The following is a 137789-nucleotide window of genomic DNA, read 5'->3' on the forward strand; positions in this document are numbered from 1 at the left end:
AGCAAGCAGTAAAGGAAACAAAAGAAAAATTCGGAGTAGGTATTAAAATTCATGGAGAAGAAGTAAAAACTTTGAGGTTCGCCGATGACATTGTAATTCTGTCAGAGACAGCAAATGACTTGGAAGAGCAGTTGAACGGAATGGATAGTGTCTTGAAAGGAGGATATAAGATGAACATCAACAAAAGCAAAGCGAGGATAATGGAATGTAGTCAAATTAAATCGGGTGATCCTGAGGGAATTAGATTAGGAAATGAGACACTTAAAGTAGTAAAGGAGTTTTGCTATTTGGGGAGTAAAATAACTGATGATGGTCGAAGTAGAGAGGATATAAAATGTAGACTGGCAATGGCAAGGAAATCGTTTCTGAAGAAGAGAAATTTGTTAACATCAAGTATAGCTTTAAGTGTCAGGAAGTCGTTTCTGAAAGTATTTGTATGGAGTGTGGGCATGTATGGAAGTGAAACATGGACGATAACTAGTTTGGACAAGAAGAGAATAGAAGCTTTCGAAATGTGGTGCTACAGAAGAATGCTGAAGATAAGGTGGGTAGATCACGTAACTAATGAGGAGGTATTGAATAGGATTGGGGAGAAGAGAAGTTTGTGGCACAACTTGACCAGAAGAAGGGATCGGTTGGTAGGACATGTTCTGAGGCATCAAGGGATCACCAATTTAGTATTGAAGGGCAGTGTGGAGGGTAAAAATCGTAGGGGGAGACCAAGAGATGAATACACTAAGCAGATTCAGAAGGATGTAGGTTGCAGTAGGTACTGGGAGATGAAGCAGCTTGCACAGGATAGAGTAGCATGGAGAGCTGCATCAAACCAGTCTCAGGACTGAAGACCACAACAACAACAATTTAATTTCATTAAAACGTCCAGAGAATGCACTGCATGTGTGGACACTGTAATCTTCCTCTGCCACACATCACCATTAAAGTGCTCATTCTTCGCACAAATTTTGAAAACTTGCAGCTGAAATTTCGATTCCTTAGGTTCTTGATGACTAAATAACTGATGAACATTTGTCTGTATTATTCTTGAATTTTATTCTTTGTCACGTCTTTCAGCATCACACAGTTTTTTAAATTTTCCACATTTAAAAAAAAAACAATGAGTACGTATTTGGTGACAAACTTAGAAAACGTCTACTTCCATCAGAGAAATGCCCATCACTCCTTACATTCTGCGGTACTCACAATTTCCAAAGAGTTTGCAAAGCAAAAGGGTTTGCAAACTTCCTTGACAGGAGAAGAATCTTTAGCAAATTATATCATTATTTCATAAATAAATCCAGAAACAAATTTAATAATTAGCGTTAGATTTCGCAATTAATAATATGAATTTTAAGTATGCCAGAAATTTTGTAATTTCAATTATTTAGAAAAGAAGAGTAATTTTAACTGTTAGTACATATCGATTGTAACACATTAATTTCTTTTTTATACATTTTAGCCTGAAATATGATACATCATATACAAAATCATACGAATCCTTTTAGTGAAACACCTGAGATAATTTTAACCTATGCAAGAGTCGATATATACATGGTATCGGTTATCTCTACAAAAAGAAATGTTAGAGCAGAATGATTCATTATAACGTCCGCAACAAATGACAACAAAATGAAAACCTACAACTTCCTATTCGCAGTAGGCACAGTTTTATCTACAGGAATCAGATGGTTCACGCCTCCATATGACAGATGATTTACTATTGCTTCACTACACCAGTAAACATAATGAAGACGTCGGACAGCATGTGCTCTCATCTCCATCATTCTTTATAGCCAAGACTGACGTTCCTTCCCGGCGTGTTCTAACGAGGAGACACATTACCTGGGCCCCCACGTTTTACTGCTCACTACCACATAAGTTCTATATACACGGGTTATAAACGTATATCAGTATTAAACTAACATAAGATACATAACAAAGGTTGAAAGGAAAATATCATAAAGTTACATAGTTAATACAATTGTACTCTATATACTATGGATTCCTACGATTTAATACTATACTACTCAAATGAAGGATTTCAGGTGGCTGATATGGTGAATGCCCACAGATTTCCGAATCTGCAACGTATCCAAATCGTATGCATTCAGATGCGCAACTGTTCTGACACGTAATGTACCATTGTATGCCGGAAAAAAATTGTGGCGTACTCGCGTCTGTTTATTGGAAAGATGGAAGGATCTCAGGAGTTCTTTCCGCCCCACCTGATGCTGCCGAATACTTGCCCTTTTGTCCCAGATTCTGTGCAATGCTCGGGATAGCGTCATTGCACTCTGGGTGAAAAAGCCACTCAGTTTATCCAGTGCATGGTGGGTCTTGAGCACCATGGTGGGAGGCAACAATGTCGTGCAATGTGGCGACTCTTTCATCACATCTTGGAAGTCATTTAGAGAAACATCCCAAGTCGTGTGCTGTTACTCACAGTAGAGCTGGCATAAGCTACCTGGTTTCTGCATGATCCGTTCCGCGCAGTCTGACGATGGGTGACAGGCTGATATAAAGACTGTTTTGAGTTTTTGGAGCCTCAATTTTCCTTCCACTTCCTGGATCTGAATTGCAGGCCATTGTCAGATATCGGTTTGTCGACGTGACCGACCTATGGAAGGAAATCTTTGCATAATGATTTGGAGACTGTGTGTTCTGTTGCCTCTCGTAATGGCATCAGTGTCGTAAAACTGACGTCAGCTCCATTACTACCATTATGAAGCAGAATCTACGGCTAGTTCTGGGAAGGTGACCAATGAGGTCTGTGGCCCCGATTTGTCGCAGTTTGATGGTTTCGATTGGATAGGGGGGAGCCTGAGTATCCTGTTCGAAGGTTCGGCCTCTTGGCAATCCTTGCACATGGACAATACCTTCCTGATGCGCCTCTCCATCTTTTTAAAATAGAGCAACGTCTTCAACTTGAGATAAGCATTTACGTGGACCAAAATGCGCATAGCTATGTGTGTATACAAAAATTATCCTCCTTCTTAGAGCATTCGCGATACACATAACCCACACTGAGTCCACTGCCATCCTGCAGTAAAACAAAACACCGCTTCTAAGAATTGCTCCTGTCTTTCCACATAGTTTTTAAACTTATGAGAGTTGGATCTTTATCCTGTTCTCTTGTAATGTCACTCATAGTCAGTGTAATGCAGTTTTCAAAGGCAACGTTATACATGTAGCAGAGACTGAAGTGGTTTTCTTTCATCGTGAACTTTACCCATGAGACCTATTGGTGAACGTGACCGTGCATCTGAATGATGTTGGTACCTCCTGGAACATATGTATCATGAAGTCGAACTCCTGCAAAGATAACACCCATCTAATAAACCATTCGCTGCTCAAATTGGCATTCAAGAGAAATTCCAGGACTTTGTAATCAGTGAAGATCCTTGTCCCCTGACTGTGCAGGAAGTATCTATACATCTTAAAGTCCTAGACGACGGCCAGAACCTCCAATTCAGTGACTGAGTAGTTTTTTGGTCAAAACTCGACTACTGAGAGCTATGGTATCGTGAACCAGGATCAAAACCCCCATGTCCGATCTGGAGCTGTTAGTTGCCGTACAGAACTCTTGTGAGTGATAAGGACGTGATCACTGCAGCAAAGCTGTTCACAAATGTGGCTGTAGTTTCTACTTTATCTGGACACGGAACACTGCCTTCACCAGAGATGACGTGGCCAAGGAATTCTACTTCCGATGTGGCGAATCGTAACTTGTCCTCATTGACAGCGACTCCATGGACCCCTAATATGGACAGCAATTTATAGAGCAGTTTCTTATATTCCCCCCGCATGCTCTCAGCAGCTGAAATGTTGTCCACGTAACACGTAATCCTCTCTTTCAGTGTGTGAGTAAGGATCCCATCAAATCCTTGTATATATATGGCCAAGGAAATGCCGTGTACTGGCTACATGCAGGATGCAATTGAATCTGACAGAAATTCCAACGGAAGTCATTGGAGGAGAATACTTACACCCCAAGAAATTTCTGTACAACTCTGGGGCATCTGTCTAACGCGACGATAGTAATGATCTGTCGCGGATCGAGTAGAAGTCGTTTCGACCCGTCTTTCTTTTCGACAACGCAGAGTGGTCTGTTATATGTAGATACAGCCTGTTCAGTCACTCCGTCATTGAGCATCGGTTGTATTTCGAGTGCTACACTTTTCTTATACGCCAGTGGCATCGAATCAGGTGGAACGAAAAATTTATTTTCTGTGGTTTTGAACGAATAGTGTAAATTCTTAATGACCCCATCTTTCGGGGCGAATACCGTCATGTTGCAATGTAGTATGTCATGCAGCTGTTTCTTATCGTAGTAGTTGATGTGATTGATTTGCTCCATCCTTTCCTCAATTTTGCTCGCAACCTGGTGTGTAATCTCGTCTTCCTGTACTAGCTGTCGATGGTGATCATAAAGGCCCTCTTTCGTTCTTGTAGGGCGTTCAAAATGTTCAAATATGTGTGAATTCCTAAGGGACTAAACTGCTTAGGTCATCGGTCTCTAGACTTACACACTACTTCCACTAACTTATGCTAAGAACAACACACACACCCATGCCCTTCCAGACTGAAGCGCCTAGAACCGCTCGGCCACTCCGGCCGGCAATATTTGTTGGGGTTGTGGTGGGAGCTTCATATGGTAGAAGTGGATTATTTCGCCATCCCTACATGAATCATCATGGCACAGGTTCTATCTGACCAGAGCCTCAAGGAATATGACAGGGCTCTTAAAGCATGAGTTGACCAGATACGTGCAAAACATGACTTCGTGTTTGTTGCAGTCCTTCATCTCGGTCGACCAGTAGATCATCAAAAATGTATTCCTGAATTCTTTGTATTACGTGCATGTTGCAGTGGTCGTATACGTTCTTCCTGCGACACTGCCCTCGAGGTGCCCAGAGACAAAATGTTATTTACGCTCAATTGGCCAGTGTGAAGGTTGGGGGAGGTCGAATTGTGAGATCGGGGTCTTTTGAGTGCGAGGTGTTCCTATAATTTTTTGGTAGACACAAAGTGAAGTCGAATGTGTCGTCCATTCGTCCACGCGATGTCTCTTCTGAAAGGCTGTCCAGTGCTGATACTGTTCTCACAATACCGGCGTCGCTTACTGTTGAATCCTGCCTACTCAGATGTGGGGTGTCTAGGTAACCTGCTTTCTCGGATCGCTAGACAAACAATTCAAACAAATCGTATTAATTAATTTTATTACAAAAGAACAATGACAGTACTTAAAACTGACAACAACACGGAAGTGTCACAAGCAAAGAACGACATGCAAATAAGAAATCTCTTCAGTGTACAGGGTGTTACAAAAAGGTACGGCCAAACTTTCAGGAAACATTCCTCACACACAAAGAAAGAAAATATGTTATGTGGACATGTGTCCGGAAACGCTTACTTTCCACGTTAGAGCTCATTTTATTACTTCTCTTCAAATCACATTAATCATGGAATGGAAACACACAGCAACAGAACGTACCAGCGTGACTTCAGACACTTCGTTTTACAGGAAATGTTCAAAATGTCCTCCGTTAGCGAGGATACATGCATCCACCCTCCGTCGCATGGAATCCCTGATGCGCTGTTACAGCCCTGGAGAATGGCGTATTGTATCACAGCCGTCCACAATACGAGCACGAAGAGTCTCTACATTTGGTACCGGGGTTGCGTAGACAAGAGCTTTCAAATGCCCCCATAAATAAAAGTCAAGAAGGTTGAGGTCAGGAGAGCGTGCAGGCCATGGAATTGGTCCGCCTCTACCAATCCATCGGTCACCGAATCTGTTGTTGAGAAGCGTACGAACACTTCGACCGAAATGTGCAGGAGCTCCATCGTGCATGAACCACATGTTGTGTCGTTCTTGTAAAGGCACATGTTCTAGCAGCACAGGTAGAGTATCCCGTATGAAATCATGATAACGTGCTCCATTGAGTGTAGGTGGAAGAACATGGGGCCCAATCAAGACATCACCAACAATGCCTGCCCAAACGTTCACAGAAAATCTGTGTTGATGACGTGATTGCATAATTGCGTGCGGATTCTCGTCAGCCCACACATGTTGATTGTGAAAATTTACAATTTGATCACGTTGGAATGAAGCCTAATCCGTAAAGAGAACATTTGCACTGAAATGAGGACTGACACATTGTTGGATGAACCATTCGCAGAAGTGTACCCGTGGGGGCCAATCAGCTGCTGATAGTGCCTGCACACGCTGTACATGGTTCGGAAACAACTGGTTCTCCGTAGCACTCTCCATACTGTGACGTGGTCAATGTTACCTTGTACAGCAGCAACTTCTCTGACGCTGACATTAGGGTTATCGTCAACTGCACGAAGAATTGCCTCGTCCATTGCAGGTGTCCTCGTCGTTCTAGGTTTTCCCCAGTCGCGAGTCATAGGCTGGAATGTTCCGTGCTCCCTAAGACGCCGATCAATTGTTTCGTACGTCTTCCTGTCGGGACACCTTCGTTCTGGAAATCTGTCTCGATACAAACGTACCGCGCCACGGCTGTTGCCCCGTGCTAATCCATAGTTCAAATGGGTCTGTGCCAACTCCGCATTTGTAAACATTGCACTGACTGCAAAACCATGTTCGTGATGAACACTAACCTGCCGATGCTACGTACTGATGTGCTTGATGCTAGTACTGTAGAGCAATGAGTCGCATGTCAACACAAGCACCGAAGTCAACATTACCTTCCTTCAATTGGGCCAACTGGCGCTGAATCGAGGAAGTACAGTACATACTGACGAAACTAAAATGAGATCTAACATGGAAATTAAGCGTTTCTGGACACTTGTCCACATAACATCTTTTCTTTATTTGTGTGCGAAGAATGTTTCCTGAAAGTTTGGCCGTACCTTTTTGTAACACCCTGTATAGAATTCCTAATACAAGTGAAGTGATACAACTGACTTTTGTATTTAGGTCGGTAGTCGTGAAGCTTCTGAACTGGGCCACGACCACAGTCGGGTGCGGCGCTTATGTTCTCTTCACTTAGAGGCAGCTACTGTTGCGTTGTCGTCCTGGAGAGGGGTCGGTCAGCGTGCGATTGGCTGACGTCGTCTTCACAGCCCTGTTCTAATGTTTCCGACTGGATTGCCGGCGCTTGGCTTTACGCCGTAGCAGTTACTACGGGACTCGCCACATTGTTCATGCGCTCATCAGTTCTGTGTAGTGGTGTGCAGTTGTCTGCAGCACACGTCGTTCTTTCGTCTCGTGACCTCAGTTCCAAGCTCTCCTGTAGTTTTGTAAAACACTCCCAATTTCTCAACAACAGAGGATGCTTTGCCAATTTCTTGCTTTAACACCACAGGCCCTACTCTCTTAGCTTCTCAATCTCCATATGAGCTTTCTTCGCGTCTCTGTTCGTTATCATTGCTAACGGTTTAGCCTCCTGTGCTTCCTTTGAGGCAAGCGCAGCTAGCTTTTGGTTCTTTTTGCTTTCGTCTTTCACTTCTAATCTAATTTTGTCGGTTACTGCTTGTGCTCTGTGTGCTGCCCTTCCTTCTGCTTCTTTCTCCCTCTGTGTTGCCCCTTCTTCTGTTTCTTTTACCTTATGTTTAATAATTTCTTTTTTTTTAATTCTAGTTCCCTCTGTGCTTACCTTTCTTCCATTTTGTTCAGGATGTTAACAGGTAGCCCCCGTTCTGTTCGTTTTCATTTGTATTGTTATGTGGGGACGTGTTCGAATTTGTTCGTAAAACTGGTCGGCTAGGCATTCCAGAGCTTGCTTTGTTCTGGGCTCCACTGTCCAGTCTGCCTTAAAATGGATCTTTTCGTGTCTCGATGTGAGCTCATAGTGATCCTCATCTACGCCATCATAAGCGTCAGAGGCATCAGCCTCACCTCAAATCTGCTCCCATTCAATCGTGTGATTGATCCCCTCATTTCAGACTGGCTGTGCTGCAGGAATGACGATCTGTGTTCGCGAGACTGTTTGCATGACTGTACTCCATTTTCGCTATTGCATCAACTTCTATTAAGCTTTCTGCCCCAGGGGTTTCTTGTACGTGACCATAGACACTGAATACTACTATAGAGAAGATAGGGGTAAGATTTCCCACTTCAGGTTTGGAGGATCGAAACGTTAGTTAAAATTGGGTGTTTAGATTCGACGCTAAATTGTTGATCACTGAAGAGCCTTGTCCGAGTACAGGACAGCTGGTATTATGGCATAGTTACTAATTACATGTATTTTGATTTTTTTTAATAGTGTAGCTTAAGCATCTTACCCCGTGAATCGTGGTGAGATGGCAATTGTATCGGAAATATACTGCACCGCTAGTTTTGTGGATTGTAGCTAAATACGTTATTCGCAATGCAAATTTAATACATTACAAAAGCGTAAATATAAAATAAGTATGTAAATGGGTTGAAGAAACTAGCAAATAACATGACTGCTTCCACAGTAAATCAGAGCTTTTTAGCACAATTATTGTGCACATTTTCTTCTTGTGTACAGGTTTCATGCAACCACTTTTTGCACATGACACACTGAATGCAACCTGTCTGTGGTCCACTTTTATCACAGTAGTTCACGGCACACTGTGCACAATAGTCACTGTCATTTTGTGACCTGCCTGTTCGCTAATCCTAGATTGCCTTGTAGTGGATTTCTTGCTTTCAGACCTAATTCGCTGTGATCTAGCTGTTGCCTCTTCAATCCGACCGTGTTCTGTAAGAACATCGGCTGCTTTCTTTCTGCACTTAGACGATAACGGACCTAAGACAGGCACAGGGTAATGTCTTCGAAGCTAGTCCATGGCACTGGGCCATTCTCGATCTCTGCTTCAGGCTGCTGTCGTCTGTCTGTGGGAGAAGAGCCCGAGCACGTTCTCTGCTGTTGAGCTTACCTCATCTTGCTTCAACAGTAGCAGCCACGACAGAAATTTGAAATAACTGCTGTGGAATTGTCTCTGGCTTGTAAAAGTACAACCCACTAGTCTCACACCCAGACTGAGTACTGGATGGTGCTGCCGCTTTCTTCCATACGTCACTCAGGAAGAGCGGAAACTGCGCTCTTGAGACTTCACATCCAGACTGAGACATTGCCCAGTTGCGCATTATCCTGAAAAACGCTTGTTTCAGTTATTTGAAAACACAGCTTTCAAGGGGCTGAAGATGGTGTGTTGAATGAGGAGGTAAACAAATCAAGTTTACATCATTATCTGCAGCAAGCTGTAGCATTAACAGGATCAGTAGAGTGTGAGGTGCAGCCATCGAGATCCGGAAACAATTTACCTTGTTGTTCCCCAAGACAAAAGTGGTCTCCCTTCCATATCATGAATATATCAGAGTCGGCATACCCTGATTTCTCGTTCATAAATGCAACTGTGACATAGCACATCGTCGCTTTCAGGCTTCTTTCTTTGACTTTAAAAATGCACGCCGGAGGAATGAATTTGTCTTCGGCATTGCAACAAGTATTAACTGTTATAGTTTCTCCATTTCCTCCAAAATTTACTTGACACAATCTAAGAGAACCTCTTTTTGCTGTAACTTCGTGTGGTCTAGCCAGTTCATCCATACTGTACAGTTCGTCCATACTGAACAGGCGCCCAGGCTTATCCTGTACAGAATTTGCTGTTAATACATCCAGACCCAAAGAAAAATAAACTGCAATTGCTTCCTTCTTCATTGCCAGAGACAAGTCAGTCGTGAGACTTTGCGGATTCCTCGTAACTAAACATGGGTAGCGTTTCAGACCACTGTAGCCAACCTCAGCTGGTCATTTGACTTTCTTTAGAAAATCTGTGACGAATCCCATTTCTTTCCACAGACTGGAATTCTGCGGAGAGTTTCTCTGGTTGGTGGAAATCCACACATCTGCAACTTCTTTGTGTAGATGATCAACAGTTTCCCGTTCACTTCTCCAAGGCTAGCCAGAAATAGTAATGTGATAGTTATTCGACACTGAGAAATGTTTGCAGAAACTGGAAATGTGCAGTTTGAGAACCATAGTTAATGTCGAACAACTCTGCCTTTGAATCGTTAATTTTTAATTTAATAACATATTACAGTTAAAAACTGCAGTTGAATTGCTACATAATGAAAGAAAACTTTATAATGAATGTAATACTGCTGACTTTGTCGGCCCATTGCATGCTTCTTTTCATCGTTCTCCACCAGACATCGTTTCAGCTTTCTGTGTGGGATGCCACATTCTTGGGAAGCTGTAAAACAATGTGGTGCACCAATCCCTATGTGCTCAACAGCGACGTGTAGGGATTCTTCAGACCACTGACTCCTATTTCGTGTTCTTATATATGTTCAGGGCATTTACTATGAAAGTTTTCCATAAATGGGGAATAGATTTCGTCATCTTACTCCGTGTGCAGCGCAATATCTCCGAAGCATAGAAACAGCGGATGGCAACAGACACTACAAAACAGCCACTACGCCCAACATCTCTAGCATTTGCCTCTTGTACTTTATTCATATGCTCGTAAGCATTTCAAAAAGCCTGTGCATCATAAGAAGCCGTCCCCTTTAGCTCTTAACTTGTATTAGTCTGTTTAAAAGCGGAGAAACAAGAAACACAGCGACGTATGCTGCTGCCTTCCCGACGTACTACAGTTAGCGAAAGCCGTACACGGTGGTGTCGCCATCTGTCGGAAATAACAGGTTTAGGCAGCTCGCTCCAATAGGCATCTCTGCCGGTCCACTCCACGTGATTACATTATTTGCGGCGTGACAAAACAGATTTACTCAAAAACTGATAACTTTACATTGAAAAATATCCTAGCAAATCACAGCACGGGTTTTAACGCTGCCAAACGACATAGAGACATGGAACAGAAAACACGCATAAATGAAAAATAGGTATCAGAAAACTAAGACTAATGTAATAATAAAACGCATCTAAAAAGGGTTGCCACAGATGGTCACAAAATACACTCCTGGAAATGGAAAAAAGAACACATTGACACCGGTGTGTCAGACCCACCATACTTGCTCCGGACACTGCGAGAGGGCTGTACAAGCAATGATCACACGCACGGCACAGCGGACACACCAGGAACCGCGGTGTTGGCCGTCGAATGGCGCTAGCTGCGCAGCATTTGTGCACCGCCGCCGTCAGTGTCAGCCAGTTTGCCGTGGCATACGGAGCTCCATCGCAGTCTTTAACACTGGTAGCATGCTGCGACAGCGTGGACGTGTACCGTATGTGCAGTTGACGGACTTTGAGCGAGGGCGTATAGTGGGCATGCGGGAGGCCGGGTGGACGTACCGCCGAATTGCTCAACACGTGGGGCGTGAGGTCTCCACAGTACATCGATGTTGTCGCCAGTGGTCGGCGGAAGGTGCACGTGCCCGTCGACCTGGGACCGGACCGCAGCGACGCACGGATGCACTCCAAGACCGTAGGATCCTACGCAGTGCCGTAGGGGACCGCACCGCCACTTCCCAGCAAATTAGGGACACTGTTGCTCCTGGGGTATCGGCGAGGACCATTCGCAACCGTCTCCATGAAGCTGGGCTACGGTCCCGCACACCGTTAGGCCGTCTTCCGCTCACGCCCCAACATCGTGCAGCCCGCCTCCAGTGGTGTCGCGACAGGCGTGAATGGAGGGACGAATGGAGACGTGTCGTCTTCAGCGATGAGAGTCGCTTCTGCCTTGGTGCCAATGATGGTCGTATGCGTGTTTGGCGCCGTGCAGGTGAGCGCCACAATCAGGACTGCATACGACCGAGGCACACAGGGCCAACACCCGGCATCATGGTGTGGGGAGCGATCTCCTACACTGGCCGTACACCACTGGTGATCGTCGAGGGGACACTGAATAGTGCACGGTACATCCAAACCGTCATCGAACCCATCGTTCTACCATTCCTAGACCGGCAAGGGAACTTGCTGTTCCAACAGGACAATGCACGTCCGCATGTATCCCGTGCCACCCAACGTGCTCTAGAAGGTGTAAGTCAACTACCCTTGCCAGCAAGATCTCCGGATCTGTCCCCCATTGAGCATGTTTGGGACTGGATGAAGCGTCGTCTCACGCGGTCTGCACGTCCAGCACGAACGCTGGTCCAACTGAGGCGCCAGGTGGAAATGGCATGGCAAGCCGTTCCACAGGACTACATCCAGCATCTCTACGATCGTCTCCATGGGAGAATAGCAGCCTGCATTGCTGCGAAAGGTGGATATACACTGTACTAGTGCCGACATTGTGCATGCTCTGTTGCCTGTGTCTATGTGCCTGTGGTTCTGTCAGTGTGATCATGTGATGTATCTGACCCCAGGAATTTGTCTATAAAGTTTCCCCTTCCTGGGACAATGAATTCACGGTGTTCTTATTTCAATTTCCAGGAGTGTAGAAATAACAAAATGATCCACACAGATGTTCTACAAACTAACTACGTGATATGTTAGAGGAGAAAAACTTATTCTGCCCATAGAATCTCCCAAAGGACGAAGAGTGAGCAGAGTTCGGCAATTTCTGCAAAACCCCACCCGTTGTGTTTGAGAAATCGTACCAGAGCGATGGAAGTACACAGGCTCCGTCACATACCCCTTAAGACCTGATGTTAAATTTTAATTTCCCAATCGAATCGCCATCTCAAAAGACATCCTCACGTAGTATCCGAAGGTGGGGAATTGCTATCAAATCCTGTTGAACGACTATTTTTAATCAATCGACAAATAATAATAATGAATCGTAGGAAAATACAAATGAAATATAAATACAGCTAAATTGATGCTTTATTATATTAAACAATAAACTAGCATAAGACTCAATGACATGACTATTAGAAAAAGGTATGAAGTTATGGGGGGAGCGCAAGCCTATCCTAGCTGCACATTCAGTCACTAATACTAATGCAACCCACCAAATGTTTTAGCTACTCCAGTGATTGATTACATGATAAAGCAAAACGATACTGTCACTGGAACCGGGATTGACGGTGCTGTGGCAGCGGTACGTTCCCTTTGTAAACACCGACGCCCTCCTACTGCAGGTGATCAAGCGTGCTCTGACCAGTCTGCTGTGGCGATAAGTCGGCCGTGCGGTGGTCGTAGTGAAGAACCAGAACGTCGCTCCTCAGGGCTCGGGCACCGTGAGGTCCCACCCGCTGTCTGGACTCCCGAGTCCGCGCCAGTTTGTCCTAGAAATTCCCGTCTGATGTTAGTAGTAGTTCCATGAGCCTTCTCAGGTGGCTCCTTGACATGCATAACCCGCCTCTGAAAGCGGTGTGCTCTCCCCTGTAACTCTGAGCGATTCTCACAGATTCTTAGAATGGAACAACATGCCTCTACCGACCACCACTGCCGTTTTATAAAATACATTACACAGCATTAAATAACGTCATGAGACTCTTAGCATGCTGAAACTAAAGTGTCCTGCCTATGGCCAGTCGTGACGAGGTTCACATGAAAAACTGGTTCAAATGGCTCTGAGCAATATGGGACTCAACATCTGAGGTCATCAGTCCCCTAGAACTTAGAACTACTTAACCCTAACTAACCTAAGGACATCACACACATCCATGTCCGAGGCAGGATTCGAACCTGCGACAGTAGCGATCGCGCGGTTCCAGACTGAAGCGCCTAGAACAGCTTGACCACTGCGGCAGGCGGGTTCAAATGGTTCAAATCGCTCTGAGCACTATGGGACTTGACTTCTGAGGTCATCAGTCCCCTAGAACTTAGAACTACTTAAACCTAACTAAACTAAGGACATCACACACATCCATGCCCGGGGCAGGATTTGAACCTGCGACCGTAGCGGTCGCGCGGTTCCAACTGTAGCGTCTAGAACCGCTCGGCCATTGCGGCAGGTTGGTTCACATGAACTTAGTAAATACACAACTGGCCATTAAAATTGCTACACCACGAAGACGATGTGCTACAGACGCGAAATTTAACCGACAGGAACAACATGCTGTGATATGCAAATGTTTAGCTTTTCAGAGCATTCACACAAGGTTGACGCCGGTGGCGACACTTACAACGTGCTGACATGAGGAAAGTTTCCAACCGATTACTCATACACAAACAGCAGTTGACCGGCGTTGCCTGGTGAAACGTTGTTGTGATGCCTCATGTAAGGAGGAGAAATGCGTGCCATCACGTTCCCGACTTTGATAAAGGTCGGACTGTAACGTATCGCTGTTGCGGTTTAACGTATCGCTACATTGCTGCTCGCGTTGGTAGAGATCCAATGACTGTTAGCAGAATATGGAATCGGTGCGTTCAGGAGGGTAATACGGAATGCCCTTCTGGATCCAATGGCTTCGTATCACTAGCAGTCGAGATGACAGGCATCTTATCCACATGGCTGTAGCGGATCGTGTAGCCACGTCTCGATCCCTGAGTCAACAGATGGGACGTTTGCAAGACAACAATCATCTGCACGAACAGCTCGACGACGTTTGCAGCGGCACGGACTATCAGCTCGGAGACCATGGTTGCGGTTACCCTTGGCGCTGCGTCACAGACAGGAGCGCCTGCGATGATGTACTCAACGACAAACGTGGGTGCACGAATGGCAAAACTTCATTTTTTCGGATGTATCTAGGTTTTGTTTACAGCATGATGATGATCGCATCCGTGTTTGGCGACACGTCTCGGTCACCTCTTGTTCTCATTGACGGCACTTTGAACAGTAGACGTTACATTTGAGATGCGTTACGACCCGTGGCTCTACCCTTTATTAGATCCCTGCGAAACCCTACATTTCAGCAGGATAATGCATGACCGCATGTTCCAGGCCCTGTACGGGCCTCTCTGGATACAGAAAATGTTCGACTGCTGCACTAGCCAGCACATTCTCCAGATCTCTCACCAATTTAAATCGTCTGGTGAATGGTGGCCGAGCAACTGGCTCGTCACAATATGCCAGTCACTACTCTTGATGAACTGTGGTATCATGTTGAAGCTGCGTGGGCTATCCAAGCTCTGTTCGACTCAATGCCCAGGCGTATCAAGGCCGTTATTACGGCCAGAGATGGTTGTTCTGGGTACTGATTTCTCAGGATCTATGCACCCAAATTGCGTGAAAATGTAACCACATGTCAGTTCTAGTATAATATATTTGTCCAATGAATACCCGTTTATCATTTGCGTTTCTTCTTGGTGTAGCAATTTTAATGGACACTAGTGTAATAGAAGGAGGTAAGCCAGACGGCTTGTAATCTTTCAAAATGTTTGTGGTTGCTGTGGGGTCCAGCTCACTCGTCTCTTATAGGGTGCCTAAAGGATGCTGCTTTCTAGGATAGTTATACAACAATTCAAGCAAAACACATTAATGGTTTTTATTACAATAAAGTAGATTGAGAGTACTTAACTTTGGTTTACAACAACGTGTCGGGAGCTACTGGCGACATGCAAACAGTCAATGTCCTTCTCTGTTAGAATGCCCATGCAACTAATGGACATGGATCACAAGTAACAGCTCTACTAGTGTCCGTCTTCTAATCTCCGGTCGAGGCCGGCAGGAGCGACACAAATATTCTTTTCAGCTAGAGGCCACTGCTGTCATGGTGCGGTCCTAGTCTGCGAACTATTGGCTGATGTCGTCTCACAGCCTTCTCTGCTCTTGAGTTCTTCATCTTCATGCCGGTGCTTCCGTTATGCCAGAGCAGTTGCCGACGTAACCACGATTGCATCCAGTCGTGTACTTCCTTGTCCGACAAAACATTCTACAGGCCCACATGGTGACAAAGTTGTTTCGATTACATCGCAGAAGTTTCGCTGGGGAGCCCTTACACATCTTCCAAACTGTCCCGATTTCTACACACGCGATTTCCTGTTTTTGGAGCCCTGAGCTCTGAGGCATCTCTGGCCATCAATTTGCTTCGGAAGAAGATGTGCACGCCTGGAAACAATCATGATTCCACAGGCAACCGAAAACATTTTTCCTTGAAGGCATTGACCGTCTTGTCTCATAGTGCGGTTAATGTATTAACAATCGTGGCATTTACTTTTGAAATAATAAACAGTTTACTTACTTTTATCCGTTTGTCTCGGTTTCAAGTGACTGCCCCTTATGTTTGGTAAACTGCTTGCTTTTTGCGTGAAACTGTTGCGTCCTGCCTACTCGTCGATGATAGGGTGCCTAGGAAACCTGCTTTCTCGGTTCGGTAGACAACAATTCAAGCAAATCGTATTAATGAATTTTTATTACCGTAAGATAAATGACAATATTTAACTTTGAGAATTCACAATGACATGTCGCAAGCAATGGGCAACAGACAAAGTAACAACTCTCATCAGTATATAGAATTCTCAATACAAGTGAAATAATAACGTTCCGAAGATGCTGCTGTAGAGCTCGTAGAACGGCGAGTCTTCAACTGGGTGCGACCAGGTGGCGCTGCGCTTATGTTCTCTTCGCCTGGCGGCCGCTGCCGTCTCTGTGTCGTCCTAGAGAGGGGCGAGTCAGCGTATTATTGGCTGACGTCTTCTTCACAGCCCCCTCTGCTCTAACGTTCCTGGTCGGCGTGCCGGCAATTGACGTTATGCCCGAACGGAAGTGATCATTCAAAACATTAAATATTTATAATTGCGTAGGTTTCTGCGGCCAGAGTCACTCGACATAAAAGTTTTCTGGGTTTGGTACCGCGCCATAATGTAAAAAATACTGCTGCTATGGAAAAACCAACGTTACTGCCACTTTTATGTCGACATTAAATATTGTTTCACCTTTTGTCACACTTCTGGTGTAGAACAGTTCATTATGGATTTCTTGGTCCATAACAAAACGAACGTATGCAAATAACAGTGCTTTCTTAAGAGGTAAACTTGGTTGTCCAGCAGTATGAGGAAATGGGTCTTTTGCAGATAATTACACAAGATTTTTTCAGTACCGTAACACATTTCATCAATACGTCTTTGAACTGTGTTGTTGCTAAAACGAATTCTTTTGAGTATATCATAAACAGGTTTGAGTAGAACAGTTTGTAAAAACTGCTGAGTGAGTCGCAAAATTAACTGTTCCCGGTAGTACGCAGTTTTCCAGAATTTGCTATAAGTAGCAAGATATTGTTAAACGCCCACAAACCAGCATCATCTCTTTGGGGCATCGTAGCAAACACAATGCCCATCACAGGTCTCTTTTAAAATTTTTTTTTAATTACCTCAAAGTACTTCAAATTTTTGCCTGTTTTGACAGGATGACAACTTCTTAGGTGACCCTCCGGCGAGGGTCGTATCTTGGTGTATTTACTGAGCACTTTGTTGTCTGACAATGATGGAATGTAGTCAGTCTTCAAATAGTCAGCACTGTATAGTCGATATTTATCTTTAGATTCGGCCATGTTTACTATCAGTTATCTGTAGATAAAAATTAACCTGTTTAGGGAAATATGATGCGACGTAGCAATCAAAATCAGCCTCTCAATCTCAGGTCATAGCTGGCGCCTCTCTACGGAGTCGAAGAACCTACAAAAGGAAAATGTGATAATAAAAATAGCCGGCCGAGGTGGCCGAGCGGTTCTAGGCGCTACAGTCTGGAACCACGCGACCGATACGGTCGCAGATTCGAATCCTGCCTCGGGCATGGATGTGTGTGATGTCCTTAGGTTAGTTAGCTTTAAGTAGTTGTAAGTTCTAGGGGACTGATGGCCTCAGCAGTTAAGTCCCATAGTGCTCAGAGCCATTTTGATAAAAAAAAAATTTCCTTGCATTTCTACGGTACTCCCGAACGAAATGACAATGAATCACTTTAACTTATGTGGTACCTAACTACAGTCTGTTTACAAAGAGATGAACGAGGACTCTCTAGAAGTCGGTCGGTTCCTAGGAAGTGCTCTGCAGAGTGGATCTAGAAAAATAAAAGTGTCGCTGAATGTTGCTAGCAGGAGAACGAAAATAAAGTGTTGCTCCACTTGCAGCTGCGTAAGAATTCAGAATTTTGACTGCGACCTGCCTAAATAGGATCGACTCTCGTGGACCCCCATGTACACGTAACGCCTAATCGTCGACCTCACGGTTCGTTGTTGATGGTCGGTGGTTGGCAGTCACAGTTGAAGGTTGCCTGTTTAGCGGCTTCCAGGTTCAACAGAAATTTTATTTTCAATATCTCATAAGATTATTGGACCGAATTTAAAAATTTAGAATGCTCGCATCATCTGTTCTTTAAGCAGTATAATCTTATGTTAAAGGTTTAATAGAGTAAGACAATCATCGTACTTAGAAGCTGTGTATACGTCTGGCGGCAGTGTGGATGACGTCGCGCAGACTCTATAAACCCCAACAAACTTTACACACACAGGGGTGGTTTGAAACGTTCTCGGAACGGAATAGGAAAAAAGTACTTACATCACTGAAACGTTTTTTTTTAATTTTCAATGCAGTCTCCTAGTAGATTAATGCACTTGGTCCAACTACGTTCCAGTGCCTTGATCCCATCTCGAAAATGAATTTCTTCAAGTCCTGCAAAATAGTTGTCAACTCCGGCTATCAATTCTTCGTTTGAAGTGAATCTTCGTGCAACAAGAAAAATTTTCAGTTTTGGGAAGAGATGGAAGTCTGACGGAGACATATCAGGTGAATAAGGCGGGTGTGGCAACATTTGGTACCTTAGTTCGTGTAATTTTGCCACGGCAACGGCACATGTCTGCGAGCGCGCATTGTCTTGATAGAAGATGACTTTCTTCCTTGCTAAACCTGGCCTTTTTTCGCGCATCTTTTGTTGCAATTTGTCCAGCAGGTTAGCATATTAATTGTTTCTCCAGTTGGGATATAATCTACAAACAGAATCCCCTTCGCATCCCAGGACACTGATGCCGTGACCTTTCCCAGCGAAGGAATTGCCTTTGATTTCTTTGGTGGCGGAGAATCAGCATGTTTCCATTGCTTTGACTGTTGTTCTATCTCTGGAGTATAGTTGTGTACCCAAGTTTTATCTGTGGTCACAAACCGGAGCAAAAAATCTTGTTCGTTTCTCCTAAAACGGGCCAAACGTTGTCCCGATAAGTCCATTCTCGTGCGTTTTTGATCCAGCATCAAGAGTTGCGGCACCCATCTTGCAGATAATTTTTTGATTTCTAACTCTTCCGTTATAATGTGATATACCCTTTCAGATGACATCTGGCAAGCGTTAGCAATTTCACGCACTTTCAATCGGCGATCCTCCGTGACCATTTTGTGCGCTTTTGCAATGAGTTCTGTAGTAGGGACACATTTTGGCCAACCACTGCGCGGATCATCTTCTCCCGACCAAATTTAAGTTCATTTGCCCTCTTGGCAACAGTTGAATATGACGGATCGGAGTCCCCCAGTGTATTCTGGAAATCAGCATGAATGTCCTATGCTTTCATATCTTTCATTACGAAATATTAATCACTGCTTGAATCTTGATTTTTTTCCATCTTCGCAAATCACTACGCGGGAACAACATCAGAGCCACGTCACCGCCACTGCTTTCTTCCAAGAGCACTGACATCGCACGTGTTTACAGGCAACAGTCTAATGAATATCAGGTGAGCAACTCGTTGCGCTAGCGCTCCTTTCTCGTGGTGATTCCGAGAAGTTTTCAAACTACCCTCATAATTTCAAATCTTCATTGGGGTTTTCCTGAGTGACACCCCCAACCCTCCCAAAAAGAAGAAAGTAAAAAAAAATCACTTATTACACTTTTGCATTTATGCAGTAAAATTCAGCATTAAGCACGGCTCTTTCTTTTATTAGTACTTCTTTATTTCCAACTCTATTCGCAACACGTTTGGCAGACAATTTCTGCATGTAGCAATGAATGTTCCTGCAAAATTATGTCCTCGTACGGGACATAGTTCTGAAGAAATGAAGTTGTAAACATTGAGATGCGTGAAAAGCTGGATTTTGCTTAAAACGGAGCGGCAATAATTACTCAGACTATACTCATCCGGTGTTTTACAATTGGAGCACGTAGCCACTTCCAGCAAACTATGAACATAGTTACAGATCTTTTCTAAACTTTTTCTCCTTTACATGCTCTCTTACCCTCAAATATTTAGTAGAATAACTCATTTGTGAAGTAATCAGAGGTTTGTAACTGTATTACACATTGCGTTTCGATTCCTTAAGGCATCTGGAGTTTCCTGGTTTACATCGATTGCAGCCCTTGCTTGTTTTTTTTTCGCTAACATGGGCCTCTTACAGGCTGAAGTAGACCTATGGGGTCATTACAGACCATTTTGGTAATTACCTGTTTAGAGGATCGTATAGCCAGTGTGAAATACCGATAACCGTCAGCGCACCGTTCTATTTTACACCATGTAAATTATGAAGTTATCAGAGCTGTGAGACGTTGGTATAGTTCTTCGATTAATTCCGTAACACATATACATCTGAAAATTTCATTCGTGTGCTTTTCAAAGGCTATTTTTTTTTTCTAAATTTCAGTTTCTTGTGTCCTGTGCTAAAGCGATGACCTATTCACTCATGTAAGCGAATTATTACTATCAAAACTCAGCAAATTTGTCACAGCGTAGTTATCCGCGATTTTATTTATACAGAATAGACTAATTTTTCTGTCCGTCGATACCTGTTTTTTATTTCAAAATTACCGGCTATGGGAATTGTCCCCCACCTTCAGGATTATTTATCATACTTACAGAGTAACGTGTAATAACGGAACTGTCAATTCACTAAATGACACTGAACTGATAGTAACAGTAGAACAAAGTAACTACGACGTGTGATATGAAGCTAGGCAACATTGTTCGAAACCGGTAATCAAAAGCGAATTTTGCTGCCTCCATCAATGAAGCATTTGTTTTGGAACTGCGGGGGTTAGTTATGTAGATTAGATTGTCTAAAGAGGGCATTTGTTCTTGACGAGGGAGACAGTAACACACTATGAAACGCCCTCTCCTTCTCCCCCCCCCCCTTTCCTAGAGAACCGAACACTGGAGGCGCGCCTTCTTCGAATGCTTAACAAGGACTACTGACGCGGTAGTGCTGAAACGGGGACAACTGGAAGCCACGACGGACTCGCGTCTTCCGGTGTGACGTGTCGAGCTCCGCGCTCCGCCAGGGTCGTCACACGCTAGCGTCAGCTGTTTGCGCGGCGATAGCGGGAGCAGAGGGCCAAGGGCAGCCTTGGTGTCTGAACAAAGCTCGCCTCTTCCGCTCCGGGCCGCTGCAGGAGTATGGTGGACAGAAATGCTGCTGTTGGACTCTGGCATTTTATGCTCGCCAATGATGACTTACCAGTCCGCTTAAGACTGTGTCGATAAGATAAGAAATATAAATGTTCTCCGCAGAAACGGCGAGGAAAGGAATATAGGGAAAATATTGCCGAGAGAGAGAACTCACTGTATCAGAAAATATCTATTTTGTACACCTATAAATCCTTTCTATATCTGCCACTACCATTATAATTATTATTGTCATTAGTATTATTGTTTCATCATTGTTATCATTACTGGCAGCAGCAGCACAGCAGAAGTGCCTCTAGTATTACTATTCATTTATATTGTCTCTACAGACACTCAAATCATTTTATTGCTATTTATCATTTTAAAACTATTGTTATTTCTTAGGGAACTATGATGTAAAAAAAGGTACTGTATGTGTCAAACGACAGCACGATGTGAGGGAGGATCTGAAGGCCATAATCTGATCAGGTCGAATAAATAAATAGTTGTCCACGTTACTAGAGCACATCTTAGGTGGCCGTAAACTGCAGGGGAAAACACATGGTACAATTAGGAGCCAAAACATTATGGTCACCGACCTTAGAGCGTGTTGGTCCACCTCCGGAATGCAATACACAAGAGCATGTCTATGGCAAGGCACATTCCCGAAAGTACGCGCCACCAGACGTCACGCAAACGTCACGCAGTTCCCGTAAATTTAGGGAGCAGCCATTTGTAGAGCGGAAGCTGGTGCCCAAAAGCGTCCTAGATGTTTCCCATCGGGCGCAGATCGAGACACAAGACCACTGACGCACAAGTATGGCTTTGTGGCACGAACAGTTACCCTGATGAAACAAGGATTGCAGGTGTAGCCCACACTTTCACGGTGCCTTCTATTACTACCACAGGACACATGAAGCCCAAGTGAATGGCACCCTTAGCATAACACTGCCCCCACCTGGCACTTTTTTCTGTGGGGAAGGGAATCCGGAAGACGCTGTCTACAAGGACATACCAGCTGCACCTGATGACTCGCAACGACCAACTACTGCAGCCTGCTGGGAGATGCTAGCACGTGTATAGCAGTCGTTCCACACCAGACTGGAAGCGTGCAGTGCTGCTGCCTGTGGCCATTTCGAACACAACCTGCGATTGTCAGTTGTCTCGTTACTGGTCGGAGTCCACATAACTAGCGTATGCACTTGTGATGTTCTTTAGTGTGTGGCGTAACGAGACTTTGTATACGTCTCTGTGGCATCACCTCAGTGTTGTCGCAGCTCTAAAAAAGACGTTTCCATTTGCAGCCGTTTGTGCTTCGCATTGAAAACCTGCAACAGCGATGCACCTCGTCAGGATCTTCTCTCTCCGTCTCAGCTGTTGTCTTAAAATTCCGAGAGTCCGTGTCCCATGTCAAGTCAAGAACTATATTACTTGGCCACACGTACACTATGTGATCAAAAGTATCCGGACACCCCCAAAAACATACGTTTTCCATATTAGGTGCATTGTGCTGCCACCTACTGCCAGGTACTCCATATCGGCGACCTCAGTAGTCATTAGACATCGTGAGAGAGCAGAATGGGGCGCTGCGGAACTCTCGGTCTTCGAACGTGGTCAGGTGATTGGGTGTCAGTCATACGTCTGTACGGGAGATTTCCACATTACTAAACACACTTAGGTACACTGTTTTCGATGTGATAGTGAACTGGAAACGCGAATGGACACGTAAAGCACAAAAGCGTACAGGCCGACCTCGTCTGTTGACTGACAACAGACCGCCGACAGTTGAAGAGGGTCGTAATGTGTAATAGGCACACATAAAAAAAAAAAAATGGATCAAATGGCTCTGAGCACTGCAGGACTTAACATCGATGGTCATCAGTCCCCTAGAACTTAGAACTACTTATACCTAACTAACCTAAGGACATCACACAACACCCAGTCATCACGAGGCAGAGAAAATCCCTGATCCCGCCGGGAAACGAACCCGGGAACCCGGGCGTGGGAAGCGAGAACGCTACCGCACGACCACGACCTGCTGACAGGCACACATCCACCCAGATCATCACACAGCAACCCCAAACTGATCAGGATCCACTGGAAGTGCTATGACAGTTAGGCGGGAGGTGAGAAAACTTGGATTTCATAGTCTAGCGGCCGCACATCACGCCGGTAAATGCCAAACGACGCCTCGCTTCGTGTAAGGAGCGCAAACATTGGATTACTGAATAATGGAAAAACGTTGTGTGAATTGAAGAATCACGGTATACAATGTGGCGATCCGATGGCAGGGTGTGGGTATGTGCGAATTCCCGGTGAACGTCATCTGCCAGCGTGTGTAGTGCCAACAGTAAGATTCGGAGGCGGTGGTGTTATGGTGTGGTCGTGTTTTACATTGAGGGTGATTGCACCCCTTGTTGTTTTGCGTGGCACTATCACAGCACAGGTCTACATTGATGTTTTAAGCACATTCTTGTTTCCCACTGTTAAAGAGCAATTCGGGGATAGCAGTTGCAACTTTGAACACGATCGAGCACCTGTTCATAATGCACGGCCTGTGACGGAGTGGTTACATGACAATAACATCCCTGTAATGGACTGGCCTGCACAGAGTCCTGACTTAAATCCTATAGAACACCTTTCGAATGTTTTGCAACACCGACTTCGTCCCAGGCCTCACCGACCGACATCGATACCTCTTCTCAGAGCAGCACTGCGTGAAGAATCGGCCGCCATTCCCAAAAAAATCTTTCAGCACCTGATTGAAAGTATGCCTGCGAGAGTGGAAGCTGTCATCAAGGCTAAGGGTGGGACAGCACCATATTAAATCCAGAATTACCGATGGAGGGCGCCACGAACTTGCAAGTCATTTTCAGCCAGGTGTCCGGATACTTTTGATCACATAGCGTATGTCTCGTATAAAGAATGTGGCAGTTGAATTGGAGTTATTCAGGCTTATAAGAACTGGGGCTGCAATCAGGAACTGGGTAGTCTGAGTCATGCAAGCTACATACACTCTGCCACACACCATTCAGCAGTTGGAGGATCACACCTTCTAACTTTCACTCACGCCGTTGCACCGCGCACCTCGTCAGCGCTGTAGTGCAGTGGATGCGAATAACCTGTGGGACCTGAAAACTTACCGTGTACGGTATCAACATCTTCCACTGTGACGTCTTGACCCGAGAAGGAGCCACTGGAAACGTCAGAGACCGCCGTTTCTTAACTTCCTCTGACGCTCTCCGTTGCGACAAGAGCTTATCTGAACACAGCTTCGGCAGTGGCGGACTTTGCACTGAACCCGTGCTTAAGTAAACACGGGCTGGCCGCTGACGTTAGCGGTCGGGTTAAGACGCCTATAATTTGAGCTGACCTGTCCGCCACGTACTTGTTTACATACGAGTCACAATGCGACTGGAGATCTCTAATTAAAGTGTACTGAAGAATTAGTCGTAAATATGGGTGGTTGCTCAGCGCTGAACTGCACTAACTATTGTTAAAATGCTTTTCGCATGTTTAGATTCACTAGTGACCCCCAACGAAGAAAAAGATGAGCCACAGACTGTCGGAGAAACAACTGGGAACCACCCGGGACTCAGTTGTGTGTTGTAAATAGATGTTAATAGAAGTAGTTATAAACGCGAAACCAGTCGTATGCAACTGCGTTTCTTCCCAGTCGAAAACTGTACTTAAGCACCGGAATGCGATTTCACTCTGCAGCGGAATGTGCGCTGATATGATACTTCCTAGCAGATTAAAACTGTGTGCCGGACCGAGACTTGCCCGCGAAAGGCAAAGGTCCCGAGTTCGAGTCTCAGTTCGGCAGACAGTTTTAATCTGCAAGGAAGTTTCATACCAGCGCACACTCCGCTGCAGAGTGAAAATCTCATTCTGGAAACGTTCCCCAGGCTGTGGCTAAGCCATGTCTCCGCAATATCCTTTCTTTCAGGAGTGCTAGTTCTGCAAGGTTCTCTCAGGAGAGCTTCTGTGAAGTTTGGAAGGTAAGAGACGAGGTACTGACAGAAGTAAAGCTCTGAGGACGGGTCGTGAGTCGTGCTTCTGAATAATAGAGTACCCCCTTTCTTATATAGGTACGGTAGAACGACTGATAATTCAGTTAATTTTATAGGGATTGGTCATTGTGAGGGAACCTATACAAGTAACATAACCTTCAACGTAGGAAGCTTTTACCACACCTCAACAAGCAACAAACCTATCATGAAGTACGTAGAAAGAATATTGGTCAAATGATAGTTGAAACTATTACTAAAAATTCATTTCAATGTAAGGCGAAACTACACTTTCCTCCACCTCTGTACAATAAAAATGCGGCATTTCTTAAAGTACCTCCCTCTAAATAAAAAATAATCACCTCTTTTACAAGTGACTGTGTACAGGCAAAAATAATACATAGCCACAGGTTGTTGCTGCGTAACAAACATTTTTGAATACATTGGTACCGAGTTCTTAATTCATTACATTTAATGTTTACAAATTATCACCCATGTTCCGAGCCTACATTTCTATAGCTATGTATAATATTACATTTCAGTTTTTCTATTATATATGAAAAGGGGATTACAAATATCTCTATAAATATTAGTTACTGCTTCGTTTACTTCATACACGCAATATTTTAAATTTTTTATAAGAAATACTGTAAAAAGTTGTGTGAATGGGTCACCCACCCACAAGGTAAACACTGCCAAATGACGATGCGGGAAACATGGTGGACGATGCAGCTTGTTATGTAGGAGCTCTAGGTGGAGTGATGAGCGACAGCATACCGCCCTCTCCTAACTTTGTCATTCCACGCGTTGACACATTCCCTTTGTCCGTGTATCGGAACGTGAGTGGCGACGTATCAAATGCTGCCATAGTCGACACACCCTGCTACACGGGTTTAATCGGAAACGTTTACTGCCGCCCGCAGATGAATTTTGTGCGCTGTTACACATGCAAAATTAATCTGTATACGTAATTTCCTGGCAGATTAAAACTGTGTGCCGGACGCAGACTCGAACTCGGGACCTTTGCCTTTCGCGGGCAAGTGCTCTACCAACTTTTTTTTTCATTTTGTTCGTTATTGATCGTTGCGTTTGGTCGTTGCGGACGTCGCAAGACATCCTGTTCAAGTTCGGTGGTTGATCGTTCCACTCAGTTTTTTTTATTACAGAGGCCAACCGGCTCTCTGGCCGAACACGCTGAGCTACCGTGCCGGCAACCAACTGAGCTACCCAAGCACGACTCACGCCCCGTCCTCACAGCTTTACTCCTGCCAGTACCTCGCCTCCTACCTTCCAAACTTTACAGAAGCTCTCCTGCGAACCTTGCAGAACTAGCACTCCTGAAAGAAAGGACATTGCGGAGACATGGCTTAGCCACAGCCTGGGGGATGTTTCCGGAATGATATTTTCACTCTGCAGCGGAGTGTGCGCTGATATGAAACTTCCTGGCAGATTAAAACTGTGTGCCGGACCGAGACTCGAACTCGGGACCTTTGCCTTTCGCGGGCAAGTGCTCTACCCGAGTTCGAGTGTCGGTCCGGCACACAGTTTTAATCTGCCAGGAAGTTTCATATCAGCGCACACTCCGCGGCAGGGTGAAAAGCTCATTCTGGAATCTGTATACGGATTGCCAGCGTCGCCTGAGGTTGCGGGTCGGCGTTAAACTTGACACTGCTCCGAAGTTGAAAATTAAAGCCCTACAGTAACGAAGCTATACTGTGTTCATCGTAAGACTAAACCTGATGTAAACATCACAATACGTATTGTTTCGCATCTGCTGAAATCTCATTGGATTTCGTTTCACGTGGAGCGGAACCGTAGCTGTCTCGACTACAGTCAAGTACGATAAGGACACGTTTTATGCTGAGCGTTACGCGCACATCGACGCAACGATGGATAGTACGGGACAACAGCTTTACCGGCACATTAAGCTTGGATACCGCTGGCCATCTACCTGCTCCAGCTACACTGCTGTGACGTGAACAGCTGCAGTTACGACGTAAAAAGAGACGAGCAGAGAACAATGTAGCTTCGAATATCATTTAATCCGTAACCGCAATGAAATAATATGCGGCAAAACTCGAGCAATGCGCTTCTTAGTGGACAAGACGGAAAAAGTAAAATGCTATCGTTCTTAGCTAACATATAATTGTAATTAAAAGCGAGAGTAATGAAAATTCCTAACTTAAGTTTCCTTTTCTGCGTGAGCTATGTGTGACGGAAAAGCCTGTTGCAGGAGTTTCACCGTGTAGTTGGATACTGAACCCACTAAATACATTCAGTCGTCCTGTAATCTCTAAACTCCTTCCATACCCCAATCCTAGGAATACGTTTCGGCACTGGAACTGTCATCTCATACGAGAACCGCGACGCGATCAACAGCAGAATCCACGAAGCCATCCAAGCGCCACATTTTCTCCTCTTCCTTTGAGACGTGCTGCTTCTCATCCCACCAGCCTTCGAAAAAGATGTGTGACAAGGATCTGTGCATTAGTTCCAGAACGTCTGGCATCTTACATGATTTATTTCTAGCGACAAATCCGTTAACTTGAGTCCAAATCAGTTGTGTTGAGTTCAGATTTCAGTGGTATGGTTGCAACTGCAAAAATGAAGCATAATGTACGGTGTGCCCGATACCGTGTAAACTATTGTTTTCCATGTTTCTACGACACTTATCGCTTTGGCTCATATGACACCATATGTGTTATATAAAACAATAGACTTAGTCCAACTGAAGAATTTTCATTTTTGTCTCAAAAATTTAATTTGTTATGTTTTCTTAATTCAACCAATATTTATTAACAATTGTTTTTAAAATAGCGATAAGTGAGGATTTATATCTGCAACAAAAACTGGAATTGTTCCTGTAAACAAGAAACCGTTCATTTTTCACAAGAAACGATAAGTAGATATACAGAGTGTTACAAAAAGGTACGGCCAAACTTTCATGAAACATTCCTCACACACAAAGAAAGAAAATATGTTATGTGGACATGTGTCCGGAAACGCTTACTTTCCATGTTAGAGCTCATTTTATTACTTCTCTTCAAATCACATTAATCATGGAGTGGAAACACACAGCAACAGAACGTACCAGCGTGACTTCAAACACTTTGTTACAGGAAATGTTAAAAATGTCCTCCGTTAGCGAGGATACATGCATCCACCCTCCGTCGCATGGAATCCCTGATGCGCTGATGCAGCCCTGGAGAATGGCGTATTGTATCACAGCCGTCCACAATACGAGCACGAAGAGTCTCTACATTTGGTACCGGGGTTGCGTAGACAAGAGCTTTCAAATGCCCCCATAAATGAAAGTCAAGAGGGTTGAGGTCAGGAGAGCGTGTAGGCCATGGAATTGGTCCGCCTCTACCAATCCATCGGTCACCGAATCTGTTGTTGAGAAGCGTACGAACACTTCGACTGAAATGTGCAGGAGCTCTATCGTGCATGAACCACATGTTGTGTCGTACTTGTAAAGGCACAGGTTGTAGCAGCACAGGTAGAGTATCCCGTATGAGATCATGAGAACGTGCTCCATTGAGCGTAGGTGGAAGAACGTGGGGCCCAATCGAGACATCACCAAAAATGCCTGCCCAAACGTTCACAGAAAATCTGCGTTGATGACGTGATTGCACAACTGCGTGCGGATGCTCGTCAGCCCACACATGTTGATTGTGAAAATTTACAATTTGATCACGTTGGAATGAAGCCTCATCCGTAAAGAGAACATTTGCACTGAAATGAGGATTGACACATTGTTGGATGAACCATTCGCAGAAGTGTACCCGTGGAGGCCAATCAGCTGCTGATAGTGCCTGTACAGGCTGCACATGGTACGGAAACAACAGGTTCTCCCGTAGCAGTCTCCATACAGTGACGTGGTCAACGTTACCTTGTACAGCAGCAACTTCTCTGACGCTGACATTAGGGTTATCGTCAACTGCACGAAGAATTGCCTCGTCCATTGCAGGTGTCCTCGTCGTTCTAGGTCTTCCCCAGTCGCGAGTCATAGGCTGGAATGTTCCGTGCACCCTAAGACGCCGATCAATTGCTTCGAACGTCTTCCTGTCGGGACATCTTCGTTCTGGAAATCTGTCTCGATACAAACGTACCGCGCCACGGCTATTGCCCCGTGCTAATCCATACATCAAATCGGCATCTGCCAACTCCGCATTTGTAGACATTGCACTGACTGCAAAACCACGTACGTGATGAACACTAACCTGTTGATGCTACGTACTGGTGTGCTTGATGCTAGTACTGTAGAGCAATGAGTGGCATGTCAACACAAGCACCGAAGTCAACATTACCTTCCTTCAATTGGGCCAAGTGGCGGTGAATCGAGGAAGTACAGTACATACTGACGAAACTAAAATGAGCTCTAACATGGAAATTAAGCGTTTCTGGACACATGTCCACATAACATCTTTTCTTTATTTGTGTGTGAGGAATGTTTCCTGAAAGTTTGGCCGTACCTTTTTGTAACACCCTGTATGTTAATTAGCATATATGTAATGAATTTTTATTTGTAAATGATGTAAGTACTCGAAATGAATGAAAAAGAAAGGACTACAGTGAAATTGAAACGTGTGACGGACAGAGTACACGCTTGCCATTCTCCTACGCTACCGACTTGCTGTTTTTTTTTTCTTCTTCTTTTTGAGGGTATGTTAGGACTTAATTCGTGGCATTTTAGAATTGCCGGCCGCGGTGACCGAGCGGTTCTAGGCGCTTCAGTCCGGAACCGTGCGACTGATACGGTCGCAGGTTCGAATCCTGCCTCGGGCATGGATGTGTGTGATGTCCTTAGGTTAGTTAGGTTTAAGTAGTTCTAGGGGACTGATGGCCTCAGATGTTAAGTCCCATAGTGCTGAGAGCCATTTGATTTTTTGAACCATTTTAGAAGAATTGAAATTATGCGCTGACTGTATTTGATATAAGGGAACTAAGCTATACTTTTACATTATCTCGACACTTCCTCTGAAAAGTAAGTGTTTGGTGTTTTCTTTGTTTTTGCAGAAAGTGATGAATGGGCCGTTTCCTTTTTCCAGTTGCTGCTTACAAATTTTGTCTCTTTATTTGTGCAAGTACAGTTTGAAGCACGCATCTAATTTACAAAAACGCTTTAGCATTGAACAGGTGGTTGCTCAGAAAACGTGAAAGCTGATTGTCTCGGTAAACTTGTGTAAAACGTTAAGAATGACGTGTTTCTCACCATTGTTAACCGTGTCCCGCACGCGTGTTTCATTGCGCAGCAGGCAGTAGTATCAGCCATTGTCACACAACTTATTAACGGAGCGACAATCAGACCACAACCATAATAGCGTTTACAGAGACTGCGACTGTACACGATTTTTGCAATAAAAGCTACATAGGTACAGTATGATGACGAAAAACGCTGATAGCTGTTAACATATTAATCTTAAAGTTCCATTTACAGTAACATAGTAATAAGATATCTAACGCATAAGTGCGACCTTCTCCGAAGAGCGTAACGACACCAGTGTACGTGTGATACAGCTGCTGCCCTACCGTCGCGTTTCTGTTCGTTCATATCAGGTTTATTCTGATGATGAATTAAGTTTGGTTTGACACAGATTGCGAGATCCGACCACTGTACTGGAATATGTTCAGAGCTGGTAGTTCACACACTGACTCCAGCTGGCCACTAGCAGCTTCGACCGATAATTTACACAACTACAACAACAATGCAGTTCGAAGCCAGAATGTAAAAAAAAAACCACTCAAAAATACTGCACTCAAATTTTCATACAGTCGAATGCAATTTATTGGCTTAAATGAAAACCTCGTCATGTCCGCCCACTAAGCAGCACCGTCCATCCAGCTACGGGGAACATTCAATAATTAAAGAGATAAATTGATATAGAAATGAAACAGTTTGTAGGACGAGTTTTCTACTCTCATGTCTTTATGTTGGTATCAATGGATGAGCTGAGAGCAGCTGAAGGATTCTGTTGGTAACCTCAGTATTGCATTTAACGATGGGGTGTCGGCTTGAAGTTCACACATTTGGTGAACAACGTCTATTGACCGCTTTTTTGCTTTTTGGTGGTGAAAAATCGGCTAAAATATTTTCTCGAACGATTTTTCAGTGTGGTGAAAGTTGTATGAACCGCGGAAACTATTATAAGTGGGAAGCACGGTTCAAAAAACGCTCGGTCCTCAGTGACTGTAGAGCATTGTTCTGGCCGGCCACTTGGAGTGTCAGGTCCCTCGCTTAAAACCCGCGTTAACGACACTATTCTTGAGGAGCGACGTGTCCCAGTCGGACGAATTGCAAAAACAGTTGGCACGGTTCATAACGTTGTCAGTATAATTCATCGAGGTGGGTCCCGGAAAAGTTAACTCAAGGACAGTGGGGAATAGGGTGAATGTGTGTACAAGCTTGAAAGAATTTAACGTATGATGAAACTTGGATTCACCATTTTCCAGTGTCCTAAAGACAAAGCATGAAATGGAAGCAAACCAGCTCACCTGTCCGAGACTTATAAGTTTCGACTCAGTTGTTTCCTTACCAATGTTCCTTAACTGAACCTAATTTATTTAGCCTTCTCTATTATCCCTGAAAGTTTTTATCATCATCACCGAATCACCCTGTCTAAAGGAGGATACATGTTCATCTACGTCTACAGAACCATAACACGACCGACAAGCACTCAGTAGAAGGATGTGCTTCACAGTACCGAAGATGGACAACTCCTCTTAGTTCTTAAGGTCTGCATTTTAAAGCCCCTGTTCACTACGGCACACATTTCTTTGTATTTCTAAGCCCCTGTTCACTATGCATTTCTTTCTTCTTTTGGTCCACACTACCGCCTCTGAAAATTTGTCGGTGCAGTTCTCGGTCACCCTGAATACTTCTCGAGTCCCCATACGGTGTTTGGTGGAGGGTACTTTCTATCCCACTGTCACTTCCCACTCTTCCTGCTACAGCCACGAATGGTTCTTGGGAAGAATGATTGGTGCTAAATTTTTTTGTGATATTGAATATTTCTCATTTTACGTTCTTTGTCTTTTCGAGAGATATACGCCGAAGGAAGCAACATACTGGTTGACTCTTTCAGGACGGTACGCTTTCGGAACTTTAACCAAACTCTGTACCGTGGTGCAGAACGGCTCTCTCTGTTGCTGGAGTTGGTTGATCATCCCCTTGAGCTTTCACGCTCACTAAACGAAACCGCAAGGAAATGTACAGCTCTTCTTTCGTTCATCTCTATTTCCTCTATCAACCCAATCTGGTGCGGATCCCAGAACTGACGACCAGTATTCAAGCTTTGGGTGAACGAGGATTCTGTAAGATGAGTCCTTTGAGGGAGAACTGCATTTCCTGAGAATTCTTCGAATGAATTTCTGTCTGGCATTTCCCTTATCTGCCATTAGTTTTATGTGGACGTTTCATTTTAAATCGGTCTGTGTCCATATGCCTAAATGTTTTATGGATTTTCAGTGGCTGTTCTGCAGCCATGTAACCATACGATAATGGATCTTTGTGCCTATCTATGAGCAGTACTTTACGTTTGTTTACGTTGAGGGCCAGTTGTTACTCCCTGCGCCAAGCTTCCATTATCTGCAGTTGTTCCTCTCTCTCTCTCTCTCTCTCTCTCTCTCTCTCTCTCTAATACACCTTGATGACAGCTTCCACTCTCGCAGGCGTACGTTCAATCAGGCGCTGGAAGGTTTCTTGGGAAATGACAGCCCGTTCTTCACGCAGTGCTGCACTGAGGAGAGGTATCGGTATCGGTCGGTGAGGCCTGGCACGAAGTCGGCGTTCCAAAACATCCTAAGTGTTCAATAGGATTCAGGTCAGGAATCTGTGCAGTCAGTCCATTACGGGGATGTTATTGTCGTGTAACCACTCCGCCACAGGCCGTGCATTATAAACAGGTGCTCGACCGTGTTGAAAGATGCAGTCGCCATCCCCGAATTGAACAGTGGGAAGCAAGAAGGTGCTTAAAACATCAATGTAGGCCTGTGCTGTGATAGTGCCACGTAAAACAACGTGCAAGCCCCCTCCATGAAAAACATGACCGCACCATAACACCACCGCCTCAGAATTTTACTGTTGGCACTGCACACGCTGGCGATTGGCGTTAAGCGGGCATTCGCCATACCCACACCCTGCCATCTGATCGGCCAATACCTGTGTGATGGTCTGGATAGGTGTCTGCCTATTACGCATACGACCCTCTTCAACTGTCGGCGGTCTCTGTCAGTCATTAGACAAGGTCGGCTTGTACGCTTTTGTGCTCTACGCGTCCCTTCACATTTCCTCTTCACTGTCACATGGGAAACAGTGGACCTAGGGCGGTTTATGAGTGTGGAGATCTCGCGTACAGACGTATGACACAAATGACCACCAATCATCTGACCACGTACGAAGACCGTGAGTTCTGCACCTTTGAGTCTAGACGTAGTGATCTGATGTTAGTCAAGACTACATTAAAGGCGACAAATTTCCCATTATCAACACCTCACTTAGTTTCAAAGAGGTCGTTAATAGGGCTGCAAGAAGCTGGATGTTCCTTCTGCGATATTGCAGTAAGATTTGGCAGGAATGTAGCCAATGTACGTGATTGCTGGGAGCAGTGTCACAAGAATGTAATGCATCTGCAGTAGCATTTTGAGCAGCATTTGGCATCACCGTGACACAACGAACTGTAACAAATCGGCTTCTTCAAGGACAACTCCAAGCCAGACGCCTTTTAGTGTGCATTCCACTGACCCCTAGGAAAGCTTCAATACAGCAACTTACGAACCAGTTCCAAACTTCAGCTATGAACACGAAAGCAAAATCAAAGAAAGTGTTGAAGCACAGCGTCTGGAACTGACAAATGATGTTTCTGTATGTTTGAAGACACGGGGAAAGCATACAAATGAGTCTCTTAAACAGAATCACAGAAAGTAAATCCGGCGATAGCATGCGAATGTAGTGTAGTACCCCTGATAATCAAGTGAAACACGAACTACGAGTAGAAGTCAAAACACATGTCAGCGACTTATGACAAGAAACAGCCGCCGTAAAAATTATGGTACATGAACTATTAACAGCATGTGTAAGGTAATGTGTATGATAACTCACCCTGAAACGAAAGACGATGTTGAGAGGAAGCCGGATCAGTTAGTCCCCCCCCCCCCCTTGATAATTTATTTGGACAAATGATGTTCTTTAAAAAAGCCTGTTAAAACACAGGCAATTCCAGGTATTGTTACCGGAAGAAAAGTAACCCTACCCAATTATCTTCATAGCAAGTTTCAAAGATGTCCTCCCACAAACGTGGCATGACAAACATAAAATAAAGTTTGTCATGGCATATGTGCAGGGTGAGGGAGCACTCTGACAATGGATGCAGCCGCCAAATGCGCAGCATATGCGGGGTTGGAAAAAGCTTTCCTAAATCAATACCCGTCCGGAACAGTTCAGGAAAGATTACAAAAACAAGTAGATGATACGGAGCCTTACAATGCAAAACACGGCAACTTCAGAAAATATTTTAAGCACTCAATAAAATTCTTCTGGGTTTGAGGCCGCATTGTCAACTAGTTGGCAATACACCCTGAGGAAGGCACCTTGCAACAGTCGCCGAAACGTCAGAATTTCATAGTTGTCAACGCCGCCTCAAACCCAAGAAGAACGGCCGCGGAAGCCTGAGTTTATATTTTAAATGGTTCAAATGGCTCTGAGCACTATGGGACTTAACTTCTGAGGTCATCAGTCCCCTAGAACTTAGAACTACTTAAACCTAACTAACCTAAGGACAGCACACACATCCATGCCCGAGGTAAGATTCGAACCTGCGATCGTAGCGGCCGCGCGGTTCCAGACTGAAGCGCCTAGAACCGGTCGGCCACACCGGCCGGCCTTATATTTTAAGCACTATTTAAACAAGACTGGGTACTTGGACGAGTCAGTGCTAACGAAAGATATGATTAAGTTGTTTAAGTCCAAGTTGCCAGTGTACATTAAGGACGAACTCATATATGTGCAGGAAGATGACGTGCACAGTTCATGTCAGTACTGGACCCGTTACATTTGATTCAAGTGACGCCACCAAGTGCAGCTCTGACAGCAGTGGTGGTGCACCAGCGACATCTAGAAGTGGCAGCAGCAACCACGTCCATAACGGTCCTGGTGCGGTAATCACACGTTAGACCTGTAAACAACAACAAATCCCCATACAATACACTGAAGAGCCAAAGAAACAGGTACACCTGCCTAATATCGTCCAGGGGCCCGCGAGCACGCAGAAATGCCGCAGCGTGACGTGACATGGGCTCGACTAATGTCTGAAGTGCTGCTGGAGGGAACTGACACCATGACTCCTGCAGGGCTGTCTGTAAATCCGTAAGAGGACGACGGGTTGGAGATCTCTTCCAAATAGGCCGTTCAAAGTGTCCCAGATATGCTCAATAATGTTCGTGTCTGGGGAGTTTGGTGGCCAGCGAAAGCGTTTAAACTCAGAAGAGCCATTCTGTAGCAATTCTGGACGTCTGGGGCGTCGCATTGTTCTGTTGGAATTGCCCAAGTCTGGCGGAATGCACGATGGACCAGAATGGATGCAGGTGATGAGACAAAATGCTCACATACGTGTCACCTGTCAGAGTCGTATGCAGACGTATCAGGGGACCCGTATCACTCCAAATGAACACGCCCCACACCATTACAGAGCCTCCACCAAATTGAACAGTCCCCTGATGACATGCAGGGCCCGTGATTCATGAAGTTGTCTCCATTCCTGTACACATCCATCCGCTGGATACTCTTTGAAACGAGACTCGTCCGACCAGACAACATGTTTCCAGTCAGCAGTCGTCCAATGTCGGTGTTGACGGGTCCAGGCGAGGCGTAAAGCTTTGCGTTGCGCAGTCATCAATGGTACACGAGTGGGCCTTCGGCTCCGAAAGCCCATATCAGTGATGTTTCGTTGAATTGTTCGCACGCTGACATTTGTTGGTGATCCAGCACTGAAATTTGCAGCAATTTGCGGAAGGGTTGCACTTATGTTGAACGATTCTCTTCAGTTGTTGGTCCCGTTCTGGCAGGATCTTTTTCCGGCGGCAGCGATGTCGGAGATTTGACGTTTTACCTTATTCCTGATATTTACGGTACAGTCGTGAAGTGGTCGTACGGGAAAATCACTTCCTCACTACCTCGGTGATCCTGTGTCCCATCGCTCGTGCGCCATCTAGCAGACACGTTCAAACTCACTGAAACTTTCATAACCTGCCATTGTAGCAGCAATTACCGATCTAACAATCGCGTCAGACACTTGTTGTCTTATATAGGTATTGCCGACCGCAGCTTGTTTACATATCTGTATTTGAATAGTCATGCGTATACCAGTTCCTTTGGTGCTTCAGTGTGAAAACACTTCCTATTATAATAATAGAAGGAGGAATGATAACAGATGGAACCAAGGCTAGAATGTTAATGAAAATCCACAGAAAAACAATAATCAAAACTGGCAAGACCAGCGAGGAAGCGCATGGGGGCAGAACAGGCAAATGGGTAATGTTCCTCCCCAGACGAATCAAGCAAATATCAACAGAAGTAGGTAAAACAACAACCCGAACTGTTCACCGAGAAACAACCCAAACTGGTCACCAGCTAATAACCCACCCTGATCACAACACAATTACCTGGATTGGGTATCACAACAAAACCATTTGGTCAGAATAATGGAGGTGAAAAACGAGCAGCCTCAACTAAGGCGAGTCGTCAACTAAAGGCGGTATGGTTTAACTCTTGAGCACGTATCGAGGGACGGCGTGAGGGTAGTAGACGAGACCACATTATAAAAAAGCTGCAATATAATGATGATCTATGTATTCGAGATGAATTGTGCAGTGACATAGGCACATGCAGTGAACGAACGGAAGATCTAGTAGAAGCAGCTTTGAGTACATACAACGAAAAATTTTCCACTATCGTAATAACTGATACCAGAGCTATTACCAACGTTACAGATAGCAACTTTAATAACAAGATCAGTGAGAAAAAGTGTATATCAACTTCATCCGCGCAAAACTCCAGGATTTCAAGCTCTATTGGCGCTAAATCACAGATTGTGAAATAGTAGGCGCAGGTTATGTTAATGATAGGTAATGAAGCCATAAGTTAGACATTCCTAATACTAAGGGGCCTAAGTGCGAGCTACATAATTGGAGTAGAATTCATTAGAGAAGGGAAAAGTATAGTTGATATTTCTCTTAGTGTGTGGATTTTAAATGTTAATGGCGAAGAAATCGTTGTGGACAGAAGTCTGGCATGGGAAATACTACCACGGAAACAGGATAAAGTTAATACAGAAGAAACTAGTGTATATTAACGAAGCATGGTCTCACTGCAAAAATGAACCGAAATCATGTAAAGACATTACCGATGTGGAACCAAACAAAGACAGGATACATAATAAAGTATGGCAATCGCAATTCTTCATTCCATCACACAGCAAGCATATCTAATCAAATTACTTACTAACATATGGAGGTATTTTCAGGACAATCTGGGACAATCAAGGGATACCAATACAATATGGAAGTGATGCAAAAAGCGTCTACTGTTCCTAAAAATACCCCCATTCCGTGGACAAAGCATGAGGCTGTAGAGAGACAAATAACGAAAATGCTTAACTGGGCGGCAACAGAAACGTCGCTGTCGCCACACAGCAGTCCTCGATTATTAGCTGTAGGGAAACCTAATGGACAAGCACACCTGGTGCTGGAAACGTGCGAGTCTTATAAAATAATAGTGCCCTGAAGAACAAGATCTTAAATACTAAAAGAACAGATCCAGAACTTTCATGGCGTAATACACTTGACAAGCATCGATCTCCGTGTCCCTTATTGACAGATTTTACTAAAAGAAAGTTCTAGGTAACGGACTGAATTTTTATTCAGAGGCTTAAGTTATCATATCTATGTTCTTCCTTTTGGACTTAACTTGAGTGCACGAGTTTTTATCACAGGATTGGGTACTATGTTGGATCTGGAACTGTTATGTAAAGTAACGGTTTACGTGGATGATGTGCTCAGTGATACGTCTACGTGGGAAGAACACCTGGAAATAATAGAGAAGGTGTTGAACAGAAATTTGCACTCTGAAATAGCTGTCAGTTTAGAAATATACGAATTTGGAAAGGAGAAATTAGTTTTTAAGTCATATTATCTCTTCAGATCTGCTGATACCACTTCGTCGATTTCCTCTGGCCACAATTTATCTTTTAACATTGGCAGCAAGTGCACGTGGGGTAAGCCAACTTTTGCCACTCAGTCGAATACAAGAAGCACAGTGCCTCGCCAAAACATGTCCTTTGGTGAGGAGGGGCACGAGCTTTTCCACTTTAACCGTAGAACCTAATGCTGTGATAGTATGACAGCTCGTCAGTTTCTGGCTGTCCATCAGTTCTTCCTTGATCTGGATCGAAACTGGGTTGCACGTGAAGGTGACGAATAAGTCCAGTCGCCCAAATTTCCAGACAAAGGAGAAGTCATACCGGATGTATTTGTGAAGGTACCGCAGACTGTTCATGAACGATAGTTGAAGAACACACCCTGGTGTATTTGTGGAGGTACTGCAAACTGCTCATGAACGACGATTGGAAGATCAGCATCGGTCCTAAGTCTTTCAGGTTTGGATTGCCATCGTTCACAATGGCAAGTTGCAGGCGGCCATAATTCTCTGCATGCAACTTACTTTGGTTTAGCGCTTTTATCCTCAAATGGCCACTCTCCATCTTCACGTACAAGTCTCCCAAAAAATTGGCACGGAAGTATCCTACACTGCAGCACCAAGTTTAAAAAGTGTCCCCAGATCATCAGGTGTAACCTGTAGAAATCCATACACAACACTTTTTGTTTTTTGGTTCAGTCGCCCAGTCGCCGGATTCGTCTGAGAGATACTGAAGTGATATCCCTCTTGCCCTTTCCAGAACATAACGGGATACGGTAGAGCAACGTAGGAGCGGTAAATGTCGGCGATGCAGGCTAGGGAGTCAGTGTGCTTACGCAGGATGATGCCTCTGGGGTGGTGGGACTGATGTCTGTGACCATAGCCACAACCTTGGCGACAGCCGGCGTATTGTACTGGTGCGCGTGCTGCCTGCATGGCACGTGGTCTGTGTGGATCATCACCTGGAAGCTGTCGTTCGGCATGTTCTCCAGAGCTGTTTCAGACTCACGTCCAACACACTGTGATTTTCAGTAAACAACCGTTCGATTCGGTGAAAGACTTGACACCATCTATCAGTCTCCATTTCATCAGCTCCCATAAAATTATCTTCCAAAAATTGTACTTGACCACTGGACAGAGATAAAAGAGCCCCTATTTATTTTCTGGGTCACTTACCTCTGCACCATGATGGTCAGTGAAAACCAAGGCACTGTGAGAATTCTATCCACTCCGAAGGAGGTTATGTGAAAACATAAACTATATTTTTGCTATGGTTTAGGAAGCTCTGTGACTCACCGCCAGAAAGTAATTCCTTAAACGTTTGACCAGCTCCTCCAATGTGGGAATGGTTGCCCTAGAGCAATACATTCCCACAATTTCCTCCTTTCATTTCAGCGCCCCATAAAATCAGCATGCCTTATTCATACAGTCAGTTTTGATGAACCCGTCGTTAATACAATCTAAAATAATTGGATCATAGTCGAAAGTGCATTATTTAAAAACTGCGTGGGTAGGTACTTGCAAACATTTGACGGCGTTCAGCTCGTCGTTGAGCAACAGTGCATTGGTGAGTGTCTGCCTCTTCAACCGTGTGAGAGGCACACTGAGAAGCTGTAAGTTTTGTGTGCTGCTGACACTGAGTAGCCGTCTGTTCTGCACTAAGGTGAGAGGCCACGCATTCTGCAGTATTCTGTCGTCGGACGACATCCAGGTTGGTATTCCACTGCTGTCCGGGGCATCTCCAGACACGTCTTTGCTGGTCATCAGAGCTCAATTCGAAGTGGGACTCATCATTTCGTACTATTCTACTCCAGTCAATGAGATTCCAGGCTTAAGGTGTGCCTGGAGACGCCCCAGACAGCGGTGGTTTACCAATCTGATTGTTGCCCGCCACATGAACCGGCCTGACAGCCAAGATTGATGGTATGTGGGAGCCATTTCTTTTAATAGCAGGATCTCTTTGTTTGTCATCTGCGGCATCCTTCATTTTGTTGCCCTTCATAGCAAGCCATCCTGGGCTTACATTTCAACAAGATAACGCTCGCCCACAGATGCCGAGAGTCTCTACTACTTGTCTTCGTGCTTGCCAGACCCTGCCTTGGCCAGCGAGGTCGGCGGATCTCTCCCCAACTTAGGACGTCTGGAGCATTATTCATACGGCCCTCCAGCCATCTCGGAATTTTGACGATTTAACTCGCCAATCGGACAGAAATTGACGCACTGTCACTCAGAAGGACATCCAACAACTATATCAATCAGCGCCAAGTCGAAAACCTGCTAGCATAAGGGCCACAGGTAGACCAAGGCATTCATGACTCACTCAGTTTGTGAAGCTTTCTCTCTTGAAAAAATTATCCACTTTTTCTCAAATTGTAATCATTTGTTTGTATGTACATGTACATCGTATATACCGAGTTTCGTCCCATTCGGATAATTACTTTAGGTGCGTCTTTCCTTTTTTCAGTGTGCACAACCAGAAACATATTCGAAATGCAAATATCAAAAATCCAGAAGTAAGACAAGTTAATAAAGAGAGATAAAGTACCTACAATCTACAATAAAATCGATGGCACAATCAATAATCCAAAACAGTGTCAGGTCAGTGTATGAAATAAACAACAGACCTATCCAAAAAGCAAACTGTCGAGATCCTAGAAATAAATGAAATCATGAAGGAAACTATGAATCATTCAGATCCAAACAGAAAATGCAAGTCAGTGTTCAAGAATCCCAATAATATAAGAATCCAATACTTTTTCAGAATCCAAGCTCTCAACAATAATTCTTCTCAACTACTGGGATCCTAAAAACAAACGAAATCACAAAAGAAACAACAATCATTCAAATCCATACAGAAATGCCAAGTTAATGTTCAAGATCCCCGATAATATCGCAATCTAGTACACTTCCGCACCATTCTACATGGTGCGAAATATTTTCATGTGCATATTTTAAATTGTTACAGATTTGATTGATGATGTTATCCTACAAAAATATTTCGCTTGTCCTGGATTTGTGTATGTACATATGTCATTTGTGAAAACAGAACTAATATCTATGCTAAGCTTAATGCATTCATTCGAAAGTTAACTTTCATACATGACTTTCTAAACATGTTGGCCATCGCTTGGGAACAGAAGTCATGTTGAACATACCAAACTCCATCCAAATCTACACAGATCTTGCAGCATGAATGAGTAACAAACACACTAACCCACACACACATGCATGTATAAACTTTCGCATTTATAATCTATATAAGATTTAAAGTCACCATATTTGGTTTCTATAACACAACAGTCCTGCCCTTTGGGTGGATGTCTCGAGTGTGAAGATGTCCAGTTGCACTAGCCAATCTAACTCGGACTTGATGTCATCCCGCAGAGCTACTGACACTGGTCTAACTCTAATATAACGATGTGCTCCAGAAGTTAGCTGAATGTGAGCCACATAATTATTTCCACACCCTAAGGCAAGTAAAAATAAGTCTGAAAATTCAGTCCATAGTGAAACACAATCATCAAATGACACAACTACTGAAACAATGTTGATCACATCTACTATTTTAAAACCAATAGATGAAAAAGTGTCCATCCCAAAAATGTTTTGGGTCTGATGTGATGACACCCAAGCAAGTAATTGGGCAGATGAACTTTTTATGCAACGTGGATTCATTGCACGTAAGTTTGTGGTGTTTGTTATAAGATTAGTAACCTTCGTGATGTTGGCTGAAGGGACAAAGAACTAATGTGAGAATAGATTTACTCATTTGTAATAGAAGGTATCAATAAGAAAATATAGTAATTTATTGTTGATCACTAATGGGATAGAAAAGTTTTGTGGTTGCTCTGTGAAAGAGTTCAACCGTGCCTGTAACACGTTTATGCTGCTGCGGCATTCTAGGTGCAATGTGATGCCACTTTTGCAAACTGACGCCACATGTACTTCTTTATATCACTACACAAGTGCATTTCTCCATATGGGCACTCAGTGCACGTGTGTTTAGCAAAACTATCAGGACACCCTGGATACCAATGCCCGCTGTTGTTATAGTGGTACACATTTCTATCAGGAAGCAGGAAGTTGTATTCAGTAATCAAGAATGGGGTACCATCACATGTGGAGTTCCTCAGGGTTCAATTATGGGCCTTCTGCTTTTTATTATTTTTCTTAATGACCTATGGTATCTCCATCTACAGACTACTATAAATTAATATCTTTTCTCTGACTGCAATATTTACTGACAATTTACAACACAAACTTCAGGTGCCAGCTGATAAGGTTTTTGGGGTATTGTTAACTGGTTTAACGTAAATTGTCTCTCTCTCTCAATTACAGTAAAACCAACTTTATTCTGTTTCACACAGTCTCTAAAGATGAAGAACTAGGAGAAAAACTAGCATACAGCTAGGATGGATCCTTAGAATACCTGAGCTTGCATGTTGATAGCAAACTAAACTGATCGAATGACATCTTGAATCCCTACAAAAGCTGTGTCCTGCAACTTATTCTTTCGCATTATTTGCTCTTACAGAAACATGGAAACCATAAAATCTGCTTATAATGGTTATTTTCACGCCATTGTGACATCTAGACTCCTATTTTGGGGAAATTAGCCACTGGCTATAAAAGTGCTTTACGCACAGAAAAGAGGCAGGGGGTGCTCTAGAGCACTTTTTAAGGAGCTTGAAATCCGCACATCCACTGCACAATATATATTACCACTGGTGTGTTTTTTATGGGAAAAACACTCCTCCTTAAACCTAATAGTGTGTGTCTTAATCATGATCCGAGAATATATCGACTGTGAGCATCCAAATCTGAGTATGGAATAAGAGGTGTTTCAGTTCAGTGGCTGCAGGGTTTTTAATGCCTTCTCCTTACAAATTACATGTGTAGTTGATGTTAAGCTCTTGTTTACACAACATAAGGCAATTTGTACTGCAAGTGTAATTTTACACTATATAACAATTCCTCAAGCACACCTATATGGTTTCTAAGTAGCTGTAACCCTCTAATACACTCGCAAATGCTTACCTGTTTCTATGTTTATTTATTATTGCAAACATATTTAAATACTTTTATTTTTCTTTAATGGAATGTAAGCTGTAGATACCTCAATATCAAATTTTGTTGAGCTGCTTGAACAGGGTGATTCCATGATGTTGCTCCAAGCTTTCAGGGGTAATGAAGAGGAGTAAATGTATAAATTTGAGGTAAGGCACCGCTCTGATGGCTCTGATAGTAGACCTCTTGTACTGCAAGCTCTTTGGTTTCCATACTTTCGGAGGAGGTAGTATGGCCAAAATAGGAAAAAGTTGTCTGGTAAACTTAGGCTTAAAAATCATGCTTTATCAGCTACGATCACTCTTTCAGCAGAAGAGATGAGTTTCACAATAGCAAAGTTGAACAAGCGGTCATGGCTTTTGAGCTTTGCACTATGGAGCCCATGTTTGGAGTAACAGTGCATTGTTTTCCTTGTTTTGGCCTCAAAATATGGAAAGCAAAGAGCATGCAGTAGAAGTTGTCCACTGTCGGCTATTTCAGAATGATTTTTGCTTCCAACTTTCGACTCAGTCTTTTCCAGACCAGGCTCTCTTACCTCGAATTGATACGTTTACTTTTCTTTACCGTCCCCCAATGTTTGTAACATCGTCACAGGCTCACCTTGTATAATACCATACGGTAGAATATGACCACAATCAACTTGTAAAACTGACAATTTCATATCCTGTGACATATTCACAGCATGGATCACCAGAACATGAAATAAATAAATAAATAAATAAATAAATAATGTGATCTGCTTCTGTCTGAGTAATTTGGATGGCATTTTGTAGATTATTTGATGGTATTTATAAACTTTAAATATAGGATACAGCTTTTGTTGAGGTTTTCAATTAAAATTTCAGTGATGATTTAGTTAACTATGTATTTGGTTGTTGCATAAGTTTGTAGTGCTTTTCCATAAATTTCATAAATACAGCAGAACTCGTCAAGTCATGTTTGGAGTGCATTTTCAACTGGGAAGTTTATTGAAGGCTGTACAGTAGAAAGCAGAAAAGGTGGAAATCTGATGGTGCAAAATCAGGTGAATAAGGTAGGGGTGGAATGACCTCCCAACCGAACTGTTGTATAGTGCTTTTTTGTCAGTCTAGAGTAGTAATGTGGGCAGACGTTATTGCAGGGTTGCATCACTCCATGTAGTCGTTGTTTTTTGATTGCATCTGCAAGTCGTCTCAGTTGTCGATAATAAATGTCAATGGTGGCGATTTCACTTCGCGGGAACAATTCATAGTTCACCACAACCATCGCTGTACCACCAGATGCATAACATTATCTTTTGTGGATGCACACAGGTCTTTATATGGGTAGATGGTGGTCACCAGTAACGATACAGGATAGGAATGGTCGGTGTCTTTCATGAGTCAATTGATGACGAGCAAGCAGAGATGCGCAATATGGTCAGCCACTGATTTTTGTGATTTTTGGTTAGGGCATGCGGTGCCCATACACCTGAGTTTTTAACTTTTCTCACTGCGTGCAAATGCCGCACGATGGTTGAACGCTCATGGTTCATCACATTTTCCAGTTCTCGACTGCACTGAAGTGGATCATTGTGGATTAATGCGGTAAAACAATCTTCTTCAAAACCTGATGGTCTTCCTGAACATGAAAAGTCACTAATATCAAAATGATTCTTCTTAAAACGAGAAAATCATTTTACTGACCAATAGCAATATTTCCATACACGGCGCAGATGTTTCTGAGTGCCTGTGCTGGTGTCACGCTTCTATTGAACTTAAACAGAAGAATACGTCGTAATGTTCTGATTTATCCACTTGGCACTCCATTTTCTAGCTTCCACAGCCCCGCTCACGATATCCAAATGAGAAAATGACAATATGTAAACTCAAATAGCAACAGTAAGCTACAAATAAAAAAATGACATCTATGAATAAACCAATAGCAACCAGAATACCAGGATGGAAAACAAAATGGCTAAAACTTATGTGTCACCCCAATATTTAAATTGAAAATTTTGTGGAATAATATGAAGCAAACAATGGACAAAGATACTACGAACAGTTGCGAATGATGTTATTAATTTTTAATCTGGCAGACTTACTTACTGGAAGAATGTTTTTGATCTAGATCCAGCTGGAGACTTATGACTACGAGTAATAGAACAGTTGATGATCTGACGCCACAGCTAGTGACTATGAAAGAGTAGATGAGAAAAAGCAGTCAGACTGGAAGAGCTGACTTATGCAGACTGTGTTTGTGGTCCAGTTTCAAAGTTCTGTGTCTGGATAACGTAATTTTGTGCTTTTTAAAGATGATTGTATAAAATTTCAATATATTTATTTCATTGTTCATAAATTGGGTGACGTAGGCCTAACGTACAGCTGCACTAGATACTGAGACGTTTTTCGCTTTTGAATGATACTAAATGAACAGAGTTTGACTACAAAGAGATTAGAGAAACTATCCACGAAGAGGATGTTGTTCGGCGCCTAACAATGCCGTCCAGTCCACAGTAAACGACTGCGCTGAAACTGAGAACTGTATCTTTGTGGAAACAGGTAGAGCCGTGATGCAGCTGCACTAGATACTGAGACGTTTTTCGCTTTTGAATGATACTAAATGAACAAAGTTTGGCTACAAAGAGATTAGAGAAACTATCCACGAAGAGGGCGTTGTTCGGCGCCTAACAATGCCGTCCAGTCCACAGTAAACGACTGCGGTGAAAGAGAGAACTGTATCTTTGTGGAAACAGGTAGAGCCGTGATGCATACCCATTATAACATACCATATTGTCTTTAGGATAGCAAAATACAGTCTGCCACACATCAAATATAACCTTCCGATGCACCAAGAGTAGCTCCAATTTAGTACCTAGAATGAAAGCTCTGTGCGCACGATTTACTCTGTGGTTCTTGTTTACGCTCCACAGATTCTTTGCACGTTGTTCTGTGCCCCGCTAAAAGAATGTTTCTATACAGAATTAATATTTACAAGAATATCGTGCCCTCTTCGCAAACAACAATATTAATAATTTACTGTCATTAATGGTAATATGCTCTATTCTGTTCGTGTCTTTAATCACAATAAATGTATATCTTACCTCTACTTAAAGAAACTAAAATCTCTTTCAGTTGAACAGTCGGTTTATTTTTATCAGTTATTGGGGAAATTTACTTGAGTACACTTAGAAGGATCGTAGTAAATAACCGTTCAGGGCTTATTATTCCCCTCGAACTTCTATAAACTTAAGATACATGGGCCCTGAATGTTATAACAACCGACGTCGCGAACCATTTATAGAGACGTCGGAGACTGTAGGTCCAATATGTGTGTCAATTTAGTGTTCCAGGTCTGTTTCACAAAACTGCTCTTTTGTACGTATCTTATTCCTGTTATTGCTGTTTTATTATTTCATTAAAAACTTAAATGGCTATCTAAGAACATATGATACAGTAGGTGTACCAAGCGCGTCACAACAGTACGACATTTGTTTACTTAATGCTTCCGCACGCCTCATCTCGGGTGATAAGGAGCACAAACCTTCGCCCGCTACAGTACGAGGTGATGGCAGTGGTGAATCACATTTAGACCGTGAGTGGTTCTGTACTGAAAACTGTAAGCGCAGTAGACCACTGGCAGCAAACCGCTACATGACACAGTTTCACTGGAGTGGAGCAGAAGTAGCTCTACGAGGTACGAAAGGTATTAAACTTCCGGGAGCATTGAAACATAACAGAAGCGCAACAAGGTCGCGGTATATCTTTGAGTGTATCTTTGACGCAACATAAAGCAGCATGTGTCAAAATGCTGTCATTGCGCAGGAGTGCAAGATGCTGGAAATTTGGCGACATGAATTGATTCGTTCGTGTTAATGGTAACTGTATAGCAAGTGCCGTAAACAGTGATGTTATCGTTAGCGACAGCTTCTCTGATGCATTCCTTCTTGAGACAAAAATGCTCTTTGATTATCCTGTAAAGTTTATTAATTGTTTAAATGTCACTTGAGTTATTTAAATTATGTTTCCTTCTGTAACAGTGAGATATGGCACCTGCCACAGTTTTGGAATGGACAGTTGACAGTGTTGCGAAGTGGTTAGAATCCCACGACCACAAAGAAATAATAGTTAAGAAATTCGTTGAGAACGAAATAGATGGCAGGGCTCTACTGCTGTTAACTGAGGAAGATATACGTCATGAAATTTTTCAGCAGTGCCCCCAGGTAACGTAGAATACCTTTTTTAATTTTGAATTATTTAAATTCGGATCTTTTTCATGTTATGATTGAACAAACTTTGTGCTGGAATTGACCAGTTGCAGTGTGGTAAAAACACCAATGTACATGATACAGTGTATAATACATTTTGTTGGCCAATATGAATGACACATTTATTATTTTACATGTTTAGCGTGTTGGCGTTTTGAAGAAGTTAATTTCAGACATCCGACGCCTACAGCTGCAGAACCAACAGGCTATTATCGCTTTGGGCTATGACCCAGGTATATTCCTGCATTTTTCGTGCACTGGTTTTCTTCCAAACCAACTGTGTGTGTCCCGTGTGGAGGTAAGATATTGATACCTTATCTATTTTCTGGTTTGTTTTAGGTCTTAGTTCGAAAACATACACAATTTAGTAGGATGTTCTTGTCGTAGTATGATCTTCCAGTCGTCTGCCAGAGCATTTGTTTATATTGAAATACACATACGTGAAACACTTGTATAACCCCCTCACTGTCTGAACTTCTGTATGGATAAAATATGATGAATCACTGTTGTATGAGCTCATATTTTGATTGTGTAGCTATTATGCTGATCTGCACAGACTCTAGACTAAATGAGCTGTTGTAGAATGTTATCTGTGTACAATGGACCATTTGTCACTGAGCAATTCCACACTTTGTGAAACAATGAAAATGGTCTTGAGGCAGTAAAATATCATTAGCAAGCTGGAATATGGAGGATTCTAAAGTGTGTAGCATACATTAAAGTTTCTGAAGACACATTTTGTCAGAATTGCCTTCTGCCAGATTATTTTCTTTGTTAGATACAAAAGCATTAAGCCTTTCTTGTCATTTTATTCACATGTTCCCTTGTAAGCCTCTTCTATTGCTGGCATCCCAGATTTAAGCAGTTGTTTCCCTACACTTATCTTCGAATATCGTTGGGAACTGGTATGCGGAATAAAGCACTTGTTTACCAAATTGTACCTGTGCTCAAACTCTAACGACTTTGTCATAAATAGGATGTTAAACTGTAACCATTTTCTCTTCCTGTTTAAGATAAATATTTAGTAACTAGTATTGTCCACATAACTTTACACTGATGCTTGAAGTGTACATGACAAGCTCTTGTCATTATGAAAAGGTTAGTGTGTCTAGCCAATCAGGAAATCTTAGAAATGATCATGTGATTTTGTTGTTTTTAACAACTGTGCTATGTGTAATAGACACTGGTTAGGAAGAGCAAAATATTTGGGAGCGCATTGTAATATGCTTTGTAGATAGTCAGGAATGCTTGCCTCGCATCAGAACAGGTTGACATTTTCATTACAGTAGATTCTATTTGTGTTCCCAATTCTCCTCTCTGTAAAACTTCAGAGAATGTAATAGTAAAATGTCCATAATTCCACATATTCCCTGCTTCCTCTTTCATGTGTCCCTATAACTACATTTGTTAGCTCGCATGTAATTTTCTTTAATACATATGATAGATGGTATTCTGTACAACCAGTTCAATCATTGCACACTATTTTCAAATAACTACACAAAGTTCACTGAAGCCTTGTTACTTTACATACATGTTAGTACTTGTGTTCCTGTGTGGATTGTGCAGTAGTTTAAATTCTGTGGCAGTCGTCCCTGGTAACAAACTTGTAAATGAATTGATTTTCTGGTTTGGTGCTCTTTTATAATTTTTGCACATTCTTGTAATTTTGATCTTATTACCTTTGTTCTACAATTAAATTTGTTTTCAATATTTACTGGGCACTTCACTTTCCACAGAACATAGATGCTAGAGGCTTGAATAATAATCCGTCATCACATTCAGTAGGCGAAAGCAAAGAATGAAGACATGGAGGTGGAAGAAGTATATAGAGGGGCTTTACAAGGGAAATGAACTTGAAGGCTATATTATAAAATGGGAAGAGGGAATATATATGTGAGATAGGAAACTTTGAGAAGAGTTTGACAGAGCCCTGAAAAACCTAAGTATAGAAAAAAGGCCCCTGGAGTAGATTACATTCTGTCAGGAATATTGATGTCCTTGAAAGAGTCATCTGTGACAAAACTATCCCACATGGTGCACACTGGACTCGTACTCAGGAGGACATAGGTTCAAATCCACATCTGACCATCCTGAATTGGGTTGTCTGTGAGTTCCCTAAATCCCTCCAGACAGGATGGTTCCTTTGAAAGGGCACAGCCGATTTCCTTTCCCATCCTGGAATCATTCCGAGTCTGTGCACAGTCTCTAATGACCTCAATGTTGACAAGGCATTAAACTGTGATCTTCCTTTCTTTACTTCACCTCATGTGCAAGATTTATGAGATAGGTGAAATACCATCAAACTTCAACAAGAGTGTAATAATTCCAATACCAAAGAAAGCAGGTACTGACATATGTGAATACTGCCAAACTATCAATTTAATAAGTCATGGTTGCAAAATACTAAAATGAATTCTTTGCGGAAGAATGGAAAAAGTGGTAAAAGCCAACTTCAGAGTTGGAGCATTGGAGAAATGTAGAAACATGCATGGCAATACTGATCATACAGCTCATCTCAGAAAATGGATTAAGAAAAGACAAAGCTATGTTTACAGCTATTGTAGATGTGGAGAAAGCTTTTGAAAATGTTGACTGGAACACTCTCTGAAATTTGGAAGGTTGCAGAGGTAAAATACAGGGAGCGAAAGGTTATTACAACTTGTACATAAAGCAGATGGTAGTTAAGAGTCAAGGGGCATGAAAGGCATGCCATGATTGAGAAGGGCTGTTATTCATCCTGTACAGTGAGCAGGCAGTAAAAGAAACCAAAGAAAAATTTGGCGAAGTAATTAAAATTCATGGACAAGAAATAAAATCTTTGAGATTTGCCAGTCTGTCTGGCAGGAAAGGACTTGGAAGAGCTGTTGAACAGAATGGACAGTGTCTTGATACAAAAGAAATAAGATAAACATCAACAAAAGCAAATCAGGGATAATTGAATGCAGTGGAATTAGGTAAGGTAATGGTGAGGGAATTAGATAAAAAAAAAAAAACGAGCCACTAGAAGTAATGAGTGAATTGTGCTGTTTGGGCAGCAAAATAACTGATGATGGCAGAAGTAGAGAGGATATAAAATGTAGACTGGCAATGGCAAAAATGGTGTTTCTGAAGAAGATAAATTTGACATAGAATATAGATTAAAGCTTTAGGAAATCTTTTCCAAAGGTGTTTGTCTGGAGTGTAGCCTTGTATGGAAGTGAATGTGGGCAATAAACACTTCTGACAAGAAGACACTTAAGAATTTCGAAACATGGTGCTACAAGAGAAGCTGAAGATTAGATGATTATATCATATAACCATAAATTTGTGACATAACTAGACTAGATCTGGATCGATTGATAGGGGACATTTGGAGACATCAAGGGATGATCAATGAAGTGTTGGAGGGAAGTAGGAGGGGGGGGGGGGGGAGATTGAATTGCAGGTTCAAAAGAATGTAGGTTTCAGTAGTTATTCGGAGATGAAAAGGTTTGCATTCGATAGAGTAGTGTGGAGAGATGCATCAAAGAGTCTTTGGATTGAGGACCACAACAGCAGCAGTCTGTAACTCTTTCACATTAATTGGCTTAGTCTCAAGCTCATTTGTCCTGTTATTTCTTTCTGGTTGCATCTAAGAGTGAAGTCTAGATCCCATGTTATTTTCAGTGGTTTATTGTAAGAATATTATCACTGTTATTGACATCTGCCATATTCCTGCCTAAGAAACTACTAGAATATTTTTATCTGCAAATAAGTACAAACTTTGGGTTAATGGAAACGTCCGATTACATCCATCTGCTTTGACCAGTATGGTGGAAACTCCCATATTGCGACTGACGTCGTTACGTAAACATGACAACAAACACAAAAATAAATCGAAAAACCATCAAACACATATTCCTCCAAAAATATAATGAAACTAATGGGACAAGTGGGAGAAATTGGGGGTTTTTGGGTGGGGACAAACTAAAAATAAACACACGCCACTAAACCAAATGATAAAATAAAATGACCACATCCTTAAAAAAATCAACTAAAAACAATATCCAATGGAATCAAACACTTCCCTTGACCTGTTATCTTTACGACATCTCCACATATAGCTGTCCCTGATCCCAGATGCCAGAACTTTAGTAAGCCTCATTTCTTCGCGACACACAGAACACTTCACAACTTCAGTCAACAGCTGAAGAAATTTTATTAGAGACAACGCACTGGCCCCTATCATCGCCGACAACTGAAAACGGTTGACCTTGTCAGTCATATCCATACCTACCAAAGACACAAACAAAGCGATTTACCAGAATTGACACACAATGAACAGAAAAAAAAAACTACAGTGACATCAACATAACAAAACCAAAATCGTTAACTCCCTGAAAAATATTCCACTGGAAGCACAGTCACCACCGATACCACACATGTGCAATTCTACCATGGAAGTGAACCCCATATGCCACATAACACGTTACCCATAAACACACCACCAGAGATAACCACCGACCGCAACAATATGCCACTTATAAACACGCCACACACACAAACTAAACCTAAAACATCACCTAACACACAACACAAAAACGCACCACCGATCACATCAAAACAACACCTACAAACACGCTACTCTCACAAACTAAACTCAGTGACTTCACACACAACAGCCGCCTTACGTCATGGATCAAAGCCGATGGGTGGAATTGGACGCTTTGGTTGACCCCAAACTTTCACTTATTGTGTAATCAGTAACTAATTTTTAACTCATTTCTGTTTGTTGTTTTGACAGTTGCTTTTATGAAGCAAAGCTGTTTCATCTCAAGATGGCTACATGCACAAAAGCTATTTGGGTTAATGATTCAGTGTTTTTTAATTCGTAACCACCATATAATTTACTATGTTTTCAGTGTTACCTCCCACATACATTCAAATCTCTCATTGTCATAGCAACGTTTCCTCATATTTATGGTAACTAACATGTAACCATAGACACTGTGCTTGTGCAACATCTGTATGAAGGAAAATGGTACTCCTGGTTTGTGTGCTGTATTTTCATGTCATTTAAACAGAAAATATATTAATTTTGCTTGTAACTATGGAGACAAAAAAACTCTGCTCCAGTTTTCTTCCTTGTTTCCACTCCTTTGAAGTGTGTGTTTCAGCTCTAATATCTGAATCATGCATGTGATTGGTCAAAAAGTTCTTAAGGACAGTGAGTGAGTGTTTAGATTCCTTTTATTGTAGTACACACTTCCCTTCCTGTGATCTTCATGAACTTCAGTTTACCATTATGCCTTTTTTAATGTGAGATAGTCTGAAAAACATTGTCGCATTTCTTACTGCTTCGTTTCTTAGATTCTTTGAAGCATCTGTTGTTGACAAGGTAAATTTTCGCCACAAAGTTACCATTTGTCAATATTATAATAAAACTTTCACAGCAATCTTTGCAATCATGGGGCAAACACACTGTATTTAAATTTGTCATGTTAATAATTTACAATAAATCAGGCGAGGGATTGGACTTTCGGTATATAATCTGTCTCTTTCATATTTGTATGAATGAAATACAGCAAAAATTTATGAAGGGTGAATTTTTATGCTGGGCATGACAAACTCTGGTGATTTGTTGGTAGGCTATTAAAGATGTTGTAGGAGGAAAACTAAATCTTCTGGGAGATGACAGAAGTGGCCATTTTAAGCAAAAAATATTTGTAACATGTATGGTCCATCATAAATGGTTTCTGATGTAATAGCTTGCAAATACTTGTCATTTTTGTGAAATGATTTTTTTCTTATTGTGTAGGTCGTCTCCCACCCTGCCACCCCCCCCCCCCCTTTCAATATATTTTTGACAGTCCATAATAAATTTACCACAGTTGCCTTCACTCTTTAGCAGAGTGTATGCTGACTCTATTTTGACCGTTAGTTAAGGTGAGCACTCACAATAAACACAATCTAAATTAAAGTCAATTTTCAATTGTCACTACATTTTCAAAAATGTTTGTGTAATGTCGGGAGGTATTGGTGGTCAAATATGTATACCACCACAACCAGTCTGATATGTTGCGTTGCTGAAATGATTGGATGTGGAAAGTCTTGATTGTAATAGAAGTTCATTGCATTCTGTCTGTCGTATAGAACACACTCTAATTGTGCTATCTGTGCATGACTCTGGAACTGACTTAGTATCAAAATGTCACTCTTAACATTATCTGTGCTACTGGTTTTGTAACGCCATGGCTGTAGATCAAATTACTTGAAGAAATACGGGAACTGACCTCTTTTATAAAAACTTTATTTATGGAAAGTTGCTTTCCAGATTTATTATGCCAATTGAAGATGGACGAAAGCCCAAGCTGCTCTCGAATAAAGTTATAAAAGAAGTGGTAGATTGTTGGGTTTTTTCAAGTAATTTTCAGCTTGTGCTGAGCGAGGTGTACAGCGGTTAGCTTACTGGCTTTGCATTTGGAATGATGTCGCTTCAAATTCCCATTTCTTTGATCTAAAAGCAAATTGTCAGTTGTCGTTGCACTGTATCCTTCAATCATAATAAGGAATTTTACTGTGGAAAATAGTCCAAAATTGGATATAGAGTACTCTACATGCCTTCGGTTGGTACGACGACGTGGGAAGTTAGTGTTAATCTCTGTAAACAGTAATTTTCAAGTTAGGCCGGCATAACCTTGTTGAAGCTATTCCTAACTGCTTTATGATGTGGAATATACTTTTTGCCAGTGGCCTGGAAACTGTTTATAATAAGCTTGTGTATCCCCATGTCCTCAGTTGTAGTACAGCATTCAAAAAACTGTTCAACCCAACATTCATTAACCTGAAGTGCCTGGGACTTGACTTGATTTTTTGCACATACAGCCATACTCCCCTTTTCTTCCAAACCAGTTTGATGAGACCAGTAGTGGGGCTCTGAGGATGCTATTTCAACCCACTGAGAAGAACATCTTGCAATAACGGGAGGTGTCAGATTAGTTGCAGTAGGGAATCCAAGAAAGTTTTATACATGTATAAATCCTGGGGAGCAAACAAAACTGGCCAAGCCATTCAAGTGATACCCTCACATTCTGTCGCTTCTTCCGCCAATTGTGCTCTACGGGACAAGCAATAGCATCCATAAATGGAAAATGGTAGTAAAAAATTGTCTTTTAAAAAAGTAGTTTGACATTAAGGGCCTAGAGGTAGTTGTAAGTGCTGTAGTCTTGGATTAAGGTCCACACAGTGGTACTATCCCCCCTGCGGGTTCGGGGGTAAGAATAGGCCCGCGGTATTCCTGCCTGTCGTAAGAGGCGACTAAAAGGAGTCTCAAATGTTTTGGCCTTAATGTGATGGTCCCCCTTGGGGTTTGACCTCCATTTTTCAAAATTCTACAGAAGTACGAGCCTTTTGGGGAAGGACACCTTACATGGTGTACCACTGGTCCTAAGTGCACTAAGACCTTGGCACTCAGCATTGCACCGGCGTTGTCACCATACCCATTATTCCTCAAATTGGGCCTAAACGCCTGATGGGTTGTCCGAGTTACGCCCATAGTGCATCTCCATCTGCACCAGCGATCATGATGGACTTTCCATGGCACCAGAAATCCAGCACGGTAGCCAGCCCGTTGTGGTGGGGTCGTCATGTACCCTCTAGGTTGTAGCCTCCTGACAACACAGGGATCGTACTGCCGATACCTGAGCTGCACCCTCCCCACGTTGGCCAAGGAGTAGATGCCCGTCTCCTTGGGGCATCAGGACTCCCGGCAATGGTCATCCTGCCAGGTGGCCCTTGCTGCGGCTGGGTGGCACCCGTGGGGAGAGCCCCTGGTCGGAGTGGGTGGTATCGGGGCGGACGTTTCGCACATGAAACGTCAACACGTATCAGGTCGCTCTGCGGCCGAGTCTTCCAAAAGAAAAGGTACCGTTTCTAGTTCTGGTTCTCCTGCCCTTTCCCCCTTGGCCACTCCATGGGAGGAGGGACAGGCCCGCCGGCTTGGGGCGAAGTACTTCCCCCGCTATTTGGTCTGTTCTCGAACGGATGGGGGGACGTTCGCCACCTCCAAGCCCATGTTCTTTGTTCAGCACATTGAGGACGTCTTCGGGGAAATCGAGGCTCTCAGCAAGATGCGATCAGGGTCCGTTCTTATCAAGACCACCTCTGCCACACAATCGGCGGCACTCCAGGCGTGCGACCGCCTAGGGGACATCCCAGTCTCCATTGTCCCACATCTGGCACTAAATAGGATGCAGGGGGTCATTTTTCATCGTGACCTCCTGCTACAATCTGATGAGGAGCTCAGGGCCAACCTGGAGCGCCGCGGCGTGCATTTCGTCCGGCGAGTCCAGCGCGGCCCCAAAGACCGTCGCATCGACACCGGGGCCTTTATCCTCACCTTCGAGGGGGACGTTCTCCCGGAGAAGGTAAAGGTGATGTGCTACCGGTGCGACGTGCGACCTTACGTCCCGCCTCCTATGCGCTGTTTTAGGTGTTTGCGCTTTGGGCACATGTCGTCCCGGTGTGAGGCTGAGCCCCTTTGTGGCGACTGTGGACGTCCTCTTCGTGAGGAACATACTTGCACCCCACCACCTCGGTGCCCTAATTGTCCTGGCGTCCACTCGCCTAGGTCCCCAGACTGCCCCGCCTATCAGAAGGAGAAAAAGATACAAGAAATCAAAACTTTGGATCGGCTCTCTTATTCTGAGGCCAGGAAGAAGTATGACCGCCTTCATCCCGTGTCACTGGCCACTTCGTTTGCCTCAGTTGTGTCCACTCCTTCCGCTGTATCCTCACCTCTATCCTGTCCCCCCTCCGCCTCCTCTGCCCATCAGGGGGCTCTGCCTCCGCCTCCCAAATCCCTCCCTTCCAACTCGTCCTCCCCCGCGGCCCCCACCCCCCCTGCCCCAGGGGCCACCCTTCCTCCTCCTCCTCCCCCCACGCCACCTGAGAAGCAATCCTCTTCTCAGGCGTCCATCGGGGAAACGTTCTGGACCCCAGCTTCCGAGGTCCGGCGTTCCAAAACGGACCCCGCGCGTGAGGACCTTCTTCGGGTCCAGCCCACCATCCCTGTGCCTCCTCGGCCTTCCAAGAAGGCCTCCAAGAAGTAGTCTCTATCCCCCTCTCCACCCCGGCGCGTTTCATCTGACGCTTCATCCGTGAGTCGCTGCTCCCGGCCGTCCTCAGTTTCGCCGGGATGCTCTGCTGCCAGGCGTTCCGCCGGCCTTTTGTCGGCAAATGATGCGGCCCCTCCTACACAATCAGGGACAGCGGCCGCAGCTGGCGACGAGTCGATGGAACCGGATCCGCCTGCCGTCAGTTGTAGCGTTGTTGCCTCGCAACCTGGCCCTCCGCGGCCATCGAGGTGACCAGCTCTTCCCCGTCTCGTTCCCCCAACTTTTTGACTAGCCATGGCGTTGTTTCATTGGAACATAAGAGGTCTTCGATCTAATCGGGAGGAATTACAACTGCTCCTCCGACTGCACTGTCCGCTCGTCCTTGGTCTCCAGGAAACCAAGTTGCGCCCGACTGACCGTATTGCCTTTTCCCACTATACCTCGGAGCGGTATGACCTCGCCCCTGTGGACGGTATCCCAGCTCATGGTGGGGTCATGTTGCTCATTCGGGACGATGTCTATTACCATCCCATCCCATTGACCACCCCACTCCAAGCAATAGCTATCCGCATTACTCTTTCTGCTTTTACTTTTTCAGTTTGTACCGTCTACACTCCACCATCATCTGCTGTTAGTCGGGCTGACATGATGCACCTGATCGATCAGCTTCCCCCGCCGTTCTTATTGTTTGGCGACTTCAATGCCCATCATCCCCTTTGGGGCTCTCCTGCATCCTGTCAAAGAGGCTCACTCTTGGCGGATGTCTTCAACCATCTCAATCTTGTCTGCCTCAATACCGGCGCCCCGACTTTCCTCTCGGACTCTACTCATACCTACTCCCACTTGGACCTCTCGATCTGTTCTACCACTCTTGCCCGTCGGTTCGAGTGGTATGTCCTTTCTGACACCTATTCGAGCGACCACTTCCCCTGTGTCGTTCGTCTCCTGCACCACACCCCATCCCCACGTCCTTCGCGCTGGAACATACTGAAAGCTGACTGGGGACTTTACTCCTCCCTGGCGACCTTTCCGGACCACGATTTTCCCAGTTGTGACAGTCAGGTCGAATACCTCACGGCTGTTATTATCCATGCTGCCGAACGTTCCATACCTCGTACTACTTCTTCTTCACGTCGCGTTTCCGTCCCCTGGTGGAACGAGGCTTGTAGGGACGCTATCCGTGCTCGACGACGTGCTTTACGCACCTTTCGCCGCCATCCTACGTTGGCGAATTGTATTGAATACAAAGGACTCCGAGCGCAATGCCGTAGAGTCATCAAAGACAGCAAAAAAGCTTGCTGGGCCTCTTTCACGAGCTCCTTTAACAGTTTTACTCCCTCTTCCGTTGTTTGGGGTAGCCTGCGCCGGCTGTCGGGCATTAAGGCTCACTCCTCAGTACCTGGCCTGACCTCAGGTAATGAGGTCCTTGTTGATCCTGTGGCTGTCTCCAACGCCTTGGCCGCTTTTTCGCGGAGGTTTCAAGCTCCGCCCATTACCATCCTGCCTTCCTTCCCAGGAAAGAGGCAGACGAGGCTCGGCGACCTTCCTTCCACTCCCTGAATCTGGAAACTTACAATGCCCCCTTTACTATGCGGGAACTCGAACGTGCGCTTGCACTGTCCCGGTCCTCTGCTCCGGGGCCAGATGCCATTCACGTTCAGATGCTGGCACACCTTTCTCCGGCGGGCAAAAGCTTCCTTCTTCGTACCTACAATCGCGTCTGGACCGAAGGTCAGGTCCCCATGCGTTGGCGTGACGCCGTTGTTGTTCCTATACCCAAACCCGGGAAGGATAGACACCTTCCTTCTAGTTACCGCCCCATTTCTCTTACAAGCTGTGTCTGTAAGGTGATGGAGCGCATGGTTAATGCTCGGTTAGTTTGGATTCTTGAATCTCGACGACTACTTACTAATGTCCAATGCGGCTTTCGTCGCCGCCGCTCCGCTGTTGACCACCTTGTGACCTTGTCGACATTCATCATGAACAACTTTTTGCGAAGGCGCCAAACGGTAGCCGTGTTCTTCGACTTGGAGAAGGCTTATGATACCTGTTGGAGAGGAGGTATCCTCCGCACTATGCACAAGTGGGGCCTACGCGGTCGTCTGCCCCTTTTTATTGATTCCTTTTTAACGGATCGAAAGTTTAGGGTACGTGTGGGTTCCGTATTGTCCGACATCTTCCTCCAGGAGAACGGAGTGCCTCAGGGCTCCGTCTTGAGCGTAGCCCTTTTTGCCATCGCGATCAATCCAATTATGGATTGCATTCCACCTAATGTCTCAGGCTCTCTCTTTGTCGATGACTTCGCGATCTACTGCAGTGCCCAGCGAACATGCCTCCTGGAGCGCTGCCTCCAGCGTTGTCTAGACAGCCTCTACTCATGGAGCGTGGCAAATGGCTTCCGGTTCTCTGAAGAGAAGACGGTTTGTATCAACTTTTGGCGATATAAAGCGTTCCTTCCGCCATCCTTACATCTCGGTCCCGTTGTTCTCCCATTCGTGGACACAACTAAGTTTCTAGGGCTCACGTTGGACCGGAAACTGTGTTGGTCTCCACATGTCTCTTATTTGGCGGCCCGTTGTACACGTTCCCTTAATGTCCTCAGAGTTCTTAGCGGTTCATCTTGGGGAGCGGATCGCACTGTCCTGCTTCGCTTGTATCGGTCCATAGTCCGATCGAAGCTGGATTATGGGAGCTTCGTCTACTCGTCCGCTCGGCCATCCCTCTTACGCCGGCTCAACTCTATCCACCATCGGGGGATACGTCTTGCGACCGGAGCCTTCTACACTAGTCCTGTCGAGAGTCTTTACGCTGAAGCTGCCAAGTTACCATTGACCTACCGGCGCGACATACTGCTGTGTCGGTATGCCTGCCGGCTGTTGTCTATGCCCGAACACCCCTCTTACAAGTCCTTCTTCGCCGATTCTCTCGACCGTCAGTACGGGTTGTATGTGTCTGCCCTGCTGCCCCCCGGAGTCCGCTTCCGTCGCCTGCTTCGACAATTGGATTTTGCCCTCCCTACCACCTTCAGAGAGGGTGAGAGCCCGACACCACCTTGGCTCCAGGCTCCGGTTCGTATTTATCTCGACCTCAGCTCCCTCCCGAAGGAGGGTACTCCGGCTGCAGTGTATTGCTCACGGTTTGTCGAACTTCGTGCTCGACTTGCTGGTCACACCTTTATTTACACCGATGGCTCCAAAACTGACGATGGTGTCGGCTGTGCCTTTGTCGTCGGGACCGCCACCTTTAAATACCGGCTCCTTGACCAATGTTTCAGCTTTACGGCCGAGCTTTTAGCTCTCCATCAGGCCATTCAGTATGCCCGCCGCCACCGCCACTCATCGTATGTACTCTGCACTGACTCACTCAGTGCTCTTCAGAGCCTTGGGGCTCCCTATCCGGTCCATCCCTTGATTCAACGAATACAGCAGTCCCTCCATTCTTTCGCTGATAATGGCGGTTCTGTCAGCTTTCTGTGGGTCCCCGGACATGTAGGAGTGCCTGGGAATGAGGCTGCGGATGCTGCAGCCAAGGCTGCAGTCCTCCAGCCTCGGCCAGCCTCCCATTGTGTCCCGTCATCTGTCGTTTGTGGGGATGTATGTAAGAGGCTTGTGTCCTTGTGGTGGGATGCTTGGTCATCCCTCCAAGGAAACAAGCTCCAGGCAGTAAAACCGCTCCCAACTGCTTGGACAACTTCCTCCCGACCATCTCGGCGCGAGGAGGTCCTTCTGACCAGGTTGCGGATTGGGCATTGCCGGTTTAGCCACCGCTACCTGCTCTCTGGTGACCCAGCCCCGCAGTGCCCTTGTGGTCAGGCATTAACGGTGCGCCATGTTTTATTGTCGTGTCCCCGTTTTAGTCAATTTCGTGTTGTCCTGTCCCTGCCATCTACCTTACCGGATGTTTTAGCTGATGACGCTCGAGCAGCTGCTCGTCTTCTGCGTTTTATAACTTTAACTGGCTTGACCAAAGACATTTAACCTTTTTACTTATTTCATCTGCATCTTTGTCAGGTCCTTTTGATGTCCCCCCATCCCCTTGAGTTTTAGCAGGTTCCTTGTGCTCTAACACCAGTGACTGGGCGCTAATGACCTCAGCAGTTGAGCGCCCTTAAACCCTACCCCAAAAAAAAAAAAAAAACAGTGGTACTATTAGACAGGAATAAACTACATACATACATACACACATACATACATACATAAAAGATGTAGCAAATAAAGTGCTACAAGAGTTAAAGAAAATACATTATGTTGTAGGTATATTCTGTGACCTTGACAATGCCTTTGTGTGGATCACAGAATTCTACTTACCAAACTGTGTTATGGCATTAATGGGACACCTCTTGTATGGATGGAAACTTATCTTCATAACAGAATACAAGTGTACAGATGACTGACTGAGGTGGAACTTGGACCAAATGAAATAAGTTACATTCTTCCATTTTTCTCACAGCCCTACTTTAATCTTGAGCACATGCAGATTACATGCCGTACATTCATCATTGCATTAGATTTAGAGTATATTTTATTATGTTATCTTTACATTTTTGATTTCTTAACACATTTACATAGTGACCAAATGATGATTAATTTTCAAATAGCAAAAGTGACTAACTTTAAATTTTCCAAGAAATAATTTGTTAAACTATGTAGTATTTAATATCGTTTTTGATATGTACTTGAGCATACTTCCTATACATCTGTTACTTAATTTGGACTGTTGCTTCAAGGGTTGTTGTAATTGTAATGGTGAACATCACAAATAATGGCGCAGCATGGTATGTAGCAGCAGCAAATTGTGAGCAAGCTAACAGTAGTTGTAGGAGAACATATACTACGGGGGGTTCGAGTGTCGGGAGTAAAAGGAGGGAGGACACGGAGTGAGATGAATTCAAAGTTCCACACACAATAGGAAGGAGCTCTGGTTTTGAAGACGTGTGTTTGTGAAGTGAGTCTTAGGGCAGCTTATGGTCACATAGTGCAGTAACCGTACAACCTTGGAAATTTTTGTGAGTCTAATCTACAGTGGGACATAGCATTTCTGTAGGTAATGCAACATTTGTGGACAATCAAGTTTTTGGAGGCAAGTAAAGATAGAGATTGCAGACTGTGCTGCTGAACTCTTATTGATGTATTGTGTGGAATGTGTGAGTTGCAGTGTTGAAATTGATTGGCAGATAGCATTAATGAGTTAATGTAATTGCTGCCTTTATCTGACTTGTTTTTATAGTTAAATCAATTAGTGTTGCCTATGAAACTTCCTGGCAGATTAAAACTGTGCGCCCGACCGAGACTCGAAATCGGGACCTTTGCCTTTTGCGGGCAAGTGCTCTACCATCTGAGCTACCGGAGCACGACTTACGCCCGGTACTCAAAGCTTTACTTCTGCCAGTATCTTGTCTCCTACCTTCCAAACTTTACAGAAGCTGTCCTGCGAACCTTGCAGAACTAGCACTCCTGAAAGAAAGTTTGGAAGGTAGGAGACGAGGTACTGGCAGAAGTAAAGCTGTGAGTACCGGGCGTGAGTTGTGCTTCGGTAGCTCAGATGGTAGAGCACTTGCCCGCGAAAGGAAAAGGTCCCGAGTTCGAGTCTCGGTCGGGCACACAGTTTTAATCTGCCAGGAAGTTTCATATCAGCGCACACTCCGCTGCAGAGTGAAAATCTCATTCTAGTGTTGCCTAGCTTGCTTTGAACATTTTCATCTCCAACTTCCTTTAATCATCATTGGTGCTGTTAGAAGTAGCAGAGAACTGCATAAATTTATTATTAAAAGTAGTTGCACACTGGTACAGGATTGGAATCTAGATTTATAAAGTATTCCAGCCATAGATATTTATATAAATCCACTCGTGTATGAAAGTTTTCCACCAAACTGGCAGTTTAAAAATTAGGATTACAGATTAATGACCCTATTTCCCTTATTGAAAATCTTTCCCTTGTGCTTTACTCCGCGTTTCTTACAGTAGTCTCCTACCCTGTGTCTGTGTTCACCTGCATGTTCTGCTCCAGCACAGTCTTAGTGTATCCCCTTTTGTAAGCTCTACATGCAGCCATCAGTCACTGACACACTCATATTTGGCAAGGAAATGTGCCAGTGTGTACAAAGAAAGCAAATCTCTGCAATCAGCCAACCGATGCTACAGCTTGGGCCTCTTGCCCAACAATGCCACACTGCTATACTGTTCCTTTTACAACCTCTCCCATCCCATCCCTTGTTCTTCCCTTGCATGTCCTCACCAACTACCCTAAAAGAGATAGCTATTTGACCCATTTGAATAGGAGCGTAGAGATAAAACTTCCCCCTCTCCCTCCCTCCACTCTGCTTACTACAATGCTAACTGAAAGACAGGTGTACAGACAGGCATATAAAATGTGCAGGCATGTATAAAATATGTAGAAAACATGTACTCAATAAAATTGTTTATTTTAGCATAAATTTTACTTCTGTAAAAAAAACTTCTACTTGCAGGGCAATGGAGACTCACTCTTGTACCTGTATGGTGGGAGCACACCCCTCGATCAGCAGCAGCAGTATTCAGCAAACCACTCACCGCCACTCTCTGAGGATGGTCGTGCTACTCAACTTCAACCCGAGATATGGAAAGCCCTCATAAGCTTAGGATACTTGTTTGTTGTGACTTGGATCACATCCTTTGTGATGGTTATAGTACATGACCGTGTACCTGATATGAAGAAATATCCTCCATTGCCAGACATTTTCCTCGATAATGTTCCACATATTCCGTGGGCTTTTGGAATGTGTGAATGGACTGGAACACTTTTGCTCCTGATATGGCTCATGGTGCTGGCAATGCATAAGCACAGGTAGGAATGCTATCTAGGATTGATTGAGAGTGCTCTGTGTACTGCTACGTTCATTTTGCTCTATCACTTGTGAGAATGTGATGCTCCTAACATGTATTTTAATGTGGCATTTAGAGCTTTGGTGTTTTAAGAAATTTTTTAGAGGTTCGAAGGTGATTTCAATTTTTTTGCAAAAACTTGGCAGTTCTATTGGCGTAGCATATCATTTCTTTATGATGTGACTGACTAGCTGGGAGAAGACCTTATGTGGACATAAAGTTATGCCATAACTGTTTAGATGTGCACTAATAAGTGCTCTCTGCGGAAAGGCAGCATCAGTGCTTAATAAGATGGGCTGCTGGATATCAAGTAGGACCACCCTGCGGGTTCGGGGGTAAGAATAGGCCCTGCCTGTCGTAAGAGGCGACTAAAAGGAGTCTCAAATGTTTCGGCCTTATGTAATGGTCCCCTCTCGGGTTTGACCTCCATCTTTCTAAATTGTTCTGAAGAGCGAGCCAATTGGGGAAGGACGCCTTACATGGTGCACTGTATCTGTCGTGCATTGAGACCTTTAGCCGGCTTTCTCGTCGTTGCAATGGTGTCCTGCTCGTTTTCCAACTCTTGGGCGAGGATCCGTCCCTGGGTGCGATTCCCACGCTGAAGTGTTGCTTTTAGCTGCGATGACGATATTATACATTTTTGCACCTAAGATCCAGCACGGTAGCCAGTCCGTTGTGGTGGGGCCGCCATGTACCCTGTTGATTGTAGCCCCCTGACAACACAGGGATCGCTCTACTGATGCCTGCGCTGTTTACTCCCCATGTATGCCAAGGAGTAGATGCCCATCTCCCTGGGGCATCAGGACTCCCGGCAATGGCCATCCTGCCAGGTGGCCCTTGCTGTGGCTGGGTGACGCCCATGGGGAGGGCCCTTGGTCGGAGGAGGTGGCATCAGGGTGGATGACATGCAATGAAGTGTGGCACATCATCTCTTGCTGGTGGCCAGCCACCAGCAGTCTCTAAGCGTTCGAGGGCTCATTTTAAAGCTAACGTCTATGACCCCAAATCGTTCCCATCCCTGGCCACACCACGGGGGGAATGAAAGGCAATGAATGACAGTGACATGTATTCGCCCAGGTATCTCGTCTGTACCAGAGCTGATGGGGAATCCTTTGTATCCGTGAAGCCTCAGTTCTTTGTAGAGCATTTGGAGGACAAGTTCGGGGAGGTGGAGGGCTTGTCCAAAATGCGCTGTGGGTCAGTTTTGATAAAAACGGCATCCTCTGCCCAGTCACGCAGGTTACTTGCTTGTGACAAGTTGGGGGATGTTAACGTTACCATCACACCACATAAGAGTTTAAATATGGTCCAGGGTGTTATTTTCCATAGGGACCTCCTTTTGCAGTCTGATGATGAGCTGCGCGCCAACTTAGAGTGTAGAGGTGTTCATTTTGTCCGGGGCGTTCATCGGGGTCCGAGGGACAATCGGGTTGCTACAGTTGCTTTCATCTTGACGTTTGAGGGTGATACATTACCGGAGAAGGTCAAGGTGATGGTCTACCGTTGTGACGTCAAGCTCTATATCCCTCCCCCAATGTGGTGCTTTAAGTGTTGGCAGTTTGGCCATATGTCTTCCTGCTGTACTTCCAGCCTCACATGTCGAGATTGTGGACGCCCATCTCATCCCGATACTCCATGTGCTCCGCCTCCCACCTGTGTCAACTGTGGAGAGCCTCAGTCACCTTGCTCCCCAGACTGCAGGATCGTACAGAAAGAACGCAAAATCATGGAATATAAGACCCTGGACCGACTGACTTACACCGAGGCTAAGCGGAAATTTGAACGGCTACATCCTGTGCGCATATCATCTTACGCCTCCACTGTCACCCCTGCTCCAGCTCCTTTAGCTACACCACAAACAGTCAGCTCTCAGAGTCAGAGGACCTCACCTGCCCGCTTGACGATGGGGGCCCCTTCTCTCGCTGTTGCTTCCACACCATCTACCTCGGGATCAGCACCCACTAAACCACCAGGGACACCAGTCCCCACTTCTAAGCCGGAGAAGCGTAAGTCTTCTTCGGCTTCTCTCGCTCGGAAGGGATCCCTTGGGTCACTCCCTTCCCAGGTTCCTACCAGCGGCACAGCAGACACCAACCAGTGGCTGAAGAAGCCACAGATGGCTGGTCGTCGAGCTTCGCGATCATCTTCGGTCCTGGAGACTGACTCCAATAAGCCCTCTCAACAACGGCAACCAAAGGAACAGTGAGAGAAAACGACATTGAAGACCCGTAAGACCAAGGCACCTGCGGTGGCACCTACTCCACCGCTACCTACAAGCTCTGCGTCTGAGGATGAGGTGGAGATTCTTGCGTCTGCTGAGGACCTCGATCTCGCCGGTCCCTCAGATGCAATGGATAGAACTTGCACGGGTGCTCCATCGGAGGCAGCAGGTGACCCAGCGGCGTAATCTGCCTTCCCAGTCCCGTCACGCCTTTCTCGGACATGGACAATATCATCCTCCAGTGGAACTGCAGCGGTTTCTTCCATCATCTAGCTGAGCTCTGACAACTTATCAGCCTTCACCCTTTCTTCTGCATTGCTCTTCAGGAAACTTGGTTTCCAGCAATGCGAACCCCCGCCCTCCGTGGCTATCGGGATTATTATAAGAACCGGGCAGCTTATGAAAGGGTATTGAGCCTCTCTCTAATGCCGCCATTGATGTGGTGGTTCACTCCGTCACCACCGTCATCGTTACTACCGCAGAATCTTCCATTCCCCATTCTTCTGGGTCCCCTCTGAGGAGGACTGTGGTCGCCTGAGATTGCTAAGGCGATTAAAGATCGCTGGTGGGCGCTACAGCGTTACAAGCGACATCCCTGCGTGCACGGGCCCGCCGCCTTATCCGGCAAAGCGAGCAGGAGTGCTGGGAGCGATATGTGTCCACCATTGGCCTCCATGTCTCTCCATCGCAGGTCTGGGCCAAGATCCGACGCCTCTATGGCTATCGGACCCCTGTCAGCGTCCCTGCGCTCTCACTGAATGGAGCAGTTTGTACAGACTCCGACGAAATTGCCAACAGCTTGGCAGAGCATTTTGCTCTGAGTTCCACTTCTTCCAATTACCAACTGGCCTTCCGCTCCATTAAAGAGCAGATGGAACGTCGGAGCCTTTCTTTTCGCACCCACCATCCTGAATCCTACAACGTTCCATTCAGTGAGTGGGAATTTCACAGTGCCCTCGCCGCTTGTCCTTATACCGCTCCTGGGCCAGATAGCATCCACTGTCAGATGCTGAAACACCTTTCAGTGGACTGCCAGTGATGGCTCCTCGACCTTTACAACTGTATTTGGGTCGAGGGTGAGTTTCCGTCGCAATGGTGGGAAAGTATTGTTATCCCCATTCTGAAACCCGGGAAGAACCCTTTGGAGGTGGACAGCTACCGTCCCATTAGCTTCACCAACGTTCTTTGCAAGTTGCTTGAATGGATGGTGAGCCGGCAGTTGAACTGGGTTCTGGAGTCTCAGGATGGCTTCCGTAAAGGCCACTCCGCCGCCGACAATCTGGTGAGCCTGGAGTCGTCCATCCGTACTGCCTTTGCCTGCCGTCAGCACCTGGTCGCTGTCTTTTTCGACATGCGGAAGGTGTACGATACGACATGTCGTCATCACATCCTTTCTACGCTTCATGGATGGGGTCTTCGGGGCCGATCTTTATCCACAATTTTCTGTCATATCATACCTTCCGTGTGCAAGTCACGACCTCCCATAGTTCCTCCCGAGTTCAGGAGAACGGTGTGCCACAGGGCTCTGTTTTAAGTGTCTGCCTGTTTTTAATAGCCATTAACGAGCTCGCTGCGGCGGTGGGAACGTCTGTCTCAGCGTCCTTGTATGCTGACGACTTCTGCCTTTGCTACAGCTCTGTGGGCATTGCAGCTACTGAACGTCAGCTACAGGGCACTATCCGTAAGGCGCAGTCTTGGGCTGTAGCTCATGGGTTCCAGTTTTCAGCAGCCAAGACCTGCGTTATGCATTTCTGCCGGCGACGCACTGTTCACCCGGAGCCGCAGCTTCATCTTGATGGCGAACTTCTTGCTGTGGTGGAGACCCACAGGTTTTTGGGTGTAGTTTTTGATGACCGGTTGACTTGGCTGCCTCACATTCAGCAGCTTAAACAGATGTGTTGGCGGCATCTAAATGCTATGCGATGCTTGAGCCACACCTGCTGGGGCGCCGACTGATCTACCCTGTTATGGCTCTACTAGGTGTTAATCCAGTCCCGTCTGGATTGTGGGAGCCTGGGTTATGGCTCAGCATCTCCATCTGTGTTGCAGGTGCTGGACCCAATCCTCCTCAGCGGGGTACACCTTGCCACTGGTGCTTTCCGTACCAGCCCTGTGGACAGCATACTAGTGGAGGCAGGTGTCCCTCCACTGCGGTTACGATGCCAACAATTACTGGCTGCTTATGCTGTCCATGTTTTTAGCTTGCCCGGGCATCCTAACTATCGTCTCCTATTCCCACAGTTGCACATCCATCTTCCAGAACGTCGGCCCAGGGCTGGATGTACGATCGCGGTCCGCGTCTGAGAGCTTCTCTCTGGGCTTGGGGCTTTCCTCTTCCGCCTCCTTTCATGGCACCTCTGCGTACACCCCCATGGTGTGTGCCTCGCCCTCGCCTTCAGCTGGAATTGGCACAGGGCCCGAAGGCCACAGTCCCTCTGGAGGCCTTCTGCCGCCGCTTTCTTTCCATCCTCGCAACGTATCAGGGCTCTGGCATTGTTTACACTGACGGCTTGATGGTTGCTGGTCGTGTCAGTTATGCGCTAACTCTAGGGGACCATTCCGAACAACGTTCATTGCCGGCTGGCTGCAGCCTATACACTGCTGAGCTGGTCGCCATCTTTCGTACCCTAGAGTATATCCACTCCTGCTCAGGTGGATCTTTCGTGATCTGTAGTGATTCCCTGAGCGGTTTACGAGCTCTCGACCAGTGTTTCCCTCGTTCTCGTCTGGTGATGGCTATCCAGGAGTCCCTGCATACTCTTGCCCGTTGCGGCTGCTCTGTGGTCTTTGTTTGGACCCCAGGCCATGTTGGGATACCCGGCAGTGAGAATGTTGACCGCCTGGCGAAAGAGGCCACCAGTAATCCATCTCTGGACGTTGGCCTCCCAGAGACTAATTTGCGAGCAGTCCTCCGCTGAAAAGTTTTTGCACTCTGGGATGCTGAATGGCGCGATCTAACCATGCCCAATAAACTCCGTGCTATAAAGGAGACGACGACTGTGTGGCATTCCTCCATGCAAGCCACTCTCAGCGACTCCGTTGTCCTTTGTCGGCTCCGTATTGGCCACGCTCGGGTGACGCATGGTTATTTATTGCGTCGTGAGGACCCGCCTCTGCCGCTGCGGGGCGGTTTTGACGGTGGTGCACGTTTTATTGTCTTGTCCACTTTTAGCTGTGCTCCGGCAGACATATGCGCTGCCTGATACGCTCCCTGCCCTTTTAGCTGATGACCCTGCTATGGCTATGGCTGACTTAGTTTCACGTTTTATTTGGGCAGGGGTGTTTTATCATTTAGTCTGAGTGTTTCTGTTTTATTTTATTGTTTTGTGTTGATTCTGGCCTTTGGCCTACGATTTTAAACGGAGTTTTTAATGTGTTCTCGGTGGTTGGCTTTTCCTTTTTTTATCTCTATGGTCAGCCAACCACCGTCACACTCTGTGAGATTTAAATTTGTTTTGTCTGATCTCTGTGTGAGTCTTTATCGTCCTGTGTCGTCTGACATCTTTTCTGTTGTTCGTTTTTTATTCTCTGTGGGTGATTTTTGGAAAAAGCGACCGATGACCATTGCAGTCTGGTCCCTTTAACCCCCCACAAACCAACCAACCAAGTAGGAAACTAGTTGACTCATTCTGTGGAGCTTGTGCAAGTTTAGTATGTTCTATGCTTTGCTAAGGATGTTACGAGCATTGATATCTGTGACAGACTGCACAATGATCTTACTGCTTGCAATGTTAGTCTTGTATAAGAACCATGAGGGCAAAATTATGTGCCTCCCCTCCCTCCCTCTGGGGGCCGGCCACGGTGGCTGTGCGGTTCTGGCGCTGCAGTCCGGAACCGCGGGACTGCTACGGTCGCAGGTTCGAATCCTGCCTCGGGCATGGGTGTGTGTGATGTCCTTAGGTTAGTTAGGTTTAAGTAGTTCTAAGTTCTAGGGGACTTATGACCTAAGATGTTGAGTCCCATAGTGCTCAGAGCCATTTTCCCTCTGGGGGCTCACAACTGTTATGCAGGTATGTGCTTGGCTACCATGGGGCTCCAGCCTTTGCAATATTACTTCCCTTCCATGCTGTATGCTTGTACTTCCGGTATCCCTTCCTCTCTCTCTCTCTCTCTCTCTCTCTCTCTCTCTCTCCCCTTTGGATAATTTTTTGTGGTGGCGACCTTGCTTGGACCTGGTTTATGATTGAGCCTCGAGTTTCCGCTTCCAGCATATTCTACAGCTTTTAATAAACACATGGTCTCCATTGTTGGGTTTGACCTGCCAACAATTTTCAAAATTGTCCAGAAGTGTGGATTGTGCAGGGAAGGTCGTCCAGTGCAGTGTGTGTGCCACTTTTGTGCCTTTCCAGCTGTGAACCCTTCCCATAAATACAGTAATACACCCAAACTCCAACACAGTAGCCATCCTGTTGTGGGTGCCCATTTTTCCTGGGGCAAGGGGATTACTGGCCGGTGAAATTATCACCCACAATACTTTGTTTGTATAAGAACTGGAATGATTCCTTCATGACGACAAAGCCCTTGTTCTATGCGGAGCACTTAGAAGATAAGTCTTAAACGCTGATGATGAGCTACATGCAAACTTGGAGCGACAGGGTGTACACTTCGTCTGTCATGTTCATATGGGGCCGAGGGACGAGAGGGTTGCTACTAGGGCCTTCGTCTGGGCCTTTGAGAGTGATTCATTGCCTGAAAAGGACAAGGTGATTGTATACTGACACAGTGTCAATGTCAAGCCCCCACGCCATACTTCCATATGCGGTACTTCAACTGCTTGGCATTTTAGCACACATCTTCATGTTGCAATCTAAAAAGATTGTAGACAAGCACTACATGTGAATGCTCTGTGTGCACCTCCCCCATCTGTGTCAACTGTGGAAAGCACCATTCTCCCTACTCACCAGATTGCACTGTTTTCCAGAGTGAAAAGAAAATTCAAGAGTACAAGACTGGACAAACACGGTTACTTATAGGCCAAGAAGAAGTAACAGTGGCTGCACCCACCATGTCAACTAATGTTATATGCTACATCTATGACATCGTCCCCTTTGGCATTGGTGCTCCTGACTGTTACATCTCCTCAGGGCTGCACAACCATGCCTGCCCATGTGATTGTTGGGGGCTCCCCTCTTGCTGCTTCCCCCACACTTACTTTGCAATCAGTGGCTTCCCATCCACCATGGACATTGGCCCCCACCTCCCAACCAGAGACAAATCACCTTCCTCTGGCTTCTCTCACCAGGAAGGCGTCGCTCGGGACATTTTCTTCTTAGGTTTCCACTGGTCTGCAACCAGGTGCCAGCCAGTGGCTGAAGAAGTCACAGGCTGCTGGTTGCAGGACATTACGAACATCATCTCTACTTGAAACTGATACAGAAAAGCCCTTGCAATTATTGAAATCATCTAAGGAGAGGAAAGACAAGAAAAAGTCTTCTAAGGAGGATGACATACTGATGGCCTCCATGCCACCAGATCCCATCTGGTCCATTCCTGCGGCTGAGGCAGATATTCAGACGATCTCTAGGACCTGGTTCGGACCACACTGCAGGACCCAGAACCTGCGTGTATTGATGCCATAACCCCTCAATAAGTAGCAACAGGTGACCCTAAGGCATAACCTGTGCCCTTGGTCGCTTCATAGCCTCACTGTACAACATTGTTCCACAGTGGAATTGTAGCAGTTTTTTCCAACACCTGGCTGAACTATGAAATCTTTTAAGCATTTTTCCTGCCTTCTGCATTGACCTTCAGGAGACTTGGTTTTCAGTGTTGCAGACCGCAGCCCTTTGTGGATACTGGGGATGATATAAGAATCATGCTGCCAATGACAGCGTGTTGGGCGGAGTTTGTACATATGTTTTATACACACTATATTGTGAATGTGTGCCTCATGATACACCTTTGGAGGCTGTGGCTATTCAATTAAGGGCGTTTCAGAATATTACCATTTGCAGTGTTTACTTCCATCCTGATAATTGTCTCGTAACATACTATTCGCACTGGTGTCTCACTACCCCACCTTTCCTAATCTTGGGTTATTTCAATGCCCATAACCCTTGATGGGGTGGAACTATGGTCACTGGCTGCAGTAAAGACATCAAAAACTTAGTGGCACAAGTTGACCTTTGCCTCTTGAATATTGGCACTCCCACATACTTCGGTGATATACCTTTCCATTTGCACCCTTGTCATCTCCCATCCATCCCCTGGAAGGTCCACGATGATCTGTGTGATGTGACCCCTTCCCAATGTTCCTGTCCCTGCCTTGGTGTTGTCACTCCCCTGGATGCCTGCCCAGATGGCTTCTCAACATTGCTCACTGAGATGCTTTCATCTCCGCTGTTGGCTTCGGCTCCCAACTGCATGGAGATATTGATCAGGCAGTCCAGAATACAAATACAGCCATTCTTTCAGCAGCTGACTTAGTGATCCCCTGTTCCTCGAGCCCACCCTGATGAAAGACAGTACCTTGGAAATCACAGAGGCCATTTGATATCACAGGCAGGCTCTCTAATGCTGTAAGCGGCACCTTTTGATGGAGCACCTTATTGCCTGTAAATGGCTCCATGCTCCGATCCACCACCTAATAGAGAGACAGAAGCAAGAATGGTGCGTTTCAACTATCAGATCATGAGGCTCTCCTTAGCAGGTCTGGGCTAAGATGAGATGTCTCTCTGGATACCAGACACCTGTAAGTGTACCTAGTATCATCTCGAATGGCACTGTCTACATTGACACCGAGTCTGTCACCATACATTTTGCTCTGCGCTAACCTGAAATTTCAGCGTCTGAACATTATCAATCTCCCTGTCCTAAAACAGTAGTTGGGGCAAAAACAAGTATCTTTTACTACATGCCATCTGGAGCCATATAATACTCCATTCAGTGAGGGGAATTAATCAGTGTCCTCAACCACAGCCCTGATACAGTCCAAGCACCTGACCGCATCCACAACCCCACAACCATCTATTGGTGGATTGTCAGTGTCAAATCCTTGCCATCTTTAAGCACATATGGAGTGAGAATGAGTTCCTATTACAGTGGTGAGAAAGAGTTATTGTCCCAATACTGAAACCAGGTAAGCACCTTCTAGGAGGTGGACGGTTACCACACAAGAAGTCTCACCAATGTTCTCTATAAGTTACTTCAATGCATGGTGAGCCGATGGCTACATTGGCTCCTTGAGTCTCGGGGTCTTCTGGTTCTATCGCAGGGTGGTTTTTGATAAGGCTGTTCCACTATTGATAATCTTGTTTACTTGGAGTCTGTCTTCTGAACAGCTTTTGCCCAATGACACCACCTTATAGCTGTCTTCTTTGACATGCAAAAGGCTTATGACACCACATCCTTGCAACCTTACATGAGTGGGGTCTCCAGGGTCTGCTTCAAATTTTCATTCAAAACTTCCTGTCTCACAGTAAGTTCTTGGATCAAGTTGGTACTTCACACTGTAGCCCCCATATCCAAGAGAATAGGGCCCCATAGGGCTTTGTACAAAGTGTCCCTCTCTTTCTAGTAGCTGTCAGTGATCTAGTACTAGCAGTGAGGTCCCCATTATCATGATCCTTGTGTGCCATACAAAAGGTGCAGGCGAGGGCCCTCACCCATGGCTTTTGATTTTCCACCACCAAGACTCGTGTCTTGCACTTCTGTTGCCGTCGTACTGTTCACCCGCAACCAGAATTTACCTCGTCGACAAACTACTCAATGTGGTCGAGACATTGCTTTTTAAGACTGGTCTTCGATTCTGGGCTGACATGGATTCCCCATCTTAGCGAGCTTAAGCAAGTGTGCTAGTACACTTTGCTGCCTAACACCAGCTGGGCTGCAAATCACACTACCCTTCTGTAGCTTTACAAAACCCTAACACAATCCTGCCTCGATTATGGGAGTCTGGCATACGGTTAGGCATCGGCATCAGCATTGCGGTTACTGGAACTGATACACCATTGTGGGATTCAGCTTGCGACAGGAGCCTTTTGAAGTAGCACTGTGAACAGCTCACTTGTGGAGGCTGGGGTCTTTCCATTGCAGATCAGGTGCCAAGAACAGTTTGTCAATTATGCTACCCATGTTCGCAGCTCGCTAAGCATGTGAACTACCATCTCATCTTTCCAAACACAGTAATCCATCTTCCCCAACAGTGACACCGATCAGGGAATATGATCGCAATGTACATTCGGTCTGTACTCGATACTTCAGTTGTTTCCTCTACCACCACTCTTATGTACTCCTCTGTGGTGCATCCCTCAGCCACAGCTTTGTCTTGACCTACCACATGATCTGAAAGACTCAGTTCATCCTGAGGCCTCTGCTGCCATTTTTCTCCATCCTTGGCACATCGCAGGGTTCAGAAGTCATCTACACTAATGGCTCAGTGGTTGCTGGCCATGTAGGCTTTGCTTGTACTCAAGTGGGACATACTGAACTGCTTTCCTAGCCAGATGGCTGTAGTGTTTTCACTGTGGAGTTGGTAGCCATCTATCCTGAGCATATCCGTTTGTACACTAGTGGATCCTTTGTCATCTGCAGAGACGTCTTGAGCAGTTCACAAGCTCTTGGCCAGTGCCACCCTTGCCATCCCTTGGTCATTGCTATCCATGATTCCCTGTATGCAATTGAACAGTGTGGGCAGTCTGTCTTTTGTCTGGACTCTGGGCCACATTGGGATCCAGGGGAATGAACTCGCTGATAGCCTGGCCAAACAGGCCACCAGTAAACCATCTCTGGAGATTGGTATTCTGGAAACAGGCCTCTGATTGATAATATGCCATCAAGTTGTAGGTGTCTGGAATATAGAATAGCTCACTCTGATTTGACCAAACTAACTATGGGTGGTAAAGGAGACTGAGTTTGTGGAGGTCCTCCATTCAGGCTTCTCGCAAGAACTCAACTGTCCTTCGATGGCTCCGCATCGGCTATACTTCTCTGATTCGTGGTCATCTCCTCTGTATTGAGGACCCACCCCACTGTCATTGTCACGTCCACATTTTTCTGGACTGTTCCAACTGAACCACCCTGTAACAGACTCTTAATCCCCCTGACTCATTACACCTGGTGTTAGGGGACAGTGCCCCAGTGGCTGACATAATTTTACATTTTATATGTGAAGCAGGCTTTTACCATCCTCTTTAAGGGAGGGTCGATTGACCTTATCCACCTATTGACGGGGTGGCAGAAAACTCTGTTGTCTCCTCTGCCCAGATAAGGTTGCAACTGTCTGGGCTTGGTAGTGCAGCCCAGTCTTCACCCTGCCTGCTATTTTACTCTCCTTCCTCCCTCTTGTGTGGTCTATTAGACTTATGTGTTTCTGTCTCTCTGTGCTTCTCTTGCCCTTTGTGTTGCTAGTCTTTCCAAGGCATTCTTAATAGAGTACCTGTTCTAAATGATTGACATTGGGGTCTCTCTCCCCCATCATTGTACCCTGTGTTCAGGGTCATCAAGCTGCTCCTTAGATGGGGCATCTTGCTTACCTTTCTTCCTCTGTCTCCCATTCTTCTTTTTGTCCCTTACCAGAGCTTTGCTGACATTGGTGGTAACAGCTACAATTCCACAGAATGTCGGAGCCATTGAGGCAGCAATTTTGAACAACAGTCATGTGCAACTACGAATCTTATCACAGCAATTCAACACTTCATACGGTGCGGTAATCAATATTGTTCATGACACATTGAAATTCCATAAAGTTAGTGCTAGATGGGTGCCTAAGTATCTGACAGATGAACACAAATGCCAGCAAATGATAAATTTTGATCATTTAATGCATCACACCACAGAAGGGCATGATTTTTTGAAAGAAATAATTGTGGGTGTACCACTGCACGCCTGAAACAAAGTAGACCTGAGTGGAGTGGAAACTTGCTGGTTCCCCAGTATGAACAAAATTTGAAGTGACTCAGTCTGCTGGGAAAGTACTTGTGACAGTGTTCCAGGATATTCATGGTGTGTTATTGGTGAAATTTGCTGAATGTGGGACCACTGTGAATGCTGTAGTCTACATCAAAACTTTGGTTAAGTTGTCATGCCCTTCGTGACGAACACAACAAAATTAATATTGATGGTGTCAGACTTCATGACAATGCTTGCTCACATGTTGCTGCTCATGTTCATGATAAAAATCCTCAGATTTGGGTGGGAGGTGCTCCCACTTCCACCACACTCTCCGGACCTTGCACTATCGGACTTTTGTCAGTTTGGTCCCATGAAGAAACTCCTGTCCAGTCAATGCTTTGTAACAGGAATGGAAGTGAAATCAGCAGTCCACAGATGGCTGTACTCCAACCAAATGGACTTCTTACAAATAGGACATATTGAAATTGGTAACATGGATGGAGAAATGTGTTGAGAACATTGGTGATTATGTAGGAAAGTAGGTAAAAAAAGGAAGTTCATTTGTGATTTTTGTTTTGCTACCTATTAAACTTTTTGGTAATAAAATGTGCATTTTATCAATCGGAAGGCTTGTTGGTTGCAGCTCCCTATGCTAGTCTAATTTGTGCAAGCCGTTCCATCTGTGCAGAAAATACTTTAGTCTATTTGTGTCATAATTTTACCTCCAAATTGTCTCAGTTCATCTTAATTAAGCTTAAACATTCTTCTGTACAAGTGTATTAAAAGACCTACTGTGCTCTTCATATCTGAACTGTTTATTGTTCATGTTTCACTTCCGTACAAGGCTACATTTAAACCCGACTCTCTTACCTGATAAATTATTCTTGCCTTTTTGCATCAATTTTCTTGAATCAGTTCTAAGATTTATTGTGGTTCGGGCTGCTGAATGACCCTGATAACAAATACTGGCTCTACAATCATAGGAGTGGGTCATCCACTGATGTTCATATGTCCTAATGACAGCAGCAGATGTCTACAGAACGTTTTTCCAGAAAAGGATTGTCCTGAGGCCAAAAACCGCATAAAAAACAATGACGAAATCAGTTTTTAATTGCCGTAAAGATGGCGCAAGACATGTTCAATATTATGTCCACCATCTGCTCCAAGTTGAAACTGAGAAACATGTCCCACAACACATCTGAGAGTCTTGGGGGTCATGCTAAGAATGTGTTGTGCAATGCATGCCTGCAGTTAAACTATATTTTTAATCGGAACACTAAAATTGCCATCTTTCAGATAGCCCAACAGCCAGAAATCACACAAATTAAGAGCAGGCAATCTAGACAGCTAGGCTGTTGGGAAAGGACGGATGATAATTCTAGCATTTCCAAAATGTCTCGGCAGTCATCCGAAGACCAGTATCAGTTGCAAAGTGATTTAGAAAAGATTGCTGTATGGTGTGACGCTAAATAATGAAAAGTGTGAGGTGATCCACATGAGTTCCAAAAGAAATCCGTTGGAATTCGATTACTCGATACATAGTACAATTCTCAAGGCTGTCAATTCAACTAAGTACCTGGGTGTTAAAATTAGGAACAACTTCAGTTGGAAACACCACATAGAAAATATTGTGGGGAAGGCAAGCCAAAGATCGCGTTTCATTGGCAGGACACTTAGAAGATGCAACAAGTCCACTAAAGAGACAGCTTACACTACACTCATTCGTCCTCTGTTAGAACATTGCTGCGCGGTGTGGGATCCTTACCAGGTGGGATTGACGGAGGACATCGAAAGGGTGCAAAAAGGGCAGCTCGTTTTGTATTATCACGTAATAGGGGGGAGAGTGTGGTAGATAGGATACGCGAGTTGGGTTGGAAGTCATTAAAGCAAAGACGTTTTTCGTCACGGCGAGATCTATTTACGAAATTTCAGTCACAAACTTTCTCTTCCGAATGCGAAAATATTTTGTTGAGCCCCAACCTACATAGGTAGGAATGATCATCAAAATAAAATAAGAGAAATCAGAGCTCGAACAGAAAGGTTTAGGTGTTGGTTTTTCCCGCGCGCTTTTTGGGAGTGGAATGGTAGAGAGATAGTATGATTGTGGTTCGATGAACCCTCTGCCAAGCACTTAAATGTGAATTGCAGAGTAATCATGCAGATGTAGATGTAGCTGCTTCACTGGATGTCCAATGTGTAGAGAAGCACCATCTTGCATCAGAATGATCCTATCCATGCTGTTAAATGATTGGAATGACACTGTTGTGTGAAAGACTCTCATTGTGTTCGTCAGTGATGGTGTATGTTAAAGTATTTGAAAAGATGATGCTGTTATTAACATCTAGAATAATTTCAGTGAAGCTGAGGAACAGATTTTCTAAATGTTCTGTCTAGTGTGTGGTATTATACAGTAATGAATCATGGACTATTAAAACAGTAGAAAGAAATTTAGAAAGATTCAAAGTGTGGCTATGGAGAAGAATGCTCAAGGTAAAGTGGATTGAAGAAAAGAACGTACATAGTGGTGATGAGGAGGAAAAAAAGCTTGGCTGGAACATATACTGCATAAGAACTATCTGCCAGAAAGAATTATAAAGGGAAAAGTGGAAGGAATGAGAGGAAGAGGTGGGAAGAAATTGGAAGAGTTGAAACCTGTTATGGAGAGAGTAACCCTTTAAGAGATACCTGGCTGTTACCTTTGGTATCCCATCTTTGTACTCTGCTCTGCTTTGGTCAGGCTTACAAAACTCCACTTTACTTCTGTGTTAGCCTCTGTCTGAGATGGGAGCCAACTGGCCTTGTAAACTCAACAGTCTTGACAGGCACCTTCAGAATTTAAGGTGCTTTTCTGGTCTATAGGTCCAATTTGTACCTTATTTTCAACATTTGACATGAAATTGAAAGATAAGTCAAACAATGCTTATATCCTTTTATTCATCTGTCTTTCAGCTGCATTAAATTTTTTTGTCCAAAAATATTAAGCGGTTATAAACAAAATGGTGCTAAAGACTGTAATATGTGTCGTGCACTGGTAGGTGCAAAAATCTGGCCATTTTCAAATGGCCTTCTCTTTGAATTGGTGAAGGATCACTGAATGCTACTTCGTATGACCTGGCAGCCTTCCCTTCCCTGGCTACACCTTGGGAGGAGGGCCGGGCTTTCCATCTTGGGATGAAACACTTTCCCCACTACTTAGTCTGTACTAGGATGGATGGGGACACATTCATTGCCACAAAGCCATTGTCTTTTTTGTGGAGAATATAGAGGACAAGTTTGGTGAAGTGAAGTTTCTCAGTAAGAAGCGGTCGGGCTCCCTGTTGATCAGAGCTTCTTCTGCCACCCAATCTGCAGCTCTTCATGCTTGTGATCCTCTTGGCAATGTCCCATTGTTTATTACCCCTCAGTAATCTCTGAATATGGCCCAGGGAGTGGTTTTTCATAGGGACCTCATCCTGTAAACTGATGAGGAACCCCAGGGTAATCTGGAGTGATGCAGCAGCATTCATTTTGTTCGATATGTGCAGAAGGGTCGCAGAGACAACCACGCCAGTACTGGCAGTTCCCTTCTTTTGGAGGGGGATACCCTCCCGGAGAAGATCAAGGTTATGTGCAACAGATGCGAGGTGAAGCTGTGCATCTCACAATGCACGAGGTGCTTTCGGTGCTTGTGTTTTAGCCATATGTCTTCCTGCTGTATGGTGTGGACCCTCTGTGTGGTGACTGGACACTCATTCCATGAGGGAAGTCACTGGATTTGTCAGTTGTCATAACCGCCACTCCCCTCACTTGCCAGATTGCGTAGCTCACAAGAGTGAAAAAAAGGTCCAAGAGTAAAAGTCCCTGGATCGCCTGTCTTATACTGAGGCTTGCCAGAAATATGAGAAACTCCATCCGGTGTCACATTCTTCAACTTTTGCCTCTGTTACATCCGTTCTGCCTCTGTTACATCCGTTCTGCCTCTGTTACATCCGTTCTGCCTCTGTTACATCCGTTCTGCCTCGGTTACATCCGTTCTGCCTTCTAACTCTTCCTTACTGCAGCCCTGTCCCCTCTCTCTTCCCCCTACACTGCAGTTCCCACGATGTCTCTCAGGGAACCACTCTCCCTCCCTGGCTGAAGAAGTGCACCCCTTCTTCGGGACCTGCCAGTGATGGGGCTGTGCCCAGCCTCCCCCCTACCTCCCTCCTTTCCCCCCCTCCGCTCCTCCCAGGGCCCCTCTGCCTGGCCTTTCACAGGCCGGAAGGCTACTAAAACTGTCATGAGATGCACCATTTGTGCACCTCAATGTCGCCTGCTCTCTTTTGGTTCTGGATCTTGCAAAAGCCTGTACTCCCTCTGTGCCCTGCTTGCCTCCATCTCTGAAAGAGAAGAAGAAGAAACCAAAGTTCCAGGACAATCCTCCCCTCCCCTCCCCCCCTTCCCCCGGTGTCTCCAGAGGTGCCATCTTCCCCCCCCCCCCCCCCCCTCCCCCAATCCCCCGTCACAACCTGAGTCTGACATCTTATTTATGGATGTCATCCTATTCTTATCAGTGATGACCACTGATCAAGTGATATGACTTCCTCTCGACTTCTTTGTCTAACCTGGATCTCGCCGCACGGTAATTCATGGAATTGCATTGGATACCATCATCACCTACCAGAAATACACTCCTGGAAATGGAAAAAAGAACACATTGACACCGGTGTGTCAGACCCACCATACTTGCTCCGGACACTGCGAGAGGGCTGTACAAGCAATGATCACACGCACGGCACAGCGGACACACCAGGAACCGCGGTGTTGGCCGTCGAATGGCGCTAGCTGCGCAGCATTTGTGCACCGCCGCCGTCAGTGTCAGCCAGTTTGCCGTGGCATACGGAGCTCCATCGCAGTCTTTAACACTGGTAGCATGCCGCGACAGCGTGGACGTGAACCGTATGTGCAGTTGACGGACTTTGAGCGAGGGCGTATAGTGGGCATGCGGGAGGCCGGGTGGACGTACCGCCGAATTGCTCAACACGTGGGGCGTGAGGTCTCCACAGTACATCGATGTTGTCGCCAGTGGTCGGCGGAAGGTGCACGTGCCCGTCGACCTGGGACCGGACCGCAGCGACGCACGGATGCACGCCAAGACCGTAGGATCCTACACAGTGCCGTAGGGGACCGCACCGCCCTTCCCAGCAAATTAGGGACACTGTTGCTCCTGGGGTATCGGCGAGGACCATTCGCAACCGTCTCCATGAAGCTGGGCTACGGTCCCGCACACCGTTAGGCCGTCTTCCGCTCACGCCCCAACATCGTGCAGCCCGCCTCCAGTGGTGTCGCGACAGGCGTGAATGGAGGGACGAATGGAGACGTGTCGTCTTCAGCGATGAGAGTCGCTTCTGCCTTGGTGCCAATGATGGTCGTATGCGTGTTTGGCGCCGTGCAGGTGAGCGCCACAATCAGGACTGCATACGACCGAGGCACACAGGGCCAACACCCGGCATCATGGTGTGGGGAGCGATCTCCTACACTGGCCGTACACCACTGGTGATCGTCGAGGGGACACTGAATAGTGCACGGTACATCCAAACCGTCATCGAACCCATCGTTCTACCATTCCTAGACCGGCAAGGGAACTTGCTGTTCCAACAGGACAATGCACGTCCGCATGTATCCCGTGCCACCCAACGTGCTCTAGAAGGTGTAAGTCAACTACCCTGGCCAGCAAGATCTCCGGATCTGTCCCCCATTGAGCATGTTTGGGACTGGATGAAGCGTCGTCTCACGCGGTCTGCACGTCCAGCACGAACGCTGGTCCAACTGAGGCGCCAGGTGGAAATGGCATGGCAAGCCGTTCCACAGGACTACATCCAGCATCTCTACGATCGTCTCCATGGGAGAATAGCAGCCTGCATTGCTGCGAAAGGTGGATATACACTGTACTAGTGCCGACATTGTGCATGCTCTGTTGCCTGTGTCTATGTGCCTGTGGTTCTGTCAGTGTGATCATGTGATGTATCTGACCCCCGGAATGTGTCAATAAAGTTTCCCCTTCCTGGGACAATGAATTCACGGTGTTCTTATTTCAATTTCCAGGAGTGTACAATCTCTTGTTTCCTCCTATTCTGTGTTCTATCTTGCTTTTCAAGATACGCACTTCCATGATGGCTCTGTTTTCATGGTTATTTGGCATTCTGTTGGAACTGTGCTGGCCTTTGTATAGCATCTGCAGGGGTCTGCACTTTGGTTCGCTCCAATGTCATTAGTGACTGGATTCCCCTTTGTACAAACCTGGAAGCAGTAGTGGTTAGAGTGCAAATGACTTTACCAGTCACCGTTTGCAATGTCAACCTCCCTCCAGGTAGGCCATTTCCTTATGTTCAATTGTCTGCCTTAATGCAGCAACTCCCGGCCCCATTTCTCCTCCTCAGGGACTTCAATGCACGCCACCTGCTGTGGGGGAGTGCCACTTTAATGGGTAGTGGGTCTCCTAATTGACCAAATTATTACAGACTTTGATTTGTGTCTCATCAATGGTGGTTCCCCTAACCACTTCAGTGCTTCTCATGGCACCTTTACTTCTGTGGATCTCACGATCTCCCGTGCTCTCATGGCTTTCCTATATTGGCCATCTCATGATGACCTTAGTGACAGTGACCACTTTCAGGTGATTCTCTCATTCCGCTGCCAGGCAGACAGCCCCCCCCCCCCCCCCCCCCCACCTTGAGCATTCTCCAGGGCCAATTGACTTTTATATATGTCTGCTGTGCACTTTCACACCTCTCTCTCGAACTGCATTGATTATGTCGTGTAGGCCATCTCTGCCACTATTCTTCATGTTGCTCGCACTGCTGTCCTCCTTGTCATCAACCAGTAGTGTCGCTGCCCAGGACCACCAATGGGTGATGCAGCAATTTGAACAATATTAAGCAGAGCAAAGAGGAGAACTATGTTTCCTCCTTGGGGACGTATGCCTTTTTCTTGCAGGTTTATTCCAAGCTCTGTAGCCTTCTGGGGCACCATCGGCAGTCAACAGTCCAGGGTCTTATCCTCCAATGTACTCTGTTAACTGATCCATTGGTCCTTGAAGAACATCTCGCAACACACTTTGTGACGGTATCGGTATCCTCTTCCTATCCAGTTACTTTTCTCTCGCAGAAATGCTGAGTTGAGCAGACCCGTTTCTGTTTCAACTCCCATCATGCTAAACCTTATAATGAACCATTCACTGAATGGGGATTCTTGCAGACTCTTACCTCTTCACATGGCATGTCACAGACCCAGATTCCATCCACAACCAGATGATCCAACAATTGGGTGCTACCCAGACGTTACATATACTCAGGGTCTCCAAATGCATTTCGCTCATGGGTGCTTTCCCATTGCAGTGGCGAGACAGTATAGTTATCTCCATCCTTAAGCCTGAGATGAATCCAATGTCTCTTAACAGCTACTGCCTAATTAGCCTGACAAATGTACTTTGTAAACTGTTCGAGAGGATGGTTAGCTTCCAAATATGTTTGGTACTCGAATCTTGGGGCCTTTTGTCCCTGTATCAGTGTGGCTTCTGGGAAGGACAATCTCCAACAGACCATTTTCTCAGATTCGAAACTGCAATCGGCCAGGCTTTTACTAACTGTCGGCACCTTGTTGCGGTCTTCTTTGACCTACATAAGGCATGCAACACAGCTCGGGGCCATCACATTTTAGTTACTCCCCTTGACTGGGGCTTATGCAGCCCCCTTCATATTTTTATCTGTGAGTTTTTATCCCACCAGCTCTTCTGGGTTTGAGTTGGCACTTTACTCAGCACCCCTCAGATTCAGGGGAACAGTAGTCCACAGATTTCTGTGTCAAGTGTCACTCTCTTCATCAATGGACTCATAACATCTGTTGGGCCTGTGGTTACCCCTGTGTTGTATGTAGACGATTTTTGCATTGATGCAGCTCTCACTCGGTAGCGTCTGCTGAGCACCGGCTCCAAGGTGCCATGCAATGTGCCTCTGCATGGGCCGTCTCCCATGGCTTCCAGTTTTCTCTCTCCAAGACGTGGGTTATGCACTTTTGTCATCGACAAACAGTACACACCAATCCAGAACCTTATTTAGGCAGCCAGATCCTTGATGTTGTGGCACAGTCCCATCTGTTGGTTCTTATTTTTGATAAAAACCTGACGTGGCTGCCCCATATTCACCACCTAAGACTACATGCTTGTGAAAGCTTAATGCTCTCTGCCTCCTGGCCAACACATTTTGGGGTGCAGACCATGCTACTCTTCTCCACCTTTATCATGCTCTGGTGTTTTCCAGGCTAGATTATGGTAGTCAGGTTTATGGTTCAGCGGCTTCTTCCACTCTGAAAATGTTTGACCCTGTTCACCATTATGGGGTGTGTCTGGCTATTGGTGCCTTTTGCACTAGTCTTGGTGACAGACTCCTCACAGAAGCAAGGATTCCCCCTCTATAAATACATCTGAGGAGCCAACTCCTGGTTTCTTATGCAGTCGCCATTTACAGATTCCCTGACCATACTGTGTACCCTGTCCTCTTTGCAAAATAGGGACGTCTCCCTCCTGATAATCACCCAAGGGTGGGATTGCTGGTTGGAATGAGTCTCACTTGCCTCTGTTGGGACATCGTCTCTGCCACCTCTATGGTTTTCTGGTGCTTGTATGTTCCATCCTCACATAGTTCCAGTGTGTCACCATCTTCTACACTGATGGTTCTAAGATGATAGATAAGACGGGATATGCTTTCACATCGTCTTCTGGCTTAGAACACAATTTATTTCTGGAATCATGACAACAGAGCCACTAGCCATCAACAGGACCAGGGCCCTCCATTTCCTTTTTCTCAGGCCGCCCTCCACAGTGTTTGAATATGTACCGACTCTATGAGCAGCTTGCAGGCTATCTACTAATGCTACTGTCTTCATCCTTTGGCTCAGCTATCCATGACGTTCTCTCTGCCCTTTACCATGCCACCTGCAGAATTGACTTTCTCTGCATCCTGAGTTCTGTGAGCATCCCAGCGAATGAACTGGCTGACCATTTGGCTAGAGAAGCAGAAACAGATATTTACCCCATCCCCAATTCCCTTTCACGATTACAGCTGCGGATATGCGTATCTGTCAAATATCTCTTTGCCCAAAAGTGAATGACATCTGGTGCGGTGCTACTTTCAGTAATAAACTCCGCACCCTCAATGAGTCTAGTGTGGTTTGGCGCTCTTCCTTGTGCTCGTCTCAGGAGGAGTCGACTGTCTTATGCTGTCTACGTATTGACCATACAAGGCTCATTTATTGTTTCCTCTTGCATAATGAATCACCCTTCCCCCTCCCCTTCCAATGTGATTGTGGAGCCAGACTGATGGTATCCCATATATTGGTGGAATGTCCCCTTCTTTCCCCACTTCATTGTAACTATAGTCTTCCAGATTCCTTAAATTTAATGTCAGCAGACCATTCATGGATGGTTGAACTGGTCCTCAGTTTTCTCTGTGAAAGCGGATTTATTTTCAAATATAAGGTTTTGCTTTACCCCTGGAGTAGGGAGGGGCAGGGTGGTTGTAGTTGGGGCCTCGTCTCATGTTTTTTCGGTCTGGGACCTGTGACCACTCCCCCTTGCAAAGACCACACTTTTATTCCTCTGTTTTCCCAGTTTTTAGATTTGGACTACCCTTTTATACCTTCTACTGTGTATGTTTTAACTTCCTCATTTTATAGTTTGACTCCTGTGTCTAGATCAGCCACTTTTAGCGGACCCCCTTTCTTCTGTGTGTAACTTTGGAATTGCAGGATTGAATACCTCACCATTTTGTCCCATAACTGCTCTCAATCAATCGATTTCTACTTGTATGAAGAAATCGCTGCGAGACAAGCGCTTACAGAATGACAATGAAATGGTTTTTGATTGGAACCTTTCCTGAACAGCCAAAATGTGTGCTTACATGACCAAAGCTTCTGCAAACTCTTCTAGTGTTGGAAGAAAATGTAAATATGTTTAGAAGAGAAAAAAGATCTCACACACACACACACACACACACACACACACACACACACACACACACACACACACACAGAGAGAGAGAGAGAGAGAGAGAGAGAGAGAGAGAGAGAGAGAGAGAGAGAATTTTTCTTTGATAATTACTTTACTTTGCAGATTATGTTGTTTTCTCTTTTTTTATTAGATACTGTTGGAAAATAATTGTTGGTGTGAGCAATGTAAGGAAAGGATAGATTGCTACTTACTGTAAAGATGACATGTTAAGTTGCAGGCAGGCACAATTAAGACATTGACACATTTGCTTTGGGCAACAGTCTCCATCAGAAAAAGAAGAGGGAGAAACATGTACTATTCAGCCACACAGCAAGCACACTTTTAATACTTGCATGACCACCAACTCTGGCAACTAGGAGGAGAATGCCATAAAGTGAGTGTGAGCTGTGCTTGCTTCTGTGAATGAATGGTACGTGTTTCTCTTTCTTCTTTTTCTGACAAAGGCTGTGGCTGAAAGCTAATGTGTAAATGTCTTTCAATTGTGCCTCTCTGCAACTTAATGTGTCATCTTTATGGGAAGTAGCGATTCCTTTTTGTTTCATTGTTGGCATTCCAGCTTGGAGTTTACATTGTTTAATTTTTGTTCTGAAATAAAGTATTATACAAAAATTATTTTGTGATAAGATTTTAGTAGGTTTTAGATCTACTGCTCAGAACTACAGATGTCAACTCCCATTGCTTGCTTAATTGTTTTGACAGATTCATATTGCTGCGTCGCTTCTTTGCCCTATCTGGCACAGTGTTCCTTCTTCGGTGTGTTACAATGCTGATCACATCGCTGTCCGTGCCTGGAACCCACTTGGATTGCAGCCCTCCAGAAAGGCCAGGTGCCGATGTGTGGACAAAGGTGCAGAAGGCATACTTTATTTGGCGTGGTGCTGGGATGTCCATCCAAGGTGTTAGGACGTGTGGAGACTATATGTTCAGTGGACATACTGTTGCCCTCACAATGCTTAATTTCTTCATCACCGAATGTGAGTAATTTGTATTTGTCCAGTTAAGACAACTGAAATATTCTTTTTACTCTATTGCATTACCTGCACTACTATTTCATCATCTGCTGTTCCATTTCTGTTATTGATCATTTTTATACCTGTTAGGAATTCAAATATCAGTAAATTAAAAAAAATTCTCATTTGGTGAAAAATTTGAAAATATTTGAGTGTGGACATGAAGACTGCCAGGAATTGTCATACGGGCGCGGGGAGGGGGGGGGGGGGCGGCAGAAGATGAAGGCTGATACTTAAATAGCCATGAATGTATTAAACTATTTCAGAACAAAAATCAAATTTTTTTGCTGTAGGCTGAATACTAGGAACTGGTTGTAATGACTTTGTACTGTGTGACGTCCAGGAAGATACACACATTATTTGGCTGGACAGATGGGTCATAAGTGAATTATTTTCTAGTGAAATTGAGGTCCTGGAGAGTGCCAATGTTCATAACAATTGCTGTTGAAGATAAACCCGTGCAGATTTGGGAGCAGATTGTGGAGTGAGGGATGGTGGAGATATTCTGTAAAGTGAAGATTATAAATGTACATGACCATATCAATCATGAGCAAATCATGGTAACTTAAAAGGGATACTGTTGAGACACATGTAGGAAAGCTAGTAGAAATAAGGCAACTCTTTTATTCTGGTTTTTGGTAAGACATTGTCTTAGGGGTTGTCAAGAAGACCTTTGGGGCATTTCCTGGACATGAAAACTTCTGTGAATTTATTTTTGTCACATATTCAACAATCAAAGCTGACACCCACAGTACATCAATTCAGACCCATTGGCACTATTCCCTCATTGTCTTGAATGTACCTGCCTGTTGATTTTCCAATTAATTTTATTTTCATTTTGATATTCTTATGTGTTGGGGTCTGTTAGATATTGTAACTAAAATAGGTTCCAAGATTTTCCCATCGTCTAATCCCACATAGCCAATGTGGTAACTAAAATTTGTCATGATGTGTGTGTGTCCACATTTGTTGCAACTGAACCATCTAATAAAATTTTGTGTAATGACTATTGCCTCACTCAGTTCACTTTGAATTCCACTCGATTAAAAAGTCACCCAGTGTATTGTCAGTATCGCTGGGACTGACCCAGAATTAACCGACATGCACTACATTAACTTGTGTGTGCAACAAATACACACGATTGATCACAATTGCCTGATTTTTCAGAAATGTTGAAGCTTTGTTAATATAAGACACCGTTTGAGAAAGGTGTCAATTTTTGTCAGTTTTATGAAGATTGCTTAAATTTGGTTTATTAAGCAATCAGTTCCGAAAACTTGAATATTAGATTAGTGGAATAATTAGTTCATACAGCATAAGATTATGCTAAAGTCATGATCTCGAACTGGTTTTTAACAGCAGTTATGAGTAAGCTTCAATTAATAAAGTAAAGAGCCATTCAGTTACTGGAAGTTTGAATAAATAAACTTGACATTGATTTCAATACTAATAATGGGGTAACTACTAATAATAAGAGGAACTGCCTAGGTGAAGAGGCATTGTATAAGATAAAAACCGTGGCACTTAATGTAGTGTGATGAAACAGTCTAGCGACACTAGGTAAAGCAGAGGTGACCACCACAAGTGAGCCATCCTCAGGGGCCTCACCACTATTTGACAGGTTCGTGCTCGGCTACCACGGGGCCCCAGCCTTTGCAGCATCTTTTCCATTCCATGCTGCATGTCTTTGCTCTTGCTATCGCTGCATTGGAATTTGAATGGATATCGCTCACATTTGGAAGAATTGCAGCTACTGGTCCGGGAGAAACCTTTCTGCATCTGCTTACAAAAAATGCATCTTAGTCACTGACACTCCTGCATTACGGGGCCACCATGCATACAGGAAGGATGATACTACTGGAGACAGGGCTAAATGTGGAGTGGCTGGTTTCCTTGATGACAGATGCTACTCCCGTCCTGTCCCTCTTATCACGACCATTCAAGCAATTGTTGTGAAAGTTTTCACACTCTTTAATACCACAGTGTGTTCTTTGTACCTACCCCCCAATGATGCTTTGGATGCAGTCGCAGTGGCAGAACTGTTCCAGGCACTCCCACACCCATTCCTCCTTGTAGGGGACTTCAGTGTGCTGTGAGGCTCAGCTACCACTTGCTGCAGGGGTCGGAAGATCGAGCGACTCGTCCATTCTGAGAATATCTGCCTTCTGAATGCGGATCAGATGACTCACTTTCCCGCAGCTACAGGGTCTTTACAGCCATTGACATTTGTATTTGTTCCCCACTGTTTGCAGACTAAGTTTAGTGGGAAGTGGCTCCAGATTTACATTCTATTGACCACTTCCCAGTGTGGAACCCTTTGCTGACTAGAACGGTGGCCCATAGCAGACCACACAGATGGATGATACAAAGGGCAAATCAGTTACAGTGCAGTCAACCAGCTATTTTTGAACAAAAGGGTTGTGCACAGGAGACGGTGGCCCAGATCACTTGTGAGATTCAAGGGGCCGCCGCAGAGTCCCTTCCCAGGTCTAGTAACCACTTCATACGATGGCCTGTACCTTGGTGGAATGGTGACTATTGATAGCAATTGGGGCCAGACGAACAGCTCTGTCCATCTGTCCACCTACAGACAGTCTCCATGCCTTCAGGTCTGTGAGTGCACATGCGAGGTGAGTGATCAAAGAATGGAAGAGGGCTTCCTGGAAGGAATTCACAACTTTCATTAATTGGTCCACTTTCACTGCTCAAGTTTGGGAATCAGTAAGACAGATTTCAGGCATGCCCCTTAAGGCTTTGTCAGATAATGGGGTCTTGGTGGACACGCCAGAAGACATGGCTCACGTAGGAGCTGAACACTTCTTTACTCTTACTACGTCATGCAGACAAGCTCCCACTGTTCAGGTATTCCATAGGACTGCAGAGATGAGGAAGCTAAATTTCATCTCGCATAATGAGGAAGTCTACAACCTTCCATTCTCCATGTGGGAACTGCAGCCATGCTTCGTCATGTGCCCTGAAGCCCTGTTTCATTCAGAACCTCATGCCTTGTAAGGAGGCAATATTAATTTCATTCAGGAAACCAAGCAAGGACTGTAGTGCCCCTAACAGCTAGTGGGTGTAGCCCTTACCTGTTGTATAGGTAAGACTTGACTGCGTGGTCAACCACTGCCTCGTCCCGCTGCTAGAGTCCCAAGATCACCCGAGCTGCTCCCAGAGTGGTTTCAGGTGCTACCTTTCCACCCTTGACAACTTAATTCTACTGGAGAAGGCCATACAGAAGTCCTTCTTACACTGAAACCATTTGGTTTGTGTATTTTTTGACCTCGAAAAAGCATATGACACTTCTTGGATATACAGCATTCTTCAACTTCAGAATGGGGAATATGTGGACGCCTGCCACTTCTGAGTCAATCTTTTTTCGAGGACCAGTGTGTTTGTTATGGCATTGGTGATGCCATGTCTGATTGCTATGTTCAGGAGAATGGGGTGCCCAGGGCAGTGTCCTCAGTGTCACATTTTTTGCTATCGTTATGAAGGGCATTTCCTCCGCTGTCAGGAGCCCTGTCAGATGCTCTTTGGCTCTGAGCACTATGGGACTTAACATCTACGGTCATCAGTCCCCTAGAACTTAGAACTACTTAAACCTAACTAACCTAAGGACATCACACAACACCCAGTCAGATGCTCTTTGTTTGTGGATGACTTCGCAATCTTCTACTCTTCATATGATCTTACAACAATGATGAGGCAGCTACAGCTGACCATTAAGAAGCTGGGAACCTGGGGCCAGACAACTGGTTTTTAGTTCTCACCAGAGAAGACTACATGTGTCAACTTTAACCATGCTCATCGGAGTTTTAACCAACCAGTGGTCACAATGGTGAACAATATTTTACATTTTCAAGACACTGCACTTTTTGGGTTTATTATTTGACTCTAAATTAACTTGGCTTCCACATCTGAAAGATCTACAAAGGGCTTCCAGTCATTGAATATTTTGAAATGCCTTGGCAGATAAACATTGGAAGTTGACAGGTCCCGCCTCATTCTGTTTTATAGGGCATTTGTTCAATCATGCTTAGATAATGGCAGCATGGCCTGTGGATCGGCCTGCCCTTCCTACCTCAGGATGTTCGATGCTGTCCACCAAGAGGGCATTCGGGTATCAACTGGAGCCTTTTGGACCAGCCCAGTTCAGAGTCTGTGTGCAGAGGCTGGTGAACCACCGCTCTGGATTTGGCAACATATCCATTTGGCTTGACAGGTGCAGAAAATCTCTGTGTCACGTCAGTCATTGGCATTTAGTTCACTGATCCAACCCACTTTTGAATGTCGGTTCAGGAATTGACCCTAAGTGACTGATCCATTTGGCATATGTGCTACAAACTGTCTCAAGGATCTGGATATCTCGAGCATCAAAATACATACCCAGGGATGGAACGCACTGCCACCTTGGCATCTTCAGAGGCCCAAAGTGATTTTAAGCTTGACACAGTACACGAAAACTTGTACTCCAGATTTTGTTTTTACAACTTTGTCTTTGTCTACTTTAAGTATGTACCACAGTTTTGTTGTTATTTATGCAGGTGGATCCCAGCAGGAGAATGCTCTCAGGTTTTCTGCTGTTTCCCTGACAGGGTTTTTAAGGTGTGTCTTCCCAAACAATTTGCAAAATATGATGTGGAGTTATATGGCATTCTGATGGTACTGGAGAGGGTTCGCAGACATCACCATACAAGGTTTCTTGTCTGTTCCACCTCTCTTAGTGCACTGCAAGCACTTCACCAAATGTATCCAGTAGACCTGCTGATTCAGCTCATCCATGACTCCTTACAGCAGCTGCAACACTGTGGCAAGGTGATCTTTTGCTGGGTGCACTGATAACCATGATGTCGAGTACCACCTCAACTCAAATCATCAGACCCGAACTATTTGAAACAGTTAACACAGAACAGGGAATCAGCGATCATAAAGCGGTTACTGCATAGATGATTTCAGCCGTAAATAGAAATATTAAAAAAGGTAGGAAGATTTTTCTGTTTAGCAAAAGTGACAAAAAGCAGATTTCCGAGTACCTGATGGCTCAACACAAAAGTTTTGTCTCAAGTACAGATAGTGTTGAGGATCAGCGGACAAAGTTCAAAACCATCGTACAGTATGTGTTAGATGAGTATGTGCCAAGCGAGATTGTAAGAGATGGAAAAGAGCCACTGTGGTACAACAACCGAGTTAGAAAACTGCTGTGGAAGCAAAGGGAACTTCACAGCAAACATAAACATAGCCAAAGCCTTGCAGACAAAAATTACGCGATGCAAAATGGTGTGAGGAGGGTTATGCGAGAGGTGTTCAATGAATTCGAAAGTAAAGTTCTATGTACTGATTTGGCAGAAAATCCTAAGAAATTTTGGTCTTATGTCAAAGCGGTAGGTGGATCACAACAAAATGTCCAGACACTCTGTGACCAAAATGGTACTGAAACAGACGATGCCAGACTAAAGGCTGAAACACTAAATGTCTTTTTCCAAAGCTGTTTCACAGAGGAAGACTGCACTGTAGTTCCTTCTCTAGATTGTTGCACAGATGACAAAATGGTAGATATCGAAATAGACGACAGAGGGATAGAGAAACAATTAAAATTGCTCAAAAGAGGAAAGGTCGCTGGACCTGATGGGATACCAGTTCGACTTTACACAGAGTACGCAAAGGAACTTGCTCCCCTTCTTGCAGCGGTGTGCCGTAGGTCTCTAGAAGAGCGTAGCGTTCCAAAAGATTGGAAAACGGCACAGGTCATCACCGTTTTCAAGAAGGGACATCGAACAGATTTGCAGAACTATAGACCTATATCAGTTGTAGAATTTTGGAACACGTATTATGTTAGAGTATAATGACTTTCCTGCAGACTAGAAATCTACTCTGTAGGAATCAGCATGGGTTTCGAAAAAGACGATTGTGTGAAACCCAGCTCGCACTATTCGTCCACGAGACTCGGAGGGCCATAGACACGGGTTCCCAGGTAGATGCCGTGTTTCTTGACTTCCGCAAGGCGTTCGATACAGTTCCCCACAGTCGTTTAATGAACAAAGTAAGAGCATATGGACTATCAGACCAATTGTGTGATTGGATTGAAGAGTTCCTAGATAACAGAACGCAGCATGTCATTCTCAATGGAGAGAAGTCTTCCGAAGTAAGAGTGATTTCAGGTGTGCCGCGGAGGAGTGTCGTAGGACCATTGCTATTCACACTATACATAAATGACCTTGTGGATGACCTTGGAAGTTCACTGAGGCTTTTTGCGGATGATGCTGTGGTATATCGAGAGATTGTAGCAATCGAAAATTGTACTGAAATGCAGGAGGATCTGCAGCGAATTGACGCATGGAGCAGGGAATGGCAATTGAATCTCAATGTAGACAAGTGTAATGTGCTGCGAATACATAGAAAGAAAGATCCCTTATCATTTAGCTACAATATAGCAGGTCAGCAACTGGAAGCAGTTAATTCCATAAATTATCTGGGAGTACGCATTAGGAGTGATTTAAAATGGAATGATCATATAAAGTCGATCATCGCTAAAGCAGATGCCACACTGAGATTAATTGGAAGAGTCTTAAGGAAATGCAATCCAAAAACAAATGAAGTAGGTTACAGTACGCTTGTTCGCCCACTGCTTGAATACTGTTCAGCAGTGTGAGATCTGTACCAGATAGGCTTGATAGAAGAGAGAGAGAGAAGATCCAACAGTCCAACAGAGAGCAGCGTGCTTCGTTACAGGATCATTTAGTAATCACGAAAGCATTACGGCGAAGATAGATAAACTCCAGTGGAAGACTCTATAGGAGAGACGCTCAGTAGCTCGGTACGAGCTTTTGTTGAAGTTTCGAGAACATACCTTCACCGAGGAGTCAAGCAGTGTATTGCTCCCTCCTACGTATATCTCGCGAAGATACCATGAGGATAAAATCAGAGAGATTAGAGCCCACCCAGAGGCATACTGACAATCCTTCTTTCCACGAACAATACAAGACTGGAATAGAAGGGAGAACCGATAGAGGTACTCAAGGTACCCTCCGCCACAACCCGCCAGGTGGCTTGCGGATTATGGATGTAGATGTAGATGTAGATCATGATCATCACTGCTTTTTGTTGACAAGTTTGCCATCTATTGCAGTTCTCCACTGACCTCTTTCACTGAGTGGTGTCTTCAGCGATGTCTTGATCATTTTTACTCCTTGATCATCGACAATGGCTTTCATTTTTCCACTGACAGAACCATTCGTATGAATTTCTGGTGGTGCAATTGGTTTTTCCCACCATCTTTACATCTTGGGCCTGTTGTACTTCCATTCATTGAAACTGGCAAATTCCTGGGATTCATGCTTGATAGGAAACTCCTGGTCCTCCCACGTGTCTTACCTAGCAGCTCGCTGTACACGGTCGCTCAATGTCCTGTGTGTCCTCAATGGTACTTCCTGGGGTGCAGATCGAACCACCCTCCTCCATTTCCCTTGACTGTTCGAAACTAGACTATGGGTGCTTTGTTTATGCATCTGCATGACCATCCCTCCTATGCCATTTCAACACTATCCACCATCATGGCATCCATTTGGCCACTGATGCCTTTTACACTAGTCCAGTTGCGAGTCTGTATACCGAAGCTGCTGAACTACCACTGTCCTACCGCTGTGACGTTTTCCTCAGTAGGTATGCATGCCTTTTGTCTGCCACACATGGCCACCCATCCTATGCCTCTTCCTTTGTTGAGACCTTTGACTGCAAGTGTGGGGCGCGTCCCTCTTCTCTGTTACCTCCTGGAGTTTGCTTTTGGCTCTTGCTCTGCCAGCTTAACTTCTCGCTCTTTGCATCTTTCCCGGCGGGTGTGAACACTTCACCACCTTGGCTTCGTGCAGTGGCCCATGTTCACCTTGGCCTTCTTTCGCTTCCTAAGGACACTACTCCAGCCTTGCTCTATCGCCTTCAGTTTTGGACATTCGCCATTTGTACCTTTGTATACACTGATGGCTCTTGGACTGACCGTGGTGTCGGGCGTGCCTCCGTCATTGGCGCTGACGTTTCTTGATATCTGCTTCCGGAACACTGCTCAGTATTTACAACAGAGCTCTTACCCTAAATCAGGCCTCGGAGTACATCCAGCGACACAGGCTTTTCAATTATGTTCTCTGCGCAATCTCTCTGTGCCCTTTAAAGCCTCTGTGCACTGTACACTGCCCATGACTTAGTGCAACAGGTCCAGGAAAACTGTCATTTGCTTACTCTTGATGGAGCCACTGTACTGTTTATGTGGGTTCATGGTCATGTTGGTGTGACAGGAAACAAGGCTGCTGACACTGCTGCCAAGGCTGCAATCCTTGTACCTAAGCCCCCTAGTTCTTATATTCCCTCTGATGATCTCTGTGTTGCCGTCTGTCTGGAGGTAGTCCTCTGTTCGTGGGAATGAGCTCCAGGTTATTAAGCCTCTCCCAGTGGCTGGAACGACCTCCTCCTCGGCCCTCCTGCCACGAGGTTATCATTTTGATAGGTTGCTTATCAGGCACTGCCTTTTTAGCCATTGTCATTTGTTAAGTGGCACTCCTCCACCACTTTGTATATATTGCACCCAAGTTTTAGCTGTCTACCATTGCTTGAAGGAATGCAAATTTTTTAACCATTTACATTCCCACTTGGGTTTGCCATCCGAGTTATTGGCAGTTTTAGCAAATGGTGAGTGGGCTGTTGACTGAGTTTTACTTTTTATCCTTCATAGCAATATGGCGATGGCCATTTAAATTTTAGTTCTGTACCACTGTTTCTTTATGGTGTATTTTGTAGGCCATTCTCCATGTCCCTGTTGTTAGATGTCCTCTCTTGATTGGGATTGATGTATAGTTGTTTAACTCCTCTCTGTCTTCACGTTCTATAGTTTTTGACATGGATGCATATGACCCTAATCGTTTTTGCATCCTAAAACAAAACACGCGCGCGCGCGCATACACACACACACACACACACACACACACACACACACACACACACACACACACACAGTCTGAGGCCAGGCTGCGAGCAGCAGTGCATTATGGGAGAGGCAACTGGGTAGGGGTAAGGAGGAGGCTAAGGGGGAGGGGAGGGATGGAGGGATAGCAGGGCAGGGGTGGTGGGCAGTAAAGTGATGCTGGAAGTGTGCGGGGACGAGGTGGAGAGTTGGACAGCTAGGTGCAGTTGAGAGATTAGACAGAGCGCAGGGGAGAGAGGGGGGGTTAGCGGAAAAGGAGAGATATAAAAAGACTGGGTGTGTTGGTGGAATAGAGGGCTGTGTAGGGGTGGAATGGGAACAGGGTAGGGCTAGATGGGTAAGGAAAATGACTAATGAAGGTTTAGGCCAGGAAGGTTACAGGAACGTGGGATATATTGCAAGGAGAGTTCTCATCTGTGCAATTCAGAAAAGATGGTGTTGTTGGGAAGGATCCAGATAGCACAGGCTGAGAAGCACTCATTGAAATGAAAAATGTCATGTTGGGCAGCGTGCTCAGCAAAAGGGTGGTCCATTTGTTTCTTGGCCATAATTTGTTGGTGGCAGTTCATGTGCACAGACAGCTTGTTGGTTGTCACCCCTACATAGAATGCAACACAGTGGTTGCAGCTTAGCTTGTAGATCACATGACTGGTTTCACAGGCTTTGGATGAAATAGATGACGTGTGTGACAGGATTGGAGTAGATGGTGATGGGAGGATGTATGGGGCAAATCTTGCGTCTAGGTCTATTATAGGGATATGAGACATGAGGCAAGGGGTTGGGAGCAGGGGTTCTATTGGGATGGATGAGAATATTGCGTAGGTTCTGTGGGCAGTGGAATACCACTGTGGAAGGGATGAGAAAGATGGTAGGTAGGACATTTCTCATTTCAGGGCATGATGAAAGGTAGTCAAAACCCTGGTGGAGGATGTAACTTAGTTGTTTCAGTCCTGGGTGGTACTGAGTCATGAGAGGAATGCTCCTCCATGGCTGGGTGGTGGGGCTTCGCGAGGTGTTCTGGATTCTACCTCCCACCACCACACAGAATCCAGAACCTAAACAGACCTGAAACACAGTCATGAACCTTTCCTCCAAAAGCCTTAGCCCCACAGAAGTATGTCCTTTCCAAAGGCCTCAACTTTTGCCCCACCTCCAAAATCAGTCATGCAGTACTTGTTACAGATCTTCTCTCCTTCTCCTGGTCCTTACAGTGGAGACACCTGTCTGCCACCAACCCTACCAGTCAGACTCAACCAAAAATTAATGTTGAACCGTGCCTGGCTCCAGTTCACTCCTCCATCTAACCGTGATCCCCCCCCCCCCCCCCCCCCCCCCCGCTCCCCGCTGCCACCAAATCACTCCCTGTTAACTTTTCAGAATTTCTTAACCTTCAACCCTGCCTTACCATTCCTCAAATCCCTTAACATGCAAACTAGCCTTACATCCACAGAAAGACCCACATTCCACCACCTAAAAACTGATCCCAACCTTATAATCCTATTTGCTGACAAAGGCTCCACTACTGTTGTTTTGAACCACAAGGATTATGTCACAGAAGGACTCTGTCAGATTCTTCCACCTACAAAACCTGCTACAGTGGCCCCATTCCAGAAATCTAACAGGATCTCCAGTCTCTCCTCAAAGCCTTAGGCCCATCCCAGAACCTCTCCCCTCTCACTCCTACCATTCTCCCCTACTCCTATCTTCTACATGCTTCCTGTAGTCTGTAAACCCAACTATCCAGGATGCTCCATTGAGGCGGGTTACTGTGCCCCCACTGAGAGAATCTTTGCCCTTATAGACATACTTGCAACCTACCCTCCTACATAAAAGATACCATTCGTGGTCCTTCGCCACATGGTGCCCTGCTCATCACCGTTGATGCAACCTCCGTTTATGCTAACATCCCTAATGCCCATGGCATTACTGTTACTGAACACTACATTTCCCAATGGATTCCAAACCAATGACCTCCTTCCTAGTTGCCATGACCAACTGTATCCTCACCCACAATTAGTTCTCCTTTGAAGGCATTACCTACAAACAAATTCCGGATACAGCCATGGGCATCCACATGGCACCATCGTATGGAAAACTATTTGTGTACCATCTAGAGGAATCCTTCCTAAACATCCTGAATCCCAAACTCCTCAACCGGTTCAGATTCATGATGACATTTTTGTGATGTGTATCGAGGTTGAGGACACCCTATCCACGTTCCTCCATAACCTCAACACCTTCTCCCCCGTTCGCTTCACCTGGTCCTGCTCAACCCATCAAGCCACCATCCTCGATGTTGACCTTCATCTCAAAAATCGTTATATCAGTACCCACGTCCTATCAAATCTACCAACCATCAGCAATACCTCAAACTATACAGCTGCCACCCATTGCATACCAAGAAGTGCCATCCATACAGCCTAGCCATCTGTGGTCCCCTCTTGAAATATACTGAGGGTCTCACTGTGGCATTTACACATCATAATTACCTTCCCAACTTTGTACAAAAACAATCTCCCGTGCCTTATCTGTCCAGTCACCCAACACCTCCCAAAGCTCCACCATCTGGCCACAGAGGAGCATTCATGTCATGACTCAGTACCACCCACGACTGCAGCAACTGAATCACACTCTCCATAAGGGTTTCGACTACCTCTTGTCATGCCCTGAAATGAGTAATGTCCTACCAATCATCCTTCCTACTCCTTCGACAGTGGTATTCCACTGCACACCAAACCTACACAATATCCTTGTCAATCGCTACACAGCTCCTGCTCCCAGCCCCTTGCCTCGTGGCTTGTATCCCTGTAATAGATACAGGTGTGAGACCTGTCCCGTATATCATCCCACCACCACCTACCCCAGTCCTGTCACAAACATCATCTATCCCATCAAAGGCAGGGCTACCTGTGAAACTAATCATGTGATCTACAAGCTAAGCTGCAACCACTGTGCTGCATTCTATGTGGGCATGACAACCAACAAGGTGTCTGTCCGCGTAAATGGCCACTGACAAACTGTGGCCAAGAAACAACTGGACCACCCTGTTGCTGAGCATGCTGCCCAACATGACATTTTTCATTTCAATGAGTGCTTCTGAGCCTGTGTCATCTGAATCTTTCTTACCAACACCAACTTTTCTAAATTGCGCAGATGGGAACTCTCCCTGCAATATATCCTATGTTCCTGTAACCCTCCTGGGCCTCAACCTTCATTAGTCATTGTCCTTATCCCTCTAGCCCTTCCCTGTTCCCAGTCCAGCACTACACAGTCCTTTATTCCACCAACACACCCAGTCTTTTTACGTCTCTCCTTTTCCACTAACCCCTTCCCCACCTCTCCCCTGCCCTCCTTCTAACCTCTCGACTGCACTTAGCTGCCCCCACTCCTCACCTTATCCCAGATATTCCCAGCAACACATTACCTACCCTGCTATCCCTCCCCCTCCTCACCCCAGCCGCCTCCTCAGCCCCATGCAGTTGCCTCTCCCAAAATGCCCTGCTGCTCACAGTCTGGCTCCAGTTGCCAGGGACTGTGATCATGTGAGTTTGTGCGTGTGTGTATGTTGTCTGCTTTTGACAAAGTCCTTGTTGGTCGAAAGCTAACTTCCCGAGTCCTTTTGTTATGTCTTTCTGCAATGTAACATCCCCACTATATGGTGATTAGCAACTATCCTTTTCATTATATTGTTACATTGCATCCTGGATTCTCGATTCTTAGACTTTCTTACTTTTGCAGGGAACAAAAAATGGAAAGAACTTATGTCCTCCCCGAGTGGTTTAGAACAACAGACAGCCTAGGGTATATTTTTTCTTTCTGTACTAAGAGTGATGAAATAAAAGTATTTCGTGTTATTTGTAACAAAAAATTGTGAAACACAGTTTCCAAATTCTCACACAGCATGTTATGCATAAAGAAAACATGAAAGTCAAACTGACAAGCAAACAATGTCTGTTAAAAACAACTCGGGAAAATTACAGCCTCAAGAGGAAATTTAAATGCTGATATTAGGAAAGAATTAAGTCGGGTGATGCTGAGGGAATTAATTAGGAAATGAGACACTTTCCTTGCCGTTGCCAGTCTACATTTTATATCCTCTCTACTTCGACCATCATCAGTTATTTTGCTCCCCAAATAGCAAAACTCCTTTACTACTGTAAGTGTCTCATTTCGTAATATATTTCCCTCAGCATCACCCGACTTAATTCGACTACATTCCATTATCCTCGTTTTGCTTTTGTTGATGTTCATCTTATATCCTCCTCTCAAGACACTGCCCATTCCGTTCAACTGCTCTTCCAAGTCCTTTGCTGTCTCTGACAGAATCACAATGTCATCGGCGAACCTCAAAGTTTTTACTTCTTCTCCATGAATTTTAATACCTACTCAGAATTTTTCTTTTGTTTCCTTTACTGCTTGCTCAATATACAGATTGAATAACATCGGGGAGAGGCTACAACCCTGTCTCACTCCTTTCCCAACCACTGCTTCCCTTTCATGCTCCTCGACTGCCATCTGGTTTCTGTACAAATTGTAAATAGCCTTTCGCTCCCTGTATTTTACCCTTGCCACCTTCAGAATTTGAAAGAGGGTATTCCAGTTAACGTTGTCAAAAGCTTTCTCTAAGTCTACAAATGCTAGAAACGTAGGTTTGCCTTTTCTTAATCTTTCTTCTAAGATAAGTCGTAAGGTTAGTATTGCCTCACGCGTTCCAACATTTCTACGGAATCCAAACTGATCTTCCCCGAGGTCCGCTTCTACTAGTTTTTCCATTCGTCTGTAAAGAATTCGCGTTAGTATTTTGCAGCTGTGACTTATTAAACTGATAGTTCGGTAATTTTCACACCTGTCAACACCTGCTTTCTTTGGGATTGGAATTATTATATTCTTCTTGAAGTCTGTGGGTATTTCGCCTGTCTCATACATCTTGCTCACCAGATGGTAGAGTTTTGTCATGACTGGCTCTCCCAAGGAAATCAGTAGTTCTAATTGAATGTTGTCTACTCCCGGGGCCTTGTTTCGACTCAGGTCTTTCAGTGCTCTGTCAAACTCTTCACGCAGTGTCTTATCTCCCATTTCATCTTCATCTACATCCTCTTCCATTTCCATAATATTGTCCAAAAGTACATCGCCCTTGTATAAACCCTCTATATACTCCTTCCACCTTTCTGCCTTCCCTTCTTTGCTTAGAACTGGGTTGCCATCTGAGCTCTTGATATTCATACAAGTGGTTCTCTTCTCTCCAAAGGTCTCTTTAATTTTCCTGTAGGCAGTATCTATCTTACCCCTAGTGAGACAAGCCTCTACATCCTTACATTTGTCCTCTAGCCATCCCTGCTTAGCCATTTTGCACTTCCTGTCGATCTCATTTTTGAGGCGTTTGTATTCCTTTTTGCCTGTTTCATTTACTGCATTTTTACATTTTCTCCTTTCATCAATTAAATTCAATATTTCTTCTGTTACCCAAGGATTTCTATTAGCCCTCGTCTTTTTACCTACTTGATCCTCTGCTGCCTTCACTACTTCATCCCTCAGACCTACCCATTCTTCTTCTACTGTGTTTCTTTCCCCCATTCCTGTCAATTGTTCCCTTATGCTCTCCCTCAAACTCTGTACAACCTCTGGTTCTTTCAGTTTATCCAGGTCCCATCTCCTTAAATTCCCACCTTTTTGCAGTTTCTTCAGTTTCAATCTGCAGTCCATAACCACTATATTGTGGTCAGAATCCACATCTGCCCCTGGAAATGTCTTACAGTTTAAAACCTGGTTCCTAAATCTCTGTCTTACCATTATATAATCTATCTGATACCTTTTACTATCTCCAGGATTCTTCCAGGTATACAACCTTCTTTTATGATTCTTGAACCAAGTGTTAGCTATGATTAAGTCATGCTCTGTGCAAAATTCTACAAGGCGGCTTCCTCTTTCATTTCTTCCCCCCAATCCATATTCACCTACTATGTTTCCTTCTCTCCCTTTTCCTACTGACGAATTGCAGACACCCATGACTATTAAATTTTCGTCTCCCTTCACTACCTGAATAATTTCTTTTATCTCGTCATACATTTCATCAATTTCTTCATCATCTGCAGAGCTAGTTGGCATATAAACTTGTACTACTGTAGTAGGCATGGGCTTTGTGTCTATCTTGGCCACAATAATGTGCTCACTATGCTGTTTGTAGTAGCTAACCCGCACTCCTATTTTTTTATTCATTATTAAACCTACTCCTGCATTACCCCTATTTGATTTTGTATTTATAAACCTGTGATCACCTGACCAAAAGTCTTGTTCCTCCTGCCACCGAACTTCACTAATTCCCACTATATCTAACTTCAACCTATCCATTTCCCTTTTTAAATTATCTAACCTACCTGCCCGATTAAGGGATCTGACATTCCACGCTCCGATCCGTAGAACGCCAGTTTTCTTTCTCCTGATAACGACGTCCTCTTGAGTAGTCCCCGCCCGGAGATCCGAATGGGGGACTATTTTACCTCCGGAATATTTTACCCAAGAGGACGCCATCATCGTTTAATCATACAGTAAAGCTGCATGTCCTCGGGAAAAATTACGGCTGTAGTTTCCCCTTGCTTTCAGCCGTTCGCAGTACCAGCACAGCTAGGCCGTTTTGGTTAATGTTACAAGGCCAGATCAGTCAATCATCCAGACTGTTGCCCCTGCAACTACTGAAAAGGCTGCCGCCCCTCTTCAGGAACCACATGTTTGTCTGGCCTCTCAACAGATACCCCTTCGTTGTGGTTGCACCTACGGTACGGCCATCTGTATCGCTGAGGCACGCAAGCCTCCCCACCAACGGCAAGGTCCATGGTTCATGGGGGGAAAGTGTTTGTGAAGAAGAGAAATTTGTTAACATCGAGTATAGATTTGTCAGGCAGTCTTTTCTGAAAGTATTTGTATGTAGTGTAGCCATGTATGGAAGTGAAACATGGACGATAAATATTTTAGACAAGAAGAGAATAGAAACTTTCAAAATGGGGTGCTACAGTAGAATGCTGAAGATTAGATCGGTAGATCACATAACTAATGAAGAGGTACTAAATAGAATTAGGAAGAAGAGAAATTTGTGGTACAACCTGCCTAGAAGAAGGGATTGGTTGGTAGGGCATGTTGCGAGGCATCAAGGGATCATCAATTTAGTAGTGGAGGGAAGCATGGGGGGTGGGGGGGTGGGGGGTTAAAATCATAGAGGGAGACCAGCAGGTGAATAAAGTAAGCAGATTCAGAAAGATGTAGGTTGCAGTAGTTACTCGGAGATAAAGAGGCTTGCACATGATAGAGTAACGAGGGAGTATTGCATCAAACCAGTCTTTGGATTGAAGACCACAACACCACCATTACACTTAAAAATGATTTGTTTATCATACTTATAAATATGAATTGTATTTGTATGAATTGGTTGTAATGATAAACAGTAAATATTGAAGTTACTAAAATGGCCTACTATTTTTTAGCCTTATACTACTATTTTTGCAATTACTTTTCTGGTTTTGTGTTACTAAAGCTACTTATTTTACATGCATCTCTCTGTGGCTTTTCTGGTATAAGGTGTTTTTATAGCTGTAATCCAAGGTGATTTTGAGCAAGAAGGAAATTTGTTAATTTGTGATTCTAAGTGAGAGTGCTGCTAGAGTTTGGGCTGGATGATAGGAGTCATTTTTTTAATGGGGATATTTGTCTACATGCTTATGTCCAGACTGCTGGTTTTGTATTGCTGGTTACAGATACCTGATTGAGATGTGTACTTAAATGGTATCTATTCTTGGTTGCGTGATATGAATGAAGATCATAATGTTTACTGAGGTCACTTAGTAGTTCCTTGGCCAACAAATAATCTGGGAAACTAACAGCAGTAACAAACAACCTTAAAGGAGCCTGTGGCTTGTGTGGCTTAACAGCTCTGAAAGTAGAAGATCTCGGGTTCATTGGTAACAGTTCTTTTAAAAGAGCAAAGTGAACAGGATGTGTTTCTTTAAGACCCTTCTGGATTTGTGCAAGGAACTTAGTTGTGAGGTTGAGTGGGCATTAATTTCCTGGCCTATTTGTTGACCTAAGAACTGTAAAGTTTCGTCAGTAAACATTATTATTTTCATACAGATTATTCAATCAAGAATAGAGCATTTAGTTACTTGACTGTGATATGTTATGCATATAAGTAACCCACTGCGGTACAAACAACTGCCAACAGAGAATTGATGGCATGAGACTAGTTATAGAGATGTCTCACTCAAAGTATGGAGTGTATTATTCTGCAAACCAAACCTAGTAATGAAATCCACTTGTCTAACATGATACTGACATCGAAATTTTAATGGTGGAACTCATAAGTGCACTGTAGCTTCTGTCTCCAAACCCTCTGCTGTTAAGTTTATTTTCTAAGCCCCCAGAAAATCACCAAACCCCAAAAAATCATTATCAGCAACTTCAGCACACACCACATTGTAATTCTTTAGGCTTTTGTTCGTGTCATTCTCGGAACATATTTCAACGGCGGGACTTTCCGTCTTCTTCAAATGCTCCCTGAAGAAGACAGGCAGCAACTGAAGAAAACAGCGAGTCACACCATTGAAATATCATGTGTGAATGGTGCAAACGATTGACAGAAGAATAAGATTGCAGATATAGTGCATGTAACAACAGTGGACCCAATGTTGAGTGGTGGGCAGAGTGTAAGTCACTACCTCAAACTCATAGGTGACCCAAAGCAACGAAATATATTCTGTTCCTGTCAATGGAAGAAGAGTTACAAACCTGATATCCTTTTTGTCAGGTATTATGTCAGTCAGATGATAAAGAAGCAAGTTCTCTAAGCAATACTCTCCACACAACACTGACCAGTTATGTGCACCACTCAAAAAATTTTATAATCTCAAGTCACACAATTTAGACACAAATTGAACTATGAACATCCAAAGTGGGACAGCCCCACGAAACTGAGTTGAAGACAAAATGTTGAAAATACATCCAAATCCAAAGAATAATGGTGCATTCATCAAGCTCGTGCATAAAGCTGCATATTAGAGCATCCCAAGGTGCTGCAGAATCATCTGAATACCAGGGTTACAAGGATGATGAAGCGCAGCTATATGCCGATTACTGTCATAGTATTGAGTAACACCTTTTCTCTGATGTAATGAGGGAGTTACATGAGACTCCAAAGTACAAAGTTGGTCCCACTCGGAGCCGAGTGGTGCAAACTGATGACAGACCGCACAACAGCAAGAAGACCTGGTCCACAGTAAATAAATTATTCCACAACCCCCATGAACCTGTAAGATTTAGCATTGTCACTGCAAATGAAACCACTTCTCAACTTCTACTTAATGGAAAGTGCAGCAGATTGAGGATTGTTGATAAGGTAACAGGTGATATAAAATGAGAAACTGACAGCATCAGCCATCCTATCACAACCAAAGAAGTCACTAGTGGTATCAGAGCTCTTGAAAGGTGGCAAAGCTGTCAGGGTAGACAATGTACTTGTAGAACGGCTAAACACATTGGCAAAAGAGGTACTGACTGGCTCTGCCAAATCTTAAATAACTGCCGAGAAACGTTTGTGAAGTATCCCATTATGGAATGGTGCACACAGTAAAGAAATTGGTGCCCAGGTAGCACTGAACAACAGAATTAACTTCTCTAAGGAAACAATAAAACATGAACAATGGAAACTGAATCTCTATTAAAGTATGTTGTGGTGGGCTGGCCAGGTGGCATAGGGATACACGGAAGTGGCCAGTGCCACGTGGTTTTGCTGATGCGAAATAGTGCCAGCTGTGTCTGGTGATTGTCACACCAGTCTTAATGTGGCAGATGACACAGTGAAATCGAACAGCATCCGTTGCAAGTGTCTGACGGGATGCCAACATGCAAGGCATTGCTCTGTGGTGAGTGTGCCGGGTCATCAGGCATCAGCTGTACACGGCATTGGGCAGAAAATCACAAGATGACTCAAAAAATTTTCGGCCAATACCTTTACTCGGCCATCCATTCAAGCTATTTGAACAGACCCTTTTAGCCCAGCTCATCCCACTCATAGAAGATATTGCCCAGGGTAGATTTCGGATCTTACCCAGCATATTGATGATGCCTTCGAGAAATGTCTTGTTATCAGTGTTGCTTGTGTTGACCTCAGTGTGGCTTATGACATGTTAAACACCAGGAAATTTCTCCCAAAATTGTTCAACAAATCAAAAGATTGTGGCTTTATGAAGATCACTGCAGAGCTGCTGTGTTAGTTTTCAGAACACCAAAAGTCAGTGGCACAAAACAAAACATGCTCTTTTCCAAGAACATGTTCATGCTACCGCACTATTTAACTTGTACACTGATCAATCATTTAACAAGGCTTCCACCTCATTTATTTATGCTGACAATATGACCCCCTCTACCCAACCTGCAAGTCATTTGAAGGCATTGAAAGACAACGTTCATCTGCTCTTGATGTCTTGGGACAGTATTAAAAGACCAGCAGCCTGAAGTCAGTCAGCACTTTCAATCTCCATAATAAATAAGCTGACGGCAGGTTAAAAAGTCTCATGGCTGGGAACTCCTCTGTTACAGCGCTACTGCTAAATACCTGGGGAAGTCTGACATTCAGGGAACATTGTGACAATGTCAGAATGAAGGCCATGACACGAAACAATATTGAGACATGGTATTTACTGGTACCAAGGAAAATGTGAAAGGGAGGACCCACCAGTGTAACTTTCTTTTCACCCAACTGTTTGACAATATATAATCATAATTATGTTTTCTTCACAAATCAACAAATCTGTGAAATGAATAAGCTTTTACAAGAGAAATCAAAACAAGAACAACATGATAATAATTACAAGGGCCCGGACCTGCAGCCCGCCCATTATTGGGTGAAACAGCAGTGTTTACTACTGTGCTGGACACAGTTTCTTTTATTAAATGCCCTTCTGCAACACATGAAAACATATATGTAATATTGATGACAAGGGTGTTTAAACTACTCGAACAGATGTAAGATTTACTTATTTATTTAATTTGGAAACTGTATATTGAAAGGTTTGGGGTTTAGATGCGGACCTGTGCTTAAAGGTTAAACAAATTAGGAAACCATTATGACAATGATAAGGCTTGCTTCAAAGCGTGCAACCTTTCCATTTCAATCTGCAACCAAGATGCGACTGGATCCCAACCTTTCCCTTTTGACAATCTTATTCTGGCTAAAGCCCGGGTGACAGTTGGCTTTTAATATGTCAAAAGTTAAATTGCTTCTCAGTTATGAAGGCTGCTCTGAAGGAACATTTTAAAACATTATGTATGAGCACTTACTACAAGACATCTCACTCAGGAAAACCACAAGATCCAGTTAAAAATACACCAACAATGACCCGGTCTTTCAAAGACAGGAACACACACCTTAGTACAGCAGGTAGTTCAGATTATCTCAAATACAATTACAATCAAGGAATTGAACCATTTAACATGTAAATCTAACAAGCCCCCTGTTTAGCGGCCACGTGTGCCTTGGTAAATTGTTCTGACTGTGTTTCCGACCAGGAGCTGATTCATTAATCAGATGTAAACTAGAAAGGAAGGGCAATATAATGTCAAACACATTTTCAAATGACAGCTAGTGGCTAGCAAAATACTACGGCCTATATTTACAACAAAGGGCCACCTGAGTAGAACTCTGAGGGTCGGGTACAAACCAGAAAATAATTAGGTCGTCAGGTAGGCAATGACATCAATCACCACAAGGATTACAGAATGTTACACTCCTTTATCAGCAAGTAACTCCATGGATCTATGGTGCATCATGACGGTTACTGAATGGTGCCAATCACAGCCAGGTAGAAGGGGGCAGCCAAGCCCGAGCGGTCATCAGACACAAATGTTGCCAACCAACCGATGGAGTGTCGGCTTGCAGCTTGTAGTCAACACTGACCCCGGTGAGGTACTCCCGTATCATTACTTTGCGCAGGCCCTGCTTGCGTAGCTCATGGCTTCGACCACTCAGACCTTGTGACTCCTCTTGTTGCAACCCTACCGCCAATCCCTAAACTTGGTGCCTCCTCTCTCGGGCCAGTGAACCTGTATATATATATCGGCAAGCAAGGAGCTTATGAGGACACAACCCACAGATACCACCTCTTCCTCAGAGATATTGGCAGCAGGGCTGCAAGAGGGATAGTCGATACTACCCTGTAGCTAGTGGCGTCAGACAGAACAGTCTACTAACTTAATGGCGCCATCTCTCAGATATCTTTAAAAAAAACTCAAAGGTACAAGTTGCCGGGCGAGCCCACATCTACTTAGGATGTTGGCTCTTGCCTTGTGCTACTCAGCAGGAGAATATGCTTCTCCTGTGTGGTACCAATCCTGCCACTCAAACCAGGTTTATATCACTGTTCACGAAACTTATTGCAAAGTGACCAGGATGCTTGACAACCACCTCCAGTTGAGAAGATTCAGGTTCTGGCTGGAATAGCTCTACCTGGTATCACACAGCAACAGCAAAATCTGAAAGGAACAAAGTCAGCACTGATGACCCACCCACTTCATGGGCATGAAAGTGTTGCTTGACATCTTTGCAGCAGGAAAAGTTTCATCTAAAGTGCCTGTTCCTTAGTGAAGTCTAAGGTAGAAGACAGGCTTCAACACTGGCAGGAAAGAGTTAAAAGTGATTGGATACCACCAACAGAGGAGCTACACCCCAGGAAACAGCCTGCCATGGCCAGCAGGGAGATCACTTATACTTCGTTCATCGTAAGAATACACCTGATGTAAACAAACACATGCGCGATTATTGATCAGCAGCCATAGCTCTTGTACACTGTTGTTGTTTCGCTCTTGAATGTGGGTCCATCTTATTTATTAGATATCTTATTACTATCTCACTGTAAATGAAACTTTAAGAATCCTGATGTATTAACAACCATCAACATTTTTCTTCATCATAATTTAGCTAAGTAATTTTTATTTCAAAAATCGTGTACAGCTACCATCTCTGTAAGCACTACTTGTGCTCTGATTGTCTCGCTGTGAAACTGGAGGACACTGCTTCCTGCTTCATAGTGAAACACGCTCGTGGAACACCATTAATTGTTAGATATAAGTTGTTCTTAAAGTTTTTCCACAAGATTACAGAGAAGAATCACCTTTGACATTTTTCGAGAAACACAATGTGATAAATATAAGGAAGAGTATTTCAATTATGTGCGTGGTTCGATCGGTAGCGTCATAGATTTATAATTGTGTGTTGGGAGCTGTTTGAAACCCATTGCAGTCTACAATATTTTTTTGTTCGATTTGAATATCTAAATCAATATGAAATTCATCACATATATGGTAATTAACTTGCACTTGACCATCATTTTTTTTTTCGAGATAAATGCACATTTTCTAGTTTCTAACTACATATTGCACACAAAATTCTGGTTTTCATTGGAGATACACATTCTTAATTATCTGTATTTTATAAAAGGTTGTTGAAGTTAAGAAAACATTACAAAATTTAATTTTTTAGGGAAAAATTTAAAAAAAATCAAATACTCTTTGTTTGAATATGCCCATTGTTTTGTAAGACAGATGTGGTCTCACATGAGCCAGAGTGATAAGCATCGTAGAAACAAGGAAAACAATTTTCATGGCATCTAGCACACTGTACAAATACCGCATTTTTACAGTTGTTACTTTAACATTGCAATCGGAACCCAGTGGAATTGATCTGCAGCCAAGTTATGGGATTTGTCATGAGAAATAACAAGACAGTTAAACTGCCAAACATACTGGGACTAATGCATGAAGCTTTGACACACAACTGCTGAGCGATGGTGAAATGCAGAACAGCACATCATAAAAGAGGAAGATATGTGGACTTTCTGGTGGCTTGGGATTCTGTTGCTGATTGCCTTGTTATCAACGTAGCATTAGTGAAATCTATTCCTCAGAGTCTGATATGGAAGGAGTTCAGAGATTACCAGATAACTGACAGTAATACCCTCAGTGAGGTCAATATTTAACTGCTTTGTGAAATCCCAGCAGTGTGCTTATATGCCACACATAGCTCATACAGAAAAATTCTTTGTTGAAGTCAGTTATTTTCACCAGCCAAGGAAGTTGTTTCTGAAAGTATTTGTATGGCGTGTAGCCATGTATGGAAATAAAACGTGGACGATAAATAGTTTGGACAGCAAGAGAATAGAAGCTTTCGAAATGTGGTGCTACAGAAGAATGCTGAAGATTTGATGAGTAGATCACATAACTAATGAGGAGGTATTGAATAGAATTGGGGAGAAGAGGAGTCTGGGGCACAACTTGACAAGGAGGGACCAGTTGGTAGGACACATTCTGAGGCATCAAGGGATCACAAATTTAGCATTGGAGGGCAGCGTGGAGGGTAAAAATCGTATAGGGAGACCAAGAGATGAATACGTTAAGCATATTCAGAAGGATGTAGGTTGCAGTAAGTACTGGGAGATGAAAAAGCTTGCACAGGATAGAGTAGCATGGAGAGCTGCATCAAACCAGTCTCAGGACTGAAGAAGACGACGACAACAACAACAACAACAACAACAACAACAACAACAACATTTTCACCGTTCTTGTTTTTAATTACAGCACAGTGTTAGCGAAGACTGAGAGCGTGTTATACTTTCCATCATATCACCTAAGAAGTGTACTGCCTGAGTTTTCCCATTTAAAAAAAATTTAAACAATGTTCAAAACTATATCATTCTCTACTTGTCTCTCTTTATGTCTGTACTGCAACTGTTCACACCATTGCTGTCCAAGTTAAATGTGCCAGTAAAGCTGTTGTCCTATATTATTGCTGAGTCAATATATTTGTAATGCACAGCGTAAAATGTAACTTCATTATCGTACTTGACTATACTCAAGACAGCTTAGTTTCCACTCCATGTGAAACAAAATCAAATGAGGTTACAGCAAACACAGAAGAATGCATAGTGTAATGTTTATGTCAGGTTTATTCTTGTGATGAACTGAATATAATTGTCTTTGCGGTGGGCATCGGCCAGAGTAAAACTGCACGTTAAAATGGGGACTCGGTGATAGTGAAGCTGCGTCCTGTGCATGTGGTGTCGAGGAGACAATGATCTATTTCCTCCACTGTCCTGTTTACACCACCTCCTCATGCACTGTGACACAAGACAATCTGGCATCAGGAAGCCCAGAAGCAGTGCACCTTGCTCAGGCTCTACACATCATTTAAATGGTTGTAATTGACATGCTAAGATGATGATTTAATTACACACCTCAATCAGATAAATGTAACAAGCAATACAAATCTAGCAAGTCTGGACACCATAAGTATATGCACAAATATCCCCATTAAAGAAGTCATTCCTATCATGGAGTCCAAATTACAATAGCACTCTCGCCTAGAAATGCAAACCCATAACAAATTCCTCATTTTGCTGAGGCTCCCCTCCCTCCCCGGAGGCTCACCACTCTTTGGTAAGTTTGTGTTTGGACTTTGCAACACCTCTTCCCTTTCAGTGTTGCGTGTCTATACTTCCTTTTTCCCCTACCGTAGGGAACATATCTGTGACATTTTCAGGAATGTGTTCTGAGGCTTTGATAGCACGACATCAGAACAGCTCATCTGTCTTTCCTTTCTTTCTTCATCTCATACTGTCCCTCCATTTCGGTGTTCCATGCGTCAAGATGATCGAGACATTGTTGAAGACACTGCTTAAGGAAACAAGTCCATGGAGAACTGCAAAATCATCGACAAAAAGGGAGACGGAGATGCCTGGTGGGAGACGGGCGATAACAGGGTTAATGGTTAAAGCAAAGAGGACGACACTCAGGGTGGAACCCTGAGGCACACTGCTTTCCTGGGCAAGTGTGTCTCACAAGGTACAACCCACATGTACCTTGAAAACTCTGCCTTTTAAAAATTCCTGAAGGATACGAAGTAGGTGGTCTCTGAAGCCCCACGTGTTGAGAGTAAGGAGGATACCAGTCCTCCATCAGGTATCTTAGGCTTTCTCTAGATCAAAAAACATTGCCACAATCTGTTATTTCTGCATTAAACCATTCATGACATGGTCGGACAAAGTGATAAGATGATCAACTGCAGAACAGCATGCTTGAAATCCATGTTGTGCAATGGTTACTAAATTGAGGGACTCAAGCCAATGTATCAGCTGGGCATGAATCATACACTCCATCACCTTGCAAAAACAGCTGGTTAGAGAAATAGGGCAGTAGCTAGAAGGAAGGTGTTTTTCCTTACTGGGTTTAGGTCTGGGTATGGCAGTGGCTTCACACCAGCATCTGGGAAACATGCTCTATGCCCAGATATGATTGTACATATGAAGGACAAACTGCTTGCCCCCTAAAGAAAAGTGCTGAAATATCCGAATGTGGAAATCGTCCAACCCTGGTGCTGAAGTTTGGGATGAAGTGAGAGTGTGATCTAGCTTCCTCATAGTAAAGGCGGCATTTTAGCATTCACGATTCTGAGTGGAGAAGGGTATAGCCCGTGCCTCCTCCACTTGTTTCTGATGGAGGAAAGCATGGTGATAGTGGCTGCAGCTTGAAATCCCTGCAAAATAGTGGCCTAAGGTATTGGAGATAGCAATGGGGTCCACTATGACACCATCTAATATGGTCAGGGGAATGGACCTTGGTCCCTGAGAGCCACCAGAGTTTGCCCACATGACGGAAGAGGGAGTGGAACTGTTAAAAGAACAAGTAAACGAAATCCAGCTGGCTTTTTTTTCTATCCCAAAGAATGCAATGACGCTGCTCTCACAACTGTTCGTAACAAATACAGTGTGCCATCATAGGATGGCTGCGGAAAACATGGAGATCATGTCTGCGAGCGAATTTCTCAATGGAACATCTCAGTCCACCAAGGGTCTGGGACAAGGCATGGTAAAGATGAAGTGCAAGGAATGGAATGTTCTGCAGCGGTAAGGTTAACATTTGTAAGGTATTCTACCTGGTAATCACAACTGTTGTTTGACGAATGTCACCAGAGAGGAGTAAAGCCTCCAGTTGGACATACAAAGCTACCAATTGAGTTTACACGAAGGTGGGGTAGGAGTTAGCTAACAGACAGTAAACGGGAAGTGGTCACTTGAGTACATGTCAGAGAGAACAGGCCACTCAAAACGATGTGCAAGCTGGGCAGTGCAGAACAAGAGGACCATATGCGAATATGGTGTGCATGGAGTCTGAAAGAAATATGGGTGCTCCAGTGTTAAGGCAGATGATGTAGAGTTGATTGAGAATGACAGATAAAAGGACATCTTTTGGAGAGTTTCTGGAAGAGCCCCCACAGGATGGTGTTCATTAAACTCACCAAGCAGCAAAAAAGGGGTGAGGAAGTGGCCCAATAAGCTGGAGGAAGTCTGCCCTGGCAACACCAAATGACGGAGGGATGTAGACGGTACAAAGAAAAGGTGAAGCAAAGGAGGAAAATGGCCTGCAACAGTTCAGTGAGATAGTTTCTCTGTGATCATCATCCCGGAGGAGCAGCACAACTCCCCACAAGATGGAAATTCATCCTCTGGGGAACAGTCAACACAGACCAGAAAGAAATGCAGGAGGTCAAAGAAGTCACGACGATGCAATTTTGTTTTCTGTAGGCAGAAAACAAGTAAATGCTGCAATTTCAATAGCAGGCGTAATTCCTTCTTGTTGGATCTAAGTCCATGAACATTCCACTGGGGAAGATTCATAACAAGAAAAGGAGAGAAGGGGAAGAAAATGAAGCGTTGTCACCTAAGTGGCCGTCGAGTGCCAGCCTTCGAAGACTCACGGCTACGCTACAGGGCACAGAGGCTGGAGGATCCTGTTCCATGAGATGCACAGAGCCATCAGCATTCTGAGTTGGCCTGTACATTCCAGTGCAGAAAAACGGTTGGTGGTGTGCACTGGTGAAACAGAGGTTGGCCAGATGAGGGTATCACGTGGTGACACCGTTTAAGAGGTTCTCCAACTTGGCAAAGGAGAAGACAGTTTGTCTTTGATATATTAGAGCCTTTGCAATTGTCAAATGAAGACTCAGATGTTTGTTGGCTGGAGAGACATAAGTTTTCAAGAAAGCATTCCTTTTGTGCTTTCCGGACTTCCGGTTGTGAAGAATGGGATTTCACCACCAGTGGCAAAAATTTGGAGGTTTGGTGCACAGCTGGAAGATAAGGAGACGGGGATGCTACCATAATAGTGGGTGATTTGATAACTGCGCAGTGCTGAATTTTAGGTCACAAGTCTGAGTGGTCACATCCTTCGTGGAGTGAGGCATAGCAAGAGTAGTACTGTAAGTGCCAGATGGCAAAACACTGGGCTTTTGACTAACAACTTGCAAGCAACAGGGTAAGGTACATTTTCTTTCACCCAAATCTCCTGGACAAACCACTCTTCGAAATACACTGAGCATTCTTGGAATGAGGTGGAATTGCCTCCTTTGCAACTGATACAGTGGGGAGGTGGAGGTGGGCAATAGCCCCTTTGAGCATCCCTGCCACAAGTAACACAGTTGGCAGTGTTTTTACAGGACATTTGAGTGTGGTTGTGAAATTGACACTGGTAGCAATGCATGGGGTTTGGAATGTATTGTTTGACTGTGATGACTTCATAGCCTGCTTTCATGTTCTATAGCAGCACTGCTCGATCAAAAGCGAGAAAAATACTGTGTGTACGAACTATGGTGGCATCAATCTTTTTCATTACTCAATGGACCGCAGTGACACCCTGATCGAAGAGATAAGTTTGGATTTCTCCCTCAGTCAGACTATCATGCAGCTGAGTGTAAATAACACCACGTGAAGAATTCAGTATTCAATGGGTCTCAAAACAAACAGGATAGCCAAGGAGGAGAGAAGCTGTAAGCAATTGTTGGGCTTGAAAATTGCTATCAGGACCAGCAATTGCATCACCACCTTTCTGAATAAAAAACTGATTAACCATAGCAAAGGGCTGACCGTCTTCAGTATGTGATACCACAAGGAACCAAGGTGTGTCTGAGAGTCTGTGAATATTTAGCCTCATTTTATTTATGTTTAGTAGACAGAGACTGAGATGAAGGTGAGTAGCTCATTGTGACAAAAATTCATCACAATTGTCAGCATCTCCGAGGCATGCTCCTTCCAACTGGGGGCTCCCTCGGAGGTAGGCTCACGCACTTTAGGTGATTGTTCACACCTCAGATCACACCTCCCAAACTTCTGACAGAGGGACCAACTGGAAATTTGGGAAATTCACAGCTCAGGCAATCACCTCTCCCTGGGTCTGCCTCTAGCAGAAGTTAAGTGCAAACACTACCTGTCAATCGGGGCTGGGAATTATGCATTACAGTGTCACCTCCTGGGTGTCAAATGCATGGGCCGGCCTTCAGGAGCATACAAGGAGGAAGAAGAAACATGAACCTGCTTGTATCAATTTCTGGTGGTGCAATGCGTTTCTTCCACCGTCTTTACATCTTGGGCCTGCTGCTCTTCTATTTGCTGAAGCTGTGAATTTCCTATGGCTTGTGTGTGATGGAAAACTTTCTTGGGCCTCCCAAATGCCTTAAATGGATGCCTGCTGTAGCTGGTCCCTCAGTGTCCTACATGTCCTAAGCGGTACTTTGAAGAGAGTGGATTGGACTATTCTCCTCCATTTGTAGCAGTCCCTTGTCCATGTGAAGCTATACTACAGGTGCTTTGTTTATGCATCTGCAATCTGTCCCTCTTACGCCATCTCAACGCTATCCACCACGTGGCATCCATTTGGCTACTGACGCCTTTTACACTAGCTCAGATGAAAGTCTCTATGCAGAAGCTGCTGAACCACTGCTGTCATACTGACGTGATGTTCTACTCTGCGGATACACGTGCCATTTGTCTGCCATGCCTGGCTACCCATCCTGTGCTTCCTCCTTCAATGACTCCTTTGACCTCCAGCACGGGGCATGTCCCTCTTCTTTGTTACCTCCTGGAGTTCGCATTTGGCTGTTGCTCAATCATCTTGACTCTAAGCTACCTGCCACTTTCCAGATGGATGTGAAACCTTCACCTCCTTGGCTTTGTGGAGCGGCCTGTGTTCACCTTGGACATCATTCGCTTCCTAAGGCCACTATTCCAGATTCTATCTAGCAGTGTAAGTTTCTTGACCTTCTCTTGGAAGTTAGTGATAGTACCTTTGGGTATACCGTTGGCTCTCAGACTGACCATGGTGTCAGGTGTGCCTTCTTCAATTGGCACTGACGGTTGATATCGGCTTCCAGAACACTGCTCAGTGTTTACAGCGGAGCTCTTCACCCTGTATCAGGCCACAGAGCACATCCGGCAACATAGGCTTTTCAATTGCGTCATCTGCTCTGACACTCTGTGCTGTCCAAAGCCTCTGTGTGCTGTACACTGTCCATTCCGTAGTGCAACGTGTCCCGGAAAGCTGTCACTTGCTCACTTTTGATGGAGTCACTGTGACGTTTGTGTGTATTCCTGGTCACATTGGTCTGAGAAGAAACGAGGACGCTGATGCTGCTGCCAAGACTGCAGCTCTCGTAACTCGGCCTGCTAGTTCTTCCATTCCTTCCAATGATCTCCGTGTTGCTGTGTGTCAGCAGGTGGTGTCCCTTTGGCATAACCATTGGTCTTCCCTTCATGGGAACAAGCTCTGAGGAATTAAACCTCTCCCAGCAGCTTGGACGACCTCCTCTTGGCCCTCTTGCCGTGAGGAGATCATTTTAGCTAGGTTGTGTATCAGGCGCTGTCAGTTTAGCCATTGACATTTGTTAAGTGGTCGTCCCCCACCACTTTGTGCTCATTGTCATCAACCTTTGACTGTTTACAACTTCCTGTCCAAATGCCCTTTTTTCCGCTTAAGTTCTAATGTATCAACCATGTAGGAAAAGTCAGATTGCTACTTACTGTAAATAAAACACATCAAGTTGCAGACAAGACACAATTAAGACACATACATGCTGAAGTTGGTGGTTATTTGTGTGTGCGGGCACACTTGCTCGTGTGCTCTTGTCTTTTTGTCCATCATAGCAACATGGCGAAGGAGATTTAATCTGTAGTTTGGAACCTCTGTTGTCTTTACAGCGTATCTTGTGAATGTTTCTCCAAGAGGAAGTCCTTGTTCTTAGCTCTCTTTCTTTCCCTCAATTGGGCTTAATGCATAATCGCTTTTAACTCCTTTTTCATAATAGTGTTCTAAGGTTCTGACATGGGTGCATATGACCTTAGTTGTTTTTGCACCCTAAAACAAAACAAGACAGAATTTTACTCAGAACTGTCCTGGATTATAGTTACAAAAATACCATATACAGACAGATTGATGATGTTAGTTGTGGGATCCCCAGGTGCCAGCGTAATAGCTAATATTTGCATCAACCATGCCGAGTATGGATTCTTCTCAACCCATCCCCAACATGTTCGATGAATAATCTGTTACAGAAGATACATAAGTGACTTTTGCTTCTTTGCAGTCAGACTGGCACTGCTTCTTTGCAGTCAGACTGGCACTGCTTCTTTGCAGTCAGACTGGCACTAAATTGCAATGTTTTCAACAAGAAATGAATAAAATGCACCCCAAAATCCAGTTTACATTAGAACACCACTGTGGCTTCAATCCTCCCATTTTTATATCTGGAAATAATTTTAAGAGGTCGCGAAGTTGATGGTAACATATTCAGGAAACATACAACAGCTAGTTCAGTTATTCATTGTTCTTTGAATTGGACAAAGCAGTGTGAAATGGCTATTCACTGTGCAGTGCTTCACTGCAGTAGTCGAGGCCCACTCTATGATCAAACATGTAGGTATTATATCTGATAGGCTTGGTAAATGGCTTAGGAAAGTGGAAACTTTACATGCCTTCTATGCCTCCGATAAAGTCGGATACCAAATGAAAGACCACAAAACTAGAGAATACAATCACTACACTGTCAGGTACCGATCTGATTCAGTGTAGCAGCTGCACGTCAATCTATACAGTCCAACCTGGCTGCTCCTTGAATATACGTTTCAGTAAACCCAAAAATCTCAGCAATTCAAAATCAGTCGTGACTGACTTGAAAAATAATACTCATTCTATTTTGGCCATAAACATAGATTGCAGTACTTGCCATCATCAGCCTAAGGGCCAAGTTTTAAAGATGCTAGAAGAAATTGAAATTCTCTGCAATATTAATCATGATCTTTTGTACACTTAAGAATGAACAAACCTTCCGTAAGTGCACAGCCCTATTACATAATTTTTCCTTCTTGTAGCAGCATCCAGTTTCATGCTTTTCTCTTTCTAGTTTCTGATAATTTTGCATTGCATATGTATCTTCAATGCTCTTAATAATTCCTAACTACAGCACAGCAGTAGAACTCTGCTAAGTGTGCAGCCACTAAATGGCATATGACTATCTCTTATAATAGAAACATTATGGTTCAGTTTTTGTTCTGCACACTTAAGAATTCAACTTCCAGTAGATTTCTGCAGACTTTTAATGGTTTTATTGACTTTATATTATGGCATACTACTGGAACCTTGCTAAATGTAGAGTAACTAAATAGCACTGACTATCACTTTAACAGCAATAACTTTATTGTTCATTTAGCTTTTATTCTGTGTAGGTCTCTTTAAACTGCTAGCTTTTTATAGTGTGGTTTTATCACCTATTTGTTTCCTCATTTTAATGCGTTCATTAATCATTTAAAATTTGTCATATTATAATTATCTATGTGCCTTTCGTGTCATTTACACCACTTTATAATATTCTTTCTCCTATTCCGCATTTAAAATTATCATTCTAAATGTGAACAGTTGGGCTAGTCAGTCTGTGTCATTCACTCCTAGTTATCCTAAAAGATGGTCATAGTATCACACCAGTGTTTACAAACTGAGCTCACTCCTCGTGTAGCCTCTCTGTTCTCTTGCTCACTCTTGGTGGTCACCTTTATCTAGTGTCACAGGGCTCTGGTTCTCATCATATTACCTAAGTGTCACGGTTCTTAGCTTATACCAAGCCTCTTCACCTAGGCAGTTTCTCTATTTTATTACTAGTAGTTACTATGTTATTGAACATATTCTTCTCACTTTTCACCGTATCTAGCCAGACTGCCGTTAAAATTTTATAAATGGTAGTTATTAGTTTTCATTATTTTATGCATACGAGTGTGTGTAAAGATTATTTTTTGGTGCACTCTGTATTTCTGTTGTTTCTTTCCAGTAGCTCAATCTGAGGGTCATTTTTTAGCCCAAAACAGGCTGTGAATTTAAAAATAAAAGCATTAAAACTGAATCAGTGATATCCATGTCTGTTAGTGAGAAATTGGCTTAAAAACATAAGTCATAAAAACAGATAAATGACACTGCAATAGTATTTCACTTTTTGGATGTACCAGATTTCGTGTAAAGTACCTGCTCCTTTTGATTCGTTTAATCTGTTGGTTTTTAATAATGTAGTATTGTGGTTAGTTGTCAGAGATGTTTCCTTGAAAAACTTTTTGTTAAATCTAGTCATTTTATAAACATGGAGTGTGGTATATGTTATCCAGAGGCATGGAGAATTTTTATTTTTCAGGTAACTTTCTTTTTAAATTTTTAACTATCTGATACATTAAAAAGTTAAATTTTCCATTGACTGTGGACAGTGTGGCATCACGAGTAAACTTTAGATTGTCTGTCAACAAGTCTCATACACAAGGATCCTATAAAACTATTTTCTGAGATGAAAATGCTACATTTAACCATATTTCCTTCAGTCCTGACTCACCTCATGTGCTCCAACCCAACTTATAAGCTTAAGAACGTTTTTGTAATTTTATGAATTTTTAGTTACTTATGTATTTTTCTTTTCAGATTCACCGAGACACCAGTACTACCTACACACCTTTACTTGGGTGTTAAACATGTTTGGCATTTTCTTCATTCTTGCTGCACATGAGCACTATTCAATTGACGTTTTTGTGGCATTCTACATCACATCACGTCTGTTTCTGTATTATCACACACTGGCAAATAACCAAGCTCTAATGCAGCGCGATTCAAACCGTACACGGATCTGGTTTCCCCTCTTCAGCTTCTTTGAGTCATCAGTGAATGGAATAGTGCCAAATGAGTATGAATCTCCTTTTGTGGCACTGCGTAAGCTGGCATTTTGGCTGAAGGATAAGGTTGTGTTACTTGTGACCTGGACAATGCACGAACAACAACACAGTTCAATAGCAAGGGTTCTTACACAGTTGAACACCTCAAAGAACAAGTGATTGTATTTTTCAGTTAGTCTGTCCTCCCATTCACTGCTAGCTAACTGGTGCTGATAAATACCTTTGTTGGCAAGCTTAATGTGTCAATGAAATTATGTTTTCAGGAATTAATGTGAAACTGTGTGCTCGAATAAAATTTTGAAGTGGAGTACTTAAGGTGCAAAGTGTTGGTCCTTGTTAATTGTAAGATGCTTCTGGGAACCAGTATGTACGACTGACTTTTCTTCATATAAGTACATATGTGGTTCCATTTTTAATTTATTATAATGTTGCAACAAGCTGTCAAATGTGACATCTGCAACTTGTTGATGTTCCTAGTGGTAGTCAAGATATTTGCTTGTGGATGAATGTTTAAAAAATGTGACATTGTTGTTCTTGAGAATAATTGAATCTCAGGCGTTATTAATATATGGCTAAGAGAAATGTTATGGGGCCATCCGCTTGTTGTAAACAAGTAAATATCGTTATGTACTATAATAATGAACCATGTTCCCCTCAAAAGAATGTGTTTCGGGAGAGGGGGGTGAGGCTGTTACGATCCATTACCAAATTAGAGCAGTGCTGAAGTAGCTGAAGTGGAACTTCAGGCTTATGCATCACATCTACTGTACTGTGTTGTTCTGCAGCACAGATTGTTGCTTTTTGTGTAATGGATAAAATGAAAAGACAAAGTTTCAATGATACACCAAAGATTTTTTTAAACTTGCGGATTTCATATTGTATGTGTACTCTTTCTCTTGATGTCACTTTATTTATGAATTGTGTTTATTTTCATAAACATTAATTTCTGTTGTGCCAAATTTGAAATCTTGAGCATCCACATGACTGGTAAGAATTTTTCTGTTTTAGTTTCTGCATCTAATGCAATGTAAAGAAATTTTTGGCAAACTTTAATGTTTTAATGTGTGCTTAACATTTTGTTATAGAACAAAGTGTAATGCACATACTGAAATTTATGCTATATTTTCAGCTATGAATTCATAAGACATGGGATTTAATGTGGATCTGTATTGTATAAACTCCTGCAGTTTTCTTTTTATTCTCTCATATTTTTTTATTCAGGAAAAAAATGTAGTCAGAACTGTTTATATCCTAATGTTTCATGCTGAAAATTTTTAAGTTAATGGACACTGTGATACATGTTTATAAACTAAAATATTTTGTTTGTTTTTAAAATTGCTGAAATACAACTGGTTTTCAGTTATCTGATACTGCTCATAATTTTGATGTCTTACAATGTAAATCTAATGAAAAAGACTTGAGTTGTCAGCAGTATTATCTATCAGAGATAAATATATTTTATTTAATCGCAGAGATTTTATATTCATTTTAAATATCTGATGTTACCCAGCCTGTAGCTTGTTAACTCAATTTGTCTGCTAGTGTCTTATTTACTTCTTATGCATTTATACCACAAGATAGGGCCACTGGTTAAGGGGTCTCAGAATTTAGTGGCTGTGAATCTGCTAATAACAGAGTTCCACTGGAAATCTGTATTTGTAGTTCTTTTATTTAGTTTGAGAACTGTTTGCTCGCTTACAGTTTGTATTTTAAAAATCAGAATTCAAAGAATTTCGTAAAAAAGAAAAAAATGCCACTGTGCAAATGCATTGTCTCTCATGTCTAAAGCACTCATTTTAAATGAACTTGTACAGTAACATTGGTCTGAGTTGAGGGTCTTGTAGTACTTGGGAGATTTAATGTGATTCTGTCTGTTTCAATTATTTGGGAGTTGACCATCTGGTTTTAAACTTTCTTTGCTTTTTGTGTTTAATTTGATTGGGAAACTGTTGAAATTGAACTTAAGATATATATGGATGGACATGAGACAGGAAAGGTTGCAACAAATTTTTCATGTGTGATTATTACTTTACGTATGAAATATTCTGTTGCAGATTAATAAAAATGAATTTCTTTGAATATTCCAAAATAATGATTCAAGTTTTACTTTTATTCAAGTACTAAAGCTTTTTGCACAAGAATGAAAATATTATTGCCCATTGAACTTAGCAAACATTTTCATGTTGCAGTGGATTTTTGTTTAACTGGATATACCCTGACTAGTTTTGAAGCATAAGACTACCTTTACTATATGAAAATGTGTTTTTTTAAATATATATATTATATTGCTAAGCTCTCATGAAAATTATCCACTTTTAAATACACTCTATGATATGTTCAGAATTTATCACTTTTCTGAATGAAAATTTACAAAAGCTGCAGCTTGTATCCACCTGTGAGTGCACAAGATAAAATCTACTATCTCTTTTTATTCTGTGTCTGGAAAGCTGTGAAAAGAAACACTTTATTATTTTCCTTCACCTCTACCTGTACTCTTTTTTTTTGGATGTGGTCGTTATTGCGATCGTATATTTAAATCTGCCACTGCTGCAGACTGCTCGCTTGCGGTGCAGCTCTGCACCACCAGTGATATCCAATAAAATGCTGAAATTTCTTAAATAAAATGGGTAATGTCTGGTGTGAACTTTGCAGTAATTGTGACAAACAGATTTTACTAGATAAATATATTTTAACAGAAACAATTAAAATCTTTACACACATTTTACAATCCCAGCTACAAATGGCTTTGAACATCGACTAATGACAAATGAAGACTACCTAAGAGCGTAATGCAACATCACGGGTTCCTCTCCCATTCAGTCCATGCAGAAGACAAGCGATTCTATTACAATATATTGCCTACTTATATCTTAAATAATTCTTGCACAGTCTTTGTCATTTTTAATTACATATCGTTTTACTAGAAGAAGGGATCGGTTGGTAGGACATGTTTTGAGGCATCAAGGGATCACAAATTTAGCATTGGAGGGCAGCGTGGAGGGTAAAAATCGTAGAGGGAGACCAAGGGATGAATACACTAAGCAGATTCAGAAGGATGTAGGTTGCAGTAGGTACTGGGAGATGAAGAAGCTTGCACAGGATAGAGTAGCATGGAGAGCTGCATCAAACCAGTCTCAGGACTGAAGACAACAACAACATCGTTTCTTTTGTGGTGGTTTTCACATCCTCCACCACAGATAGTATTTCACACTCTTTGAATAATCATTTATAATAGCAAAATTCGTAATTATCTTTTTCCTCACAAAATTAAGTGTCCCTTTTAAATTCAATTAACAGAAATACATATAAATTATTTGTTACAGTGAGCGTTATACATCAAAATGTTCTTTTAACTTTCAATTTGGATGCATGCTGCCAGAGAAAGTAACGGAGACCATTTTGACATTCTTTGTGTTTATAAGGTTGCTGATTATATGATCATCAACGCTTGTGATGTTGAGATGGTCATCTGCTATGGAGCTTGAAGAGAGTAGAAGCTCACAGTTAAGCATTAATGTCTTTGTGATATCCTGTTTGCTGCCCAAAAGCAGCTGTGTTCGTACTGCCAGGTTTTCCACCTTTTTACATTTTATTCATAGTCACCCAGCTGTTGGACAATGAATGACAGTTTGAGATATGTTCTCTTGTTTCATATTGTATTTATAACTGGGTTGTGGCATAGGGAGGAAGTGTTGGATGTCTTTGTTTCCTTACATGAGAAACTCAAGTGTGTGGATCTGAGGCCTTAAAATACCAGTTTGTGACAAATGTGCCTAATATGTATCAAAATGTTTCCCAGCTAGTATCTTTTACACTAAATAGTGCAGATACTGGTTAAATTAGGCAAAGTTAGTTGCTTAAGCTGAACAGTAGAATCTCTACAACCTTTAGCTTTGTTCAAAGGCTAGCTATGTCAGGAGGGATTTTTGTGTTATGTGAGTTTGACCATTAAATCAGGGGTGCTAACAGTACCATAATTATGTTGCTTTAAGGCACTGGTGGGCAAATTAAAGCTTGCTCCAGCCTGCGGAAGAAAGTTTTCTCAAAAACATGTGTTTCGAGGTATAATTTCTTAGCGTGGCATGTCAGGAAGGGGATGCCCTTAATGTTTCTGCATTATCCTATAAACGTTAAAATCACACACAATGTAGTTTTGAATTTGTGTGCTAGGGGCGTTGGTGTCACAGTGCAATGATGCTGTCCATGAGCTTATGTATATGAATTGGGCTCGCAGGTCACCAAAGGTTGCCCACACCAACTTTAAGTGAATAAATTGCACTACAGAAATTACACTCAAGTAGTCTGTACAAAATACTGTAAGACACATTGTTGGTAAATAATGAAATCTAAAGAGCATGTGATTTGAGTTTTCATACTGTATGGGTTGGCTCTCTCCAGTTCAAAGCTGGTTTGATGCATCTCTAAACACTAGTGTATCCTGCTTAAGCATCTTCATTTCTGCATAGCTACTGCATACTGTATCCAGGCCTTGGTCTCCATCTACAATTTTTACTGCCTACACTTCCTTCCATTACCAAACTGATGATTTCTTGATGCCTCAGAATGGTTCCTACTACCGATCCCTTATTTTAGTCAAGTTTGCCCCAAATTTCTTCCTTTCCAAAATATGATTCATTACCCCTTCATTAGTTATTGGATCTACCCATTTAATCTTCAGCATTCTTCTGTAGCACCACATTTCAAAATATTCTGTTCTCCTCCTGCCTGAATCGTTTATCATCCACTAACAAAAACAATTGTATTCATTCTAACAACCATAATAGTGTCTGTAAATGATGTCACTGATGAGTAAGAAAACAAACAACTTTTAAAGTGCTTTGCTTTCTTAAGTCACATTTTCATATCATATACTTTAACTTTTTGCCTCTGATAATGCCAAAAAACTGACAATATACCCCCTTGAAAATTTGTGGCATTTTGTAAGTTATCCCTGTGCCCTCAAAAATTCTTGTATCTGCCTCTTATGGATGTTGTTACTCCATCTGAACAAGCCTTGGAAGGTCCAACAGTACTGACCAATTGCCATGTCATCCTCAGCTGATAGACACCGCTGGATGCAGATAAGAAAGGGCATGTGGTCAGCACACCACTTTCCTGGCCATTACAAGTTTCTGTCACCAGAGCCACTACTCCAAATTGAGTAGCTCCTCAGTTGGCCTCAAAAGGCCAGAGAGCATCCCGCTTGCCGACAGCGCTTGGCAGACACGGGTGGTCACCCGTCTAATCGTCAGCTGAGACCGACAGTGCTTAACTTTGGTGATCTGATGTGAACTGGTGTTTCCACTGCAGCAGGGCTGTTGGCTTTTGTGCTAGGTGTTCAGTAAATGTGTTTCATAAAATCCTAAACAAAACGTGCATTACTGTTAATGCAGGTTATTTGGGAGACCACTCTTCAGAACAACTATGACCAGTCCACTTGTACTGTACTGAGATATTTGCTTCCTGCTGGAGTGAAGTGTGCCAGAGCACAATGCTTTTGGCACATCATCCTGTGGTGTATGTGGAGGGAAATGTCTTCAATCAGTAAATGCATTAATTGTTTCTCTTGTAGAAAGGGAAAATAATTATGGCCTTATAATCAGTTGAATGCAACAATAACAACTTTAGTAGTAAGGTTGTTACTGCTGATACCTGTCCAGACATTTGCCAGTATCTTTCCTGGTAACCATACTCTTCAGAGTAATGAGATTTCATGCACCAAATATTAATCTGTGCATGTTGAATACCCCCACCCGAAGTAAAAATAGCTGAATGTATCTATAGAATGGATTGGGTGAAATTCACACAGTTGACACTGAAACTGCTATTATGCCAAGCTCAAAGTTTGCTTGCCTTGGATAACCTTGTATTTCAGAGCATGAGACTTTATGTGGTAAGGCTAAATGTAATACTCATTTGCAACATTCCAAAAAAAGCTAATTAGTAGCAGAGATTTCTGTCACTGAATGAAGGCTTTTTCCCCCCCAAAATATACTGGAGTACCTCTACACCAAATTCTGGTGTCTTCTCTGCTCTTTGCCACACTATTGATATTTGTGGGTATAAGCGTGTCCATTTCTCTTAAACAGTAGTAAGCAGTCAAAAGGTGTCAACTGATGGTGCCTTCTGTTTGGGAAGTGTTCTGCATACATCTAGACTAGACTCCATTGTCTTATAGGTAATGTAAATATGTTATCTTATTTGCCTACTTGAGCATGGTGACTACAGCATGACATAGCATACAAGTGCAGTGTGTCATAAGTCACAGCGCAACTAAACAATGACTTAATGTGAAAAAAACATATTGCCAGTATTATTTTGCTATATTTGGCGTTCCCTATCCTTTGTAGATATTGATACTGTAAATTCCCTCTTGCCTCTCTTAACCTTCAGTGTTGTATCAGATTACTCAAAAAGGATGATTCAATTTAATTAATGTTTATGTCACGACATATAAATTGGATATGAATAATCTTCACACCTTGGAAAGAAAAGGATCCAAATTTAGATTACCACCACTAAAGTGGTAATAGTTGCATACACAACCACTAGAATGCTCATGCCAACAGCAACCAGCTTTTCAATTGCGAACAAGATGGAGACCATGGTGCATTAAGCTTTCTGAGTTCAGAAGAAATGAATTGGTAATTTTAGAGCAAAGGGCATTCTGTCTCAGATTTGGCTTCAAGCTACCAACTATGAAAAGCATAAGGGTTGGTTTAAGTAGTTTCAACCAAGTGGATGTATCTGTAGAGAGTGAAGTATGTACCAACCATGTGTCTCCGGTGGTGACATAAGACAAAGTGAAGAAAGTTTTCTGTAGACTGGTGCTTTGTAAGAGGCAGTTTACATTACACCTCCACCAACTACTCTGGCCAACTCGCAAAACATATCAAAGCTGATTTGTATTCTACAACATGAGACTACTACTCACATGTGGGAAGAATTCTTCTTTGATGTTTGCTGTGTAGTAGTAGTAATAGTAGTAGTAGTAGTAGTAGAAGACCACACTGAACATTTGTGACCTGTGTTTGCAAACTTTACAACTTGATGATTCCATCTATATATAGATTATTCACACCCCATTTTTTTCTTGAAATAAAAGCTGATCAGTTTGGGCCCATCTTTTTGAAGAACACTATGTACTGATTTTGTCCAGAATACGAGATGCTTAAATAAACATGCAGTGCTCATTTTTGGTAATAGCAATAGTGAAAAGTAGAAAAGGAGGACCTGTGAACATGTTCAGAAACAAAATACCAGGGCACTGGCATGCCTATGTAACGTATGTTGGTGGCGGCGGCGGCGGCAGCTTCGTCGTCGTCATCGTTGTCTCTAGATCTCTCTTGAAACAATATAAGTAAAGGATAGAAAGTATTTGGTAAACATGAGCATTATAAGAATGGTTTGGTAAGGTGTCTGTGAAGATCTTTTAATGCCTGCTCACTTCCCAGTAGATTAATTAATTAATTGTATTTGTTGTTAAAAATGTTTCAGTTTGAATGTGATCTGTGAGACCCAAATACTCAAATCATTAAGCAGCTCATTTGTATCAGATCCCAGCCAACAGGTTATGCAATTGCTAATTAACTCATTGACAACTGCCTCATTTTGGGATTTTTCTGCTAGCTCAGAATCTGGGTCATTTTTGTGTGCGGAATGTAAATGTTTTCTCACCTAGCTTGAGTGTTTATTCTACATTACTGTTATTCATTTGTGTATATGACAACACAACTTCCCACTGTGGCAGCTGAAGCAATAATGAAGGAGTAGGTATAGATTCATAATTGTAAAACAGCAATGGAAAAATGTAGGACAATGTTGTTTTCAGTTGGTGGACTTTATACATAGGTGTGCCCATTCAAGGGCTTGAGACACGTGATTACTTTACAAATGAATAAATATGTTAAATATTTGACTTTAACCATGTAAGCAAGAAAAGTTTAGCAAGTGCTTGCAATCATGTCAAGTTTGTTGGGAGTTTGTAAGCACTCTTATTATCAAATATTTGGTGAATGTTGTCAGGGTAATTTGCATGCCATGAGGTGCTGTCCCTTGGGACACACACAGTTTCTAACTGTAATACTTGTCTTCCAGTGTTAAAGCTTTAACATAAGATTATACCTCTTAGTGAGGAGATAACAATAATATTAGAAATTTTTGAATTCGGTCATTAATTAAATGAAATGCTGAAGATCAAATTCTTGTTGCCCCTGGAAGTCATTAGATAGGAAAGCTGAAAATGAGACCATGAACTGTGCACAGAGTTAGCCATTCAGTAATATTGATGCCTACTGTAAATATATGTTTTGTGTTGCCACATATATAACTATATCTAAAAAGAAAGATGATGAAACTTACCAAACAAAAGCGCTGGCAGGTCGATAGACACACAAACAAACACAAACATACACACAAAATTCTAGCTTTCGCAACCAATGGTTGCCTCGTCAGGAAAGAGGGAAGGAGAAGGAAAGACAAAAGGATATGGGTTTTAAGGGAGAGGGTAAGGAGTCATTCCAATCCCGGGAGCGGAAAGACTTACCTTAGGGGGAAAAAAGGACAGGTATACACTCGCACACACACACATATCCATCCACACATACACAGACACAAGCAGACATGCTTGTGTCTGTGTATGTGTGGATGGATATGTGTGTGTGTGCGAGTGTATACCTGTCCTTTTTTCCCCCTAAGGTAAGTCTTTCCGCTCCCGGGATTGGAATGACTCCTTACCCTCTCCCTTAAAACCCATATCCTTTTGTCTTTCCTTCTCCTTCCCTCTTTCCTGACGAGGCAACCATTGGTTGCGAAAGCTAGAATTTTGTGTGTATGTTTGTGTTTGTTTGTGTGTCTATCGACCTGCCAGCGCTTTTGTTTGGTAAGTTTCATCATCTTTCTTTTTAGATATATTTTTCCCACGTGGAATGTTTCCCTCTATTATATTCACATATATAACTATTGTTACATGGTGGATATTAGAAAGATAATAGGAGATAAAATGTTTAACATATCTGAAGAAGTAGCAATATTTCAAAGCAGTGGCCTCCTTATTGAGATGGCAGCTATTGATTTGAGGTACAGTTGGGGTTTGATGAATTTTATACTGAGAAGCTACAGAATGGTAGCCAGTGTCCAGAGGGGAGCACATAGAGCTGTAGATTACCTGATGAAATAGATAGGAGAAATTTTGTTGAGGCTGTCAGGAAATGAAGACAGTGTATTGGCCCTTTGCCCAAATTGTGAAAATATCAGTGAACTTGCATCTTGGGTGACTGAAGGCTTCCTCTAAGTAGTGCATAAATGTGTTGGCACATGGTGGAGGCATGATGTGTGTTCGTGTCTCTTTCCTCCAAAACTAGTAAGTGTGGATGAGCATACATTTCATCTTTTGTGTAAGTAATGAGGTCATGGGTTTTGCATAGGTAAAAATGGTTCAAATAGCTCTGAGCACTATGGGACTTAACATCTGAGGTCATCAGTCCCCTAGAACTACTTAAACCTAACTTACCTAAGGACATCGCACACATCCGTGCCCGAGGCAGGATTCGAACCTGCGACCATAGCAGTTGTGCGGTTCTGGACTGAAGCGCCTAGAACCGCTCGGCCACTGCGGCTGGCTTTGCGTAGGTAAGACGTGTGGAGTGCAGTGTTTGATGTGGACAAATCTGTTATTGTGGAGTATGTCAGTGTTTTGGGAGGTGGTGTCAACTGTGATGAGCATGGAGGTGGATGGTAATGCGGTGTGAGTGAGATATAGATGGATGATGACTTACAGTAAAGATTATTTTTAAGGGAGCCCAGTAACTAGCTACGATAGGGCATCCTTGATGACTGGTTGACAGATGAGTGTGTGGGGGTGGCTGAAGTGAGGAAGGAGATTGAGGGGGGGGGGGGGGGTGGCAGCTCTGGGAGTGTATTGACCTCAGGGTTAGTGCTGGATTTCATGGATGAGATCTTCATGGTAAGGCTTGTAGAGTGAACAAATGGACAGTTGGCAAAGACTATGTGCCAGGTCTGCATCCAACATTTCTAATGTTTGAAAAATAAATAAATAAATAAAAAACATACCAACAACTGTCTTTACATTTTTTTCCACACCAGAAAGTCTCCTGTTCTGTTAGGCTATATACAGACAACACATTTGCATCCATGCGAAATCTCTTGCCCAGTACGGTGAATGTCATCGAAAGGCCTTAGGTCCCCCAAAGACCTCCACAGACAGGAAACCCACAGAGAGATCTCCTGTGTCCTGTTCACATGCACTAACCAGCAGCAGTGGCACACCCTCCACCAGGGCTCTGACTAAGTTTCATCGTGCCCTGAAATGAAAGCCCTGCCAAACTTGGTCTTTGTAGCCCACTCAACCTCAGAAATGTCCTGGTCCAGCCTTATGCCAACCTTGTGATTCCTCACCAGACAGGTCATGTCTATGTCGAAAGAACCAGGTATAAAACATGCCTATTGCACACACCCAGCACACTCTATTGGATACTTGTTGCAAGTACTTGTATATCATACTGTGTGAGAGGCAGGGACACCTGTGAAAGCAGCAATGTTTTATCAACAGTTACCACACAATGCTGTAATGTGCTAATGAGCACAACACACTACACTAGAGAAGTGCAATTGGAGGGGTGAGTGCAGAATCTACCTGTTACACATTTTTTGCATGCTTGACCTCAGTTGTCTGAAATCAGAAGTGAACATTTCAGTTGCACTGGACACGCAGTTTCTGGATACTGGATGCACAATTTTTTTTAGAAAAGAAAAGCCTGTACCAAATTATATATTACTCGACAGGTTTTTAGGGCTAGCCCTTTCATCAGCAATCTGTCAAAACTGACACTGACAGTTGCTATGCAGTATACAGGACACCAACTGGAACTTGGTTGGTTCCACTGTAAGGCTTGGTTATTTTTATTATATGATATGACAATGGTGATTTTAATCATCTAATTTTATTTATTATATCCTCTGTCAGATTCCTGACCAGCTTGCCCGAAATACTGGTTGAGTAATAAATAATTTTAATGTTACTTAAAGGTAATCATAGAATGCAGGCCAGTATTTGCATTATTGCTAATATTTGAGTTACGTTTATACCGCTGTGGTTGGAGGCAATATTCTCTACATAACGTTTTGTCTTCCACGATGAAGACTTCAGAGGCTTTAATGACTGTGAAAAATGTTAATACTCAAATGAGCTCGACAAGCTTGCTGAGTTTGTTTCACTCTCTAACAGTTTTCTCAGTCATTAAAGCATCAGAAGTCTTCATCAGTAGAAGACAAAATGTTAGCAGAGAATCGTGCTCCAGACAACAGCTGTATACTCGTAAATCAAATATCAGCAATAAGTTTAAGGTGGTGGTGAAATGACACTTAACAAGATATTAGAAGCCTTTAGTCCCAGGCACACTTGTTGAACTGAACTCACTAAACTTGTTAGCAATGCAGTCGGACTTACGTTTGAGATGGCTGCACACAGTGAACTAGAGGTGCACATTTGAAAATTAAGTTAGTTAATATTGGCCAACAGCATATTGAGATAAAGATTTTACAGCCATAAGCAGAGGTGTTTTTAAACAATTTGTTATGGTTGCAGAAACATATGTAGGGAGAATGTTTGAAAATACGGTAGTTTGGTTGATTTGTTGGGCACTCAACTGCGTGGTTATCAGCGCCCGTACAATTTCCCAATCTTTACTCAGTCCAATCTCATCACATTCGTGAATGACGATGATGGAATGCTGGAGACAACACAAACACAACCTGGGCAGAGAAAACCCCTGCCGGGAATCAAACCCGGGACCACCAGACCCAGAGGCAGGTCACTAGACCATGAACTGCATACAAAAAGATACTGTAGTGGAATAGCAGCCAATTAAGGGAAGCCCTTTTCCTGTGCAGGCTATTATTTTATTTTTAAAATTCAGTATCAAAGTTGTCATCAGACGCAATGACAATGATCTCAGTGAAATCATCTCACAAGTTTACAATGTTGCACATGCACATAATCCAGTCCTCTACACTAAAATTATCAAGTAAATTCTGTAAATTTTTATTTCTGAATGTACACTTTCTGGACACCATCTTTCTGGCTCATTCCTGCTGCTATGCCATGAAGGTCAAACTGACTGCAAATGTACTTGTGTTGTCAGACTGGCTGTGACATGTCTACTTTAACATAGCAGCCACTGTGTAATTTTTTCCTGTATTGTATTAAAATGAACAGGGAAAGGGATTGGGGAGGGGGGGGGGGAGGGGGGGGGGGGAGGAAGGGGAGAAAAACTTTGTGATATGAGTTGTCTCTAAATCATGAAAAGCTAAAGCTAGTGTCCAATCCAGCATACATATTTATGAGACTCAGTTTTACAAAGAGAAATCCACAACCTTCTGAGAGCAACTGCTTGTTTCATCAGTGTTGAGACTACACATCAAGTAGGTTACATGTTACCTAACCACAAAAGAAACCTATAAGAAAAAATTCCACACTGTAGGGGCACGACATTTGTAACCATGTAATACATCTAAAACTCAATGTTTAAACACATTTCTATGCATCTCCATTGATATATGGTTTGTAAATATTAGCTTTGCACTTTTGATGAAGGTATATTCTTTGGACGTTGCATGACAAGCAAGAAGTTGCTGTGACAGCATCCACTTTTGAGCACCCATTGCCCTTCAGATCTTGCGAGGTGTACTTCTGGTACAATTTTGATTGAGCCAGGTTACACACAAAATGGAGAATGGGATGACAATGGACTTTCTTTCCAATGATGTGCAAGTTTTCTTAGAAAAGCTGTGCTATTTGCTACAGGGTTTGGGCCTTCCACCAGAAAGTATCTGCAATTATCTTGTGTTCTGTACCTGAATCCGCATGCGTGGCAGTAAGTGGCCTAGCATTATCGTGTACAAAAACAGTACGAGAACTCGGCATCCTGTGCCGTTTGTTCTGGAGGCTGTTCTTTGCTTTTTAAGCATTAAAAGTAAATTCTGGAGTTGCAGTGCATCTGGAGTTACAATTGATCTTTGCATAAAATCAACAAGGAGTGCTCTCTTTCTGTCTGAAAAACATTTATCAGTTTTTGTGCAGAAAATGTTTTGCAGCTCGTCAATAAATCCATCAATAATTGTTTGTCATATATGTATCATTACATAATGTGCCTCATGCAATCAAAGTTTGTGACGTAGGTGACTTGTCAATATTATCACTTTAATAAAAATAATCCAAGGTTAGAACATGTGGTGTTACTTCTTCAGATGGGTGTTATTTTACATGGTTATCATTCAAGAAACCTTTTGCACTACGGTAGCATGTACTTTTCACTGTTCTTCCAGGTCTCTTTCAGCATTTTTTTAGATTTGGGTTACACTTCCCCTTCAAGATTGTACCTATAAATTTCATGTCTCTACAATGTGAATTTTTTCATATAGGTTTATTTTGTGATTAGGTAATATGTATCGTCTTGTATGTCTAGTTTCATACTGATGGAAACAAGTAGTTGCTCTGAGGAGGTTGTGGGTTTCTCTTTGTGAAAATTGGTCTTATAAATATATATGCTGGACTGGATATTAGCTTTAGCTTTTCAAATAAATGTTTGCAGTGCTCTTTTCTTAGCTTCAACCCTGGCTTGGATGACCATTTTCTGTAGTAAATTAGTTTTCGATACCTAATGGCTGAAACACACTATGCATAATATACAGTTCTTTTACTGCTAAATCAGTGGTGTTATGTAAGACATTCATAACCTAAATGTGACACTTTAAAGGCTTGTTTGGCTCCACTCAATTGATTGTTTTTTATCCCCACATTGATGTATGAAATTAATGTTTGATCACTTGTGACAATGTGATTGAGGATTTCCTCTCCTCCTCCACTGCAGTGTATCAGAAACTCTAATGTGGTTCCCAACATCTTCATTTTGTGGGCATCAGTATGAAGTTTGTCAACCACAGTGCGTAAGATTTGTTACAACTGAACTTATCATAAAAGTTCAGAGGTAACTGTTTGTGTGTGTGGTGCACCCAAGTTTTTTTTTAATATTGGACAACTCCATCTAGCCCAGATAATAAAGCTTTAGGAGACCCAGAAGTATTAGCGTAAGACCCAAAATACTACCCCCACAGGTAAGAGTACTAAATTCCTTGTTATTAACTGCCAAAGCATTCACAACAAAGTGCCAGAGTTTCAAGTGTTCCTGAAAAGCAGTGAAGCTCATATATAATACTAGGTATGGAAAGCTGGTTAAAACCTGAAATTAATAAGAGTGAGATTTTGGGGGAAAATTTAAGTGTACATTGAAAGAATAAGTTGTGTTGGTTGCAGTAAACAAGAAACTCAAATCCATCAAGATACAAATCAAAGCTGGATGTGAGATTATTTGAGCAAAACTTAGAATCTGGGGTGGATATAAAATTGCCATTGGATTCTTCTACTGATCACAAGACTTGCCTCCTATTATAACTGAAAACTTTAGAGATAGCTTCAGTTCCCTAGTGCATAAATTCCACATTCATACTGTAATCTTTGATGGAGACTTTAATCATCCAACAATCAATTGGGAAACATTACAAAATGCCTTCTCTAAAAATTACTTAGGCAGTTCAGGACCCCACTTATGATGGAAATATATTAGATCTAATGGCAACAGATAGACTGGACCTGTTCGAGGATGTTCATATCAAAACTGGTATCAATGACCATGCTTTGCTTGTGGCAACAGTGATTACCAAAGTACAAAGGACAACTAAAGCAAATGAAACATTTACACATTCTGTACACTAGATAAAAAAGCAGCAGTGACTCCTCAATGAAGAAATAGAAACTTTGGCACAGTGTGAGACCATGTAAAGAAACTATAGCTTAAGTGTAAAATAATAGTTGATCATGCACTGGGTAGATATGTGATTAGTAAAATAGTTCATGATGGGCCCCTCCCTGATATACAGTCACTATAAAGCAATTTCTAAAAAAGGCAGACTACTGCATAATAGAACTAAAACAAAACATAGGGCTATAGCTGGAGAGATGCTGAATGAAACACATCTGGCAGTTGAGAGAGCAATGTCTGAAGCCTTGAGTGGCCACTGGGGCAGAATTTTGTCATGTGTAAAGGCTGTTAGTGGCACCAAAGTTACCATACAACCACTTGTGAATGAGACAGAAGCTGAAACTGACAGTAACAACACAAAAGCAAAAATGCTTAACTCTGTTTCGAAATGTTCCTTGCAGAGGAAACCTAAGGACTACTGCCCAATTTTATTCCATACTACGGAAAAGATAAGTGAAATACATATTGATGTCTGTGACATTGAGAAACAGTTAAGATTGTTAAAATTAAACAAAGCTTGAGGGCCTAATGGAGTCCATATCAGATTCTATACTGAATTTACAGTTGAGTTAGCCTCTCTATCTGTAATCTATCATAGATATCTCCAACAAAAAAATTGTGCCCAGTTCTCGTGAAAAGAACACAGGTCACACCCGCCAACAAGAAGGGTAGCAGAACTGACCCCACGAAACTACCATCCAATATCTCTGACTTTGATTTGTTTTAGAGCCGTATTCTGAGCTCAAACATAATAAGGTATATCAAACAGAATGACTTCTTCCATGTCAACTAGCATGGATTCCGAAAACATTGATCATGTGAAACCCAACTCACTCTTTTCTCACATGACATACTGAAGGCAGTCAAGTAGATGCAATAGTTACAATTCCCAAAAATCGTTTGACTCTGTACCACATGTATGCTTATTATCAAAAATATGATTGTATGGGCTATCAGACAAAATTTATGACTAGACTGAGCATTTTTTGGTTGAGAGGACCCAGCTGGTTATCTTGGATGGAGAGTCACCAGCAGATGTAGAATTAACTTCGGGAGAGACCCTAGAATTGTGCTGGTATGCTTCTACATCTACATCTACATCCATACTCTGCAATCCACCTGACGGTGTGTGGCAGAGGGTACCTTGAGTACCTCTATCCCTTCTATTCCAGTCTCATATTGTTCGTGGAAAGGAGGATTGTCAGTATGCCTCTGTGTGGGCTCTAATCTCTTTGATTTTATCCTCATGGTCTCTTCACGAGATATACGTAGGAGGGAGCAATATACTGCTTGACTCCTCGGAGAAGGTATGTTATCGAAACTTCAACAAAAGCCCGTACTGAGCTACTGAGCGTCTCTCCTGCAGAGTCTTCCACTGGAGTTTATCTATCATCTCCATAATGCTTTCGCGATTACTAAATGATCCTGTAACGAAGCGCACTGCTCTCCGTTGGATCTTCTCTATCTCTTCTATCAACCCTATCTGGTACGGATCCCACACTGTTGAGCAGTATTTAAGCAGTGGACAAACAAGCGTACTGTAACCTACTTCCTTTGTTTTCAGATTGCATTTCCTTAGGATTCTTCCAATGAATCTCAGTCTGGCATCTGCTTTACCGACGATCAACTTTATATGATCATTCCATTTTAAATCACTCCTAATGTGTACTCCCAGATAATTTATGGAATTAACTGCTTCCAGTTGCTGACCTGCTATATTGTAGCTAAATGGTATGGGATCTTCCTTTCTATGTATTCGCAGCACATTACACTTGTCTACATTGAGATTCAATTGCCATTCCCTGCTCCATGCGTCAATTCGCTGCAGATCCTCCTGCATTTCAGTACAATTTTCCATTGTTACAACCTCTCGATATACCACAGTATCATCCGTAAAAAGCCTCAGTGAACTTCCCATGTCATCCACAATGTCATTTATGTATATTGTGAATAGCAACGGTCCTACGACACTCCCCTGTGGCACACCTGAAATCACTCTTACTTCGGAAGACTTCTCTCCATTGAGAATGACATGCTGCGTTCTTGCTGTTCATTTTGTTTAATTGTAACCTCATACTTTTTCCAGATGCAGTTATCTGTAATGAAGTACTGTACAAATCAAGTTGTATAAATATTCAGTTAGACCTTGATAAGATTTAAAAATGGTGCAAAGATTTGTAACTTGCTTTAAATGTGGGGAAATTGTGCACTTCAGAAAATGAAATATCATCTTCCATTGTTGTTGTTGTTGTGGTCTTCAGTCCGATGACTGGTTTGATGCAGCTCTCCATGCTGTTCTATCATGTGCAAGTCTCTTCATCTCTGAATAACAACTGCAACATGCATCTTCCTGGATCTGCTTACTGTTTTCATCTCTTGGTCTCCCTGTGCAATTTTTACTGCCCACCTGCCCCCCCCCCCCCCTCTCTCTCTCTCTCTCTCTCTCTTTCCTCCAGTGTGAAATTGGTGGTCTGTTGATGTCTCAGAATGTGTTCTATCAACCAATCCCTTCTTTTGGTCAAGTTGTGCCACAAATTTCTTGTCTCCCCAATTCTATTCATTCTCATCAGTTGACATGATTGACCCATCTAATCTTCAGTTTTCTTCTGTAGCATCATATTTAAAAAGCTTCTATTCTCTTTTTATCTAAACTATTTATTGCCCATGTTTCACTTCATTCATGGCTACATTCCAGACAAATACCTTCAGAAAAGACTTCTTAACACTTAAATCTATATTCGATGTTAACAGATTTCTTGTCTTCAGAAATACTTTTCTTGTCATTGCAAGTCTACATTTTATATTCTCTCTACTTCAGCCATCATCATAGCAAAACTCATCTACTACTTTAAGTGACTCATTTCCTAATCTGAATCTCTTAGCATCACTGGATTTAATTTGACTACATTCCATTATCCATGTTTTGCTTTTGTTGTTGTTCATCTTGTATCCTCCTTTCAAGACACTGTCCATTCCATTCAACTGTTCTTCCAAGTCCTTCGCTGTCTCTGACAGAATTTCAATATCATCACCTAACTGCAAAGCTTTTATTTCTGCTCCTTGAACTTTAATTCCTACTCCAAATTTTTCTTTGGTTTTGTTTACTGCTTGTTCAATGTTCAGGTTGAATAACATCAGAGATAGGCTACAATCTTGACTCATGCCCTTCTGAACTACTGCCTCCCTTTCGTGCTCCTCGACTCTTATTACTGCCCTTTGGTTTCTGTACAAGTTGTAAATAGCCCTTCACTCCCTGTATTTTACCCCTGCTACCCTCGTAATTTCAAAGAGAGTATTCCCGTCAACACTGTAAAAGCTTGCTCTAAATC

General features: G+C 43.6%; 1 protein-coding gene across 3 annotated transcripts; it reads left to right on the forward strand.

The window, feature by feature from the left end:
- Positions 1-46851: 46851 nt before the first annotated feature.
- On the forward strand, positions 46852-121613 carry LOC124711445 (ceramide phosphoethanolamine synthase-like). 3 transcript variants are annotated; one of them, XM_047241524.1, is made up of 6 exons: positions 46852-47002; positions 47346-47528; positions 47716-47871; positions 63114-63469; positions 86283-86557; positions 119376-121612. In XM_047241524.1, exons 2-6 carry the CDS (start codon positions 47352-47354, stop codon positions 119780-119782), a joined length of 1371 nt encoding a protein of 456 aa, XP_047097480.1. In that variant the 5' UTR covers positions 46852-47002; positions 47346-47351; the 3' UTR covers positions 119783-121612. The 3 variants fall into 3 exon arrangements, with proteins under 3 accessions (XP_047097480.1, XP_047097481.1, XP_047097479.1); XM_047241525.1 differs by having other exon boundaries at positions 46860-47011; positions 119376-121613; XM_047241523.1 differs by lacking the exon at positions 46852-47002 and adding an exon at positions 47025-47183.
- The last annotated feature ends 16176 nt before the right edge of the window (positions 121614-137789 follow it).

Source organism: Schistocerca piceifrons, chromosome 8 (genome assembly GCF_021461385.2).
Source record: "Schistocerca piceifrons isolate TAMUIC-IGC-003096 chromosome 8, iqSchPice1.1, whole genome shotgun sequence".
Classification (NCBI taxonomy): Eukaryota; Metazoa; Arthropoda; class Insecta; order Orthoptera; family Acrididae; genus Schistocerca; species Schistocerca piceifrons.

Bases quoted from the DNA above. Each gene is read 5' to 3' on its own strand.
- LOC124711445 (XM_047241524.1), top strand. From the start codon at position 47,352: ATGGCACCTGCCACAGTTTTGGAATGGACAGTTGACAGTGTTGCGAAG. The intron at 47,529-47,715 runs GTAACGTAGAAT...TTACATGTTTAG, and splicing joins TTTTTCAGCAGTGCCCCCAG to CGTGTTGGCGTTTTGAAGAA. The intron at 47,872-63,113 runs GTAAGATATTGA...TTCTACTTGCAG, and splicing joins TGTGTGTGTCCCGTGTGGAG to GGCAATGGAGACTCACTCTT.